This window comes from Dermacentor albipictus, chromosome 3 (genome assembly GCF_038994185.2).
Source record: "Dermacentor albipictus isolate Rhodes 1998 colony chromosome 3, USDA_Dalb.pri_finalv2, whole genome shotgun sequence".
In the NCBI taxonomy this organism is placed as follows: Eukaryota; Metazoa; Arthropoda; class Arachnida; order Ixodida; family Ixodidae; genus Dermacentor; species Dermacentor albipictus.
The window spans coordinates 186,316,041-186,452,294 of record NC_091823.1 but is presented as its reverse complement, the minus strand read 5'-3'; the positions used below and the strand labels follow the sequence as shown (position 1 = coordinate 186,452,294).

Here is a 136,254-nt window from a genome sequence, read left to right as displayed (position 1 = left end):
ATAGAGCAGCAACTCCCAGGTTTATTTTATGCGGACGACATTGTGTTGCTCGCAAACAAGCAAAGTGATTTGCAACGTCTGGCTAATATCTGTGGACAGGAAGGCAACAATTTAGGTTTGAAATTTAGTGTTAGAAAATCAGGTGTTATTGTATTCAATGAAAACAGTGAACAGACAGTGGAGATACAGGGCCAAGAAATACCTCGGGTAACAGAATATAAATACCTTGGTATATGGATAAACGAAGGCAACGGATATATGGAAACACAGGAAAAAACCATAACAGTCAAGGGGAAGAGAAATGCAGCCATAATGAAGCACAGAGCGCTATGGGGATACAATAGGTACGAGGTCCTCCGAGGTATGTGGAAAGGGGTAATGGTTCCAGGACTTACTTTTGCAAATGCGGTTGTTTGCTTTAAATCAGGGGTACAATCAGGACTCGACGGGAACCAAAGGTCAGTGGGTCGCCTCGCATTGGGCGCTCACGGGAAGACTACAAATGAAGCTGTGCAAGGGGATATGGGCTGGACTAGTTTTGAAGTGAGGGAAGCTCGCAGTAAAATTGAGTATGAAGAACGGCTGAGGAATATGGAGGAAAGTAAATGGGCTGGGAGAGTGTTCAGGTATCTGTACAGGCAAAACATTGATTCACAGTGGAGGAAAAGAACTAGGAAGCTTACCAGCAAGTATGCGGCCTGTGGGGTGGGCAACACAGCAACAAAGAAGGTCAAGCGGAAAGTCAGAGAGGCTGAATTAATCTCATGGGTGGCGGCAATGGAAAAGAAACCTGCCATGAGTAACTACTTAAGGGGAAAAAACGAAATTAGGAAAGAAACCATTTATGATAACTCAAAGGGAAGCTCATTACTTTTCGAAGCGAGATCGGGATGCCTTAGAACACGCACGTATAAAGCGAGATATAAGAAGGAAGAAGAAGCATGTGCTTGCTGCGGTAAAGCTAGGGAAACGACGGAGCATATTTTATTAGAATGTGAAGACATCTATCCAGCGGTCGATTTAGGCACCACTGGCCTCCTTGAAGCCCTTGGGTTCAGCGGGAGCAGTGGTAAAGCAAACAGGTCCGCAATAGGCATCAGTAAGAGGCGATTGGAGGATTGGTGGAAGAAAAGTAGGGAAACGACAAAGGACGGAGACGTACAAAAGCACAGTTCGCAATAGGGTATCAGAAAATTTGGACGTGGTAGTTCATAGTGTGTTTTTTTTTTTTTTTCTCATGGGTTAACCTAGGTAGGATATTAGGCAGCATAGTAGCAAGAGCTTGGTGGCGCAAGCCACCGCCCCGTTCCAAAGGGGACGCTCATAACATCCATCCACCCCATCCATCCGCGTTTCAGCGTAAGCGCGCAAGTGGAGCTACTGTAATTTGGCCAAATACTTTATGCTTTCTCTGCTAGGGGCGCTGATCATGCTGAATTTTTTACTTTACACAAACCATTAAAATAAATAATCTAGGCGTCTAAAGATGTTTTGTTACCTCAGGCAAATAGGCAGTTGATTTTTTTTTAATTTGATTGTTGAAGCTGCTTTTTAGTCATAGCGTCAAGGTTTTTGTACTTGATTAACCACCGACAGCCTATTGGTATCGATGTGTTTCCTGGCCGTTGGCGTTCGAATACTACGGCGGCAAAACCGGTAAAACATTTTCGAAAGCATGCTGGTTTCGTCTGCGAGTCATTACATAGACTTCCTGTAGAGAGGTCTACTCTTGGCAAAAAATAGTGTTTCATTTTGTTTAGGCGTTGATTATCATAATGAATGCGGCGGAGGTTGAGCGGGTACGCTTGAAGGTACGTTTTTATGCCGTTGATCTCCATAACACCGTAAGTACGCAAACCGATGTCACAGAACACCCGATGCATCATTGTGTGTTCTCTGTCATCGCTTGTTTGCTGTACGCCTGCTAATTCTTCATTTCTTCAAGTGTTGTACCCTCCTTTTGTCCGTGTTCTCTGTGCTTCACTTACAGTATGTCGTTCCGTCAGCTGTAATGCGCATTTGCAAAACCAATACGTTTGATAAGACGCAGTGGTTATCATAATTTCACTACACATGTATTAAGCTGGCACATATGGTTCAGATACAGATGCCTGTATGCGGACTTGCACGACGTTGATGCGGAGATTAGGATAATTATGACAGAGGCAGCTGACGGTCGTAAGCTGTTGCGTTCTTTCGGCCAAACTACCCGGCCTGGTAGTGCTGTAAAGACGCTGTATAAAAGTGACACGCGGTGACAGGGAAATTATTATACTTAGCAGGCGACCGTACGTTTTGTTGCTTAGGTCTTCTTTCTTGTGCGCTTGTGCTACCCTTATTAATGAGCCATTTCTTGACTATGTAACCGCGTTTGTGTGCATGCTAGACGTGTGCTTCTTGTTGTACTTGTAAAATGCAAATAAAATATTTTCAGGCTTACTCAATCTTTGGTGTCGTGTGCGTTTAGTCCAGTCGAGGCCATCGTGCCACCTGGAAAGCGCATTCTGTCAGTAGCCCTACACGAAATGCAACAGCTGGAGCGCGGCGGCACAACTCGGGGTAACGGCGGCGTAATAAACGAAAAACCGCTCGGGATGCCCTTAAAAGTCAGTTCAGAGTGTGCCTTAACTCGATATGACTCAGCGCTACATGTAGTCTGCTGCGCCTCGATCGTGCTCCCGCCAGTTTGGTTGCTGTATAGAGGCTAGAAGGTTTTCCTAGTGTCACGACCGAGCCGGCGCAGCTGAAATAACTTGCTATGCGCAAGGCAGATGGCGCTACCGCCCGCTGGTGCGCGGGCGGGCGCAAGAAGCCCTTATGGGGGTAGTGCTCTCTGGTTCAGTCGGTTGATCGTGTGTGTGCTGCTGTCACTGCCTTGACAAAGCGTTAAAGTGCTAAAGACAGTGCAAACTCTGGCACAGGTTCTCTTGTCATTTAGATTCGACCCGAACTAGCTGTAACACCGACAGCGTGCCGCGGCAGGAGCAAATGCAAGCGTCACGTCGGGCCCGACCTACTGCGCCGTAAAGAAGCGTAAAAACACAGCTTGTACATGATACTGAAACGAGAAAATGAAGCGGGACAAATTGCAGGGCGGAATGTCTTTATTACACAAGGTTCCATGGCAACAATATACTAATGCCTTTCCTTGTGCGAAGTGCCCTGTGCGAGGCTACCGACAGCGCCTCATTTTCAGCAGCTTTTTTTCTTTTATCGCTGCGCTCTCTGTTTACTGACTTTACAAGAAAATGCATCCTAGTCAAGGCGTAAAACTTCATCACTTCTGTCATAATTCGACGTCCATGCTCCTCGCAGCTCACACCTTGAAGCTCACGTCCCTGAAGAAAATGCAGAAAGCTGACCATGCTATCGGCGTGTAGCTTATTGCGACTGAAAAACACCGTAAATGCGTCCTCAAGCTTTGCTATGAGGTGTTCAATTGGCCTTGATGGATAAACTCGCCTCCATGGTCAAAATTTCGAGTAAGCGAGGCATTGTTGTTTAACTCGGCTTGCAAAGAAAAAGTGTTGCACATTCAGGGCAAGGAAATCTTTTAAGGATTTTCCTGACAACATACCCAGCTACATAAAAAAAAATTAGCCTGCTGTCACTTTTTTTTGTCTACACAGCCCTGAGGATAATAAATAATAATATTTGGGGTTTTACGTGCCAAAACCACTTTCTGATTATGAGGCACGCCGTAGTGGGAGACTCCGGAAATTTTGACCACTTGGGGTTCTTTAACGTGCACCTAAATCTAAGTACACGGGTGTTTTCGCATTTCGCCCCCATCGAAATGCGGCCGCCGTGGCCGGGATTCGATCCCGCGACCTCGTGCTCAGCAGCCCAACACCATAGCCACTGAGCAACCACGGCGGGTGGCCCTGAGGATCGCTCAGGCTGCTGTGCTCCTCGAGCAGCTGTGCATGCAGCAGAAGCCAAGTTTCCGCCATCCAGTAAATTACACAAGTTCAGTTATTCGCGCATTTTTTTTTGGGGGGGGGGGGGACGTAAGATGGTTGCAAGAGGGCAGTCACTACTTCTGCAGGTACCTTTGCTCCTTTTGGAGGCTTTGCGAGGCTGTAGAAAGCCAGGTTGTTGATAATTATCAAAAACTGCCCCACTATTGGATGATCATTGCAACCGAAGCACTGGCACGCAATACCAAATACATTCTCCATCCTGTCTTGGTTTAGGTTTGCGGTCAACAAGTACTTGTATTGCAGGGACGTGGTCAGGTATTTTGCAAGCGGCAGGGTGCTTTGCAGCGTTACACGCAGCCCAAGGGCAGTTCCTGCACTTAAAAAGCCGTCACCATGCTGTGCAGCGTATTCCTCTCATTCGTTGAGAAAAACCAATAAACTCATTCAAAAACTGTGCACTTCCTTGAATCAGCACGAAGGCCTTTTGACGGGATTGTAGACGACATATTATAAAAATTAGTCTTTCCATTAGTTTTGCAAACCGTTCTGTCAAGTCGATGTTTCTGACGTTGTCCCTTTGCAAATGCGGATCAGGAGCTGTGCGCTCCTCATCCGCATGAGTATACATTCCAACACCCACAGCTGATCGAACCGCATGCCCCAGGTTGACTTTCTGGAAGCTGCCTCGAAACATGCCTTCACACCAAGGCGCTGCTTTGGAAGAAGGCCTCCGATTTTTTCCTTTGACTTTATTGAAATTTAGACAACATACAGTTGTCCGGGTGAAGAGGACTAAAGGTGACACACGTGGTCACCTGACTAGGCCCTAGACACCCTGAATTCACGCAAGCACAGTTTCGACATGGTAAGTTGCGAAGTACAATTTTTTTTTTACAGGAAGGTTATAACAATTCACATACAGCAATATACATACACTGTACATTCAAATCAATTTAATTAATTATGTATAATACCTACAAACATGTTCACTTGACCAAGAAAAGAAAAAACAAAGCAAGGAATCCTAACTGGATCTCCTATACGACAGTAAAAAAAATGTTCACATGACAAATATGTTCACTTGACAAAAAAGAACAAAGGAAACAAATTTCTAACTGGTTTATACACGATTTAAGAAAAATCTCTTTGCCTGGTTTCGGAAAGCAGCACAATAGTTGGCATGGACTGCGTGAGTGCCCGAAGGTCTTTGACGGTCTTATTGAAAGTTTTTTTTTTGGGGGGGGGGGGGGGCGGAGTAAGTCAAGGGATTTTCGCTTCCCTTGCATTTATTTGTTTCAAGGTCGCTAGTCGTCTCTTATGCTGCCTGCTGAACTGGTTCAAGATAACCTTTCTTGAGTATTTGCATCGTAGGCACGTACTGCATATCGGACGTCACCTCAGTGCAGGTTTTCGAGAAGTACGCTTTTCCATACTGTGTATGTTGGCCAGGTGAGAGAGGCTCAATCGAACAGCCGGGACAAAGTAGCAATTTATCTCGTCCTTTGAGCGTAGCGTTCGTCGAAATGCCTTGAGCACACGCCACAGGTTTCGTCGAGAGCCTTGTCATCTCGCGTAATGTTTCGAGCCCATTCTTGCAACCGATGAGAGTCGGACGGGGCGCGGAACGACACTTTTTCTTTCGACGTCTTGTAGCCACCTTTGCAGAGCGGGACGAAACACGTGCGACCTTTTTTTGTCGTCATTGTCACACGTGCATCGAGAGGCACAAACAAATCACGCACAAATCCCAGCCCGCGCGCACTTGCCAACTGGCTGGGCGAACAGCGCGGCCAAACCCACTCGCCTGTAAAGCCCCTCACTTTTCCAAAAGTAGCGCCATTCTTAGATCTTTCCGCCACCCCGCTCACCCAGGCGCTTCCTCCTCCACTCCTCCGCTTCCCAGCCTCCTCCGCTCCCCCATTGGCCAATCTGTGTCACGTGAAAGCGGGCCCCGCGCTTTTGTATATTTTTTTCTTTCCGGCGCAGAGCAGGCGCCGCGCTTTTGTATATCTTTTCTTTCCAGCGCGCTGCGACCCCCAATCTTGGGCCTGCGACCCCCATTCTTGGGCCTCCGCGACGAAGTACGGCAGGCGGTTTGAAGGAGCGCGGTAGTTTTATACAATGTGTTAGGGCCGAGTGCTTAATTGCGATGCCGTGCTGCTGCGCCTACGGTTGCCACAACAGACCCAGTGACGGCAAAAAGCTTTTTGTTTTACCATCCGCCGGGCGCAACGCAAAACGAAGAAAAGTGTGGATTCACAAGATCGGGAGGGCTGACTTCGAGCAAGTGGCAAAGAACGCGCGGCTTTGTGAAGTGACACGGCTCCTCCAACCTCTTCTTTTGACGCCCGTGTCAGAACGGGCCCATGTCCAGTGCATTGGGGGTGCGTTAAAGAACCCCAGCTGCAAAAAAAATTAATCCAGAGCCCCCATTATGGCGTGCCTTATGAGATCTTGGTGTTGGGATGTAAAACCCAAGAATCAACTTTTCTTCTGTCTTGTGTGCCTTGACTGTTCCAGTTAACGCAACACTGCTTCCTTGTGAAAACTTACAACGCAAAAGAATACAAACGCACGTAGTATACAGAGATAAAATTAGCACTTCAACAAAAGTGTTGCTGGTGCCAATGAGGGAGGGGGATAATTATTTTCTGAACCTCTTTCCAGTTGTCCCATCAAGTTCCTTCTTTCTTTTCTATCAAATTCTAACCATTTGCACTGTAATAAATAAATAACGATTTCATATGCTGGTAAGTTGTTAAAATTATCTATACCGCCTATGTGTGAAAACGTTGCTCATGGCCACCACAACCTGTGCATGAGCTACGTACATCTGTAAAAGGCGCGGAACAGAAACGGCCCTGCTGCCAGGCATTGCTGACCGCAGACAGTCGGAATCTCTCACGCGCCGGCCGAACAAAAGCATCCTGCAGGTACGTAAATTAACCTACGAAACCACGTGCACATACTTTCGCGCTGTCAAAACCTGAAACTCTGGTAATTACTCTCGTGTCTGAGCACACCGCGTGCTTGTGTCGTGTTTCAGCAACACGAACTTTCAACGTGCGCGCGCTTTACGCCTTAAATACGCCTTGAATAATGGTGCTTTTCTCTATTTCTTCCGCAAATCCGACACGACATTCTTAAGGCCAGTACCGACTGACAAAGCAAGATCTAGATTGAAAAAACTGCTCCGCAGGACTCGAACGAACTTTTCCGCGGATTTCCTCCCGTAGTGTGTTAGCCGTCGTCTGCTACGGCAGGCCCACTGCCGGCGGCGCCACCGTCGAGGCCGCGCCGAGCGGAGGAGGAGAGAAGTGAATGGCGCTACTTTGGGAGATTGAGGGGTTTTACTCGCCTGGTAGCTGCAGCGCCACCTACGCAGTGCATCCAAACTGGTTTCACAGGGGCCCCTTGTAATGGCGGCCGTTCACGACACTAGGAAAACCTTCTAGCCTCTGTAGTTGCTGTGTGGCAAACGTAGCGTCTGTGCTATGTTTGCCACACAGCAACCAAACAGGGTTGCCAGGTCCAAAATGTGAAAAGTCGCAGTAGCCAGAAAAGTAGCCAACTTTGGCCACATAGAGAAATATAGCCAAAAAAGTAGCCACGCTATGGAAAAACGTTGCATTTTCATTTATTATGCAACTCTGAAGACATTATCACAACCAACACTTAAAGTTGCTTTTAGTAAATGTAAGAACATAAAAAAATATTATGAAACGTGTATAAATGACTACATCTAAGAGCGCTTTGATCAGCATGTAATATGACTAGAATATTATCTCAAATCAGAATCACAGTGTAAATGAGTTAATCTTGGCGCACATTTCTCGAAGAAGGTCAAAGCTCGAGGCATCCTCGAGCGATCGCTTTCGCGATTATTTACGTGCGATTTTGCATCTTGGCATCGGACGCGTCGCAGGCCGTTTGTTACGCTCTGTAAAGAGAGATGCCGAGTCGCGCGAAATCTCGCAAAAGTGATCGTATTCCAGAATACAGCTGTATATTTTCAAGCTGGGAACACATAAATGGACCGACTACGCCGAGAGCGCGCCGACCAGACCGACCGCTGACATGCTGGTAGCATGTTTACGTTTATTCCGTGACCAGCTGTCCGAGTGTTCGATTTTGCAAACTTCGGGCAGCTTCGGGTTGTCCTAGGATCCCACCTCACGTTGCCTTCCCATCAGGACCGGCACTAGCTGGCTGCCGTCTGGATGCCAGCGGGCTGCCAGAACTCCGAAAATCGAAGAAGCCCTATGTGTGGAAGGTGGAAGGCCTGACGCAGAACGTCAATGCGAAGATGGAACACGCTGTGACATCACCAGTGCGAAATATTTTGCATGAAATGAAAGCGCCAGAGTCAGATTGACAATGATGATGGACCAGCTTGAAAATATTTGAAGTGTCGTTGTTGCGGGTAGGCCTAAATATTTGCTAATGTTGCTGCATAATATGAGCTACACAAGTTTCTATCTAATTTTACAATAATCAAGCTATTTCAAAAGTAGCCAAGTAGCCAAGGCATTTTTTTCCCCGCCAACAGCCTCGAAAAGTAGCCAAATCTGGCAACCCTGCTACCAAACTGGCGGGAGCCACGGAGGAAGGAAACTAAGGAGAGGCCCTGACGTCACTCTTTCTGAAGCAAAAGTGAAGCCGGAAGTTGGCGCTGCTCATGGCGATGCTCCGCCTTTTGTGCCACCCTCCTCTCTTGTTTACATCTTTCGCGAAACCACGCCGCGCTGCGCGTGGTTTTGCGCGCGCTCGCGCAACATCCGGCAGAGCACGGTGCAGGTAACACAGCGCAACAAGACACGGTGACTAACGCAAATCCGCCCACACAGCGCCTTTGCCACGGCACGAAACCTACCAGAGCAACACGTGTGAGCGCTCAAAAAATCAGAACAACGCCGCCATTGTGGCCCTAAAGGCGTGGCCATGCAACAAAAAAAGTAAAAAAAGCAGAAAAAAATGAGAACCTATACGTCATTTCCGCCACACTTTTCTCCTAGCGCGCGGAGGGGGTAGGGCCTCTCCTTAGTTTCCTTCCTCCGTGGCGGGAGCACTATCGAGGCGCAGCAGCCAGAAACCCAGTAAAGCCACAGAACACCTGGTAAAGCGTGTGCAAAACCCCGGATGGATGGATGGATGGATGTTATGAGCGTCCCCTTTGGAACGGGGTGGTGGCTTGCGCCACCAAGCTCTTGCTACTATGCTCTCTAATATCCTACCTAGGTTAACCAACGAAAAAAAAAAAAAACACTATGAACTACCACATCCAAATTTTCTGATACCCTATTGTGAACTGTGCTTTTGTACGTCTCCGTCCTTTGTCGTTTCCCTACTTTTCTTCCACCAATCCTCCAATCGCCTCTTACTGATGTCTATTGCGGACCTGTTTGCTTTACCACTGCTCCCGCTGAACCCAAGGGCTTCAAGGAGGCCAGTGGTGCCTAAATCGACCGCTGGATTGATGTCTTCACATTCTAATAAAATATGCTCCGTCGTTTCCCTAGCTTTACCTCAGCAAGCACATGCTTCTTCTTCCTTCTTATATGTCGCTTTATCCGCTATCTCGCTATCTCGCCTTTATCTCGCTATATCCCGTTTTCTGTTGTACAGCGCCACCTGTGGTCACATACTTTAGTTCACAACGCCACCGCAACGCTTACTTCCGTAGCACTGTGGAAGGTACAGTTTCCCTTCTCTAAGTTTGTATAGGTGTTCTGTGTTAGCATTGCCAGAAAAGTGGAGGGGATTATCGTTGCCACACAACGATAATCATCATCTGCCTTGATGCGTTTCCTTTCTTTAACGCTGCGGCAATTCTTTTCTTTTCCTGTCGGCCACTCTTTGTGAAGATAAAGTGAAGCCGGAAGTTGGCGTTGCTCATGGCGTTGCTCCGCCTATCGGGCCAGCTCGCCTTACTTGTTTACATTTCTCGCGAAACCACACCGCGCCGCCTGGCGCCGCGCGCAACCGTACTGCTCTAGAGTCACTACACTCTATGTGACTCTATGCTGCTCGGACCAGCGCACTCCGCAACAACTAAGCAATCGTTAGTACGTTAGCATGATTCCGCGAAAAAGGGCAAAATTTCCCGCAGATATTCCTACGTCCGTAGCCATTGCCACGGCGCGGTACATCGCGTACAGCGTTGCATGCGCGTTCATTTCACGAATTTTAGTTCCTCCTGTCCTGCCTGGCCACAGCAACATCCTGGAGAACACAGTCCAAATAACGCAGCAGAACAAAACACGAAGACCAACGCAAACCTTCCCGCATGGCGCCTTTGCCACAGTACGAAACCTACTGAGCAACATGCGTGAGCGCACAGAACTAAAACAAAGCCGCCGTTGTGGCCCGAAAGGCGTGGCCCACGGAGGAAGAGGCCCTACCCCCTCCGCGCGCTATAGGAGAAAAGTGTGGCGGAAATGACGTAGTAGGTTTCCATTTTTTGCTGTATGGTCACGTTTTTTGGGTCACAATAGCGGCGTTGTTCTGATTTTGAGCACTCACACGTGTTGCTCTGGTAGGTTTCGTGCCGTGGCAAAGGCGCTGTGTGGGCGGGTTTGCGCTAGTCGCCGTGTCTTGCTGCGCTGCGTTACCTGCACCGTGCTCGGCCGGATGTTGCGCGAGCGCTCCGCGCGCGTAACCACGCGCAGCGCGGCGTGGTTTCGCGAAAAATGTAAACAAGAGAGGAGGGTGGCGAAAAGGCGGAGCATCGCCATGAGCAACGCCAACTTCCGGCTTCACTTTTGCTTCACAAAGAGTGACGTCAGGGCACGTGCGTCAGGGCCTCTCCTTAGTTTCCTTCCTCCGTGGCGTGGCCGCTAATCTCTATCGTCTCCTCTCAGTTTCCTTCCTCCATGCCAATGCTAGAGTGTACAAGAATGGGGGAGTGGGTCCAGTGGAGGCCCCGACAAGCGGAGTGAGTGAAGCAAAAAACATTGAAAGTTGCGGCGGCGCTGCAGTCGCCTTCTTCTGACGTTCCGGCCAATCCGGTGCCTCGATGGCCCGGCGGAACCACGCCTACCGACGGTGGTTATGGCAGCGCCCAGCTGTCGTCTGCTCGACGCGCCGCCGTCTCCTGAACACGCCGTCGTGCTTGTGTTTATTTCGTCATTTTCTCTCTAATTGATTTGGGTACCAGGAATGTAAAAAAAAGAATGCAATATAATTACTGCTTTGTCATGAATTGAGGTTCCTCGCTTCCGTCAAACGATGCCGTCTGCACGATATCTACGCGCGCAGACGGCCCTCGCATATGTGTTATGGTTTGTCTGGTAACTCGGCGACTTGGCACAGTGTTCGAAGAATGAGAGGATGAGCACACTTCGGCGAAAGAACTACTGTTGTGTAGTGGGTTGCATCACCGTATAAAGTAGATTGAAAGGTCCGGCCAAGCTCTCGCTCTTCGGAGTCCTTAAGATGAAGAACTGCGACGCGTGCAGGAGCTCATTCTTCACCGCACGGACTCCATTCGTGAGCTGCACTTTGATGCGAAGTACATACTGAGGCATTATGTGCTTATCATTGAAGGCCAGGAAGTATCTACACAGCGTGGAAAGCCTGCGCTTCGATCTGTTGCGGTACCCACAATCCTTTGCCGTATTTTCAGGATTATCTCTACGAGCAGCCTACACCCGATCAGCCCACGCGAAAGAGAACGACCTCATATGCAACAGATGAAGGCCCGTCAACAAAGAGAACGCTCCCGCTCTCAGTTGAACGGTCATTCAGATTGGAGGCATGTGTCAATGGAAACCTGCGCGAGCTCGAAGACATGTAGACAACCGATAACATGCTTCCTATATAAACAATGTGTTTTGCTTTATTCACCCAGGGGCTCTGGAAAACCAACTACATCTCAGGCCTATATGACGCGCAAAAATAGGGAAGAAAAATGCCATTCCGTAAATATTTTCAAAACCCACAATTACCCTCCAAAAAAAATGTGCTGCACGTAAAGAATAATGTGACCCATATAGGCTCCCTAAATCTCAAATCGCTGCCGTTATTAGGGCATCGGGGAAATTTTGTTAGCATTCAATATATCGCCTTGAGAAAGGAAGAAAACAAAGGTTTACCAATCTTTATTTAACACCTAATTATGCCACACAGTTCATTAATTCCTGTAACTCATCCCATTACGGCACATGGTCCTCATTTATTCGGAATATCAGCTATGAATTTCGTTTCCTCATGACACAGTGAAACACGCACATAAGGTAAGGAAAGCAAACTGCAAACGCGATCCATCTGACTGCGTGACTCTAGCTGATCCAGGCACGGTCATCCTCGAACGCAACTACAACGCTGCGCTCGACCGCGGCCGTGCTTCTTTTTTTGGGGGGGGGGGGGGGGCACGCTCTCCAACCGGCGTTGCCGCGGCCTCCGCCGTGCGCGGGGGCGTGGCCTTCAGAAGAAGGCGATGGTGGCGCCCTCTGGATTTTCAATAAAAAATGCCTCATCTAGTACACTCTACCAATGTCTCCTTCCATGCCTGTCGGCAATGCTCATAGAGTTTCCTACAAAATTTACTAGAGGGAACTCTGGTGCTGCAGTCGTTGCCCTACTATGGGAATGATCCCCCTCCTATTTTATTATGATTCTTTTTTTTCCTTTTTTTATATCCTCTTTTTCTCAACCTAGTTTTTACTCCCCTCCTCCCCCCAAGATAACTATCTAAAACAGTAGAGGAAACATTATGTCCCCGATTTATGGTATCTATCCCTTGACTTCCTCCACCAATCCTCTAGCCTCCCCTTCGTTACTGCCACTCTTTTCTCGTCTATTTGCCTAATGCTCCTTCCATATCTGCCACTGTTCCCTCTGCCAGGGTCGGGCGAAGGTCTGCGCATCTCAGCACTATATGCTCAGTGGTCTCCATTTCGGCTCCGCAAGCTGTGCACCGAAGGTCCACGTCTTCAAATTTAGCCCTGTATGTTTTCATTCTCAAAACTCCCGTTCCAGCCTCGAATAATAGTGAGCTGCCCCGCGAGTTATCAAATAAGAACTCTCTCTTAATCTCCTGTTTTTGTGACCTATACATTGATAGCGATAGCTTTCCGAGCATTCTTTTTTCCCACATTTTTCTTTCCATCTCCTTCACCTCCTTTCCCACACTAGAACCACGTTGGACCCCTTCCCTCGGCTGTAGGTATCTATTCCTCAGCTTCCTCGTTCTGAGTGTCCACTTTGTGTTCAAACTTTTCATGTACAGATATTTGTACACTTTTCCTGCCCACCTTTTTTCCTCCAGTGCTGGGAGTCTGTTCAAATTTTAGTTTACTTATTGCCTCTCTACCTTCGAATGACGTCCATCCCATGTCCCCCTGCACTCCCTCATTAGGGGTGTTCCCGTGTGCTCCTAAGGCCAACCTGCCTACACTTTTCTGTCTCGTTTCCATGCATGCCTGAACTTCCGATTTCATGCACAGTACTGAATCTCCGAATGTGAGGCCAGATACCATAACCCCTTTCCATACGTCCCTAACCACCCCGTACCTATTATAGTTCCAAAGTGCCTTGTGTTTCATTACAGCTGAGTTCCTTTTCACTTTTTCAATCATAGTTTTTTCCTGTTCTTCCAAGTACTTTTTGCCCTCGTTTAGCCATATGCCCAAATACTTGTATTTTTAAACATGATCAATCTTAGTGCTTTGTATTTCCAATGGTTCCCCCCTTTCTTCATTGTATACTATTAGCCCAGACTACTCTCTACTGAATTGCAGTCCCAATTTTTCTCCCTCCTCTTCACATATGCTATTAGTTCCTGTGGCCCTACTCGGGTGTCAGCAAGCGGTACAATATCATCTGCATACATCAGTCCGGCTAGTACTTGAGCTACCTTCGGCCCTTCCAGAATATAGCTTATGTCAGTTCCTATTGTGCTCTGTTCTAGTCTCTTTTCCATTTGGCTCATGTAGATCATAAAAAGCAGAGGTGACAATGGACAGCCCTGCCTGAGACCTCTTCTTATTTTAGCTGGCTTTGTAGTTTCCCCCTTCCATGTTATCTCTACCTCATTATCTGTATAAACTTGTTGTAGGAACTCAATCATCTTTCTCTCTAGACCATATTCCCTCAACTGGCTCCATAACTTTTCTCGGTTTACATTATCATAAGCTCCTCTAATGTATAAAAAGGCTATCCATAGTGGTTTCTGCCTGGCTGTCGCTATCTCTATGCACTGTGGTATAACAAATAAATTATCATCTAGCCTTCTGTTCCTTCTAAATCCATTCTGCAGTTCTCCCGAGATCTCTTCACGTTCTGCCCATTCCTCCATTCTCTCTTTCACCATCTGCATTGCTACTCTGTATATGACTGATGTGATAGTTATTGGCCTGTAGGATTTAATGTTGTCCTTGCTTCCCTTACCTTTGTAAACTAATATCATTCTGCTTGATTTCCAGTCCTGTGGAACATCTCCCCCTACTACTATTTGTTCAATAAGTTGTCGTAATTTTAATTTACTTTTCTGGCCTAATATGCTTATCAATTTCATAGGTATGCCGTCAGGTCCTGTCGCTGTTCCCACGAGGACCTTGTGTTCAATTCTGTCCCATTCCTTACTTGTCATCCTTCTGTACTCCTCCTCTAATTCTGTCCTGCTGTTGTCAATGTTCTCCATTTCGCTACCCACTGGCTCTGCAAATGCTGCCTCTATTGTTAACCTAATATATTCCTGAGCTTCCTCTCCCTCTGATCCTTCTGGTGTGGTCAGTGATTGCTGAACCACCTCTGTCTTCTTACTCTGTTGCCTAATGTGTTCCCAAAATTTCTTAGAGGCATTTCTGTCTTTTTTTCTTATCTCTAACATCCACTGTACCCCAACTTTTGCTATCTTGGCTTGAATTAATGCCAATGCTTCTCTTTTCATTGCAAGGTAATCCTCCCATTTTGTCGCCACCTCTTCTGGTGTGGCTCCCCTTTTCTTTGATGCTCTGTGTTTTCTGCACGCATCTTTGCGTTGCTCTACGGCTTCCTTAACTTCTCGGTCCCACCAGCTTTTCGGTTTATATTTACCCTGCTTACTTCCTAGTTTCCTAATCTGTCCCTTCTCTAGCTCTTGTTTAAAAATACCTATTAACTCGTCGTATGTCCATGCCCTTTGTGGTTGCTTGGATACCATGCTTTCAATGTTTTTCGCCACTTCTTGTAGCTGCCTGCCATTCAATTTGCTCATACCTTTCCTTTCTTTAGTTTCTACCAGTGGTACTGTCCTTCCAAAACTGATTTTGATTCGTTTGTGATCACTCCCCAGGATTTTTGTACCTTCCCCACCAATTTCCATACATCCCAACCGTTCATACAGCTTGTGGGACATTAGGCAGTAGTCGATTGTCGAGTGGGTGTTATTTTTTTCCCATGTTATTTTCCCATCGCATTTAATTTCAGTATTAACTATCACAAAATCATGAGCCTCACAAAAATCTACTAACATCTGCCCTGTTGCATCTGTCGCCCCGTCAAAGTATTCCAAATGTGCATTCATGTCCCCTAGGATGATTATCTCCCGTTTCATAGCTAACTCCCTGATGTCCTTGGCCATACATTTGAAATGTTTTGCATTCTCCTCTTTCGACTCATTCCCCGTTTTCAGATACACAACTCCCAGGATTGTCTCAACATTCCCTACGGTGCCCTTGAGCCACATGTGCTCACTGCAGCTCTCCCTTACCCTTTCCCAGTCCTGTCCCTTCACTAGCGCCCCAAGGCCTCCTCCTCTGCGTTTTTTCCTTTTTCTGTTGCACCAAACCGAGGTGTATCCCGCAATGAATGGTGGCTCTTCCTCATCTCTTAAATGGGTTTCGGCAAATCCATATACCTGAAAATTTTCCGTTTGTAACTGTTCTTCTATTTCGTCCCACTTAATGCGATTTCTTTCCTCCTGCATGTTGATGAACCCCACATTTACTGCCTTCTTTTTCCTCTTCCTCCTCCGTGCTCCTGTCCTGCCCCCCCTCCCCTGTCCTTCATCTTTTACGTTTTGGCTTGCAGGGTCGCCCTGCGCGCCTGCAAAAAAGCCTGAGCCCTACGAACCACCCTCGTTCCTACCCGCCTTCCCGCTGGTGTAGTGTAGTGAATGCCATCCGGGGCCGAAAGGGGGGAAGTTTTTACCCCCAATCATTCTGTTCACCTCCACCACATCACACTTGAGGGCTCGCCCCAACTCCCTAATCACTGCATTTGCCGCCACTACCTGCTCTTCAATGAAAGGGCCCTGTCCCCTGACCTCTGGGACAGTACACAGGGCAATGTGCAGCGCCTCAGAGGTCGCCCTTAATTTCGCCACACCCTCTTGAATCTGCCTGCTCAGCATTCGCCCCCTATACTGCAGGACGTCATTCACCCCAGAGTGCAAAATTACCAGATTTTTTCCCTCTCTGTTTTCATTCAGTTTGCTTTTGGCTCCCTCCGCCACAGCTTCGAATCGAGCCCCCGGCATGCATTCGACCTTCACTCGTCTGTCATACTGCACTGTTCTGAGGAGTGCTGTTTGCATTCGCGATACGTTGGAGCTTCCGTCGACCCAGACCTTTCTGTCTTCAAGCAAATCTTGCCTCCTTCCTGTCTCTGTCGGCTGGGTCTTCCCTGCCTCCTCGCCTTCTCTGCCTCCTGTCGTCTCATCCCTCTGTACCTGTGTCTCCCGCGGTCCCCACGTTAACGTGTCCGCCCCCAATTCTGCTCCACTGGGTGATCCTACTGCTTCCTTTTCCTTCAGTTCCTGCTGTGCCTCCCTCACAGCTTCTCTCGCTCTCATCTCTTTCAATTGTTTTTCCAATTCCTGCCCTTTCTCTCGCTCCTCACTCCATTTCCGTTCTACAACCTCCATTCTTGAGGCCCACTCCCTCTCGACCCTTTCCTCAAACTCTGCGCGTTTCGTTTTTTCTTTCTCGAGTTCCTCCTTTGTCCTCGCCATTTCACTCTTTAGCTGCTTCTCCAAATTCTCAATCACCTTACACAGCCTGCACACGAAGCCGTTCCCTTCCGCCTCCGCCACGGTTTTGAATGTCGTTTCATCCAAATAACACCATTGTTCACACCTCTCACACTGGACGAGGTCCCCACCTTCCTCCTTGGCTTTTCTAGCCGGCCGTCTCATGAATGCTCTTGTCCTACGGTTATTTAACAATGTAAAAGCGAGGAAAAAATTAACTATAATAACGACCACTGGGAATCTCTAGAATAATAAAGAGAGCTAGTAAAATAACCAAACAAATAACCAGGGGAAAAAAGAAAAAAAAGGACAAACACCCAAACACACACACACACACACACACACACACACACACACACACACACACACACACACACACACACACACACACTTTTAGCCCTAACTATTAAACCTTTAGTCCTAACTGTTATGTGTTGGCCACGAACTACTTTATCGCCCTACTTTGGCTACGTGTTCTTCTGGCTTCGCAGTGCTCCAATTCTCTGCAACCTACGTTACTATGTTGGCCCTATCTCCATTCAGATTTGCCGCCGCTGCAATTAGAAATAAAAATAGAAATAGAACTTAGCTGTCGGCATCTGTCCGTCTCGGCTCCTTCTCCTGGCTCCAGAGAACGATGATGATGATAGTGATTTAAAGAAAGGAAGGACGCTTGAATCTGCAACTTCGTGAGGGAACACGGAACCACGACAGTAGGTCGTGCACGGAACGATCAAGTCGAGAACGAACACGCCACGGCACCTCTCGGCGCCACCAAGCGATCCTGTCCTAGGCACCTAGGATCCATAGAGCCTAGGATCAGGTCAAGTGAGATATTTTTGTAGGCCGGCGCTGGGTGCACGCGCGTGGCAGCAGACGACCCCAAGTGGAGTCCGCTGCTGCCACGCATAATGACGTCACAAAAGGAAAACTTAGTAAAAAATACATGAAATGCTAACGTTATCGTTTTGTTATTAAATACACTACGCCTAAATAAATAAAGCATTTATTTTGTGCTGCGTTTTAAAATCGAAAATGACTGTCGGCGCTTACACACGCGTGCACGCAGTGGGAGGACCGTTGCGATTCCTTGTGGCTACGTGTGTACTGTAGTATTGAATCACTGTGTAATATCGGCGAGTACGAATAACGTTGCCGTTACGAAGCTACAGAAGCTTCGAACGAACTGTGCTGCATCCACGAAACAGCACGACATGTCGCATAATTTGGACTGTCGGTTTCGAAGAGTCGTGGTAGCACAGCGCCGACTGCATATTGGGTCACTGTGTAATATCGGCGAGTAGGAATAACGTTGCCGTTACGAAGCTACAGAAGCTTCGAACGGACTGTGCTGCATCCACGAAACAGCACGACATGTCACCTTATTTGGACTGTCGGTTTCGAAGAGTCGTGGTAGCACAGCGCCGACTGCATATGGTGCCGACACGGATCATGCATATTGCAGGGTGTGTCGTATGTCGCGATTCTTTAAGTTGTGTGTACGCCTTCTGGCAAAGTCGGATGCCTGTTTGGTTTTGGACACCACGTCAACACACTGCTGTCGAGCTCGAAAACGCAGAAGTGGTGCGCGTCGGCATTGACGTCGATGTAGGGTGCATACACATTTCCAAATCGCTGTGCAAAGTAAGGGCGCCTTTTGTCGATGAGCAAAGTGCATTCAGACATTTCGCGTCGCCTTACGCACGCAGAAGCCTAGTAACGAAAGCCTGGACGTGAAACGTGAATCTAACAGGAAGGCCTGTTCCCGCCTGAAGGCAATGTCAGCAAGTGTCCGTGACGAGTGTCAAGTGACTCACACGAGGCTGGGCGTTGAAAAGTGTCTCTCGAGTGCCGCTGCTTCAGTCTGGCCAGGGCCCAACCCGCTATCATGAACCATTTGAAATGCCCAGTGTATTAGTTGCTATAGATTGTGGTGCAGTGAGACAGCCATTCCATAGCAGCCATGAAAATTACCTGTGGAAGTAATAGTAATGCGATGGGCTTTCGTGGTGATTGTCATTATGTATCACATGCATCGGAGTGCGATCATTCACACCCTGTGCTCGTGTTTAGATAAATGCTTTATCTTCTGAAGATACAGTACAGCACCTGGATCTTGAGTGGATCTTTCACTGTACAGGCTATACCAAAACCTCTCTACCTTTGTGTGCTTCATTTTTGCCAACTGTCTTTGCTCCACAAAGAAGGCCAAGTTTCTTTCACTTAGTTTCACTCACTAAGGGAACAGGCTTGTGCGACTTGCAATCAACAGGGGTCAAACACATGTGGTAGAGTTCTGCCAAACTGAGAGCCCGCATATGCTCCATTCACATCAGTAAATTCAACAAACAAGAGCAACAGCACTGAAAAACGTAACAGGAGCTGCACAAGACCACACTACCAACCATAAACGCGCTCCAAGGCATAAAGAAACGAGCGCTCCAGCGTTACGCCCAAGTGTGGCTCGAGATCGCAAGCTCGAACACCATCCAGTTCTTCCAGCGCAACTAACTAGAACAACATTCTATCAAACAACACAGTAAGAAACCGTAAAATTATGTTTTGGCTAAGCTGAAGCAGCTCCAGCAGCGCGCGCAAAACTATAAACCGGAACACGCCATACTTGTTTAAACAACGTCATCATAACTGTGACGTCACTTCCGTGCGTGGCAGCAGCGTTTTGGTATGGCATTTCGCTTCTACCACGCGCGTGTCACCAGTTTACGCCATTTTTGTACGCTGTAGACACTAGCGCCACATTTCCCTCTATTTAGAAACTGTATGGTCATATGAACGTTCTAGGATTTAAAATATTTTATGTTTAAAATAATAACGAGCATATTACCTGTCCCAAAAGCTTAACTAGCAAAGTAAGGATGTGTTTTTTTCTGTTTGTTTGTTTCTTCATTTGTCGTCCCACATCTGAACGCGGCTAGCTCGACACGACGTTCGTGGCAGCGCCATTTTTTTTTTATTCGGGCGATATTAAAGGATAGCTTCCAAGCTGAAGTTTTAAGCTCGCGGACTTTCGTTCTTGGCATCTCAGAGGTGCTAAGGTGAAGCCTCTTCAGAAGAAAGAACGTCGGCGTGCGGTGACTGCACATTCAGCGAGCTCCGACTTCTGAACGTTTCTGAAGGTGAGGCCTACTTGACTGCGCTCTACTGAGGTGCGAACATCCGTCAACCGTCTCGATGGGCTCTGTGCCCAACGTCATGTCGGGAGCCGCTCCTTACGTCTGCTGCTTGCCTACGCGCCGTGTTCTGAGGGCGGCGAGTTAGGTTACAGCCAAAGAGGCATTGCTACAGCGCGGCGTGTTAGGCTTCGCGACTTTCTTGTTGCCATGTTTGTGGCATTGGTCTCGGCATAGCCTCCTAGATAGGTTCTAGGTGTCGGTGTCCGCTCGCCATCATTGCTTTCTTCTGGAACTCTACACGCATGTGCTGGTTGCATGGGCATCTCGTCAGTGTGCACAGGTGTCGCAGATGCGGCGATTCAGTGGAAATCCCGATTGGGCGGAGAACCGAGCTGCATTGCTGTCGTTTGTCGGTTGTAGGTGACACGCGAGCGAGTGACGCAGAGCCAGCGGCATGTAGTGCGGTGGTTGCGCTTCAGAGATCGTTAAGATATGCCATCATCTTTCAGGATAAAATGAAAATTGGGTCTGAAAGCTAAAAATTATGATTAAGAGTCTTAGATGGGCTAGTTGGTTGATGGTTTCATGGAACATGGTCGTAACGGCTAGTTTTGAGGACGGGACACGGAAAGAGTTCACAGAGCGACTGTTCTCTGCATTCTTTCTGTGTCCCGAGCTCTAAATGCGCCGTTATAACCGTGGTCCTACATATTCCGCTCATTCTGTGGCTAAACGGAGACGTCAGGCCATTTCTTGTCTCGCAGGCGTTTTGCTGTAATATGCGTACTACAGTGTGCACCCCTGCTGGAAAGGGCTGGGTGCACGATGCACAGGTGCACCTAAAGAGTGGCAATTCTCGCATTGGCGAAACAATTTTTTTTTTTTAGCATGTGTTAGCATAGAGATTAGGGGGCAAGGTTCTGACTGGTGTTGTATAAGTCACGGGCCTCCTCTTTTCGTCGCGACGATAGGTTGGATTTTTTGCAAGCACTGCTCCAGGAGGGCACATGTAACCGCTGAACGGATGCCTCGCGGGTGCAACTGAGGTTAATAAACCAGGCGGCGCAGGATTTTCAGGGCATCCATCACCTTAGAAACGCACCTTAGAGACTCGGAAGAGCCGCCAGTTATTGAGAATTATGTATGGGAAGGCTGCAACAGAACTAAGTCTGAAAGAAAGGGAGGGGGAGTCGGAATGCTCATCCATCAGGGAGCCAAATGGAAAAGAGTAAATTCACAATGTCAAGAGCATCTTTGGTTATCAGGTACAATGAGTGGGAAAGAAACTTGGCTGGTAGTTACGTAATTGTGGACCGGAAAAAATTGCACAGAGAAGAATAAAGAGTTAGTGGAATGCATAAGCGCTGATATTAAGGGTTTCGGGAATGGTGCTGAGATTGTCTTATTAGGTGACATGAATGCCCACATACAGGATTTAGATGGCTATAGTATACAGACAATAACGGGAAGTCAATGCTAGACGTTTGCGAGCAACATAACCTCGTGATTGTGAATACAGGGCCTAAGTGTGAAGGACAGATCACGGGGCAAGTGGGAAACCGGCAATCGACCATTGATTACTGTCTGATGACAGAAGGAATTCATGGTAAGTTGAGAGAAATGGTCATCAATGAGGAAGGGTTTAGCAGCATAGGGAGTGACCATAAACGCATCATTTTGAAAATGGGATATGTAGCTGGGAAAGAGAGCAAGGAAAGCACAATGGCCAGTCCAAATTTGAACGCTGAACAAATAGCAAATATAGTCACTAAAGTTGAAGAAGAACTTGGCAAGTGGCCAAGTAAGGAGTGGGAATATGGTGAGCTTCTAAGTGTAATAACGACAGAAATGTGGAAAGAGAAACAACATGTTCGTTGGAAAGGAAAAAAGAAACGGAAAAGCTGGTGGAACAAGGAGATACGAGAAGCGATCGCCGAACCACAGAAAGCATCTCGAGAGCAGAGGCAGGCAAAGAAGGCGCAGTTGCCACAGGATGAAGTAACCGGTAAATGGGAAATATACCGGGAGAAAAAGTCTATGGTTCAAATACTGGTGCAAGCAAAATTAAAAGGTGAAAGTGAACGTTGGTTGTCAGAAATACGTAAGAAAAAGAAGGCCACACCTAGAATATTTTGGAATCACAAAATTATTAGACAGGAAGTCAACAACAATACAACAACATATCCTAGACGAAGATGAAAATGGACTGGAAGGAGAAGCGGCAATAAATTACATCCAAAAAGTAACAGCGGAATCTTTCCAAGGCAAGGACGTGGTTGTATTTGAAGAAAAAAAGAGAATGAAAGAGACCCAAGGGAAAAAGGAGCTGGTGCTGACAAATTTAAACTGGAAGAAAGCGGAAGAGAAAATTCCTAAGCACACAGCCACAGGGCTAGACGAGGTTCCCGTTAGGCTGATAAATGAACTGGGACCAAAAAGTAAGGAAGCTCTGGTGAAAGCAGTGGAATAGACAAATACCAGACAGTTGGCGACAAAGTAGCATGAATTTAATTTATAAAGGTAAGTGGGAGAAAGACAGACTTACCTCGTATAGACCATTGACCATTACATCGGTAATACACAGGCTAGCAATGCAGGCAATCAAATTAAAGCTACAAGCATGGGCAGAGAATAATGGCATTTTGGGAGAGCTTCAGAATGGCTTTAGAATAGGTAGGCGTTCGAATGATAACTAGGGTGGTAGGGTTGGATGAGGTTTTAAATTTAGTGTTAGAAAATCAGGTGTTATGGTATTCAATGAAAACAGTGAACAGACAGTGGAGATACAGGGCCAAGAAATACCTCGGGTATATGGATAAACGAAGGCAATGGATATATGGAAACAGGAAAAAACCATAACAGTCAAGGGGAAGAGAAATGCAGCCATAATGAAGCACAGAGCGCTATGGGGATACAATAGGTACGAGGTCCTCCGAGGTATGTGGAAAGGGGTAATGGTTCCAGGACTTACTTTTGGAAATGCGGTTGTTTGTTTTAAATCAGGGGTGCAATCGGGACTCGACGGGAACCAAAGGTAAGTGGGTCGCCTCGCATCGGGCGCTCACGGAAAGACTACAAATGAAGCTGTGCAGGGGGATATGGGCTGGACTAATTTTGAAGTGAGGGAAGCTCGCAGTAAAATTGAGTATGAAGAACGGCTGAGGAATATGGAAGAAAGTAAATGGGCTGGGAGAGTGTTCAGGTATCTGTACAGGCAAAACATTGATTCACAGTGGAGGAAAAGAACTAGGAAGCTTACCAGCAAGTATGCGGCCTGTGCGGTGGGCAACACAGCAACAAAGAAGGTCAAGCGGAAAGTCAGAGAGGCTGAATTAATCTCATGGGTGGTGGCAATGGAAAAGAAACCTGCCATGAGTAACTACTTAAGAGGAAAAAACGAAATCAGGAAAGAAACCATTTATGAAAACTCAAAGGGAAGCTCATTACTTTTCGAAGTGAGATCGGGATGCCTTAGAACACGCACCTATAAAGCGAGATAAAAGACGGAAGAAGCATGTGCTTTCTGCGGTAAAGCTAGGGAAACGACAGAGCATATTAGAATGTGAAGACGTTTACCCAGCGGTCGATTTAGGCACCACTGGCCTCCTTGAAGCCCTTGGGATCAGCGGGAGCAGTGGTAAAGCAAACAGGTTCGCAATAGAAATTAGTAAGAGGCGATTGGAGGATTGGTGGAAGAAAAGTAGGGAAACGACAAAAGACAGTCGTACAAAAGCACAGTTCGCAATAGGGGATCAGAAAATTAGGCAGCATAGTAGCAAGAGCTTGGTGGCGCAACCCACCACCCGGTTCCAAAGGGGGACGCTCATAACATCCATCCATCCATCCATCTATCCATCCAAGGTGTGGGGGATCAAGGCTGGAAGGAGGGCGGCACGTGGGTTGGGGCCGCGGAGGCCGAAGTGTGCCAGGGGGTGTCCGCATAAAAAATCGCCGATCTTATACAACCCTGGCATGCGCAAGCCTCGCCGAGCACCAACCGGACCAGTCCGAGTTGTAGCTTTCGCGTCCCCGTTGCCGCTTTGGTTTCCTGGAGATGCCGCAAATAATGCGAAATAATGACACGTTACAATTAGTAAAAAAGACACGATTGAATAAATATATATGTAACTATGTCCAGCTGCCTACTTAATTGCGACGCTAAATTCAGCACTACCGCGCCCCGTGACTTCTGCAACACCAGTCAGAACTTTGACGATTAGGGTTGGTGCAAGGTTAGATTAGCGTTAAGCGAAGTGTGTAAAAGTATGTCGGATGCACTTGCTCTGCTTCTGTTTCGCTAGCTCCACGGTTCCCATCTACCAATTTTTGCACGTTTCTGCAGAAGGACGTCTATTTAACTCAAAGGGGAGCATTAAATAAATGCTTTTGGAAAGTCGCGGAGAGCAGCATACGAAAAGCGTGGCACAAGCGAAAAGACTACTGGAAATCCTGCTTCGCAATATTGGCCTAGATTTAGCTCTGCTTGTGAGGCTCTTTTAGGGCGTCTGTTATTGTGTTCAGCTACAGAAATGTTTGCTTGGCAGACCAAAATTACCTCATTGAATCTAATCGATTACCATAGTAGACTGACCGCCCCCCTTCCCTACCATAGTTTTATTTATTTATGTACCTGTTACTAGTTTTTTTATTCGCTGTTTTCGTGATTGCTTTCTTCCTCTCACAAAAAAAAAATTTAGTTTCTACATGTTCAAATGGTTAATTCCCTTAGTTTTATACGCACAATATAACCACCCAATTAATGCCCTATCCTCCACTGTGGGTATGTGCCATAACCACTCGGGTCAACAACAATTTCATTTTCCTTGTAAAACCTAGTTGAATAAGGTGGTTAATACGGTTCAACTATTGAAACAGAAGGTCTATGTTTACACGTTGAAAAGTGTTGAAATGAGGGTGTCTGTGAGCAGTAAACTAATACTGTAAGATGCAAAACCAAAACTGTTTGGCAGCTCTGTTGGAATATTATTGAACTGTGCAAGAGACCAGCATCAGGCTGCAATGCATGCTTAAATAAAAAAGACCTTTATTACAAACTTTTTTCGGACTGCCCATATCAAACTATACTGTGTCTCATCAACCAATCTAGTACATGCCCAGCTGCAGCAATCCTTCAGGCAAAATTGTCAAGTGGGGAGTACTGCAAGAATGTGACTATTGCGAATTGGAAAATGGACCGACACCATCATGCCTGTGCCAGCTCTGTGTTCCTGAATGCCACGCACTACATTGTGTATTATTAGTATAGAAATTATTACTACCGCAAGAATGTCACTTGTTTCCATTCGAGAAGTGGCAGCTGGCTAACTGGTGCCATAAAGTGGCTGAATCTAGATGGCTCACTGTGGCAACCAAGTGCATTCCTGCGGGGAGGGTGCAGTACTAATGCAGCGACTGGTGCAACAAAGTATGTTGCTCATGTGATGCCTGAGGCTGACTCTGTGCTTTAAAAAATTCTTGAAGCCCAGTCACAGCAGTAACATGGAGACTCACTGATCCACTGCCCACAAACCTGATACAAGTGTGCTCAAATGGAAGCCAAAAGAGCACTGCGCTGTCTGCTTCCATGGCCATGGAAGGCACGAACTGGGCTATAGTAGGATACAACTTAAAAAACTGCAGTTGGCAACCGAGGCACACAGACCGCCTGGGGTTGTGTTACTCTGCCAGCCAATTACCGGACAAAGCAAAATCGTCGTCGTGCGACCCTTTCAAAATGGCGTTGTACTTGATGCCTCTGAAGTGTCTGCTGTTCTCTGGTCTTTTCGTCAGCGGAAGTGATGAGGTGTGCAACAGACGTGGACAAAGTGTGTGGAGTCTGAGCATTTTACTCTTCAAAAGTCCGCGGTACAGTTCATTTTACTGCTGAGCCCGTTTAACTCGTGGAATTTCACTGTCAGCTGAAGTGAAACTTGACAATAAATAGTTGCAGCGAAGCGAGCGTTTTATTTCAGTTCGATAAAGAATTAGGCTTTCACCATTCCACTATAATAGACGAGTGAAAACATATAAGACTACCCTCTTGTAATTTTATTTTTGTGGTTACCGCCTTATTTAGGTAACAGGGAAAGTTTGGAGTACAAACTATTTGCAGCCTCGCAGACTGGCGGGTGGTTATGAGGGCATGAGCAAGGCTTTACTGCAGACAATATCCAGCTATATAGTTGGTCATTCATACCAACTTGCCCATCTGCTTTTCTGCAAGAACTTCGTCAGTTTGCTTCAAGATCTGTTCATTATGAACCATTTGCATTCAATTTTTTGCTTGCGAGTGTAGTGCTATTATAGCAGTATAGGAGTTGAGTGAGCACCAAAGTGACACCTTATATCAATGCCCTTCATTTGCGCAAGCATGGCTCAAGACCTTTTATGATGCTGTGTATGTGCCGCATTCTATTTTTTAATTGTTGTTTGCACGGCCAAAGCGTAATCTTTCCTATGTTAATAAAACGGAAGTGCCAATTAATTGATTAACTAATGTATTGCAGTGGTTTCACCTGTGCAGACCACTCCTGCTACTGGTTAAAAAGTGAATGTATGCATGTTTTTTGGTACATTCAGTTCAAAATTGAGCACTTTGAACACATTCGGCTTTTAGAGCGCTGTGTTCCAGCACAGAGCGCAAGGAGATCTGGTGGATTTCTGGTTTCATGGTTTCTGCCCATTGTTGTGGGGCATCTGCTGTATTCCTCGATGCATGCACAACTCGGTTGTTTGCAACACAAGTGCAGACTTGTTTCCTGTGAAGGCTCTGGCAAGCAACTGCTGTTTGGCTTGGTCATGTTCTGTCTGGCTCTGATAGAGAGCATTGCAATGCAAGTTGGAGCGTGGCAGAAACCATTAAAATATACAGTTTGAATGACCCGACTCGCCACAAAACACAGCACTTTTCTCTGGCAACTGCATTTTTGATGGCCAGGAAGAAATTGTGAATTTCTCCCATGGCAACACATGCAATGAGCTCCAACGGTGTCACCAGTGGCTTTGGCATTCCACGCGACTCCTATGTAAGTGCCTGGCTTCATAGATGGCACGCTAAGATTGAGCATGATCTTCACAAATCCTTCTCTTCTTTTTTATGTCCGGCCAGGATGTGCCAGATCCACAGTCGGTGTTGGAAAGGCCATATGGGCGTTGGTTATAGAGCATCGCAAACAGTGCAGTCCGTGCCACATCAAAGAAATGAAATGGAAGTCTTTCTCATCATTTTAACATGATGTAAAACTGCTATGCAACTGTGAAACAAAATACAGATTGCATATGCTCAAACTCGCCAGCACACAAATTTATTGATGCGATGACAGGGAACGCTTTTCACACAACTCTCACTCCCAATGGCCCAAATACTTTTTCAGGCCTACGGAGGGAGTGCAGGGAGGGAGTGCTCACATGTTCGCAAATTGTCAGTTGTGCACATTCTGCAGAAATTTTCATAACTAATGTTTATCGGAGACATTTTCAGGAAAAAAATTTGATTGTGGTGTTTGACATGCCAAATTACAATCTGATTATAGAGGGGGCTCCCTATTTCGACCACCTGGGGTTCATTAAGAGGAAGCGTTAGCTCGCGTCCAACTCTGATGCGGCCTATTCATACACACGTAAAATGCAGAAATGCTTTTCTGAGCCAATGGGCTGATTTTCATGAAATTTGTTCCATTTGATTGAGAGTTAAATTCTAGTGACTGTTGGAAGCGGAAATTCAATTTAGGGCCTGAATTTTTTTAATGGAATATTCGAAAATTGGGAAGTTCGAAAGAAAGAGAAGCATGAAGTGTACACATTCGTAGCTCGGCACCCAGAACAGGTATCGCAGTTCTGTAACCTACATCCATTAGAGCATTGAAAGCAGAGAAATTCGCTATGTTGATTTAAGTCTTCTGTGAATTTGTTGCATTGTTTATTTTTTATTTATTTAGATAATACTGTAGGCCTTGTAGTGGCCCTTGCAAGAGGGGCAGAAGTACAGGAAAAAACAAGGAAATGCAAGAGTACGTGAGTAGCAAAACAGAAATAACAAGAATTACTTACATTGGAATGATAGCAGGAAAATAAAAAAAATAACAATCTCAGAAACACTGCAACAAAACACTTACATTGGAATGATAGCAGGAAAATAAAAGAAATAACAATCTCAGAAAACATTTTTCAACTGTCACATGTTCAGCTGTCAACGCAGTCAATACTTTCAGTGTTGATAAGAAGTGATATGGGCAAGTTATTCCATTCAGTTATTGCGCGAGGAAACAAAGAATATTTAAAAGTGTTGGTCCTGGCAAAATACGGAGTCAAGGACTTGGCATGCCGGTGTCTTGTTAATTGCTCTGTTAGTGGTTGTATGTATTGCTGTGGATTAAGAGATTGCTGAACCTACAGAGGAACTTAATCCTTTGAATTTTCCTTCGCAAGTTTAGTGTTTGTATATTATTCATTTTCATTAAGTTTGAGGGAGAGTCAGTTGGACGGTATTTAGAAAATATAAAGCGTACAGCTTTTCGCATAATTTTTTCTAATGCATCAATGTTACGTTTTGCGTATGGGTCCCAAACAATGGCCGCAAATTCTAGTGTAGGTCTTATAATACAGTTGTAATCCAACAGCTTGGTTTCCGGAGGTGCCATTTTTAATTTATGCCTGAGCAGACCAAGTTTTCTTGAAGCCGAAGCACATGTAGTAAAGATATATTTGTTTCAGGAAAGATCATGCGTTATGATAACCCCCACGTGCCTATACTCCTCGACTTCGGATAAGGGTTGAGATGCAAGATCATAAGTAAACAGTAAAGGGTGCTTTTTTTTTTTAGTAATTCTCATAGAAACTGTTTTATTAATGTTGAGCTCCATGTTCCACTGCTGGCACCAGGAATGAATGCTCTGAAGGGTAGAATTTAAGAGGATTTGATTTTCGTGGCATTTAATTTCATTAAATAATAGACAATCATCAGCAAACAGTCGTAATTGAACGGGGTTAGCGATTACTTCTACAATATCATTAATATATGTTAAAAATAACAAGGGGCCAAGCATGCTGCTTTGAGGAACACCGGAAGTAACTGGTACTTCATCTGAAGGGCATTTACTTATGCTGACGAATTGTGTACACTTAGTTGAGTATGCAGAGATCCAGCTAATTAACTATGGTGGCAGCTTTATGATTTCGAGCTTCTCAATTAGTTTATCGTGACAAACAAGATCAAATGTTTTTCTGTAATCCAGGAATATAACATCAATCTGACCAGGTTTATCAATAATGCTAGCAAAGCTGTGGATGACTGAAGCCGACTGAGTGGCAGTGGAAAACCCCTTCCTAAAGCCATGCTGTACCGGTGTGAGGATGCTATTGTCGCTTGAGAATTCTTTTATCTGGTTAGCTATAATATGTTCGGCAAGATGAATATGTTCGGCAAGATGAAGTAAGGGAAATCGTTCGATAGTTCGTTATTAATGTCGCTTCGCCTTTCTTAAGCACCGGCACAACCCGAGTCGATCGCCAATCATTGGGAAGGGTGGAGGAAGATACACTAAAAATGCGCACCAGAAAACTTGCAATCATCTCTGCATAGCAGCGTAAAAAGGCATTTGGGATGTTATCCGGTCCTGGTGGTGATTTCGTTTTTAAATTTAGCAGCATAGAAACCACACCAATCGTCTATATAACAGCAAGGTCAACATGGGGCTGAAGGGTACATGGTTCGAGACACTTGAAAATACGCTGTGAAAAAATTAACATGTTCCACTATACATCGCTTCTCAGTAACAGTTTCACCGTTGTGAACAATGCAATCAATGGGTCTCTTCGGGTTAGCTAAATGGTTCCAGAATTTTTCTGGTGCACTGCGCATAAAGCTAGGCAGGGTATGTTGAAAATACTGTTGCTTAGCCTTGAATACAGCCTGATTCAAGGCCTCTTGAAGGTTTGGGTTTCAGTGCAGAGGGCATGCCGTTGCTTTAGCCTTGTTAGTTTTCGTTTGAGTTGCAGTACGTTTCGTGTAATCCATGGATAACGTTTGGACTTCTTTTTAACACATTTCTTTGAACTTATTCCACAGCACCACGACGTCATTCCCATCAAATTCGCTCAACTTGTGATCTAAGTAGTCCAAAACACTTTCATCTCTGGCATGGGAAAAGTCCTTCACAATCACTCTTTTCTCAAGGGCAGTATCGCAACGTTCCATAGGACATAAAAAGTAGACAAGTTCGTGATACGAAATACCTTTTTCTACAGAGGTGACAAAATTTTCAATAGAACGACTAATAAAAATAAGATCAAGCATAGTTTCACTATCTCCTTGTAAGCGCCTCGGCTGTGTCACAATTTGTTGCAAGTTATTAGTTAGCATAATATCAACAGTAATCGACATTCTGATCGTAACTGTAAGCAGCTTAATCCCAGTTAACACCAGGCAGATTGAAGTCACCAACGAGAAGTATTTTATCCTGAAAAAAAAAAAGCCGACATATGCTCATAAAGGTCATTTAGGAACTGGGTAAGTGGCTCAGGTATGTGATAAACAGCGAATAATAAACAGGATTGCCCCCAACAGCAAGGGTTTAGGCTGATACTTTCACGATTTTCAATCTGCCGAAGTAGAAAAGCAGGTATGCTATGTCTGACTAGTACAGCTACACTGCCTCCTCTGGAAGGCCTGTCATGTCGAAATACTTAGGAAGGTGGAGAAATACTTGTTCTATCAATGTCATCGCGCAGCCAAGTTTCGGTAACCACAACAACATGTGGATCGTAACTTAAAAGGGTAGCCTCAAGCTGGGCACTTTTGTTCACTACGCTGCGTGCATTTGTGTTAAAATCCGTAGGTTCTTAGTAGTCGAACTAATTCATTGAGGGTTGGATGACCTTTGATGAGTATTTAATTCTATTCTGGAGTTAGTGTTTTCGTCCCACATAAACAATTGTCCGTCCACTCATAGCTTATCATTGATAAAGTTTAGTTTCTTGCCTAGTTCTTTTTCGCTTTTCGCACTCTCCCACAAAAGTTTCCGCTTTCTGCGCGTGTCCAGAGAAAAATCACTTTGAACTGATATTTTCGATCCTATAAGCTCGTATGCGTTTTTCAATACTTGATAACTGGCCTATTTTTGCCAGGTTTGTCCAACCGATAAATTCTCCCTACCGATTTGCAGGTAACATTAAGTTTCTGTGAAAAGATGTGCCTCAAGACATTTTGCTTCAGATCATTAACAGTTTCGGCACTGCCTTCTTGTACCCCGAAAACAATCATATTTGACCGCCTGGTCTGGTCCTCTAGGTCAATGATTATTTTATGCAGAAGATTCACCGACTGTTCAAGGGTGCAGCGCAAGCACCTTGTTTATTGATTTCGTCGAAACATAACACCATATCTGACATTAACTTTTCCATCGTGCTTTGCTGAGTCCTAAGTGCCGTCACTTCAGCGGTTTGTGTTGCCCTTCCAACAGTTCTTTCAGAAGTTCTGCTGACTGTGGGCCAGGGTTCAATTCTACATTCCTGCAAAGAAGCTGGCATGCACAATACACATTGTGTGCTATGATAATGCACTGTTGTGGGCATGGCATGACCAATATACTGTGGCAATCACTTCTAAGCTTAGTAAAGTATGAACTAACCTGCGTGATACAGAACAAAGGCTTAGACATCATGCCGAAGCTCAGTCTGCCATGCCCACTGAACTTGCAAAGCTGCAGCTGTTTTTTTATAGTTGGGCATAATGACGTCACTTGGTGGACGAGGTGGCGCTGGGGGTGCGTCACAGATGATGTCCTCGAAAACGAGGCACTGCGTTGCTGGTCCCGCTGTTTACAAGCAAGATTCATCCGGCGGTATCTTGAAATGGCCAGACAATTGATAAAACAGTGTTGACGCTCCGGCTAAACTCAGCAGAAAAGCCTCCGCGATACAGAAGAAAAGCTTAAGCATCATGCCGAAGCTCGGTCCGCCATGCCCTCTGAACTCGCAGGGCTTTGCAAAAGCTCTACTTGCAAATTAGGGGTCTAGTTGAGAGCCACGGTTTACTTGTTTCCTACTTGGTCTACTAGTGGTCTACTTGAAAGCCATGTATCCATTTTATCTGCTTTAGATGTAATTAGGTTCAATTTACAGAATTGCAATATCCCTCTTCATTGCTGAGTTAGAGTTGTCAACATAAGTTCCATTTTCAAAATATTTGCGATCTTTGTCAATTTTTAATAAAAATTGGACAACTTAAATAAAAAATTTACGACCGACAGTATTAGATTTTAACGTTTTCTTTTAAATGCAACCAACTTCATCAAATTCAGTGCAATGGTTGCAGAGAAAAACAATTTTTTCTTTCCCACACATTTATATCGGAAGTCTCGAGCTAAAGCTTCCTCTTAAGGGGCCTCTCACTGGGCCCCGTAGCAAATTTTGGTTGTATGCTGGAAGTCATTACGTGTCCTCTAGGGAGCGTTCTGCCACAAAAGTTTTTCAATGAAAATCAGCTCTTTAATAGCAGAGATAGAAATATTTCAGTGCCGCGACCCCATGATTTCAGCAGGCAGGCTCCACTGCATAGCGAGACTCTCTTCGCCCACCCTGTCTAGCGTTCGCAAGTGAAATTTCTTCCTTGCGTTCTCCCATATCGGACCTTGAGGATCGCGTGACACATGTGTCACGGGCCCCGCCTTCATTTTTTTTTCTTTTTTTTTTTTCAGTGGTGAGTGTTTCCGCTGGTGGCGTTGCACGTTAGCTGTTATCATTTCGCGTGGCATACGATTTTGCATACTGTGTACAAGGAAACATGACTAGCGATATAATTCAGTGGTACACGAATACTGAGGCAGAACAAGTGATCACAGAGCATGATCATACGCTGGAACATGGTAGAAAATGGCATAGCTTAGGTACCTACGCATGTGACCACACGACCGTCTGAACAAGCAAGACGAACCGGAAGTACATCTCTCTCGCTTCAGTGCGAAGTAAGGCAAAAAAGCCTGCAGACATTGCATTCTTGTGTTTTATTATTTCTCTTAACTTCAGTTCGTCAATTCAAGCAACAGATCGCGCAGAAAACAGGTGTCTTGAATAATTCTCGAAGTTGTGTCACCACGCACGTCGCATGCGGACACGATTGCGTAGGCGCAGGGGTGCGACTACGTCCCCGTCCGGCTTGAAGCATGGCGGCCACGACGAAAAGGAAAAACAGCGTTCAATTTAAAATTTCAGATCTTTCCGCGGCGCGTAGGGATGTAATACTTTGCAGACACCATCGTTATTGCGCACTGTATGCCCTGCGCATGCCAGCTCAACATGGCCAGACATGGTGAGGGGCCCTTTAAGGTGATCTTAAATGTAAGCGCACAAGCATTTTTGCTTCTTGCTCCCATCAGAATGCTGTCACTGCTGGGAATATCTCGGCAGCAGATTGCCATAGCCATGGGGCTGTCCAATGTTTGAAAGGTAGTGCAGTACCAAGTTGCAGAAGCATGGCTACTGGAACTGAAGGTTTATTGTCGTGCGAGTACCATTTATGTCCATGTATACAGTGCATGTTTGGGTGACTAAAGATACATCAGAGGGGTTAGATCTTAACGCTATAAGTGCAAACAAGATGAAATAACAAAACTAGCAAAAACAAGACCTTATGATAGACTACTCTTCCCTTTAGGGCAGTGAGATGCGCAAGAACGTTCTTGTCTCACCGAAGGAGAACAGACCCCTCATCTTGTGAACCTTTATCGCTTCTAAGATTTCTTGGGTAACTTTTTTCTTTGCTCGCCACCTTGGTCACTGCTGAGTTCTTTGAAACAATGCCATTCTGATGCATCTGATGGTTTCCTGACAGAACCCACCGATGACTTGGCTTTGATACTGTTGCATTTGTGAGCTTCCATTATATTTCCGCTTCTCTAGTGCAGTAAGGATGATAAGGCCATACCCTCTTACGGTTCTGTTCACCACATCTCGTCAGCTGCAGTATGAACAAGTTTAATGGTTAGTCATTCATGTCTTGATGCAACGTATTTTCCCATGTCCTGCAATATGGAGGCTAACAGTATGTATGAAATGTCTGACATGTCTGACAAGTTTCTAGCCTGTGTTTTTAAAAGACTGTCCTGCTTACTGTTCCTTCCGATCATTGCTTTTAGCTAATGAGTAAATGTGAGGAGTGAACTTGTGGCAATATATAAGGGCTGAATTTACAATATTAGTTAAGCACATAGTTTGTCCTGATTGCTGAAATCAGTACCGCAGCTTATCGAGTGTTGTGCCTTTCTGCAGGCAGCAGCCATGCCTCGAAGACGCCACCGTTCCGAAAGCTGCGACTCGCACAGCTCATCAGACAGCAGCTACCAGCACAAGCGCAAGCGGCTTGCCAAGACGTGAGTTGCCCCCTCCCTTTCTGTTTTCGAAGCCTGGCTACTTGGATGGCCGCGTACTTGTGCTAGTGTGGCTCTGGATTGACATCATTCTCAAGATCCTTGAAGCATGTATCTGGCAACGGGTGTTTCGTCTGTCATTTAGTCTGTAGTATCAAATGCTATTTTTCCTTTTTTGTTGCGCAAGAACATTTTTAATTAATGAAGTACTTGTGCTGGGGTGCAGAGTTGGCACATCTATTGTAACGCTTTAATGTTCGCTTTTATTTTGGGAAAGTTCACTAAAATATGATCTGCATGTTAGAATTGAGTGTGAAAGCAAAACTGTGATTACTAGTGTCCAAATCTCTTGCATACATGTACAAGTTACTAAAAAAAAAACTAACAAGTTTCTGAGTAACTGGGGGAGGGGGGAGGCCTTAAAATGAGTAGAGTACAAATTTTGTTTTAAAAAGTACTTGAATAGAATACTTATTAAAAAAGAGATTAACTCATTACTTGCAAGTTTTATATGTCTATAGAACAATAATCCAATCTAACATTACAGAAATGGTATAATTGTCCTCAAAAATTATATTTTCTCCGAAATTTGAATCACAACTTGCTCCTGTTTGTTATGGGGTAGCTGTCACTGAAAAGTATTGGCAAAAGAAATGGGAGCTTGCTTTTATGGATGCACCAAAACGAGGCCTATTACAGCTGTGGTTTCACTGTTAAAAGTGCACTTTCAAAAATTTAATAGTGTCTAATGCACCTTCGTTAGGTTTGTGTAAATAAAGGTCACAGCACACAGTGAAAAGTTTCAGACGACATTCAACTCAACTTAATACTACATGGTCTTCGTGTCTAAATCTAAAATGTGTCTTGCGCAATATCATCATGTAACGAATATATTGTAAGCCAGTTATGACCATAGTCTAACATAATGCTTATAATGTAGATATTGTCGTGCGTGATGAAAGTTTATTATAATGAGGTTCGACTGTTGTTATTTCTGTGTGCTTTAGTCAAAGTTGCAAGATTGTGCCACCAGTGCTGCTGTGCAAGCATTTCTCCGCTGTAATATTCAATACATTTATGGGCAAGTGAAAACTCTGATATAATGGAATTGAAATGCATTATCCTGCAAATAATAGGCTATGCACCACCCATACGGCGAAGCACATTTGGAAGAACCTAATGCGCCACCGGACCCAGCGCGATGCAATGTGAGGAGTAAGCCAGTGAAAACCTATAACCTACCGAGTGCACCTTGTGTAAACCTTTTTACATACTTATTAATCAGCGCGAAAACAACCGAAGACAGACTTATAAGAACATAGGGCGAGCACTGGCTAACAACTGCAGTTTATTGAACAAGATGCTCGAAAAAAACACAAATAAGCCAACTACAGTGAAACCTCGTTAAGCCATAGTAGGCCGAAGCTCGGAAAAAGTACGTACTAAACAGTAGTACTGCTTAACCGAAATAGCATGAGATCGCCCTCTTACCTGTCAAAAACGGCACTCAGAGAGAGTGCGACGAAAAGGGGAAAAAACATGTACAGTAGAACCCCGCTGTTACGTTCCTCACTGCTGCGTTTTCCCGGCTGCTACGTCGTTTTCATCCGGTCCCGGCATAGCTTCCATAGGGTCCAATGTATAAGCAGGGTGTCTACCAACCGGGAAAACCGGGAATTCTCAGGGAATTTGAACAGTCTGGAAAAACTCAGGGAAAACTCAGGGAATTTGTTCTTCCATCAGGGAAAATTAGCTGTAACTTTATTGAAAGGGAACAAAAGTCGTGTTAATGCTGGCTCCAGTAACAGAGGAATCGCAACGAATCATTATTGACGCCGTGTCATCGGCACGATGTATTGCCAGAGTAGTTAACGACCGATTTTCTAGACGCCCGATTTTTCGGACATGCCCGATAATTTGCACGGTTTTGCGGCACCACCACGTACTCCATATAGTCAATGTATATTGCCCCGACTGCAGGTCTGAAATGGCATTAATCAAAGCCGCCACCGCAGCTATTTTGATTATCTCGCCGCCTCGAACCGGCACTCTCGCAGGCAAATCCGCAAATCCGTAACCACCACCGCGGCAACGTCAGGCCTAGCTGCTTCTATGTTCGCTATTAAGCTTCTTGCCGTGCGGTGCCGTGTTTTTCATTGAAAGAATTCGCCGCTATCACCAATGGCACCGACTCCGCCTTTGTAATCCGAGCGATTGGCTTTGAAGCTCGCAGAGCACAGCGCGTTGCGTAATGCCAGTCTGTGAAAGTTAGCTTCGCCTCGGTACACTAGTGTTAGGCGGTGAAGCATAACAAGCGTGGGAAGGGGGCAATTGTCGCGGGACACAGTATACATTACTTAATTACACACGCGTGCACGTCGTCTTCTGCCACAGTACAAGCCCTGATATGCCTGAAAAGCGTACTGGCAGGCCTTCAGAGCTTTTTGAGACGTGCCTGTGGTAATTTTAGCCCTTAAAGGCAGTTAAAGACATGCATTAATTTTTTTCAGACTGCCCGTTTTTTTTTTTTCAGTTTTTTTTTGCGGCCCCTCGGAAGTCCAAGAAATCAAATGTTGACTGTACAACTGACCAAGAGGATGCTTCAGATGATCCATGTGGTGAAAGCGTGGTAGAAGGAGGATGAGAACAGAAAGGACCGACGCACTGAGGAATTAACGGGAAAGGAAGGGTGCCACCACCTTTTTGAAGGAGCTTGAGCTAAAAAAACTAAGTGATGGCTGATGCTGAGACACAGGTGTCCCTCATCCAAACCAAAATAAATTGTTTTCGCAGTGAAACCCAACACTGAGATGTTGTGTACGGGCTGAGAGTATGTCAGGACAGTTGAGGTTGACTTCCCAGCTGCTGAGAGAGAACCTTAGTTGTGACAAAGTTCAGGACCTCATACAGAAGAGCTTGCTATCAGTCGATAGAAATAGCTGATATTAAAAAAATAGGTACTTATGTATGCATCTCCTTTTCATTCGTATTTGAAAATGTTCGACTCAATTTGGAATGGGCTTTACCATTTCTTTCGCTGCGCATTTTACTAATACCTTCCTTTTGTTTTCTTTTTAAATAAAATATATATTACTCCTTACTATTCAAATTGGATTAAGTCATTTTTTTGTTTCAGCATGCTTACTAGAGAGTGACAGCATCGGGCAACGTGGTGTCAGCCTGTCTTGACATAAAACAAAGATCTGACTCATTCAGGGAATTTCGCAAAGGTGCTCAGGGAAAACCTGGAAAACTCAGGGAATTTGGAAATGTCAACTTGGTAGACACCCTGATAAGGAACCCCCGCTGTTACGTAGTAGCTGTGAAAACGTTCCCGCATGATACGTCGCAACTTGGCACCCCGAACCCGCCTGAGCTAAAGTAGGCAACGCGCTCCAACCGCCATTTTGGCTTTTGACGAGTTTTGGCTAAGCTTGGCCGGGCTTGGCTATGGAACTGGCTGCAAGAAGCCGCACGCCAGTTCAAGAGGCCACCACTAAGCGGCCATTCGTGAAAAATGCTCTTACTATCATCACTGATTACGGTCACCGCATGGTTGTTGGACGGGTCGACTCATGGAGGAAAGAAACTCGGGAGAGGCCCTTACGTCACTCTTTGTGAAGCAAAAGTGAAACCGGAAGTTGGCGTTGCTCATGGCGTTGTTCTGCCTATCGGGCCAGCTCCCCTCTCTTGTTTACATTTCTCCCACGCTGCGCCGTGCGCAACCGGACTGCTCGGATGTGCGCGCTCCGCAGCAATACTAAACAATCGTTAGCAGGTTGGCATGATTACACCAAAGAGGGCAAAATTTCCCGCGGATATTCCTTCGTCCGTTGCCATTGCCGTGGCGCGATGACGACGAGGAGCACGAGCCGCATGATGCCGGGGAGTGGCCAAATCCTAGCTTTGGAGGAGCCGTCGCGGCTCTGGACCTTCTCCGCAGGTACGTCGCACCTCACATCGACACTGACAGCAATGTGGCCTTCCAGGCTATTGAGAAACATGTGGCGATTTCTAGCGAACGAAAGAAACGGCAAGCCACTATTCTAGACTTTTTTAAGTCCTAAGCGCACCCTGTGGAAACGAATTGTCTATAGTTGAAGCTGCCTTTTTTTTTTCATTCATTTTCGGAGCTTGCCTCACTGTTGCGTTTTCCCGGCCGTTACGTTTTTTTTCCCCGGTCCGGTGAGTGAAAAACGTATATGTTCCACTGTATTTATTCACTTCGGGCTACAGAAGTTATTTTTGTTTGATGCCGTGCTGGCCTAACAGCGACGACAGCGGCCTCAAACTTACCGAAGCTCTGAGCCAGCTTTTCAGCCAGCCTCCTCTCCTCAGCAAACATTCGCATGGCGGATTCCTCGTTGGCATTCCATGTTCTCCGTGCACGTGGGTGGTAGCGCTGTAGAAGTCGTGGGGCGCCTTTTTCATTGCGGGGTGCTGTTCTCGTCGTGACGATTGCATTCATGAGGCTAATGTAACGCGTAGCTTCTGCCACTGCTGGGCCAGAATTGCCCGTGCTGTCGCTTTCCATGTCGTCCTCATCACTGTCGCTAGTCGACACTTCGGCAACGACAGAGGCATTGATGACGAAAGGTTGAACCTCGTAGCTGTTATCTCTTCGCGGTCCCAGCAGCGCTGCCGAGCAACTTTGCATTCCAAGTGCCACACCCCGTAGTCAACAGTAGATGCCTGTCATGTGCCAGCGCCGACTTCGTGTCACGTTCTATAGCACGAACAATGTCAAATTTTTCTTTTATGCTGCGCACCCGGTGTCTTTTTTTATCTGAGCTTCAGCATGACGTGAGTCCTTGTTTGCTCAACGCCACAACGCTTTCTGCCTCTGTGCCGAAATGATGTTGCTGTTGATGTGGCTTCATGCACAAACGCACAGGACGTTGTTGTTCTGATCTCTGAGGCTTGTTCTTCTGCCGGGCCGCCTGATGGAGATGACGCACCGCCGTGCTTGCGCAACGAAAAGTGGAAACACTACGTGTTAACTGATAGTACGCAATAAGCTGGTACGGCTAGCAGCAGTGGCGTAGAGGTAGAACACCCGCCTCGCGTGCAAGAGGTCCGTGGTTCGAATCCCGGTGCCGGCAATTTTCCACCGGATTAAAAAAAAAAAGGAAAAATCCGCGTGTTGATAAATTGCATAAACAGGCCTGGAGTGTGGCCTGATCCCGGTGACCAGAACCGGTAACGCACTCCCTCACCAGAGCAGGATTGGCCACCCTGGTGCAGTACTTGTCCACAACCTCCTATATGAACAACACAACCAAACCCCGGCCCTCAGTCCCCAGCAGCTGCGAAGCAACTGACCACGGCGGCGGTCAGACCTGCGACGCTGCAGAGGGTGCTGAGAATCACTGGCTCCGGACAGGCCGCCATTGGAATATGAACCTGGCAACGTTTAACGCTAGAACGTTATCTAGTGAGGCGAGTCTAGCAGTGCTACTGGAGGAATTAGAGGGCAGTAAATGGGATATAATAGGGCTCAGCGAAGTTTGGAGGCCAAAAGAAGCATATACAGTGCTAAAAAGCGGGCACGTCCTGTGCTACCGGGGCTTAGAAGAGAGAAGGGAACTAGGCGTCGGATTCCTGATTAATAAGAATATAGCTGGTAACATACAGGAATTCTATAGCATTAACGAGAGGGTGGCAGGTCTTGTTGTGAAACTTAATAAGAGGTACAAAATGAAGATTGTACAGGTCTACGCCCCTACATCCAGTCATGATGACCAGGAAGTCGAAAGCTTCTATGAAGACGTGGAATCGGCGATGGGTAGAGTGAAAACTAAATACACTATACTAATGGGTGATTTTAATGCCAAGGTAGGCAAAAAGCAGGCTGGAGACAAGGCAGTGGGGCAATATGGCATAGGCACTAGGAATATCAGGGGGGAGTTATTGGTAGAGTTTGCGGAACAGAATAATATGAGGATAATGAATACCTTCTTCCGCAAACGGGATAGCCGAAAGTGGACGTGGAGGGGCCCGAACGGCGAGACTAGAAATGAAATAGACTTCATACTCTGCGCTAACCCTGGCATCATAAAAGATGTGGACGTGCTCGGCAAGGTGCGCTGCAGTGACCACAGGATGGTAAGAACTCGAATTAGCCTAGACCTGAGAAGGGAACGGAAGAAACTATTACATAAGAAGCCGATCAATGAGTTAGCGGTAAGAGGGAAAATAGAGCAATTCCAGATCAAGCTACAGAACAGGTATTCGGCTTTAACTCAGGAAGAGGACCTTAGTGTTGAAGCAATGAACGACAATCTTGTGGACATCATTAAGGAGTGTGCAATGGAAGTCGGTGGTAACTCCGTTAGGCAGGATACCAGTAAACTATCGCAGGAGACGAAAGATCTGATCAAGAAACGCCAATGTATGAAAGCCTCTAACCCTACAGCTAGAATAGAACTGGCAGAACTTTCGAAGTTAATCAACAAGCGTAAGACAGCTGACATAAGGAAGTATAATATGGATAGAATTGAACATGCTCTCAGGAACGGAGGAAGCCTAAAAACAGTGAAGAAGAAACTAGGAATTGGCAAGAATCAGATGTATGCGTTAAGAGACAAAGCCGGCAATATCATTACTAATATGGATGAGATAGTACAAGTGGCTGAGGAGTTCTATAGAGATTTGTACAGTACCAGTGCCACCCACGACGATAATGGAAGAGAAAATAGTCTAGAGGAATTCGAAATCCCACAGGTAACGCCGGAAGAAGTAAAGAAAGCCTTGGGAGATGTGCAAAGGGGGAAGGCAGCTGGGGAGGATCAGGTAACAGCAGATCTGTTGAAGGATGGTGGGCAGATTGTTCTAGAGAAACTGGCCACCCTGTATACGCAATGCCTCATAACGTCGAGCGTACCGGAATCTTGGAAAAATGCTAACATAATCCTAATCCATAAGAAACTTGAAAAATTATAGACCAATCAGCTTACTGTCCGTTGCCTACAAACTATTTACTAAGGTAATCGCAAATAGAATCAGGAACACCTTAGACTTCTGTCAAGCAAAGGACCAGGCAGGATTCCGTAAAGGCTACTCAACAATAGATCATATTCACACTATCAATCAGGTGATAGAGAAATGTGCGGAATATAACCAAACCAACCCTTATATATAGCTTTCATTGATTACGAGAAAGCATTTGATTCTGTCGAAACCTCAGCAGTCATGGAGGCATTACGGAATCAGGGTGTAGACGAGCCATATGTAAAAATACTGAAAAATATCTATAGCGGCTCCACAGCCACCGTAGTCCTCCATAAAGAAAGCAACAAAATCCTAATAAAGAAAGGCGTCAGGCAGGGAGATAGGATCTCTCCAATGCTATTCACAGCGTGTTTACAGGAGGTATTCAGAGACCTGGATTGGGAAGAAATGGGGATAAAAGTTAATGGAGAATACCTTAGTAACTTGCGATTCGCTGATGATATTGCCTTGCTTAGTAATTCAGGGGACCAATTGCAATGCATGCTCACTGACCTGGAGAGGCAAAGCAGAAGAGTGGGTCTAAAAATTAATCTGAAGAAAACTAAAGTAATGTTTAACAGCCTCGGAAGAGAACAGCAGTTTACAATAGGCAGCGAGGCACTGGAAGTCGTAAGGGAATACATCTACTTAGGACAGGTAGTGTCTGGGGATCCGGATCATGAGACAGAAATAATCAGAAGAATAAGAATGGGCTGGGGTGCGTTTGGCAGGCATTCTCAAATCATGAACAGCAGGTTGCCATTATCCCTCAAAAGAAAAGTGTATAACAGCTGTGTCTTACCAGTACTCACCTACGGGGCAGAAACCTGGAGGCTTACGAAAACGGTTCTACTCAAATTGAGGACGACGCAACGAGCTATGGAAAGAAGAATGATAGGTGTAACGTTAAGGGATAAGAAAAGAGCAGATTGGGTGAGGGAACAAACGCGAGTTAATGACATCTTAGTTGAAATCAAGAAAAAGAAATGGGCATGGGCAGGACATGTAATGAGGAGGGAAGATAACCGATGGTCATTAAGGGTTACGGACTGGATTCCAAGGGAAGGGAAGCGTAGCAGGGGACGGCAGAAAGTTAGGTGGGCGGATGAGATTAAGAAGTTTGCAGGGACGGCATGGCCACAATTAGTACATGACCGGGGTTGTTGGAGAAATATGGGAGAGGCCTTTGCCCTGCAGTGGGTGTAACCAGGCTGATGATGATGATGATGATGAAGCTGGTACGATTTATGCAGATACAAAACACATTATGTTCAATGGCCGCTGAGTAGGGGATTTCACTTTACTATAAAATGAAACAACTGTTTAAGGGGGAAAGAGGTGTATGCAAACTTTTTTTTATTTCTTGACTAAATCTAATAAAAATTGTCACCTAGACAGTTCTTGATGCTCATTTCAAAAATATAATTACCGTATTTACTCGCATAATAGGCGCACTCACATAATAGGCACACCCCCAGTTTGGTCGCGGAAAATCTTGATTTTTTTTATTTCCGCGCATAATGGGCGCACCCCGAATTTGGCACTGTGATCAGTACTGCATTTACACGATTGCAAGCCAACGCCCTCCTGCCCCTCCATCTCGGGTGAAAAAAAAAACAACAAACGCACGCACATTCCACAACCCAAGCTTATCAATGCATCTGCTGGACTACTAGTCTCATTAGTGTTGCTGCCGTCGCAGCTGCTGAGGGCCCACAGTGCATACAACATCGTGAAAACTAGTTCTTCCATTAACTACCGACACCCCCCTCCTCGAACCGCCGCGAAGCCAGCAAGCACGACGACTTAATGCGTCCGTAGAAACAAAAACAAAAAAAGAAAACGCATTAACGAGCGAAAAATAGTTTTTCCATCAACTATCGATAGGATCCCCCTCCCCTCCAAACCGCCGCGTGGATGTAAGCTTTTCGCTACCTTCGCTTAGGCAGCTCGGAAAGCTGGCCAACTCTCGGAGGCCGGGCGACTCGACACAAGCGACAGTGCCATCGCCATTAATGCTCTACACAGGCTGACACAGGCAAAGAAAATACAAAACGCCACATCTCGCCATTTTGCAAGCGGTGTGCAGTTCGTGTGGTCGCGTGTTTCGCAATGGGCAAGTACGGCAGCTACACGGCTGCATTCAAACTGAAAGCTCTGCAGTATGCACTCGAGCATGGGTACCGTGCTGCAAGCAGGCTTTTCGTGTCGGAGAAACAAGCATTCGCTACTGGCGAGGTCAGCAAGAAAAACTTCAGGCCACAAAGAAGTCGTGACAGGCCTTCCGCGGTGCAAAGTCGGGAAAGTATCCGCAAGTGGAAGATCAACTAGTTCAATACGTATGGGGCCTTCGACGGGATGGTTGTGCAGTGTCTCTCGACATAGTGCAGACTGAGGCGCACAGAATTGCCCGAGCGCAGGGCATCGAAGCAAAAGACTTCAAAGCAAGCTCCGGATGGACAACGCACTTCATGCGACGCCATGGACTTACCCTAAGGAGGCGCACAACGTTGTGCCAGCGCTTGCCTTTAGCATATGAGGACAAGGTACTTGTATGCTGAGGACAAGGTACTCACCGTTTTGTCATATGGAACATTTGGCGCAGAAAAACAAAGGTGTACTGTCATGTTGGCAGTGACTGCGGATGGTTGCAAACTACCGCCTTATGTTATTTTTAAGAGAAAGACGCTCCCAAAGGGAAATTTCCCTCGAGACATCTACGTGAGGGTCCAGGAGAAAGGTTGGATGTCCGCAGAATTGATGGTGGACTGGGTCAAGACCGTCTGGGGCCGGCGGCTGGGTGGCCTGTTGTATCCGGCCATGCTTGTTTTACAGTTTTTGCGGGCACCTTGTAGATTGTGTACGAGAGAAGTTGTCAGAGCTGCGTACGGATATTGCCGTGATTCCGGGAGGCCTCACTTCCGTGCTGCAACATTTGGACGTTTCCCTAAATAAGCCTTTTAAGGACAACGTTCGAAGGCTGTATACCAATTGGATGGCTGGAGGACAGCGTCGACTAACCCCCGGTGGCAAAATTAAGAGGCCGCCTATGGAAATTTGGTGTGAATGGATCGTGGAAGCTTGGCGAGAGATCTCCAATGACGTCGTCAGGAAAAGTTTCGAGAAGACTGGGATCTCCAATGCACTGGATGCGAGCGAAGATGACATGCTGTGGAGCTCAAGCAAAGAAGAGTCTCCACCCGGCGGTGATGAGGATGTTCTCTCGGACTCGGACTGTGAATAGTCTTAAAATATTTTACGTGTGTGTTTAGTCAATGTCTCTCGCCTGTTCATTAAAAGGTAAGTAGGTAGCTCTTATTTTCCCTTTTATGCTGAATTTATAGGTAAATTTTGTGAGAGTAGCCACATTCCTGACATATGTTAAAATTTAAAGTGCGAGAATGCAGTTGAAAAAATTTTGTAAATTTTACCCCGCGTAATAGGCGCACCCCGAACTTGGAGCTGGATTTTCTGAAAAAAAGTGTGCATATTATGCGAGTAAATACGGTACTTTTTAAATTGACTGAGTGGTTCCAGATATAATTAAGGTTAATGGCCTATTGATTATTGGAACAATGGTAAGATGACTATCAGCCAGAATGTTTATAAAGACATATGGGTGGATACTGTAAAGTGTAAGGCACACAAGTGTAGGACCACTTTTTTTATGTTGCAGGTATTACCAATTTTACAGCCATTTGAAGTCCAATCTCCAGACATGTCTATCATGTGATCCAATTAGTAGCCTGATTAGGTTTATACTTAATGGCCAAATAATAGAAAATGACAAAGTTTATTTAACTCCTGAAGAGAGGAATGTTGGTTATACTAATTTTAATGTGTAAGGCCGTAGTATATTAAGATTTCATATATACAAATGGCATCTTCAATAAAATTTACAAGAGCAAAATTAAAGATCTGCTCCTAGCACTGTGCAGTACACACATGTACTACATGCCGCTGTTAAAATTATGATTCGATGTGCCCTGAAGACTGAGATAGCCCTTTGGCAAGTTTAAGAAACGCCAAAAATGAGATTCTGAGAAAACTTGAAAAAACAAAATGAGCTTATTTTTATTACAAAATACCACAATATATTTGAATATTTAGAAGCACTGTTGCATTAGTACCTTCCAGGAATATAGTCAGTCTGGCTAGAGTCACTACGGTGATGCCTTCTGAGCACCTGCTGCAAATTTTCAGTAGATGCATGGTTGTGTGCACATGCTTGAGCTCGGCGGCGATCTTTTTCCATCATGCGCTTGGTCATCTGGTGGCCAGAGCTTAGCTGCAGTTCTTTAAGTATCGCTGTGGAGGCTTTTTCATTTCCCGCATTGAACTTCATGACGGCGTCCGCCGCTGCCGCTTGCACAGCAAACAGTGATGCATGCTTTTCCTTTGGGGTAAGGTTCCATATCATTGAATGAAGAAACATATTATTATTCTGGGTTTTTCCTCTTGTGCATCGCAGAAGTTGTTCTTCATTAGACAAACCTTCATACAAAGGAAGAAGCGCCTCGCATACATGGGGTGGCAGATTGTAACGGTGCTTTGGAGTTGGCTCCCGTTTGGCCTTCGCGGCATTTGGCAACACCATGAGTTTGGGCCTTCTGGACACAGAGTGTGATTTGAAGTCACGTCATTCGAAGTAACATGGTGGTATGTTGCCATGACTGCTCTATGCATGGCCTTTACATCACCTTTATGTGACTTCAAGGCCCATCCATAGTAGCTACTCAGCTTGGTAATTAAGTCGCCAGTTAGTTTACCTTTGCCACCAAGGTTCTTGGTCTCGGAGGTCTTCTGTTTTGAAATTAGAGTGCGCAGTGGCACTGCGCAGTGCGAGTGCGCTGCGCCACCCATTCTCTTGTAGACGTGGCTCACACCGTCTTCTTTCTCAACTGGTATGAACCCGTACACTCTGGCTTCTTTTGTGGCAAGAAAAATGCGGCCGTCACCATCTGATAACAAAGTTGTGTACCGCAGCCCATGCTTTTGCAGTGACCTTTGAAAAAGGATCAATGCAGCCTCAATTCCCATCTCACCAGCTTTCTTATCAGTGTTTTTTTGGCATACATGGTCTTCCTTCGAGACCTGGTAGGTCGGGTCATCATCCTTTGGTGCCCGTGCGCACCCAGCACAAAAGTTGCTGAGCACGACAAAATCGAGGACAAAGCCTGTTAACAGCTCTATCACTGTCCCAACGCCTATATGGGACGAATGGCCCCGTGTCATCCAGGAGCCATCGTATGATATGGCAATATTACTTGTGCTGCTGATCGGCAGTTCACGATATAAATCGCGGACTGACTGCGCACATGTCCCCATCAACTTTTCTGTAGGTTCAGTCGCCGTGGGCGCGAGTTTCTGTTTTCAGTTGCTCCTGCCACGTTTTGTAGTGCATGCCCCTGTGTGATATGTTCATGGCCGCAAAAATGTCATTTAGGGCGGTTTGTCGGCATCCAGTACTCAGCATTGCGCGCGCAGTAATGATGTTTATCATGAATGGCCTGACCTTTGCTTTGCCGCTTACACGCAGCGAGCTCCACCCTTCCACAACATCGCCGCAGTCCGCGCACACAGCAGCTAACTTCACGGCAATGCCAAAATCCCGCTCACCTTTTTGCACTGTGACGCGACCACCACAAACCGCACACTTACAATTCACAGACGCCAGTAGCGCATTCAAACAGTCGAAACTTGCGATGAAGAAGCTCATAGCCAGTTCGTTTGTACCTCCAGCAGTGCCGTCAACGCGATCTAGCAGTTCCGATTTTCGGTCAGTAGCAGGTGTTGACGCTAATGCTTGAAGTTTTCGTTGGGCTTCACTGTCCATACGCCGCAATACTTCCAGCTGCAGAATAGTCGTATCGTGCCGAAACGTCGAAATGTGGCCGTTGTCAGGAGCGCTTCGTGAAACTAGGCCTAACACTCCTCCGGCGTCGCTCGACTGTGGGAGCAGGCCGCTATCGCTGTCATAGGGAAACGGCGCGGCGGAGAGTCGTTTCTCGAAGTTGTAGGGCGACTTCCTCTTCCTTTTTTTTCCAAATTTATGCTTCGTAGCGAACTTTGGAGTCGAGGTCAACATCGCTGCCAGCATGGGAAAACTCGTTGGCATGTGCAGCAGCCGCGGAGTGATGCAGACGACACCAGTCTAGCCAATGGTGCGGCTAGCTGAGGGTCCCGTGCCTTCGTTGACCAACTACAGCACTCATTGGGAATTTTTTTTAAGGCGGAGTTTCTTCACTTCCAATGTGCGGACAGAGCCAGTGATGGCGGGAAAATGAAGATGAGACTGCTCTTTCAAATGATATACAGGTCGGCGGGACCGAACAACTCTGGGGGCCGTCACGCGCTGTGGAAAAAGTGCTTTTTTACAGAAACTTTGGCTTGTATTTAGCTGACACTAGTGCCAAAAATTTATATTACCACTGAAATATCGATTTAGAATGTGCAAAATTTGGCAAAGTAGTAGAATAATAGTTGGAAATTGTGAAAATACCATTTGCAAAATATCGATTTTTTTCACGATTTCTTGGTCTCTAAAACCCGTGTCACCCCTTAACCCTTTGAGGGTCGAATTATTTTGAAGAAAACTTACCCAGGTGGTCAAATTCTTTTATTGCGGATCTTGAATGTCCAAGATGTATAAAGTCGAGAATAAATAGAAAAAAAAAATTAGGAACAGTATTTTGGTGTCGGCATCACTCAGAACTGCAAAATGTTCAATAGTATTTCAGAGTGTGGTATCCTTGAAACACGAGTCTCCGCACAGCCGCAGAGAGCGAGAATACCTCATGAGGGGCGGTGATAAACGAGCTAAGAGCAGTGCCAATCAAGATAGAAATCAACTTCCGCCGCCCCTGCGATAGCATGCTGACAAAGATAAAAATCACGTTTCGCGCGCCTCCGTTGCGGCGGAACCGAAACCGCGTTGCCGCTGAGAGCGAGAATACCTCGCGAGCGGCGGTTATAAACAAGCTAAGAGCAGCGCCAATCAAGATAGAAATCAACTTTCACCGCATCTGCAAGAGAGTGCCGACAAAGAGAAAAATTACGTTTCGCGCGCCTCCGTTGCGATCACGCGGCGAAACCGAAACCGCAAAAGGGGTGTTGCCGCATTCTGCGTGACGACGCGCTGAAGGTAGAAGTCAGTTATGTTTATCTCCCCGAGAAGGTAGCACAAATTTCAAACGCTTGCAAGTCCTAAGAGGAGGTGGCAGCACCTCCCAGTGAGCGTGCATCGTCATTATGGCGCGAAAATTTCAAACTGAGGGTCGAAACCGTACCCGTACGGCAAAGACCTTGCAGGACAGAAAACCGCCGCCGTACATGTACGGCGAAAACCGTGAAAGGGTTAAGCGGGTACAGTTTAACAAGGTTTTACTGCGTGCGCCGGAAATTTAAGTCACCTGGAAATAGTTACTGAGCAAGTGCGTTTCACAATGTAACAAAACGATAGATGGCTCAGATAAGCAATCTCCGCGCAAACTTTCTATATGGAAGGCTTCAGCAAATTCACAAGCCTTTCTGTCTTTGCGCATATCAGGCACAAAGGCAGAAGGGCTCGGGAACTTACTGCTCCAGCACCTTCCATATAGGAAGTTTGCGCGGAGATTTGCGTATCTGAGCCATCTGTCGTTTTGTTAGATTGTGAAACGCATTTGCTCAGTAACTATTTCCAGGTGTGTCTTGCACATGCAAGTAAGTGGTTAAATTATTCACGTTTTCTTTTTTTGAGCGTCTTGTTCAATAAATTGCAGTTAGCCAGAGCTCGTCCTGTGTTCTTCCAATTCCGTGTCTTCCGTCGTTTTTGTGCTGATTAATAAGTATGCATCCTCTCCAACTCGCACATCTTTCTACCCCACCTTCTTACAATGCAAATAGTATCAGTTGTAAAGGTTTTTCATTAATATTGTGAATAGTTGAGACCTCTGTGCAGATATCATCAGCCTGGTTACGCCTACTGCAGGGCAAAGGCCTCTCCCATACTTCTCCAACCACCCTGGCCATGTACTAAATGTGGCCATGTTGTTCCTGCAAACTTCTTAATCTCGTCCACTCACCTAACTTTCTGCTGCACCTAGCTATGCTTCCCTTCCCTTGGAATCCAGTCCGTAACCCTTTAAGGGGGGACACGGGTTGTGGCGACCAAAAATTTCGAAAAGACTATCTTTTTGTTGCATTTTTGGAACGTGCAGCTATCATTGCATCTACATTGTTAATTTCATACTGGTAACATCAGTATTTTTGCCGCAGTGACGCCTTATATGACATGCACTAGCCGAATTTCAGGCGGAACTTGCCACATTTTCAGAAACGCGTGCCTGCTCTTTCACGTATGCTAGCGCGGATATCTTGGTCTCATATGAAAGAGGAGACTTTTCTCTTCAAATTCCTGCCAGAACGGGCCCCATTCAGCCATTGGCCACTTGGAAAATGCGCTGCAAATAAAGGTATGAGAATGCCCTTCCTATTCGTTACTCGGTGCACGTGACTTGAGCTTTCCCCCCGATGGGTGGAACTGCATGGCCATTGTCTGTTCCGTGCTTGGAGCCATGCATTGAGGTGCGCCATCATGCCCTAGTGTCAATGCGATGTCTGAAACGGAGCGAAAATTTTGAATGCGGCACAAGTTTGGTGCGAGAAAAATGCGACGGATGCTCATCGAAAACTTCAAAAAACGCTGCTCAACACTGCAAAACACCCAGGATACCACACCTTCAGCGTCCGATGCCGAAATCGTCTGTGCAGCAACGGCAGGCCTAACGACCGCATCGGCTGCTGCAGATACTGTGACAGGTCCGTCTGCCGCGGGCCTTTTGACCAGTGCTCGCCTACGGCAAGATACGATTTACCGGCAACCCTCTGAGTTGGAGGAGGAGGAAGCGAAAGCCAAAGCAAAGCTATCTGAGTTGTCTTTTGCTCCAGCGTCAGAAAGGAGACGCGAGTTTGTGGGTGACAGTACCAACAATGCACTTCGCCCGCCTGATGTGACTATGTTTACGAACTGCAACATCTGCAATGGTGCCTTGGAAATCGTCCGAGACGAGCCGGAATACGGACTTGCTGTGAAGCTGCGTTTTATGTACACAAACTGGAGAGATTGCGTCAGTGTGGAGCTCGTCGTGTGTTCACAGTGCTGATCGAATGAACCCTTTGCTGTGAACGTTTTGGCTACGCGTGCGTGCCATGCAGGCAATGGGGAACCGACAGGCAGCGTTCAATGACGTTTTCTCATTGATGGGCATCAGCCATCGGGCTCTTCACACGAAAACATGGCAGAGCTACTTGAAGACGAAGTTGATGCCAGTGGCCAATCGTGTGGCCTGTAATCTGACCAGCGACTGCGGTCGGTCAGTTCGTGAACTTTACACTGAACTGAACGTGGGCCATACTGGGAAAATCGCGGTGTCATATGACGGGTCATGTCATGTCATGACTCTGGGTCTCATGCGTGTGACCCGGAGTCATACATTTCATATCGGCATCGGCACCGTGCTCGAGTTGTTCAGCGGACTTTTGCTCTACTTTGTTGTATTGAGCAATTTCTGTGCTGTATGCGAGTTGGAGCCTAAGGAGAGTGACCCTTCCTATGGAGCCTGGAAGAATGGCCACAAGTGTCAGAAGAACACTAATAAGAAAGCTGGGGAGATGGAGGTGGAAGCTGCCCTCATCCTTTTCAAGCGATCATTGGAGCGGCACAATCTTTGGTATACAACTGTGCTTTGTCACGGGGACAGCCGCTGTTATCTCGCTTTACAAAATGATGAAGTGTATGGGTATATCCCAATTGAAGAAGAGGACTGCGTGAATCGCATGGAAAAGTGCATGGAAACGGCCTTGCGCAATTTGGTGGCAAAACACAAAGGCCCTGGACATGAGTCTTGGTGGAAAGGGCCGCTTGACAACAGACCTGATCTCCAAGTTAACCTCATACCATGGATGGGCTCTGAAGAACCACAAAGAAGATGTAGATGCCACTCAAAATGCAGTGATGGCCACATATCATCACATTACATCAAACAATGATGTAGCTAATCACACTCTTTGTCCATCAGGCCCAAAGTCCTGGTGCAAGCAAAATGCTGCAACGGCCAAGGGTGAGCTGGTTCCAAAACATCCTCGAAAGCTTCCTCCTCATGCGTGTCGGGCTTTATGTCCCATATATGAACATCTTTCAGACAAGAAACTGCTGCAACGTTGCCAGCGTGGTAAAACTCAAAATAAGAACAGAAGCCTGCATTTGATGATCTGTGCACTGGCGCCAAAAGACCGGTACGCTTCTTTATTCATGTTGGAGGTTGCTGTGGCAGAGGCAGTATTAACGTTCAATGCAGGCAATGCAAGGGCCTCAAAGGATATAATGAAAGAACTTTGTCTAAATCCAAGCGAGCAAAGTCGCACCCGCATGGCCGACAAAGATAGGCGTCGAATGGCAGCATCAGCCAAGAAGCGCAAAGCATCGGAAACTTTGCGCCAGTCCTTCAAGAAGCGGCACACAGGGGCTGGGAGTCAGCAGGGCTGAATGCCTGGTGCCTACTGAGCTGTTCCAGCTGTAAATTTGTAAATAAAATAGGGTTTTGCACGTTTTCTCACTTTTCTCAAAACATGTTTTTGGGTCACTTCACTAGACACTGTCGGAGTGATATCTCGTGATCTAGAACAGCTAGAGCACTAATTCTTTCTTTAGCAGAAAGCCTAATCTGCATATTACAAAGGGCTGAGAGCAGAATTCTAAATTTGTGCGCATGTATATTTCCATATTATTAATTTTCTTTCGGTGTGGTAGCCTTAGGTCAAGGAAGGTATTTTGATCACCTGCAGAATGGCTAATTAGAATTTCATTTGAAAACGTTTTGCAGCATTGCAGTTATTGCACATTATAGTATCTAGCTATGCAATAATATTCACTTTCTGCTGAACAGCTTTTTTTCCATTGTCTCCAGAAACAATAAAGTGGCAGCACTGTCAAGTGGACCTACAAGAAAAATTATTGTATATTTGAAATCAGCACAGAAAACTAAGTAAGCTTGTTTATTTTCATCAGATTTGACATAAGATGCAGGAAATAATCTCCACAACCCATGTCCCTCCTTAAGACCATCGGTTATCTTTCCTCCTCATCACGTACTGCCCATGCCCGTTTGTTTTTCTTGATTTCAACTAAGATGTCATTAACTCGCGTTTGTTTCTTCACCCAATCTGTTCCTATCTCATAATGTTACACCCATAATTCTTTCGATAGCTCGTTTCGTAGTCCTCAATTTAAGTAGAACCCTTTTTTGTAAGCCTTCAGGTTTCTGCCCCATACGTGAGTACTGGTAAGACACAGCTGTTACGCACTTTTCTCTTGAGGGATAATGTCAACCTGCTGTTTATGACTTGAGAATGCTTGCCAAACGCACCCCAGCCCATTCTTATTCTTCTAATTATTTCAGTCTCATGATCCGCATCTACGGTCACCACCTGCCCTGAGTTGATGTACAGTCGCAGACTGATTTTTCGGACTCCGAAAATTCGGAATTGCTTGATTATTTGGTCTGCTTCGCGGCACAGCCATTCTCGCCATAGACCATAATTATAACTGCCGAAAGTTCAGACACCTTGCAACCTATCATCTGATTTTTCGGACACTCCTTGAGCCAACTCGATCGACAGCACCATGCACCGACTCTGACTGGTGCACGGTTTGACTTGCTGAACGCCATTTTTGCTTTGAACGGAGCCTCCTTGCTGCCCCACGAAGTGGTGCTACTGCAAATCCCCACTCATCATCATCCTTTCTGCCTCGCTCGATAAAATGGCTACAGCAGTTCCGGTCTCAGCTTAGTAAGCCATGTCAAGACTATCCAGCAGCTGATTTATTTATTTCTTCATGCACGACGCTGCGAGTAGGCCACATTTTTCGTTTGTGCGACTGGTATCAGCATGACAGCGTTGTGTGATGTGTCGAGGTTGCAGTGATCCAACGCGGCATACGGAAACATCGTGTGTGGGGGTTCCACTCTGCGTGCGGCTAGGGCTGAAGGCGAGCTCCGGATCTAGCCCCACGCAGTCGCTCCGTGGTACTCCCAACCCATAGCGCGGGAATCGCGGCTACGCTAGGTTCGGACGAATAAGGCAACCAGCAGTGTCAACGGTAACAACGTTTATTGCTATTAGCAATATCGAACACTCGCAGAGGGACGTCCTCTCAGTAAAAGTAGTAAAAGGCTTGCCTCATTGTCTGGGTGGGTCAGACAAACGAGGTCACTCACGGGATGCAGCAGGTGCTGTGCAGGCGGTCCAAGGCGTTGGCGTTCCAAGAGCGAGTCTCTCCCTGTAGCGCGCTTTTATGCCTTTTTACCTTTTTGCGAGGGGAACTCCTCCTCGCCCACCGGATACGTTTCCCTTTCCCGTGAGCCACGTAGGAGAAGAGGAGTAGGCGCGTCATCAGAGCGATGAAGAGAGGGAGGGCGCGTAGTGCCTCTCTCCCCTGTCTACGCCGGCACGACCCGTCACCACGTGCGAACGGGTCGCCGCGGATTCGCGGGAGGAAATGGAGGCGAGTGCTTCCCACACGTGTCAAGTGTCCAATGGCACCGGGAGGCCTAGGATGTGTTGCCTTCTGACGTGCTCCCTACTGACGCCGAAATTGTTCTGCCGAGTCCTGCGCAGTGGTTGCATTGCGATTCCAGACACAGTCTCATTTTAGTTTCACAGGTGCTGACACTGCTGTACTGAAACGCGCAGAACTCGACCACGGCGAGATCATTCGTCACATTTCTGCTGCACCGCTGGACAATCACTCCGAGTCGGAAGATTACGCACCATGTGCTACGCTGCCGTCGCATGCGGAGCATGTACAAGCAGTGACTGCTTTGAACCACCTTATAGACCGTTTCATTGGGCGAGGAGGATAGGGCGCGCGGAGAGCCTTTCCTCCTCTCTGGCTTGGGCTATCCGGCGCGGCGCTGCTTGAAAGTATTGCTGTCGCGTGCTGCGGAACTATTTCGATATGTTTTAGATCTTACTTTGTGAAATTTACGCCATGTTCGTTCATATAAGTTCGTCAGGGAAGCCTTTCAGGGCATCGGTAACTACTGCAGGCAGAAATATGTATTGGGGGCGCAAAAATGTGACGCGCATAATTAGCCACGGTGTACGCGCATTATCAGTTGCGGTGTGTGTATGTGTTGTTTACTATTTTGCTTATATCGATTTTAATTCAACAAAGAAAACCGGTGTCCCTGTATTACCAGCATTAAATGGTAAATCAGCTCTCTGTCTGATCGAATGGCGTAGGGAGTAAAACATAAAACATAAGAGCGCATGCGTGCACGGCCAACCTAAGGCAACCACGAAACATCTGAGTGGCAGGCGCTATCAAATATTTGTGATACACTGCCATCGTTCTTACGCATTTCAAGTCTAATATGCTTGAAATTACCATATGCCTACGCTAGCATTGCTGCATGAGGCCCATGGCGCTGCTCAACGCAGCGATCACTGCGATTGGCGAGCCAGCACGATACATATGTAAGCTGTGTGCTTCGGCATTGCCTTTTTGGCCTGTATATAGCCATAATATATGAGAGGGTTCGCATAAAAAGAATGCGATGGCAATTTTCGAGCGCAAAATTTCCGTAATACGTGTGAGTGCGTCGTAGAGAACTGAACGAATACAACCGAAAAAAAATTCGGTTATCATCATCTTTCTCTAAAAAAGCAACAGAAAACGGGCTTACGCCGCACAATGTTCTTAAATATATAACCGTTGATGCTGTATGCTAACAAAGATATCTGTAATCCAGCACCTACTACTGCTTAGGACGCTCGCGAAGTTCGTAAATGGTCGCGTTGATGGGCAAGCTTAATTCAGACTGTAAGGTATGCTGCTATTACTAGCCAAAATTATTTTATGCATGGGTGCAAACCTCATCCACCCAACCTAGTAGTCACGCAATGTAACCTGCGGCGAACAGTTTGAACGCTTGTCAAAGTATAACAGCCCAGCTCCTATCGTAGCGGAACGGTACACACGCTGTTACGATCGTCGCGTATGTTTCATGGCTCCTAAACCGCAGCTTAGAAATAGAGCATAATACTTCAATAAGGTCACATTAGTGATTGGAACATTCAGAAATGCACAATTGATCTCCGAGGCTGATTGTAGGCTCAAATATGCGCGCACACTTCGCGCTGCGTGTTCCGTCCACCTCAACGCCAGCAGAAATTCCGGCCACGACGCCTTCAACCACTTGAGCACGTCTCACAGAACCGTTTACCACGTAGAAGACGCACGTCATACTAAATAGACTGCACGATCGCGAAAACAAACGCCAGAACCTACCGCCGAGCGTATACCTGCCATGCAAAAGACCGCTTTCACCCAAGCCAGTATTGCGCTGCTCATAGGCGGCGCCACTGTGGTCCCAATATGGCGGCGCCCACGAAAAAACGGTCTATAGTGACCGTACGACCCTCTCCGATTTTCAGCCTTATTTGATTGCGCGTAAACGGAACAGCGTGCAATGGCACATTCACGATTTCTTGAGCCTGCTGCCGAGCCCAAATAAGTGCATGGAAATAAAGGATTTCTTTTTTTTTTCTTAATCTGCTTTTTCGACACCTGTTTATTCGGACATTTGTGCAGTCCCTGTGAGGTCCGAATAAACGGTCGGCAACTGTATTCCCTTACCACTTCCAGTGCCTCGCTACCTATGTAAATTGCTGTTCTCTTCCGAGACTGTTAAACATTAGTTTTCTGCAGATTAATTTTTAGACCCACCCTTCTGCTTTGCCTCTCCAGGTCAGTGAGCATGCACTGCAATTGGTCCTCTGAGTTACTGAGCAAGGCAATATCAGCAATATCATCAGCGAATCGCAAGTTACTAAGGTGTTCACCATTAACTCTTATCCCCAGTTCTTCCCAATCTAGGTCTCTGAATACCTCCTGTAAACACGCTGTGAATAGCATTGGAGAGATTGTATCTCCCTGCCTGACGCCTTTCTTTATTGGGATTCTGTTGCTTTCTTTTTGGAGGACTACGGTGGCTGTTGAGCCGCTATAGATATCTTTCAGTATTTTTACATACAACTCGTCAACACCAGGATTGCGTGATGCCTCGATGACTGCTGAGGCTTCGACTGAATCAAACACTTTCTCGTAATCGGTGAAAGCTATATGTAAGGGTTGGTTATATTCCGCACATTTCTCTGTCACCTGATTGATAGTGTGGATATGGTCTATTGTTGAGGAGCCTTTACGGAATCCTGCCTGGTCCTTTGGTTGTCGGAAGTCTAAGGTGTTCCTGATTCTATTTGCAATTACCTTAGTAAATACTTTGTAGGCACCGGACAGTAAGCTGATCGGTCTATAATTTTTCAAGTCTTTGGCGTCCCCTTTCTTATGGATGAGGATTATGTTAGCGTTCTTCGAAGATTCCGGTACGCTCAAGGTCATGAGGCATTGTGTATACAGGGTGGCCAGTTTTTCTAGAACAATCTGCCTGCCATCCTTCAACAAATCTGCTGTTACCTTATCCTCCCAGCTTCCTTCACCCTTTGCATAGCTCCCAAGGCTTTCTTTACTTCTTCCGGCATTACTTGTGGGATTTCGAATTCCTCTAGGCTGTTCTCTCTTCCATTATTGTCGTTGGTGCCACTGGTACTGTATAAATCTATATAAAACTCCTGAGCCACATGAGCTATCTCTTCCATATTACCAATGATATTGCCCGCTTTGACTCTCTTAACGCATACATCTGATTCATGCCTATGCCTAGTTTCTTCAGTGTAGATCTAAAAACTGTAAAGTGTTTGTTTAAAAGTAGTGAATACATGTAAGGCATTGGCATTAAACAGTATGATCTTAATTCTCAACCAATGAAAATGAAAGCATAGACATGTGTTTTCTGCCTCGCATCTGCTGACCAAAATTGTCAGTGTGGGATGCTGCGTTAGGTGCAGAAACTGATTTCTGGAGCACATTGAAATATGTAATACCACATTTACACGACTATAACAAGGCCCCAAATCTAATGTGCAACGAATTTTTGTGGGCTTAAAGTAGGACAATAAAAGTCAATTTTGCCCAAAGGTCAAAGCATTGATTGCAATGGCAAATTATTGGGCAGCTATAGGCAATAAGGTTAGTAGCTTTATTAGCTGTATAAACTTGTGTAAACATTCACTTACTAAATTAACAATGACGGTGTCAAATGTGCACAAGCAAACATGAATACACCTCGCTCGATGATAGTGGACACTTGCTGTCAGAACGCTGGTGTGGTGAAGAGCGGTAGCGAGGGAATTCCACCTCCCCCCCTTCTTTCGTGGCTGGCTTTTGCTTCACTGTGAACCAGGTGCGCAAGAAGACAGTGTACACAAGGCCAGCAGCTGCAGTAGAAGTAGAGATGCGCTCTGCCCCTCCCTACCCTCCTAGAGCTCGTGCACATCTCTGTGCTCTCCCCTCTGCGGGCAAAAAAGTTGGCAAGCACCCTACCTGCCTTCCTTGTGTGTGCGAGAAAATTCTGCCGTAACAGCCCTTCTTAGCTCACCTTCGCATGTTTTCCCTCGCACCTACAGCGTATGGCCCGGGGCCACAATCTTATCACACTTCGACTTTATATGGAACCCTACAGCAAAGCCGACAGCTGAAATTCACATGGAGTATCCATGTAAGTGCTATCCCAATAATCAAAGTGCACCTGAATCCAGCACGCACCTGAATGTAATATATACTCCCAATTTATGGACTCTTCATGCAGTACAGTAATACCTTGTTAACTCCAAATAGTAGAAACCGAAAAAACATTCAATAAACAGATTTCTGAGATAAGTGAAGTTGTGAAAATTGTAATGAGAAGTAGAGTTCTTTAGAAAAAGTTCATCACTACTGACCAGCTTTTCAACGAGAGCTTCTAAACTGGCTTTTCATAAAGGTTTCAAAGAAAAAATAAAATCATACCAGAGATATCAAACAGCTCCGTTATACAGCACTGTCATTTTATTCAGTGCAGAAAAACTGCGTAAGGCTCATCTGCTTTGCGGTAGCACTTTGACCTAGAAAGGCATCCTCTAGTTGCTTCACACATTGCATGAGCTGATTGTTACCACTTATTCAACTTTATTTTGCAGTTAGCGAAATAAAGTTGTTGACACCTCTTGAGGTCTTTGGCTGTCACCACGTTCACCGTCCCCTCCGTTTGTAGCCATTCCAGTGATTCCAGCAACAGTAAATTCACCCGTTCATCCTGCCCAGATAGCACGTACTCGTGAAGGCTCACGTCACTTTCTGTGGCACCATTTGTGGTAAATCTGTACCACCATTTGTGGTAAAAAACAAGGAAAGCAAATATCGCACGAACTTTAGAACTATATCAGTTTGAAACCAGCAAAGCAGTGCATGGCGCTGATATGAAAACAGAGGCCATGAAATGAACACGTTGAGGACAAATGTTTTAATGAAACTTTGCCATACAAAAACCTTGTTTGCACTTTGTACAAATGCAAAGGCCAGGGGAAAATCTCAATGACGCTGCCCTTTGTTCCAATTTATTGTGCAGGAGCAGCTTTCACCGGTCGTGTGTTGTATTTGAACCGAAATTATGGTCGCAACAGAGAGCAACATAAAATGCAGGAGTTCTGCAAAATATATGAGGGCAAGTCAAATGATAGTCAGCCAATGCGACTATATGACAAACGCGTACTTTTAATACAGTACAGTCGAACCCGGCAATATCGAACTCGCAAAAAAACGCCTATCAGTTCGATATAGAGCATAATTCGATATAAACCTGCTAAATAATTGGATGTCGTAAATGCACATACCATTTATGAAATCACTTTATTGATGAAACTAGCTTCGTTTCGCACGAAATAGTCCTGCATTTTCTTCTGCTTGGGCAATTTCGCTGCATGCGAGGCACGCACTTCCCCACGTTGTCTAAGGAGTCGGAGCAGCTGAGGCCGCAACATTCCGCATTCGCGCAGAAGCACCGGACTAGTGCGAATGCACCAATCACTTCGGAGGATGTGGGCCGAAGTTGGTCGTTGCTTTCCTCGGTGTGCCCATTTTCACTTGTGCTTGGCATGATGTCGGCAATGTAGTCTTCGTTTCCGGGCTCTCCCGTAGTTGCGACACCATCATTTGCACTCACAAACTCGTCCACCGTTGATTCGTCAACAGCTTCCGGAAATTCTGACAGCTCACTCCAAACTTCGGCAACAAGAACAACGGCTTCGTCGCATTAATCAGAATTTACAGTCATCACCGAGCACGCGGAAGTCGGTACGGCTGAAGCTATTTTGGATGAACCACTCGTACACAACCGTGCATACGTGTCGGGCGCCACGGGCACCGGGTCGCGAGTTAGGCCGCTTTAGCCCTGATTTCCCCCTTCAAGATCGTGCCGAGAGTGCACCTCGGAATCTTGTACATTGCGGGGACATTTGACTTGTCACCGCGTTCGACCCGGTTTATGATTTCGAGCTTCACGACGAAAGGCAAATTCTGCCGCTTCATCACGGCAACACTGCGGGAGAAGGTGCACACAATGAATCGGATAAGCAGCGAGACAACTCACACTTTCGCCATCTTGCACGACAAGGGCACAAGGGCCTCTGATTGGCTGTCTGAGCAAGCGCTGCGGGCGGGCGGCGCCAGGATCATTTTTTGTAGGGGGTTGTTGGCGGCTCCGAGGTAGCGGGGTCAAGTAGGGAGAGCGATTGGATGGAGCCGCGCCGCCGGGTTTTCCCTTCACCGCAAAGGAAAGCCAACTTTTGGGGGCACTTTCCGCCGCTTGACGTTCGATATATTGGGAGTCGCTAGTAGTTTTGTTCGATGTATGCGTAAATATTGCTATATATACTCACTGTAGCTATACCGTGTCCAGAAATTGTTCGATATATGGAATAATTCGATGTAAACGGGTTCGATATAGTCGGTTTTGACTGTAGTGTCCATGACCTATTAGACATTTGTTCCACTGACTGAGTCGTGCGATTCCTTTCTTATAAAACTCTTTTGGTTGCTGCTTCAAAAAGTCTGTAACTGACTCCTTCACATCATTGCCTGACACAAGTCTGGTTCCCTTGAGCTGTTTCTTCAATTGCCCCAAAATGTGGAAGTCGCCAGGCGATGGGTCTGGAATGTATGGCAGATCTCGCAGCGTTTCCCACTTGGACTTTGCCAGCTTTGTGTTAACCACATCAGCGACGTGGGGACAGGCATTGTCATGGAGCAAGGTGACCCCATTCATCAATTTTCCTCATCGTTCTTGATTGCAACACGCAGCCGATGCGGCGTTTCACAATATCGAAACGATTTATAGTTTGTCTAGATTTAGCAAATTTGAACAGTACTGGCCCCTAATGATCAAAAAAGAAAGTGAACAAGTTTCAGGTGGAACTGACAACCTTTGTTTTCTTTCGGGTGGTGAATTCGAATGTTTCCAATGTAAACTTTGCCGTGGTGTTTCAGGCTCGTAGTAGTGGCACCCTGATTCGTCCCCGGTCACAATTACAGACAAGAAATCCTCACCCTCATTGTGATAGCAGATCAGATGAGTCAAGGCAGCGCCGAATTTGTCTTCTGGCGGTGGTTCAAAATCTTGGGCATCCATTGCACACACAAGAGCCGATAACCGAGATGTTCATTAATTATGGTGTGAACCGAACCGTGGCTGATGTTCACACGCTCTGCCTGTTTATCGATGCATATCTTTCGTTCTTGTCTAATCAACTCACCAACCTTAGCAATTGTCTTGGGGGTGATCGCACGGCGACTTTCACCTGGTCTTGGATCGTGTTTGCAACTGTCACGTCCTTCTTTGAACAGTTTGCTGAAAGCTTCACAGTGGCCAATGAAATGCAATGTCCAATGTACCCGGCAGCCATCCGGCAACTGATTTCTTTGTGAGAGACACCTTCATTCTTTGTGAGAGAAACCATCACAGCTGTCAAAAACCTGACGACACCATGCTGTTCAACATTTGGAGTGTCCGTTATGTCATGCAATCATGTTCAACATCAGTGTAAGAGAGCATTAAAGAACATTTATCCTGACACCTACGTGTCACTTTTTGTAAATAAGGTGCCTGTGTGCTACGCGCTCGCAGATAGAGAACCGAACCATTATTGGGTGGGATGGGGTGGCTCACTTTCATTTGACTCTCCCTTGTACATTAACCCTTTGACGGTTTCAGCTGTACATGTACGGCGGCGGTTTTCTGTCCCGCAAGGTCTTCGCCGTACGCGTACGGTTTCGATCCTCCGTTTGAAATTTCGCGCTATAATGACGATACACGCTCTGGGAGGTGCTGCCACCTCTTAGGACTTAAAAGAAGCGTTTGAAATTTGCGCTACTTTCTTGGGAAGATAAACCGAACTGACTTCTAGCTTCAGCGCGTCGCGCAGAGTGCGGCAACACCCCTTTTGCGGTTTCGGTTTCGCCGCGTGATCGCAACGGAGGCGCGCGAAACGTAATTTTTCTCTTTGTCGGCACTCTCTTGCAGATGCGGTGAAAGTTGATTTCTATCTTGATTGGCGCTGCTCTTGGCTAGTTTATAATCGCCGCTCGTGAGGTATTCTCACTCTCAGCGGCAACGCGCTTCCGCGGTTTCGGTTCCGCCGCAACGGAGGCGCCCGAAACATGATTTTTATCTTTGTCGGCACGCTATTGCAGGGGCAGTGGAAGTTGATTTCTATCTTGATTGGCACTGCTCTTAGCTCGTTTATCACCACCGCTCATGAGGTATTCTCGCTCTCTGCGGAGACTCATGTTTCAAGGAGTACCACACTCTGAAATACTATTTAACATTTTGCAGTTCTGAGTGATGCCGGCACCAAAATACTGTTCCTAAATTTTTTTTATTATTTATTCCCGACTTTATACATCTTGTACATTCAAGATCCGCAATAAAGTAATTTGACCAGCTGGGAAAGTTTTCTTCAAAATAATTCGACCCTCAAAGGGTTAAAAATGCAAAGATGCAATGAAATATACAAATGTGAAAATAAGCTTGATAAGTAGCAAAAAGTGTCATTGAACTTTTTTTGTGTATATGTGCTGTTCACTGCACATATACACAAAACCTCGCAACAAGATACTTAAATTATGTATAAGTCTCCCATAAATCTACGTATCTAAGAAAAAGTCAGCATACATAATCTGTCAAACAGGGTAAATAAACATATTGCACAATCATAGATTCAGAGTACTAAGCCCCCTTTCCCTCCACTCCCCTTAACGTATCGCACGCGGCAGAAGGCGACGCGCTTCCTTCTTGCTTTTTTTCTTTTGAGCTCGCAAGACTGAGCCACCATCGTTAGCTCGCCAATGCCACCCCCCCACCCCCCCCCCCCCTACCCCGCACGCTTTCATTCAGGCATGCGGCATGCGGTCACGATGTCGCCCTTGGACTTTATATGGAACATGACAGTGACGGCAAAAATATGCCTGGAGCGTCCATATAATTACTATTGCAATAGTATAATAAGAGTATCCGGCAACTGAAGCGTCCCACGGCTCATTACTTGGCGCAAAAGAAGTAACAAAATCTAACTTTCGCCATGCGACAATCCGCTTCTTGCGATGCATTGTGGCGCCATCATGCAGTGGCCACGATTAACAATTTGGCAGGCGCCGCTGTGCACCGCGACAGCCGCCCCACACGAGACTCGCGACCAAACAAGTAGCGGATGAGACAAGACCAAAACAGTGTGTATGCACCGTCATATTTTGTCATCATCGGCTAGCTACGGAGCCCGCTGCTGAATGCTTTGTACCCGGAGGTTTCTGCAGCGTGACAAATGACTGGAAGAAGAGCTTCGGCCACGCTTTACAAGCTCCTCCTCTGCCTGAAACCACTGCTGCTGTGGCGTAAAGTGAATAAGTAATAAAACAGTATGAGTACGTACAAAAACGTATGACTCGAATAGGGCATGAGGTGTAGTTCTTAGGGTCAATATCACTTTTCACCACTGCATTATTATTAAAGATTATTATTATTATTATTATGTATTGCTTTATGGAATAACATAATAATTATGGAAATAATTTATCATGAATAATTTTCCAAGGGCATTCCTTGTCCATGGCTTCGAGAATGGCTAGTCTGGCAAGTGAGTAAAGCAACTTTATTAGAGTTCCGGCGAGGACGCGAACTCGTCGCGCACCCGGCTAGTCCTATGTCGGGACCAGCAGGTCTAGCCCGCCAGCCCAGTCACAGGCATGCTGGACAGGCAGGATTTGCTCGTCTAGAACGGGGCTACGCAGACGCGAGTCTCACTCCTCCTTGCTGAACTCAGGGCAACTTGACCTGCGCTCCCGGAGCATGTGTGCTAGACCGGAGGTCTGCCTGCTGTACGGGCTGGCGTCATCGCGATATGCGTCGGGTTAAACCGTGTAGAACAGCAAGACACAGATGTGTGCCGGTCCGTAAAAGAGTAAGAGAAATAGCTGACGCCCTATTCCACTGACAAGTGCAGTGCCTGCCACGGCCGTACTCCACTCACTCAGAGGAAAGTCGAGTCCGGCCGTCCTCCTGCCAAATCGCTTCAGTCCTTATTCGCTAGGGTGCTGCTCATGCACAGTTCGGCGTCGTAAAAGGCGGATTCGCTCTGCCGCAACTATGTCTTTTCTTTCTTTTGTGGGACAGGGGCACCGAAATGAAGAAAACGCGAAGTAAAACATGTTGGCCACAATCGAATGCGTAGTTTGGGCACCAAATGTGGCTACCGAAGGAATATTGAAGAAAACATGAGATGCTTGGTCCACAGAGAACCACACGCATAGTGGTCGGTACCCTACACCCGCGAGACAACCGTTGTTTCTTTCCTAGTGGAAAGAAACAATGGTCACTCCATTTTCGTCTCCTAGTGGGAAAGCGTCTATAACTCTGCCAGGCGAAAATCCACTCAGCCAGAGAAAAAGGAACGCCTACCAAAGTGCGCTGCGCGATAGTCGAGGCAACACGAGAAAAACTCATGTGCTCTGGCTGACTTTGGGAGCCCGCGAGTAGCGAGAACAAGAAAATTGAAGAGGCTTAGTGTGTCCTCATGAATAAAAGTCAAAGTACAAAAAGAAAACATCAGAACATAGTTACCCTTGCTGGCTTTAGTGTCGTGACATGGATGCTTTGGCACAGGTAAAAAACATGTTGATATTCTTTTCTGTGATGTGACGGCAGAAATTAACCACCACAACGTTTTGTCTCATTGGACCTCGCTGCGCGCTTTGTCAACTTGTCTGATGGTGTGTTGATTTGACTTGTCTCGTTGTATGGTCCATTCAGAAAAGTCAATGCACCTTTGGCGTCCAATGTTTATAACAATAAACCCACAACGTTCCCAATTGAAAAATCTAAAGCACCACTTTGAAAATGTCAATGTAGGCGCCTTTTGCAGAAAAAGTTAATGAGAACTTTATACTCATAAAGTTTCAGAATTGAAATACATGCGCTTCGTAGATACCGCGGCCTCCACGAGATGCCACAATGGACCCGCTGGCCATCAAAATGCCCTTGAAGTTTTGTGCTTTGATGAGGCTCTTTGCGTTATGTGACTCCTGCTGCATGGGCATTGGCACAAAACCCAGCCCAAGTTCACAATGTTTACGCTGAAATGTCTTTTCGAGCATGAAGAAGACATTCTAGACAAAATCCAGAATGATTTCTGGTGCTGGGGGTTTTGGTCGGTGGCGCATGACAGCACGAGAAAATTTCCTGGGGGAGGGGGCTGAAGCCCCATAAGCCCTACCCTTGGCTGCGCCCCTGTCAAGCGTGCTATTTTCACACCTCTCTCCCAACCCAGGCACGTACCCAGGGCGGGCCCGGGTCTCCCCCAAAAGAACTGAGCGGCACAGCCCCTCCTCCCCGCCACCACCGCTCACGCACATTCCTTAAGCACTGCCAAATCAATGTTGACACGAGCTTTTTGATGGTCAACAATTTGCTGCCTCTTGCACTCCTTTTGGATGGCGGTAGTCATCGGCATCTCCTGGGCTGTGAAGGGCAGTTTCGTCACCGATTAGTTGCCTGCGCAATTAACTTGAGATGCGTTCAGTTGTCACCATCTATTCAATGGTCACGTGCATCGCTGTTGCTTCATTTGTTCGTCTTTGTTTAGACTGATCCAGGGACTAGGAAAGGGATTCGGTTCGTGAACAGCTGGTCTGTATGCTCGAGAAACTAGTTGCAGCCGGAGAAAATGCGAGTTTTGTTTAACTTTTCCTTTTGCTTCATTATTTCCTCGAGTGATGGTTTGCCGCGACACTGACAGATCCTCAGGACCATATACCCTTGGTACGAGTTACACAAGGTGAAAAATAAAATAATGCGAGACAGCGTCCATAATCTGTGGGGTTCTCTTCCCATACTCTTGGGACAAAGGAATGACAACACAGTAGTGCAAACAATCACAAGGGCATTTATTGCACCTTTCATAGATCAATGCCTGCTAGCCGAGTTGCTATCCACAAAACATGCCGATGGGCGCGCGACAAATCTAGACATTCGACTCACCGCAACCGGATAACAAGCGAATATGTTCGCCCCATGCTGGATCCCACCACCTAGTCGTTCGCGCGTACGGTCACGCGAATGGTGGCGCTCTCGAAGGAGGCCCTGTGTGACGGCCTCGCAGAAGCATGGATCGGCGCACATGCGGCGCGTCTGCGCTGCTTGCCGTCCCCGACCCAAAGAGGAAGAGTTTTCTCCTTTTTGCGGCCAAGTAACCTCGCCGGTAGGCTGCATCAGCAGCGCAACACTCGCGCCATCTCTTGCTCTGCACTTCAACCACACCGACCGCCGCGGACCACAGGCCACACGGCGAAGCCGCACCGCAGGAGACGGGAGCTATGCGGGAAAAACAACATATCAGGCGACGCGTGAGAGTCGCACATCCTCACAAATCAAACCCTACAATAACCCTTAAACCCATAAGCAATATGACTGTCACCCATTACCTGAACTAGTTTTTCCCTTATTGTACAGCACTTTTCGTGCAAAATTGGTGACTGGAAACAAGAGTCGCAAGGAGTTGAGAAATTAAGCGATCTAATAAGGGAGAGAGCCAAGTCAACAGCCAAACAGGAAGGAAAAGTGAAAATTAACAAATTTTACCGTTATTTATGAAAATATTTATGGATTAACATCTTCTTATTTAAAAAGGATGTAGGGAAAACACTGCCGGAAGTGGAGAACAATTCCGTGCAAGTTGAATAACGCTTATACAGTTATCAGTCAAGCCGCCTGACGTATCCACTTCTCTGCTGTGCTTATGTATTTTTGTAACCTGTGGCTGACGCAGTACGTCTAGAACCGCAGCGTTCTGGCTCTATGCAGTTGTATCAGACTATCAGCAACGCATCGTTACGCAACTTCCCAAATAACGATACGAGTCGGATTTGGCACTTGGTAGAGCAGTAAACGAGGGATCCAAAGGAACTGTGATTGTTCCACAAATATATATATTTATAATTCTTCCAGAGCTAATTAAAAAAACGCTACTATAGTCGGATACAAATTTAATCTGCAGTGAAGCCCCGCCCACGCCCTCGTAACCGTCAGCACCGTTCCTCCCGAAGTTGCAAATTATTCGTACTTCAAACACTTCCTGTTACCTAGATAATGCGGTAACCACTAAAATAAAACTATTAGTGCATAATTTTATACGTTTTCTCTCGCCTATTTTATTCGAATGACGAAAGCCTAATTCTTTATTGAACTGAAATAAAATGCTTGTTTCTCTGAAACTATATATTGTCAAGTTTCACTTCAGTTGGCAGTGAAGTTTCGTGAGTAAAACAGGTTAAGCGATGAAGTGAACTGTACCGCGGACTTTTGAAGAGTTAACCCTTTACTGCACAATTTTTTGTTTCTTCAAAATATTATTCATGGCGTTGTAGGGAAGCATATTAGTACCTGTACTCCCATGGAAACTTACCTTAGCGACTGTCTGTGGTTACAATTTGCAGAAAAAGGGTATGTTGCATATTTGCAACAATATGCAAATAAAGAAGAAGTTGAAAGTAAAAGATAGATTTAGTGCGATTCATACTCAGATGCTTATTTGCACAATACAATCATTGGTGCACCTATGATTTAGTGTGGAACAAAAAGAAGCACTTGTACATGTTTGTGCAGCACAGGTGGTCCCCATACTTCGTGAAGTGCGTCATGCAGATTCCTGTCCAGCCAGGAAACAATGCAGTGTTTTCGGGTTATTGACAAAATGTAGAACATCGAAGCACAGACGTAAAGCTGTGCCCGTGACGACGTGACACGGCAACGTGCGGAGGCACAGCGTACTTTTGAAAAGAAAAAAGGAAATTTGACCAGAGAACATCTTGTCCACATATTGAATCGAAACGGACTTACACTCGTGGCTGTCGTGACTAATTGAATAGTCACTGCCTTCACTATCAGGAGGAATTTCTAGGCCATACCAGCGTTTCGAAGCCATTTCATTATTCCGAAGAATGTAAACCATGTACACGTTGTTGCATTTGTGCAACATAGCAACGTTCTGTCGCCAGGAACAAACTATTCCGAAATTACAATATTTTTTTGAACCTACAGAGTCAGAAGAATGTGGAGCATAGCGTAACAATTTTTTTTTTCGCTTTGCCTTATGGAGAAATGCATTTACAATTTGTAAAACTTACCTATATCACTGCTCCTGGGCGCGCGCAGCCTCCGCCACGTTTGTTTTGGTAGAAGATGCAAAGAATTAGCACAGATTGCAGCACAAGGTGCCGCGTTTTACAGACCAATGTTGCGGATATGCAACAACATGTACAGGAAGCTCGAAACTGACTTTGCTTCGGTTTTTAACGCCGTTCATCAGAATGTTGCGTAAATGCAACAAGGTGCAGTAAAGGGTTAAATGCTCAGACTCCATACACTTTGTCCATGTCTGTTGCACACCTCATTGCTTCCACTGATGAAAAGACTCGTCAAGAACAGCAGACGCTCCCGAGGTATCAAGTACGACGACATTTTCAAAAGGCCGCATGACCACGATTTTGTTTGCTTCTGTGAGTCGCTGGCAGAGTAACACAACCCAGCGTGGTTTGTGCGCCTTGGTTGCCAACTGCAGTTTTTTTTTTTAGGTTGTATTCTACTACAACAATCTTTATTTTTGTTTGTTTACTTGTTGTTGGCAGTGTTCTTCCTGCGCGAGTGCATTTGACGTGGTTCCTTGTTTGTCAAGTAAAGGAGAGGTGTATCTCAAAGGTGTATCTGTGAGATACACCTTATTTCATTTCTCTTTTGAGGGTTTACGCATCTTTATGGCAAAAGGTGGATGCTATTCACATATGTACTAGTGAAGGTAACCTCCCTCCTTAATTTATATAAAAGAGACCTTGCACTGCAAGTTAACGATGTATTACTGTAGTTTGCTTTAGAGAAACAAGATGGCGCTTTCAGTGGCAAGCCAGCCATTGCCTTAAGTGAAAGCTCACGAATGCGAAACCATTGCCACTTCTGCCCTGCTATTGTGCAATCAGCTGTCAGAAATGCAACTAGGTGATTGGTAACACACACCTCTTTCATGCTGCAAAATGTGCAACGTTGGAGAGACCTACATGTGCAGTAGTTTGTTGCATAAGTTGTGACAGGCATGTTAAAGACTGGAATGAATTTGTGTGGCCGTGTTGTTGGTCCACTGCTGTGCAAGTACTGCCTGTGTTGGTGGCACATCGAGATTCGTGGCTTTCCTCTGGGATAAAAAAATTCGCCTATCATCCAGCGTTCTATAGTGCAGTCCACTTATAATGATACCACATATAACAATGTGTTGGTTATAATGATGAATCGACTTTAAAGTATCAAATTACGGATTAAGGATATGAGAAAAAAAAACATACCGTATTTACTCTAATCCAGGCCGGCCCCGATACTAAGCAGATCCCCGAATGTCCAAAGCGTGAAAAAAATAAAAAAAAAACTTGCCGCTAATGTAGGCCGAACAAAAAGTGACAACAACGGTCACAAAATGAAAACAGCATTTATTTAATATGAACATGCTGAGCTTACTCTACGTCATCGCTTCTAGCCTCGTATGTATGTCTCGCTGAACAGCTCTTCTGTTATCACGCGCTTATGTTCCTTATCGCCATGATCTCGTTGCGGCACACGCGAAAGGCGTCTCCCGTTGCCCCCTCCAACGACAGTCGTTTTTCTGGTCAATGCTGATGTCCCGTCCGGCTTTTAGCCATCGGCTAGCACTTTTCGTTTGAAAGAGGCAGCATAGTGACATCGTCTGTATGGAGCCGTTATGATAACGCCACGCCGCACGCCAATACGACACAGGTAATGGCGACATCGCTCGTGTACTTCATTTGGTTACTGGCGCAGCTAGTAGCGGCTGTGATGCTGACTTTTCTAGTTGGTGCTTGCTATGTACGATGTTTATTCAGGGTGTCTACCAACCGGGAAAACCGGGAATTCTCAGGGAATTTGAACAGTCTGGAAAAACTCGGGGAAAACTCAGGGAATTTGTGCTTCTATCAGGGAAAATTAGCTGTAACTTTATTGAAAGGGAACGAAAGTCGTGTTAATGCTGGCGCCAGTAACAGAGGAATCGCAACGAATAGTCATTGACGCCGTGTCATCGGCACGATGTATTGCCAGAGTAGTTAACGACCGATTTTCTAGACGCCCGATAATTTGCACGGTTTTGCGGCGCCACCACGTACTCCATATAGTCAATGTATATTGCCCTGACTGCAGGTCTGAAATGGCAATAATCAAAGCCGCCACTGCCGCTATTTTGATTATCTCGCCGCCTCGAACCGGCACTCTCGCAGGCAGATCCGCTGGCAGCCGTAACCACCACCGCGGCAATGTTAGGCCTAGCTGCTTCTATGTTCGCTATTAAGCTTCTTGCCGTGCGGTGCCGTGTTTTTCATTGAAAGAATTAGCCGCTCTCACCAATGGCACCGACTCCGCCTTTGTAATCCTCGCGATTGGCTTTGAAGCTCGCAGAGCACAGCGCGTTGCGTAATGCCAGTCTCCGAAATTTAGCTTCGCCTCAGTACATTATTGTTAGGCGGTGAAGCATAACAAGCGTGGGAAGGGGGCAATTGTCACGGGACACAGTATGTATTCCTTAATTACACATGCGTGCACCCCGTTTCCTGTCACAGTACAAGCCCTGATATGCCTAATAAGCGTACTGGCAGGCCTTCAGAGCTTTTTCAGACGTGCCTGTGGTAATTTTAGCCCTTAAAGGCAGAGAAAGACATGCATTAATTTTTTTCAGACTGTCCGTTCTTTCTTTTTTCAATTTTTTTTGCGGTCCCTCGGAAGCCCGAAAAATCAAATGTTGACTGTACAACTGACCAAGAGGATGCTTCAGATGATCCATGTGGTGAAAGCGTGGTAGGAGGAGGATGAGAACAGAAAGGACCGACGCACTGAGGAATTAACGGGAAAGGAAGGGTGCCGCCGCCTTTTTGAAGGAGCTTGAGCTAAAAAAACTAAGTGTTGGCTGACGCTGAGACACAGGTGTCCCTCATCCAAACCAAAATAAATTGTTTAAGCAGTGAAACCCAACACTGAGATGTTGTGTATGGGCTGAAAGTATGTCAGGACAGTTGAGGTTGACTTCCCAGCTGCTGAGAGAGAACCTTAGTTGTGACAAAGTTCAGGACCTCATACAGATGAGCTTGCTATCAGTTGATAGAAATAGCTGATATTAAAAAATATTTACTTATGTATGCATCTCCTTTTCATTCGTATTTGAAAATGTTCGATTCAATTTGGAATGGGCTTTACCGTTTCTTTCGCTGTGCATTTTACTAACACCTTCCTTGTGTTTTCTTTTTAAATAAAATAGATATTACTCCTTACTATTCAAACTGGATTAAGTCACTTTTTTGTTTCAGCATGCTTACTAGAGAGTGACAGCATCGGGCAACGTGGTGTCAGCCTGTCTTGACATAAAACGAAGTTCTGGCTCATTCAGGGAATTTGGAAATGTCAACTTGGTAGACACTCTGTTATTATTTTCAATTACAAATTGGCGAGTTTTTTTTTAATTCTCGAGTCCAGTTCCATTTCATGTTTAGAAAAAGGAACTCGTTGAAATGACCGTTGACAACGACACGGCCGGTCGAAAAGCTTCGTTTTCACTCGAGGCTGCGCCGCCCACGCTTTCGCGTTTCAGTACTTTGCTGATCGCGTAGTGCTGCGCTGGTTTTGCTGGCTCGTGAAACTCGCACAAACTGCAAGTAGCAGAGAATTTAACTTGCATGTGACGTTGCGGGATGCCCGAACGTCCTGCGCCACTTGAGGAAAAGCAGCCGCAGAGGCGAATCCGTTGCTCTGACTTGGCTCGGTGCCGTCGTCTGTCGGGCGCCGCTTTGCTCACCGACAACTACAAAGGGCGCTGATGGCGTATGCAACGTCACCACTCCCTCGTTTGGGTGGCGGGTGATTTGAATTTCGAAAGAGGCATACGGACCGTTCAGATACAATTTTCTCGTAAACTAAGTCTTGGCACGAAACAGCCGTTGCGAGGTTTCTGGAAAGATGTTTAAACAGTCCACGCCGACTTAGTATTTCCCCTTTAAGCAGACGGCTCAGGCACCTGGGGATCGTCACGTTTGTGTTCCAGCTGCCGCCTCCGACATCGCTCACTCTTGATTGCGCGTCAGTTTCGGTATCATAACGGCTATTTTGCGAGCTTCTCGTGACGCTCATTCTGTTCCAAACGTGAAATTTCACTTGAAGTCTCCTCTATATCTGCCCCATCTCATTTTACGCGGTCCAATGTTTCGTTGCAGTTGGCCTTAATGTTACATCGAATTACATACGACGCGCTTTTTGTTGGTCGCGTGCGGGAGCAACGAGAGTAGTGTTTCTGGCTTTCGTAGCTTTGTTAGCGAGGCGGTGGTATGTACATTTCAACGACCGAAAAGTCGCAACTGAGCCGCGGAGTGCAGGCAATACGGAATGGCAAGAACAGCGTTCTCCTCCTCCTCCTCGCAGTAGCCACCGGCGTGACGCGGAGGAGGCCCGACCGTCGTCGTCGCACCATCGGCGGCGTCGGCGCAGCAGCCGCCGGGACCACCACCGCGGCGGCAACGGCGGACACCACTCTTCGCGGGTGAGTGGCGGCCCTTCCTTCGGGAAGGGGGGAGGGGGAGGCGGCGGCTATTTCGGGCCGGACCCGGGGCCCGCTGCCGAGCGCGGCCGTCAGTCGTGTTCCGTGGGGGTTTTTGCGTCGTTCGGCAAATGGTAGGACGCAGTGCTTCCTCCTCTGGCGCCGCTGGGCCTGCGTCGGCGGGTATGTCGGCCGAGGCTGCTCAGGTGAGGAGCAGTGGGCTTGCCGCCCTCCGGACTGGTCGCGCTGTGGGGCTGGGGGGTCTGGCCGCCCCCCTGCGCGGGGGGGCTTTGCCCGGGGCTGCTGGCTAGGCTGGCTCGCCGCCGCCGCAAGCGCACCTCGGCCGAAGAGGAGCTGGTGGATGTAAATTTTTCGCATGCTGGTTAGGGGGGGGGGGGGGCAGATTTGGTGAGAGCGTGTGTGTGTGTGTGTGTGTGTGTGAGACGGGGCTGACGGAAGGCCCCCTGGTGCCTCCTCTCTGTTGTTGTCTTCTTCATGCGGGTTTGCGTGACTTGCGCCCCCCTTCCTGACCGATGGGTGACCGGCGGCGATATCCGGCTTGCCGTTTGTGCTCTGGGTGGTCCCGGTGGTGTTTGGCTGCTGATGCTGGTGCTGATGCTGGTGCTGCTGGTCCGTGTGGTGGCAGTCGCCTGTGCGGAGGCCCCCGAGCGTGGAGGACGACGAAGAGGGCCATCTGGTGTACCGGCCGGGAGACGTGCTCCAGGACAGATGTATTGGTCCTCCCTTCTCTTATCATGGGGGGGCCACTCCTACTAGGGGGGCAGGGGGGAACTGGGGTGTGCATAGTTACTGCACCGTGGGTTTTGTCAGAGGGCATTGACCGGGGGCCCCCACGTGGGCTTTCTTCCCATGCCTCTTGCAGACAAGATTGTCACGACTCTGGGCGAGGGGACCTTTGGCAAGGTGGTCAAGGTGATTGACATGCACACGTGAGTAGACCTGACAACATTGCACTGCATGTGTGGGAGCTACCAAACCTCTTTTTTTTTACGCAAATGATGTGAATCCAATTTTATCAGTACTTGTGAGGGTGTCTGTAGGAAGAACTTGATTCATGCGAGATGTTTCATTTTGAAGGTATATTTAACTATTGCAATGGGACGAGGGCGAAAAAATGCATGCAACAGTCCTAGTCCTGTTGTGCATGTCACATCATGCTGCTTCAATATACCTTCTTCTGAGAGCTGGGCCTTGGCTCCTGTACACCTCTTGTTTTTGTGTGTAACATAACATGCTGATGTTCAAGAAGTGTGTGTTGCTGTTTTATGCTAGATTAAAAATTACTCCTCTGCTAAACTGCACTCTTAAAGTTTGGGAAGTTGCTTTGCGTGCATGGCTCATTCAGAGCCTACTAAACATAATGGCTTAGTGGGTGCTGTCAGCGGGTGTGCCGAGTCTGCCGATGCATTTGTGAAATGCAACATAGCTACCTTTCGCCTTGTGATAATGGCCACTAGCATGTTGCCCAGTTTGCTGGCGTTGCAAGGCCAAGCCAGCGTTGTTTTTGACCCATGCACATGGTGAGGGCAGTAGGTGTGCTAAAAGTAGCACACCTCTCCCTTTGTAGGTGTTTAGCAGCTGCTCTTGCTGCACGGTGTGACGACATCCTGGCTGGCTGCTGCCACTGAGCGCGTGACTTTGGCCGCTTGCTTGCTTCTTGAAGTTCATGCAAGTGAGGGGGTGGTGTTCTATAAAAAGAAGGCTCAGTAGTGGCCTTCTTTTTGACACACTTGCATATTAATTTGAGCTCTGTGACATGAGGTAGGTGGCACATTGCTGGCCCAGTTGGTGCTCCTGTAGGGAGGTTGCCTAACGGGAATCTTGTCTCTCTGTGTCACATCAGCTTTGCTTCTAGAAAGCAGTCGAGAAGCTTTTCTTAGGGCAACATTAATGTTTTAAAATCTGCTGTGATCGTCTGCATTTTTATTTAATGTTTTTCTTGAATGTATGTGACCATAACATAGAATGTAAGCATACGAACACAGTGCATCCTGTGTTGATATGGTACACAGGTGTACCTGCAAGGCATTTTTTTTTTACCAAGAGCAATAGCATGCTATACACTCAATTTTCATTGTGCCATGAGTCAAATATTCGGTGGGGAAAATGATGAAACATAATTATTTATATTTGAAAATCATTCAGATTTTACTCTCTGCACTTTTTGAAGTCTCGGACATTTCACTATGTGAAAAAAGTTTGAAACACTCCAGCATGGCCTGTCGCCCTTTGGTGAATCTGAGCCACACATATCATCAGATTCAATTTCTTCTTGAAAAGAAGACTGAGAAATGTGGGAAAGAAGACTGAGACTTTTTGTGCAAGGCTTGTCATTACTGTCACTATATCTTATGCACAGCGCACTGAGCACGCTAGCTGCGGGATGCAGCCATTTCTTCTGCCACCTGAGGCTATTGAAGACAACCAAAAATATTAGCCATCTAGCAGTAACATATTTAACCATGCTCAGATAAACCAGCAAGTGCTGCCATCCATCAGTAGCTACGAGAAGTACAAAATATGGCTGCCTGGCCATTCGCCTGCTATGGCAGCGTGGCAGCCTCATGGCCACACCGCAGCAGCCAAGACGCCCTCTCCCATCCTTCACCATCGCTCGAATGTTATTGCGTTATGTGCAGGGAAAGGAGGATGGCATGAGGATGTGAAACCGAGCTTCCAAGGTTGGATGATGCCAAAAATAAGGTCAGTTGTTTTCTTCCTCAGGGATGCATTACTCGCTTCTGTCTGCACTATCCAGCTGCGCTCGCATCCCTGACGACATTGGTGACTCGGACTAGTAGCAAGTGCTATGGATACACCTAAGGGCACCCACCGTCTGACACTCTCCGTCGTCAACGTTAGACTACCCCCCTTTTTGGATGGCGGATCCTGAATTGTGGTTTATCCAGGTAGAATCGCAATTCACTGCACGGCGCATCATGACAGACCTCGCGAAGTATGGCGGTGAGCAGTCTGCCCCCATCAATCGCTAGTGAAATTCAAGACCTGCTGTTTTCCCCTCCAGCAGGCAATGCTTATGCCAGGCTGAAGGCAACACTCATTCGCAGCCTCACACCCCCTGAGAATCAATGGCTGCAACAGGTGCCAGCCATCCCACCTCTCGGACCGCATGTCCAGCCAGCTGTTGGGTCATATGCAGCAACTACTTGGCAGCATGGTGAATGGTCTCAGTAATATACGATTGTTCCGAGAAATATTTCTACTGTACTGAAGGCACTGGGCACAGTGCTGGTGAAAGAAGATGAGAAGTGCTTGCTTGCCCGCTTCGCCATAGCACCGACTGACTTGTTTCGGCCTACCTCGGCAAACCTACAACTTGTGCTGGTGGGCAAACACCCCTATTGTATTTGGTGGAGGTGCAGCGTGTCGATACCTGTACCTCTCGCTAATGCTGTTGCCCGGCCATACGATACTCCGGCTCCTGACGCCTACCGGACCACTGGCACCTTCCACGTGTCACCGCCACCTTTACACCCGATTCCCAACCCTTACTCGGTCGCTGGAGCCCCTGTTGTCAACCTGTGGTGAATACCTGATAACCAGCCAATATGCTATTCATGCCGTTTCCCTAGCAACGTAGCACGATTCTGTTGCTGTCGCAGCTTCCATTTACCTGACAGTGTACATGCATGTAGCCTCAAGCTACATGCCTGTTCGGCTTCCGCGTCACAAGTCGTCGAATCTTCCTCCGGACTCGTCTTGCAGTCGACAACCCTTCGATTCATGCCGGTCACCTTCCCCATGTCACCGATCCATTTCCCCAATGGTTCGCCGACCCAGCTCAGCCCGAGATAAGAACAGTTGCAGTTCCAGAGGCAAGAACTGTGTTTTCGTTGAACATTTCAAGGCCTCATTCTTCCACTGTGAATGAAATTTCACTGTTAGTAGATGGCATCACCATACATGCACTTATTGACACTGGAGCCACTATTTCTATTGCAGTCGCCGACCGTTTATTTGGACCTCACGGGGACTGCGCAAATGTCCGGATAAACAGGTGTCTGAAAAAGCAGAATAAAAAAAAAAGAAATCCTTTATTTCCATGCACTTATTCAGGCTCGGCAGTAGGCCTGAAGAAATCGTGAATGCGCCGTTGCACGCTGTTCCGTTCACGCGCAATCATATAAGCCTGAATCTCGGATAGGGTTGTATGGTCACTAGAGGGTCGAGTTCTGTGCATCTTAGTACAGCAGTATCAGCACCTGTGAAACTGTCGAATGAGACGGTGTCGGAATCGCAATGCAACCACTGCGCAGGTCTTGGCAGAACATTTTCGGCCTCAGTAGGGAGCACATCGGAAGGCGACAAATCCTAGGCCTCCCGGCACCCGCTTGCCGACATTCCCCAGCGCAGTCTGCGCGGGCACTGCCATTAGACACTTGACGCGATGTTTCCATGCGCCGCGTTGGATCACCGTAACCTCGACACAGCACACAAAGCAAACACCACCGTGCTGACACCAGTCACACAAACGAAAAACATGGCCTGCTCGTAGCGTCATGCGCGAAGAAACAAACAAATCAGCTGCTGGATTGTCTTGACATGGCTTACTAAGCTGAAACTGGAACTGCTGCAGAGCCACTCTATCGAACTAGGCAGAAACGATGATGATTAACGGGGATTTCCAGTAGCGCCACTTCGGGGGGCAGCAAGGAAGCTCCGTTCAAAACAAAAATGGCGTTCAGCAAGTCGGACCATGCACCGGTCAGAGTCGGTGCATGGTGCTCTCGACCGAGTTGGCTAAAGGAGTGTCCGAAAAATCAGACAAGAGGTTGCAAGGTGTCCGAACTTTGGGCATTTGTTATACATTATGGTTTATCGGTAGAATGGCGGTGCTGTGAAGCAGACCGAATAATCGAGCATGTCCGAATTTTTGGACTCCGAAAAATCAGTCGGCGGCTGTACAGTGGAATCTTGATGATACGATCATGGCTAATACGAATTCCCGGATGATATGAATTTTTCTGTGGTCCCGGCCGAGCTCCATTTCTTTGCAACATGCTAGAGAACGGTTGTTACAAATCAATTTTCGAGACAAGTCGGTTGATACGAAAATTATCGAAGACACTTTGGAAATTCTAAAGTGTGCTTGGCGAAAGCCAAACGCTGCTGCTGTCTGTGCTCTGCTTCCCTGGCTTTGCTGTTCGGTGAAATAGCCAGTCGCTGCTGCCGTGTGCGCTCCAATTAATTCGCTTTGGTGTTTGCCGATATCGCCTGTCGCTGCTGCCGCTTTTGTTCTGCTTCCCTGTTTTTGGTACCCAGCGATCTAATCAGTCGCTGTTGGCGTTTCCGTTCTTCCTCCCTTGCTTTCTCATCTGGTGACGTGTTCAGTCGTCGCATGCGCATTCGCTCCTTGTTGTTCTGGCGTTTGTTGTTGGGTGAATCCGGCGCCCGCTGCTGCTTTCCCAAACTGCTTGGCGCGGAATAACTGGGCCGCTTCATAGCCATGCGTCTCACTCACTCGACTGCAACGAGACGTCTGGCAAAAGAGCGGCGGCAGCGGTGGTGCAGCTGCCGCCGACGTGCGCGCGCTTGTTCTACCGCTACTCTGTGGCGTCACGGTTGTTATGCACAGCTGCGCCCCCAACTGGTGCAGCGGTTGCTAAGGAGGGGAGGAAGTTGCGCCGCTGCGCGGAGGAGAGGCTACAGTTGGCACGATTCCAGCGCACGGACGGGCGCGAAGGCGAGCATGAAAGGCTTTCGCCTTAATAAACGCCGCCCCACCGACGGCTGCGAAAGAGAACAGTGCGCAGTCGCATGATTTCTCCCTTTCTCTTTTGGTGCAGAGGCGCGGAAGCCGCGACTGAGCGCGAAGAGTTTGAAGGTATGGCGCTTTTGTTGCTTTTGTGCTTTTCCTCCTCTTCCGCGCGCCATCGGATGGAGTAGCTGCTGTGCTTTGGGCCACATTCTTTGTGTTAGACATGGGCAACAGCGTAGGACCACCATTGGCGGCAGAAACGCTGCATGCGCTCGAAGTTCTGAGGTGTGCTATGGCCGCGGATTAAGTGAGCGATGACACGTGCACGCGTTTTTACGGATTTGAACAGTCTGCTAAGTGACCTGACAAAGAAAAAGAAGCAGAAGGACATTAGAGACTTTTTCTTCAAGAAATAAATGCGTTTTATGTACGTGTGCCTGACGGATTTCACCTCTGACTCTTTAACTCTTTCGCTACCAGGGGAAAAAGGGCAGTTTTTACTAGGTAGAAGGAAATATTTTTTGGCGGCTGTGCATGAATGCATTATTTACATTCTTTGGTATGAAAATGTAGCTAAGGGAATTTCCTATTCAATAACATAAATGTTGCATATATATTTATTTCACAAATTAATGAAAAAATGTTTATAATGTAAAAATTTATGCAGTGAGGATATCGCTGTTTGAAAAAGGTGCACAACTTTAAAAATATCAGGGGTAAAAAAATTTGAAGATATACATTTTGTAGCCTTATATGTTCTAAAGAAATAACACAAGTTGCAGAAACTTTTTCGGAAAACTGTTCTTTCCACAAAAAAGAAAAGTTAGCGTGGTTGAGTGGCATGCCATTCTCCAAAGCAGTCCCTCGTCGGGATGAAACAGAAATGCACACCGCATGGCTCACAAAAAACTGCCGTTTTCATCTTATTTAATTTTTTTTATAGCAGAGCTTGCAGTTACGGCGCTTTTCTTGCACCTGGCGCTTGTGCTCAGACTTGGGAGGAGGTGGAGGGTGACTAGGTCTGTCGTCTAAACCAAAAATCTGGTTTACCAGCTCAATTCAAAATTCAAGCTGGTAAAAGCCAGTGTTTCTGGAGAGCTCCTTTATCACTGGGTGATGCTCCCTGTGTTCCTGGAAAATGATGACGCTGTTGACGACAGCAATGTCAATGCAGTGGAAGAACAGTGTCTTCCACCACCTGACACACTTCATCAAGACATTATAGGAAACAATAAGTTGATCGGATTTGTCAACACCAAGCATGCCCTTATTATAGTCTTCTATCAAAAGCGGCTTCCTGATGGGGGAGCTTTGTCAATTGGTCTCCTCTCATCACTTTTCGCATTGCAGTGACGTGATTGTTGGCAGTGTGTGCTGTTCTTATCATGTTTACAGCGCGCTTGTCTTTCCACTGCAAGTACAGCACATCACGGCACCGCAGCCAGCGAATGTGACCTTGAGTTGCTTTTTTCTCCCAAGTGGAGTCTTGCAACTGGGAGGGAAATCCATGACGATCTTTGCGCATTGTTCTGCAAGAGAGAGCCTTCCTTTCAAGGAGATGTTCAAAGAGGGAGGTGGACATGTAGAAGTTGTCAAGGTAGACAATGTAGCCTTGATCCAAATATGCATCACAAAGGCAGGTTACAACATCATAAGCCAGTCCCTTTGAGCTTGGTGTTTCTCGCTTCCCGGTGTAAACACTGGATTGAACAGTGTAGCCTGTTCTTGAGTCAGCAAGGACCCATAGCTTATACCCTCAATTGACCCCTTGTCATGCATATACTGCTGAATGCCCGATCGTCCTTTTGATTTAACCATTCGTTCATCCACGCACAATTTCGGTATGGCTGGAAAGCTGACCTGACACGTCATTCATATGCTGCAGTAAATGTGCGATCCTGTGCAGCTTGCCATCGCGGACAGGGTCAGTCTTCTCCAGGTCCATGACTCTAAGAAAAGCATTGAACAAAAAAAATCGGCTCCTGGGCTTAATCTTTGGAGGAATGAGACCCGAAAATAACTCCGAGGTATTCCAGTATAGATAAAGGCGAGGCAGTTCCACAATTCCCATGTATATCAGGATTCCGATGCATTGCATTACTTCACCTGGACTGAAATTTTTCCATCAGCCGTCCTTTTCTGCGCAAGTCTGCGTCTCTAAAATATGCGTCCGGGCATATTTGTGTTTTCGGAGATAACGTTGATTAGCTCTGCTGTGAAAAGTAGTTGGAAGACATCGATGGCCCGTATGAAGTGCCGTGCATTACTCCAGAGCGCGCCGCCAACTTCGACCCCAGGGTTCGTTCTCGGAAAAAACTGCACGCGCGTTACAGCTGCTGGCAGGGAATCGTGTCCATATGACGTTGAGACCCTGAAAATACACTATATAGCTGTGAGTACATGCTCCACTGCCCATAACTATTTATTAGTACAGTCGCCGACCATTTATTCAGACCTCACGGGGACTGCGAAAATGTCCGAACAAACAGGTGTCCGAAAAAGCAGATTAATAAAAAAAGAATGAAATCCTTTATTTCGACGCGCTTATTCGGGTTGGCAGTAGACTTGAAGAAATCATAAATGCGCCATTGCACGCTGTTCCGTTCACGCGCAATCAGATGAGCCTGAATCTCGGAGAGGGTCGTACGGTCACTGCTTGTGCACGCTCCGCATGTGACGGTAGCGTAGCACATGGTGCGTCATCTTCCGACTCGGAGTCATCGTCAGACGGTGCAGCAGAAACCTGACGAATGATCTCGCCGTTGTCGAGTTCTGCGCATGTCAGTACAGCAGTGTCGGCACCTGTGAAACTGTCGAATGAGACGGTGTCCGGGATCGCAATGCAACCACTGCACAGGTCTCGGCAGAACATTTTCGGCGTCAGTAGGGAGCACATCGGAAGGTGACAAATCCTAGGCCTCCCGGCACCCGCTTGCCGACATTCCCCAGCGCAGTCCGCGGGCACTGTCAGTGCCATTAGACACTTGACGCGATGTTTCCGTGCGCCGCGTTGGATCACCGTAACCTCGACACAGCACACAAAGCAAACACCACCGTGCTGACACCAGTCACACAAACGAAAAACATGGCCTGCTCGTAGCGTCATGCGCGAAGAAACAAATTAGCTGCTGGATTGTCTTGACATGGCTTACTAAGCTGAAACTAGAACTGCTGTAGAGCCACTCTATCGAACCAGGCAAAAACGATGATGATGAGCGGGGATTTCCAGTAGCGCCACTTCGGGGGGCAGCAAGGAAGCTCCGTTCAAAACAAAAATGGCGTTCAGCAAGTCGGACCATGCATTGGTCAGAGTCGGTGCATGGTGCTCTCGACCGAGTTGGCTAAAGGAGTGTCCGAAAAATCAGACGAGAGGTTGCAAGGTGTCCGAACTTTCGGCAGTTTTTATACATTATGGTCTATGGAGAGAATGGCGGTGCCGTGAAGCTGACCGAATAATCGGGCCTGTCCGAATTTTTGGAGTCCGGAAAATCGGTCGGCGACTGTAATCGAAATGTGTGCCGCACAAAGAACCGACACTCACCCGCTGGATGTTCCGACTTGATTTGATGCATCCTCGTCCTTGGTGCTGAATTCTGATGTTTCCACGTCGTCTTCAGGCTCACTACTACTGATTTCGTCCGTATAATCAGCTACAGAAGCGCTCGGTTGAAGAGAAACACATCATTTAGGAGCATCTGCGCGCGATGACGACTCCATGATCGACCCGCTCGCCTGACAATTCGAAACTTCTTGCGGCGTGCGGAGACGAACCGGAAAGTAAAAAGCCAACAAAACGTAGCGGAAATCGTTGTGTGCTTCCCACTTTCTAACCTAGATGGGGCTATGCGCTCGCAAGCCGCACGAGAGCGCGAGAATTTGAACTTGAAATGCGTCGGATCAAATTGATCGATCTGAATAGGCGCGGTAGCGAAAGAGTTAATTTAGCTAGCTTTAATTGTTTCGACGATACGAATTTTGGCTAATACAAATATTCTTCGTGACCCCGTGAGATTCGTATCATCGAGATTCCACTGTATTAGTGAGAAGCTTTGCCACAATTTGAACAAAGTGACCACTCCACTTACCTCTCTATCTCGGCATATGGCAACCTCATATCACATTCAGCATTGTGTATAAGCTGCACTTTTACAGCGAAGCTGTATACCTCTACCGTCCGAGAAAATTTTTGTGTCGTTGGTGTGGTAAGGAAAAAACTCCCTATACGTGGGCTGTCCCCGGAGATAGTGCAATGGCAGGCCGCACCGACCCGTGGCAGAGGTGAAGCAGGCGTTAAGCACTCCCCATACAAGGGCCGATCCCGAAGATAGTGGAATGCTGGGCCGACCTGCGGCGGAGGTGCAGTTCACCATTAAAGAGCCCACATACACACCAGCGATCGCTGGTCATCACTGGTCATCCTTCTTCACAAGGTGGAAGGGCACAGTTCTTTTTTTTTTTTTTCGTCAGATTTTCTCGGGTCCGAGTTATACACAAATCAGGCCTATAGCTACACATCTAACACACTGTAGTGCCACTGCGACTACTGCGCCAGATAATTAGAAAACTGGTCACAGATATAATTTTATTTCACTATTTATCGCCACTTTCAAGCTAAGCACACTCAGGCGAGCTCATCTCATCAGCACTCTCACCACTGGGCTTCTTCGATTTTCCACTTCTCTCTACCCGCGGGCTGCCAGAGCCAGCCAGAGCGTCTTCGTTTTTCTCAGGTTGCTCCGCCCACCGCGCTACGCACTTCCGCCGGGCGTTCGTTTTGCTTGCGCTGGACGGTTCTGGCTACCCGCGGGCTGCCAGAACCTGCCAGGACGATTTTGGTCTGGCTGCTCTCTGGAAGTTCTCTGGCTAGCAAACGACTAAAAGAGGCCATGGGTGCTCGCTGCCATCTTTAGGGGGACTTCACGGTTTGCAACACGGGCGCATGAGGACTTAAATTTACCTCGCTCAGCCAACTGTCTACGGTCATATTTCGGATTTCCTTACTTCTAGCGTTGTCTTTTTAGGTGCTAACGCTCTGTTCCGCATCGCGAAGCGGCGTGATACGAGCCGTGGTGAACCGTTTGAAGCTTTTGTGTGTGTGCCTGTGTGTCCCCTGATTGCTTCTTCGCGGCGGTGAACAGCGTGCCGCGCTCTCATGCGAGCATGTTATCTGCATCGTGTTCCAGGCAAGTTGTAGACGCTCATTCACACATTGCGGTACATTTTGGGTTCGTCTTTCTCTGGTGGCGTTCCTTTTCACATATTTCACGTATGTATATCTCTCATTTATCTGCAGTTAGCGAAGGCTTCGCAGTTAGCCCGTGTTCGCTCCGTCTCTCCGTCGTATGCTTAGGTGGCAGCTCGAAACCGATATGTGTTCGAACTGCAGGCCGTTCATCTGAGAATACACTGATTGCACTTGGTACATTGGCTTATTGCTCTCATGATTGCGACCAATGTTGTTTTTCGTGTGAAACGTTCCGCTGGTCACAGGTGACGTGCATTTTCACGCGCCAGCCGCGTCTCCAGCTCCTTGAATGAGAAGCACCATCAGCCACAACAAACTTTCTGAAATCGAAGCCCAAGCAGGTCGGCACGAAATTTTATGCGTATGAGATGTACTCGATAACCTGCTTTTTCATGTCTTGTGATGACACAACGCCAACTCATCAATGTCGCCGGTGGTCGACGTGATCGCTGCGAGCAAGGATCCTCCAGTGTCACTTTCGAGAATACAATACGATTTCGCGTCTTGTCATCCGCCTCGTCTGAGGCCATCTGTTGCGCTGCGCAAGGCGAGGTTGGCCGAGTACGCGTCCTGCGCCGAGTCACGCGAAAGTGATCGTATCCTTGAATGCAACTATATATTTTCGAGTTGGCAACGCATAAATGGGCTGACTACGCCGAGCGCGCGTCGGCCTCGACGGTCACTGCCATGCTGGTAGCATGTTTACATTTGGCCAGCTGTACCGGCGTTCGATTTTGCGAACTTCGGGCAGGTTCGGGTTGTCTTGGGATCCCAGCCCACGTGACTTCCTGTCAGAACCGGAACTAGCTGGCTGCCGTCTGGCTCCCAGCGGGCTGCCAGAACTTCAAAAATCGAAGAGGCCCACTGGCGGATGAGCCCACTTCATCGGCGCGCTCCCAAAGCTGGTTGTCCTCTATGCTGTCCATGGCGTTTGATATCCCCATTACTATAAAGCTCTTTGCAACGGTGTCCACTGACAGGGAACATCACACGTCTGGAATCCAACTGCACACTTGCTGAAGAGACGCTCGCTTCAGTCACCCTGTTGGAGTTTCGTGGTTGCCTGCGGCCATCCACTTGGCATAGCACTGCCAAAATTCCATCTTGAATGGCCAGTTTATACAAACATAGTGGTTGCAGCGCGCTTGTCAAGCCACCAGGAATCACGGCCAAGTCTGCTTGGCAGTCGGCTAGCCGAGTCTTCACTCGGTCTGTTCGGTGGATGTGCAACGATGATTCTAATGGTATGCGGTCAGTGAAAAAAACTAGCGCCATCTTGTTGCACTTTGTGGGGCGGCTTATGCACGAGTACAGTCGCCGACCATTTATTCAGACCTCACCGGGACTGCGAAAATGTCCGAATAAACAAAATACATTATATAGCTGTGAGTACATGCTCGACTGCCCATAACTATTTATTAGTACAGTCGCCGACCATTTATTCGGACCTCACGGGGACTGCGAAAATGTCCGAATAAACAGGTGTCCGAAAAAGCAGATTAATAAAGAAAGAATGAAATCCTTTATTTCCACGCGCTTATTCGGGTCGGCAGTAGACTTGAAGAAATCATAAATGCGCCATTGCACGCTGTTCCGTTTACGCGCAATCAGATGAGCCTGAATCTCGGAGAGGGTCGTACGGTCACTGCTTGTGCACGCTCCGCATGTGACGGTAGCGTAGCACATGGTGCGTCATCTTCCGACTCGGCGTCATCGTCAGGCGGTGCAGCAGAAACCTGACGAATGATCTCGCCGTTGTCGAGTTCTGCGCATGTCAGTACAGCAGTGTCGGCACCTGTGAAACTGTCGAATGAGACAGTGTCCGGGATCGCAATGCAACCACTGCGCAGGTCTCGGCAGAACATTTTCGGCGTCAGTAGGGAGCGCATCGGAAGGCGACAAATCCTAGGCCTCCCGGCACCCGCTTGCCGACATTCCCCAGCGCAGTCCGCGGGCACTGTCGGCACCATTAGACACTTGACGCGATGTTTCCGTGCGCCGCGTTGGATCACCGAAACCTCGACACAGCACACAAAGCAAACACCACCGTGCCGACACCAGTCACACAAACGAAAAACATGGCCTGCTCGTAGCGTTGTGCGCGAAGAAACAAATCAGCTGCTGGATTGTCTTGACATGGCTTACTAAGCTGAAACTGGAACTGCTGTAGAGCCACTCTATCGAACCAGGCAGAAACGATGATGATGAGCGGGGATTTCGAGTAGCGCCACTTCGTGGGGCAGCAAGGAGGCTCCGTTCAAAACAAAAATGGCGTTCAGCAAGTCGAACCATGCACCGGTCAGAGTCGGTGCATGGTGCTCTTGATCGAGTTGGCTCAAGGAGTGTCCGAAAAATTAGCCGAGAGGTTGCGAGGTGTCCGAACTTTCAGCAGTTGTTATACATTATGGTCTATGGGGAGAATGGCGGTGCTGCGAAGCTGACCGAATAATCGGGCATGTCCGAATTTTTGGAGTCCGGAAAATCAGTCGGCGACTGTATACACAGTACATTGTTTAATTTGTCATCCTATCTCGTTGCTAGCAGGACGTTATCCTTGGATGGAATTTCCTGTCAGTCAATCGAGCTCTTGTTGACTGCACTCGTGCCTCCATTCTCCTAAAGTTCTTGACGCCTCTGACATGGACATTGCATCTTTCTCCACTGCTCTGGTTCTTGTGTCATGTAACTCTGCTGTGAACTCATCAGTTCTGTTTTTGCCATTGGGCTTTTGTACGCGCTGCCGAAACTTTCTGCTTCTGTTCTCTGTTGTTCTGCTGCCCTTTATGTGTGCAGTCCATCTGCCTGCCCATTATCCCCTACTCTGCAGCAAGTGCCTGGCAACCCCTGAAGCTTTCGATTGCGTTCTCCTGGCTACCATGTTCGGCGATGCGGCATCACTTCCGATTTATGCAGTCACTCCTCCCGCTGCGACTGATGCCCCTGTGGACATCTTCACTTGTGCCATCGATGCAGAACTCTCACCTGCACAGCACACAGGAATTTGCAAGATCCTCCAGCATTTTTTTGCCTTATTTGACAGTGACCAAACATTCTTGGGCTGAACGTCCGCAGTCATTCACTACAACAAACACCATTGCACCGGCATCCTTATCGTGTGGTGCCCGTTTAATGCCAGATCATTGATCAGCAGGTTGACGTGCTGGAGCGTGGCATCATCCAGCCCTCTAACAGTCCCTGGGCATCTCTGGTTGTCTTTGTTAACCCTTTGAAGGTTTTTGCCGTACATGTACGGCGGCAGTTTTCTGTCCCACAAGGTCTTTGCCGTACATGTACGGCGGCAGTTTTCTGTCCCACAAGGTCTTTGCCGTACCGATACGGTTTCGACCCTCCGCTTGAAATTTCGCGCCATAGTGACGATGCGTGCTCACTGAGAGGTGCTGCCACGTCTTAGGACTTTCAAGAAGCATTTGAAATTTGTGTTACTTTCTTGGGGAGATAAACAGAACTGATTTCTAGCTTCAGCGCATCGCGCAGACTTTGGCAACACCCCTTTTGCGGTTACGGTTTCGTCGCATGATCGCAACGAAGGTGCGCGAAACGTTATTTTTCTCTTTGTCGGCACTCTTTTGCAGGGCGGTGGAATTTGATTTCTATCTTGATTGGTGCTGCTTTTAGCTTGTTTATTACTGCCGTTTGCGAGGTGCAGTCTTCTCCCAATAATTCGAAGTTGCTTCATTGGAATTTTCGGTTAATTAGAAGTGAAGTGCTGGTCCCGTCAGTTTTGCATGTAATCCTGTAGAAGAAATCGCTCGATAATTCGAAGTCCTCATCCAGTAATATTGTTTAATTGGAAGTTAATTTTCAGCCGGAATCCTCGAGGTGACCGTCATTCTTTGGTAGAATGTGCAGAATGTGCACGCGCGATTATTCATTGCTACGGCCTCCGCGATCAACTCCGGCGGCAGGCGAAGCGGCTCCCGCCGGAGGCCACGCGCGGCTGCCGCGCGTGGCCGGAGCTGATTGCAGAGGCCACGCGGGTGCCGTAGGTGCATGCAGCGCTGCATACTGGCAGTGGCGAGATTGTGCGAGATTAGTCTTGCAGCGTATGTCGAGGCGTGTGTTAGTCGAGCGCCTTTGTGCGGGTAGCTCATAGGCTAGGTTGTTCCACGGGTGATTCGGAATCGACTGTACCTAGTCACGCAGTTTATAGCCATGGCAAACAGTGGCTCTTATCGCACACTCTACCTGGCAACGAAAGTCGAGGTTTTGAAGAAAGTTGAGAAGGGAGGTCCTGCCAAACAAGACATAGCGCGGAAGTACATGATCCAGCCGAACACGCTCTCAAACTACATCAAGAATAAGCGCACAATAATGGATGCATTTGAGAACGACAAGTTCAAGACTTATGGAAGCGAATGCGCACCGGCGCTTACCCAGAGTTGAAGAAGGCTCTGCTGGTTTGGATTAGGGAGGCCCCGGAGCAACAAACTTCCTCTCAGCGGAGACATCGTTGTGATGAAAGCCCGAACGCTTGCAGCAATGTTGGGGATCGATGACTTCGTTTCGTCAGATGGATGGCTGACGCGCTTTAAAGATCGCCACGACCTGATTTACAAGAGCGTGTGTGGTGAAAAGGTGTCCGTTAACCAGGAAACATGCGCCACGTGGAAGGACGGAAAGCTACGTGAATATCTCGCCAAATACAGACCGGAAGACATCTTCAATGCAGATGAGACTGCACTCTTCTATCGGCTTCTACTAGAGAAGACCCTGACATTCAAGGACGACGACTGTGCTGGGGGCAAACGCAGCAAGGAGAGAGTGTCGGTGCTGATCGCGGCAAACCTGACTGGCACGGAACGATGTCGGTTACATGTGATCGGGAAAGCTGCGAAGCCGAGATGTTTTAAAGGCGTGAAGACATTGCCTGTGGACTATGAGGCGAACAAAGAAGCGTGGATGACGGCCAAAATCTTCAAGAGCTGGATAAGCAAATTGGACCGCAAGTTTGCTGCTTCGAACCGCAAGGTGTTGTTCCTTGTCGATCACTGCAGTGCTCACGTGAATGTGCCAGCCTCGAGTGCAATACGCCTCGCATTTTTGCCTGCAAACACAACAGCTGTTTTGCAGCCAATGGACCAAGGCATCATCAAGAATGTTAAAGTCCTGTACAGGCGGCACCTCCTCCAGCGCATGATTTTGTGTATGGATGGCTCCACAAAGTACGAGGTGAGCCTGCTTAGTGCCATCCACATGTTGGCGCGAGCATGGGATCGTGTGAAGCAAGAAACAATCGCAAACTGCTTCAGGGCTTGCGGTTTTGTGGCAGCTTCTTCGGAGGATGCCTCTGAAATTTCAGCGGAGGAAGCGTCAACAAGCGAGCTTGATGGCACTGATTTTGGTGATGCTCTCGGGGACGTCAATTTTGAAGATTACGTCGCCGTGGGCAAGGCGGTCGAAATGTGCGGTGCGCTGACGGATAGCGAAATCCTAGAGATTATTCGGCCCCAGGAAGCGACCAAGGAAAGCAACGATGACGTTGAAGGCGAGCCGCAACCTAAGGCTGCCGATGTAGCTGCGGGCCTTGCTCTCGCGGAGCGCTTCTTTGCCGCTGCAGGTAACGCGGAAGAAGCGTTCCGCCACATCTACAGCCTGCGGAACTTGCTTTCAGCAGCGCGATTCAACAAGAAGAAGCAAAGCAAGATGACCGACTATTTTTCTTCGAGAAAATACTCGATTTCGCCACAAATGAAGTGCTGTTTTTTGTGTTTTGTGCTTAATTGGAAGTTCGTTTATTTCGAAGTTTTTTGCGGTCCTTGTGAACTTCGTATTAACGGGAGTCGACTGTATTCTCGCTCTCGGCGGCAACGTGGTTTCGGTTCCGCCGCGTGATCGCAACGGAGGCGCGCGAAACGTGATTTTTTTCTTTGTCGGCACGCTCTCGTAGGGGCGGCGGAAGTTGATTTCTATCTTGATTGGCGCTGCTCTTAGCTTGTTTATCACCACCACTCACAAGGTATTCTCGCTCTCTGCTGCAACGCGCTTACGCAAGAGGGTGCCTCAGGCCTCTGCTCAAGGCAGCCACACAGAGAGAAGATGTCATGTGTGCGCCAACACAAATCGTCGCTCCAAAAGGAGAACAGACACGCATCTTAGGTGTGCAGACTACGATAAGGTGCTGTGCGTAGACCCGTGTTTAACCCTTTCGCTGTCGGACCTTTCTGGCCGTGACGCACCCCCAGTGTCGGCTTGGTTTCAGGGAACAAGCATAACAGGGAATGAACATAGCAATTTATTTTTGATTATGATTGGTATACAAATAACGTAGTCAATGCTGTATGCGCATTTCAGTGTTCTGCAGCTGCTGTTAGTAAACATCATCATCATCATCAGCCTGGCTATAAAATCCGTTCAACATCCGAAATGCGGAACCCTCTTCCTCGCATGCGACTCTGTCCGAGTCCGAATCCGAGCTCGCCTCGTATTCTAAATCGGAATTGAGCCACCGCGCCAATGAACAGACGAAGGTCCCACACGCTCAGCTATCCGAATGTAACCGCACGCTGGGAGGATGCGCTTTCAGTCGCCCGCACAACGGAGAGAAATAGGACGTTGCGTGATCAAGAAGACAGAGGGAGATGGAAAAAGGCTAAGTTCGAAGGGCTTTACGTTTACTGCTGCAAGTCGGAAGCGAGGGTTCGACGAGAGAGCGAAAGCAGCAATCGAGTCACACTTTTCGGAGAGGCAACGGCACGTGCGCCTGAACTTGACGCGGCGTAGCAGACACACCAACAGAAGAAAAATAAAAACCTTCAAACCAGCGGAGACGGCAGAACAACCCCATAGATGACAACCCTTGAACCCATAACCACACGCGCGCGACGCGTGATCCAGCGAACGCGGAGCCACCGCGCCACTCAGCGAAGAGCAAGTGGGGAGTGGCAGTCGCACCGTACTCTTCAATACATGGGTTAACAGAGGTTGGGGAGAATATACGAACTTGTAGAAAGAGTCAACAGATGGCGTGGCCAATTGAGGAGCGCCAGCTTTGCGCTCAGGCGCGAAATTTTGAACGCACTATAGAGAACGTACCGGTACGTCAGTGACACCGTGGGGGGGAAGCGCGATGACGTACCGGTACGTCCGTGACAGCGAAAGGGTTAAATGAGTACCACACTCTGAAATACTATTGAACATATTGCAGTTCGGAGTGATGCCAACACCAAAATACAGTTCCAGATTTTTTTTTACTATTTGTTCCCAACTTTATACATTTTGTACATTCAAGATCCGCATTAAGCTGATTTACCACCTGGGAAAGATTTTTTTCAAAATAATTCGACCCTCGAAGGGTTAAAAGAAGATGACTCCATAAGGTTTCACGTCGACTATTGCCGCCTTAAAGGGGTGACACTGGTCTTGAAAGGCCGAAAAGCGTGAAAACATCGACTTTTTGAAGCTGACATTTTCGGAATCTAGAACCATTTTTGCAATAATTTGCAAAGTTTCCAGCTTTACTTATCATTATTTTTGCCGCAAATTCAATTTGTAACACGCCTGTGAGGTGAATCTGAGCGCAAATTTAAGCAGAAATGGCACTTTTTCCACGTCGAACGGTTGCCGTCGCACATGGGTTATCATGGCCGTCTTGGTCTCGTTTGAGAGCCGCCCTTCACGTTCAATTTCCCGCCGTCGCTAGCTGTCCTTGCTCATTGGCTTTCTAGAAAAAATGCGTCATCGAGATGTACCAACGCCCGATTGTATTGGCTGCTCGGCGCACGTGACAGTCTAGGCACCCGATTGGCCTAGCGGCCTTTCCGTCTGCTTCACGCTGTCGAGACGCGCACAAGCGCGCGCCATTTTGTCTTGGTGTTGTCGACTGACTGCAGCTATTGTTTGGCCGATCAAGAAGTTCAGCACCAAGAACAAATTTGGGAAGCGAGCGAGGCACTATCGCAATCGGAGAACTTCTAGAAGCGTCCCACAACTCGGGGCAACGAGGATGACGACTTCGCTGCGATCGGCAGGGCAGACGCCGAAGCGGCCGCCGCTGCCGCCACGGTAGGCCTAACAGACGCTAGACCTACGAGCTCGTCAGCTCGACAGCATCGCGGAGAGCGGCCATGTGCATCTTGACACGAAAATTTTGCTGCCACAGCAGTTAGAGGATGAGAAGAAGGAAGCAGAAGAGAAACATCAGGAAATGTCATCCGTCACGGCAACAGAGCGGAAGCGAAATCTTATCACTCAACACGCTGACGCCGTGGTTCCCTCCCCGACGAAACGGCCTTCACCATCCTGCACTTGGAGCTGGGGAACGCGTTGATATCATGTTTACAGTGAAAGATTTGTAAGGGAGATGCGCAAATCATGAGAGGTGAGCGAGAATATGGTCTTGCCGTCAAGCTTCAGCTCGTGTGTACGAACTGCGGTGACATATCTTCAAGGTGGAGTTCACCGCGCATCAATGGAGATCAGAAGATCAACCCGTTTACCGTGAACCTATGCTAAGGGCGAGCCTGCACCAAAGCATCCCCGCAGCTTGCCTCCTCATGTCTGCGAGGCCTTATTGCCCATCTATCAGAGGCTTTCTGATAAGAGGCTATGGCAGTGATGCCAATGGGGCAAAACCCAGAACAATAATGAGTGCTTGCACTCAATGATATGGGCACTTGCGCCAAAGGAGCGGCATGCCTCATTCGCTATTGAAGCGACCGTAGCCGAAGCGGTCCTGAAATTCAACGCAGGAAATGCAAGAAGCTCTACAGGCATACTAACGGAGCTTGGCCTCAACCGTAGCATTCACAGCTCCAAGCGCATGGCTGAAAAAGATCAGCGTCGTTCTGTTGCTTCAGCATGCAAGCGCTCCTCTGCTGACAACCTGCAGCGCACCTTGAAGAAAAGGCACACATGCGCAAACAGTCAATCTGACTACATGCCTGGTGAATATTAGCCCATTAGGAGTGTACATACCATGATATTTTTAACTGTATACAGCTAAATAAAGTATCAACCATTTTTTCTTGTTTTCTCGGAACACAGATTTTGGCCACTTTCTTTGTTTGCTGCTTCGATATCTTTGGACCTAGGACAGCTAGGGCTATTTCTTTTGCAGCATGAAGCCAAATGTGCAGATAAAGCAGTGCTGGGAGCAGATTTTTCATTCACAGCTCGAAAAACATCTTTTTTTAGTTTAAAAATTTATTGTTTTTCAATATGCATAAAAATGAACTTCATTGTACTGTAAATATAGAAATAGTAGTTCAGTTTTAAATCTGCTTGCAGCGCTATATTCCTTATGCATTCTAGTATCTATCCATGTGTTAATAACAATGTTATGTTAAAAATATATATTTTTTATTGTTTCAGCAAACAATAGAATGTGACTACTAATTATCTCAAGAAATAATTGACCTGTTTAATATATAATTACGTATTTAACATCAGCTCAAGAAACTGAACAACTCTGTGCAGTTTGATCTAATTTGGTTAAGAAATAAGTGACGTTATCTTTACAACCCATCTCCTCCCTTAAGTGGGGACATGGGTTGTAAAGATAACGTCACTTATTTCTTAACCAAATTTGGCATTGCTTTTGTAGAATGCACTTGGTTTGTAGCAAATGATCGTGTAAACGGCTTTCGCTTAGTCTCGGGCCGCTTCGACGACAGGGCATTATGGATAACCTCATGGTATTTTCGAGATCGCTTCTTGTTTCGAACGAGTGAAAGCCTAACGAAAAAAACATTCGAGATGTCAGCACCATTTATCGCTACAGGCGGGAAATAGCCGCAACGACGGCGTATGGCCTCTGAGATCCAAAAATATTGTCGACCAATTAAAATTGTAGAAAATGTGTGCTGCTTAGCGTACGCTACACTATAGCATACAGCGTACACTATAAGTTGCGTATGCTAAACTAAAACTGCCTAATGACTCCATGGACTTAATGTGTAAACACCACCAATATTTCAGAGAACCACCTGCTCTACATTCGGTTATCCATACTCCGTCCGTGACTTCACCCTTTGCATAGCTCCCAAGGCTTATTTTAATTCTTCCGTCGTTAGTTGTGCGATGTCAAATTCCTCTAGACTATTCTCTCTTCCATTATCATCGTGGGTGCCACTGGTACTGTATAAATTTCTATAGAACTCCTCAGCCACTTGAACTATCTCATCTATATTAATGATATTGCCGTCTTTGTCTCTTAACGCATACATCTGATTCTTGCCTATTCCTAGCTTCTTCTTGATTGCTTTTAGGCTTCCTTCATTCCTGAGAGCATGTTCAATTCTATTCATATTATACAGTAGAACCCTGCTGTTACGCTCCTCACTGCTGTGTTTTCCCTGCTGCTACGTCGTTTTCGTCCGGTCCTGGCATAGCTGCCGTAGGATCCAATGTATAAGGAACCTTGCTGTTACGTAGTAGCTGCACTTCTTTCATTCATTTTCGGAGCTTTCCTCACTGTTGCGATTTCCCGGCTGCTGCGTTTTTTTTTTTTTTTTTCCCCGGTCCGGTGAAAAACGTATGAACGGGGTTCCACTGTACTTGCTTATGTCAGCCGTCTTACGCTTGTTGATTAACTTGAAAAGTTCTACCAGTTCTGTTTTAGCTGTAGGGTTAGAGGCTTTCATGCATTCGAGTTTCTTAATCAGATCTTTCGTCTCCTGCGATAGCTTACTGGTATCCTGTCTGACGGAGTTACCACTGACTTCTATTGCACACTCCTTAATGATGCCCACGAGACTGTCATTCATTGCTTCAACACTAAGGTCCTCTTCCTGAGTTAAAGCCGAATACCTGTTCTGTAGCTTGATCCGGAATTCCTCTATTTTCCGCCTTACTGCTAACTCATTGATCGACTTCTGAAGTACCAGTTTCTTCCGTTCCCTCAAGTCTAGGCTAATTCGAGTTCTTACCATCCTATGGTCACTGCAGTGCACCTTGTCGAGCACGTCCATATCTTGTATGATGCCAGGGTTAGTGCAGAGTATGAAGTCTATTTCATATCTAGTCTCGCCATTTGGGCTCCTCCGCGTCCACTTTCAGCTATCCCGCTTGCAGAAGAAGGTATTCATTATCTGCATATTCTGCATATCTGCACTGCACTGTTCGGCAAACTCTACTAATAACTCTCCCCTGCTATTCCTAGAACCTATGCCATATTCCCCCACTGACTTGTTTCCAGCCTGCTTCTTGCCTACCCTGACAAGACCCCGGGGTGGTTGAAGTATGGGAGAGCCCGTTGCCCTGCAGTGAGCGTTACCAGGCTGATGATGATCTCACTAGATTTTTTTAATGTAACGTGCACATTGGTACAGACATGGGGGCCGTGAACAATTTTTCCCTTACTAAATTTGTCGCCTATCTCCCACCTTTCTTGGTGTGGCGATTTCACTGCCCAAGAATGGTGTACGGCCACTCCCAAGACTTTAGTGGACACTGCACCAAACAGCAACTTTCGCTGCTGGATACTGACAGCATCGCTGGTTAAGCCTTGCCGTGTCATACAGCCGTGACGAAAATTTGCTGCCATCTGACGCGGTGGTGGGCTGGTTGTCGCGTCAAGCTGGTGAGATGGCCTCCAATATGTTCGGAGCAGTAAACCACTTCGGTGGTCGGGCGTGAGATCACCGGCAAGACTGATGGCCGGAAACCGAGATGAGGGGTGGTGGTGGTCATTTGTAGTGTTTGGATTGAATTTATGAGCCAGTGACCACTTCCTTCTTTCACATGCGTTGCCCACTGTAAAACCCCATATAATGTAGTTTGCAATCGCTTTCATAAACCTGCTCTGAAAGTCCAATTTACTGCTCCGAAATGCATTTTTGGCTACTAAGAGAGCTGCTCCGAGATGGGATGGGTCCATAGCATCACTGGATGTGTAAAATTGCTCTAGTCATTAAGATGAAGATGTTCAGCTATGCCCCTGACACACCGGCAAAACTAAGAGTCCTTTGCAGTAAACCCCTTTTGTTACTCTGCAGAAAGGAGTTGCACCGATGACACATGGCACCGCACTAACTTCCTTAGTGGTTCCTCAGATGGCTCCTCACATGAACGCCGCATGAAAAATAGTGCTGGTTGGTAAAGCAGCAAGAGATAAAAGATTTAAAAAAAACTGTATATTTGGATTACATTTAGCCATTGTAGAACCCCAAAACATTTTTTTTTTTCGTTGTTGATGCCCTTATAATGCGCATGTTAGTTTATTTTATTCGCGTTTTTGCGCTCTTAGCAGTAATCTAAATTGGTCCAGCAACTATGTAGAGTTCGTCTTTTGCTATGCTGCAGTGTACTGGAATAGCTGTGCATGCTGTGTATTCTGGTGCTGGCCACATTTCTGTCGTCCCTTTTCACATCTTTGTTGTCCCTTCCTTCGTGCGTGCAGGCGTAACATGTTTTATTCAATGTGTTATTCGCACAATTGTGATCGCGTGACGGAACTGCAGATTTGCATCATGGCTCAGCGAAACGCTAGCAATGAATTAAGAGTTGAGGTCGCTCTGACGCTTCATCTCTCTTGAAGGAAGGAAGGAAAAAGTGACGAAGAAAAGGCGGGGAGGTTAACCAGTTCAGCTCAACCAGTTTTCTACTCCACACATTGGAGCAGTATAGGGGGGGGGGGGGGGATGAAAGATGGGTAGGAGTGAGAGAGCACATGGCTCAGCGCACACATCGTCAGTTACAGTCCGTCACTCTTGCATGGTATGTGACATCACTGTCACATCCGCTTGTCCAAGCCTGCCTCTTTAGAGAACCGAAGTAGTCCCTTCGTCGCCTTCAGCTGCGAAAATCAGATGTGAAAATCGTTTCAACTGACAGTGGTCTATTGTCAAGGTGTGCCAGAACGGACGCCAGGGACCTTCTCTAAACATTATATTCAGGACAGTCGTACAGAATGTGTTCTAGCATCTCCTCGCAAAGACAGTCATTGCAGAGCGCGTTGTCGGCCATTCCAATGCAAAATGAGTAAGATTTTGTGAATGCCACCCCTAGCCATAAGCGATAAAGCAGTGGCCTCTCTCTGGCGGAGTCCAGTTGGCATACTGAGATGCATCAAAGAGGGAAGGTGGCATTGACGATTGCTCCGGTCGGTCTGGCTGCTTGGTGTTCACCATAGAGAGAGCGTGATCTCCTGTGCAAGCACTCGAAGTCTGCTGGCTGCGTCGGACCGTGAAAGTGCTATGGCCGCTTCCTGTATGTCTTCAAGAGCTGCCTGAGCGGCATTATCGGCGTCTTCGTTTCCTATGATGCCGCAGTGACTTGGCAGCCACTGAAACGTCACGTGGTGTCCTTTCTCATGTGATGTATGGAGTAGGCATCTAATATCGAATACCAGCTATTTGTATGGCCTGCGACGCAGAGCTGATAGCACAGATTCTCTCGACCCGCCGTGGTTGCTCAGTGGCTATGGTGTTAGGCTGCTGAGCACGAGGTCGCGGGATCGAATCGTGGCCACGGCGGCCGCATTTCGATGGGGGCGAAATGCGAAAACACCCGTGTACTTAGATTTAGGTGCATGTTAAAGAACCCCAGGTGGTCAAAATTTCCGGAGTCCCCCACTACGGCATGCCTCATAATCAGAAAGTGGTTTTGGCACGTAAAACCCCATATATTATTATTATTAGCACAGATTCTAGGGCTGCCTTTGAGTCACTGAAGAGTGACCATTGTCGACGGGGTTCCCGATTGACGAAACAAAGTGCAGCGTGAAGAGCAGCTACTTCCGCAGATGTCGATGTCGTTGGGTGGTCAGTCATTGAGCTCATGGTAATAGCTCTTACTGGGACAAAAGTCTCTGCTTCTTCTCGTGCCGAAGAAGCAGAGAGAGTTGTTTCAGCACAGGCGACGACAGCTCAGACTTATTCCCGATTCCTGGTACACTGAGATATACTGTGGGGCTAAGACACCAGGGGGGTATTGATGGCTTAGATACAGCGGTGAAGCCCGAGGAAAGTTTGCCGTTGTACTTGATGATAGTTTTAGAGAATGATGCTTGGTGCCTGTCTGAAAGTAGTGTTGCAAGGTGCTGATAGGGAGCACGTGAAAAATGTCTGATGTGCGTTTTCAGGGCTTCCCCCGTAATGCGAGTTTGCATTGGATGGTCCCAAGTTATTGCTGTAGTTGCCTCTGTTGACGTGCATCTGGGCAAACCAAGGCAAACTCAGTGCTTGAGCTTGTGCTGCCTGCAGAACACGAATATTTGTCTTGTAGGTGTTGTTCAGTAGAGGTAGAGTATATCTAAAAAAAAAAACAAGAAAGAGAGCAGCATTGCCGTTTGTTGGGCGTGTTGGTAAACTGAAAACATATTTAGCGCCAGCAAACAAGGACGGAAGGGAGACAACAACACAATGCGCTAACTTCAACAACTTGATTTTCAGGAGGTCCATTTATATAACCCATGCACAGTGGCGCCACCTTATCCAAATCTTACCCGTCCAAAAAAGCCATCTCTTTAACTAACAAGTCGATTGACGGGGCACTAACACACATGTCTCTATTCCGCCAGATAGCCTGAGCCTCAATCTCTAGCAAGTGTTTCTTTGTGCTTTGCAAGAACGTGGCAGGATCCATACACCGGCGTACAGCCGCATTCCTGACAGTGGTTGACAGATGACCGTATTGCTTATTTTTCACATTTAGGCTATGTTCCCATAATCGGTCATCAGATAGCACAATTCGAAACACGGCAAATCTAGGGACGGAACGTAGAAGAAAGGTAGCGGTAGTGCCCTACCTGCATAGAACGGCACATAAACTTAAGGAAATGGCTAGCCGGGTGGACACAAAAGTGATCTTTTCCGCACCAGAAAAGCTGGCAAAAATATGTCGATTAACGGACCCGTACCGTAAGCCAGCTGCCGGATGCTCTACGAATCATCGAAAAGCACCAGTGGGATGCGTAGAAGCTGTTGTATATGAGCTTCCGCTATACTGTGGGAAAAAATACATCGGACAGACAGGGAGGTGTCTTAATGACCGATTACGGGAACATTGCCAAACTGTGAAAAATAAGCAATACGGTCATCTCTCAACCCACTGCCAAGAATGCGGCTGTGCGCCGGTGTATGGATCCTCCCGGGTTCTTGCGAAGCACAAAGATAAAGACGTGCAAGAGATTATTGAGGCTCAGGCTATCTGGTGGAATAGACACGTGTGTTAGTGCCCCTTCAATTGACTTGTTAGATAAGGAGACGGCTTTTTTGGATGGGTAAGATTTGGATAAGGTGGCGCCAATGTGCATGGGTTATATAGGTGTATTTCCTGAAAATCAAGTTGTTGAAGTTAGCGCATTGTGTTGTCGTCTCCCTTCCGTCCTTGTTTGCTGGCGCTAAATATGCTTTGAGAAAGAGAGCTCTGTAGTTTCAGCATTGCGTCTACTGATATCCCCCACGTCTTTCCTGTCAAGTATTTAAACAACTGGGAAGTTGCTGTCAGGCGCCGTTTCATGTAGGCCACGTGCGGGCTCCAACAGTTACGCCAATAGTTACGCCTAGAAATCTGTGGGTTCCGACATAGGAAATGCTTTGCCCATTGATTGAGATGACATAAGGAGTCATTGGTTTGCGAGTAAATGTCACTTGTGCGAATTTTTCTAGTGATATGCTGAGACCTTGTTTACACGAGTAGCTTGCTGTCAAAGTTGCTGCTCTTTGAAGCTGCGCACGTATCTGAGGACGTGCTGAAGTCCAGACACAGATGTCGTCTGCGTATATTGAAATCTTGATGGTAGTTGGCAAGTATTCAGCAAGTCCAACAAGAGCGAGCTTGAATAGCGTCGGGTTGAGACCGACGCTACACCTTGAACGCCCCTGCTGGTATAGCGTCTCGTACTTGGGCCATCGTCAGTCAACACAAAGAATGATCTTGCAGATAGGTAACTTGCAATCCATAAAAAAACTCGACCACCTAGGCCAACTGTCGCAAGAGTATTGAGAATGGCCTCCTGTAATGCGTTATCGTATGCGCCTATCACATACAAGAATAAAGCTGCAGATAAATGCTTACGGGACCTTTCCTGCTGCACATATGAAACGAGCTCAACTACATTGTCGATGGAAGAGCGTTCACGTCGGAAACAAGCCATGGAATTCTGATAAATCTTGTAGTGTTCAAGGTACCAATCCAGGCGGCCAAGGATCATCCGTTCCATTATCTTTCCTACACAGCTGGCCAGCGTTATTAGGCGATAAGAGGTGAGCTCTAGTGGGGATTTGCCCTGCTTTAAGAGTGGCACCAAGTGGCTTACTTTCCATTCGTCAAGAACATTTCCCTCCTGCCATGAGGAGTTGTAAAGACTCAACAATTCTATCCGTGCGGATTTCCCGAGAAAGTATAAGGCTCGGTACGATATACCATCTGGACCCGGAGATGATTAGCGCCTGCAGAGAGCTAGTGCTGCTTCAAGCCTCTGATCATGGCGGTAGATGTATTTGAGAGCATCTTGTTATTGTACTAATTGTTGAACTTTGTTTCTTGCCCTGTGTAAGGGGATGGGAACTGTGTGTTGTCCACTGCAGGGAGCAGACAATGGCATTGAAAATAATCAAGAATGTGGAGAAGTACCGTGAGGCAGCACGCCTGGAGATCAATGTCCTTGAGAGACTTGCCAAGTGGGACCCATCGGGCAAACAGTGAGTGTGTTGTGTCCCCTCAGCAGTTGGTGTGGTGTCATGTGACTTGTAGATCTTGCAGCTTGTGCGTCAAGATGCTGGACTGGTTTGACTACCACGGTCACATGTGCCTGGCCTTTGAGATGCTTGGCCTCAGTGTCTTCGACTTCCTGGTGAGTCACGAGTTGCATGCAAGCAGCTTTTTGTTTGGTAAGAGTGGTTGTGTCCACCATCTTTCCTTTGGCGTAGCTGCAAGGTGGCTGTAGAAAGGTGCTTACTGATTGTCGCTGGGCTCTCAAAAAAATGCAACCACCACCTTTTTCATCCAGCATCTAAACCTGCTGTGTTCTCATAAATTGGTCAAGTCACGCTGACAGCTTATTGCACCTTTGTGTATATTCATCCTAGGGTACTCCCCACGGTGGCCAGCGGTGGAAATGCTGCCCAATTCTCTGGGTTGACCCCTTTGAGGGGCTATCCGGCAATTAGAATGCAGCTTAGACCACTTATAACGTAACCACTTATAATGCAGAACCAGCTATGATGCAGCCTTTTCTGACTCCCATTTATCTTCCCATAGAACTAACTCTATGTATACTGTGGTCTCCTTGCTATGCTCACGGCACGCATGCTCTGATATCGAGTGTGCCGGATGCTTAGCAAGGGAAACCCTAGCGAGGCTCTCTAGAAGCAACGAAGAACATTAAGCTGGGATTCAATACAAACACAAGTTTAAACAACACATCCAAATCTAAATCTAATTAAGACACAAAATATGGAGAAATGGTCGTCGGTGGCTGCTAACGGCCCACCGTGACAGAGAGAACAAAGAACACAGCTGTGAGAGGCTGCCTATCCTTCAGTCAGCACCCACCAGCACCTGCGCACCCCCACAGCAGAGGAAATGGAAACAAAAAGAAACAGAACAGACGGGGGCACGATCGGAAGACGCTGCCTCAGGAAATTGAGATGATGGAAGAATGCGTGCGTACGCCGAGGCCGGTACCCCGACAAGCCAAAGTAACTATTGGCCAGTGGCAGACCAAGGGGGCCGGCGGCGGCAGAGAACAGGTACGCACCTTCCGACGCCCCGATGTGGTCTCTCCTCAGGCCCCGTCTTGTGCGCTCATACCTGGAGCGCAAGCAAGCAGGGCCCGAATCTTGCCAAAATGTTGGCCAGTGGTTGAATCCCGTTGACCTTCCCTTAGGTGGAATGACAGCCGAGTGACAGTGTTTTATTACCCGCTGCCACCCTGTCCAGGCAGGGAGGAGAGGGACACGGAGCCCCCGGAAATGCAAAGCAACGGCTCCACAAAACTGCTGCGAGCGCCCGAAATCCCACATCCCTCCCCCCTGAAATGCCCCCTGCCAATGGAAGTTTGGTGGCTCCAGTGCTGGCAAAAAAAATAAATAATAATAATAATAAAAATAAAAAATAAATAGTCATTACAATGCTATATGCGTAGTGCGCGCCGATGGACGCGCCACTGGTGGCTGCCTTGCGCAGAACACACGGGAGAGGAGCCAGCCGCGTGCCGTAGTTGTGTCATTGATAGTGCTTCTCTCTTGTCATGTTTTCACAGCAAAATGGGCAACAGCAGTGTCGAAGAATTGGAATGAAAGGAAGATGTAAGGTGTAAGTTTTAAGATGGAAAACAATATAAATTAAAATCGTTGTTAGAAACCCAGGTCTCAAAAATACAAATAAACGAGAAAGAGTGATCAAGATTGGTGATAAAGTTACCAATGTCATCATTCCTCCTAAGGCTTCAAGTGTTAAAATGGATCAGTGATAGATTATTACTCGAAAGTTGATACTTAAATCTTTCCGGGTACATCAAGACACGACAGATTAAGGTGCACAGGCGCACGGAAAAGGTTAATGAAAGATGGTTAAGTGAAGGTTGAAGGTTAAGTGAAGGAACACTTTGCTGTCACTGGTCTTGCGAGCTTTAATGAGGCAATTATGTCCACAGGAACTGCCAGTTGTTATCCTTCTTTAGGGCGAGTGCCTTCGCGAAAAGCCTCCCCTTGTCGGGAGTTGAATGGTCATTTCCAAAGACTGGAGCTGGGGGTGGAGAGGAGCCTGAGATACCAATTTGATTGGTTTGTAGGTGGGCCTTTTGCACTTTGTGTAGGGAATTCGTTTCTCTTGTCACGGCAGCAGAAGCAGGCAATCAAGATTTTTTCGCCAGTCTTTGTAGGCACGCGATGTACGGTGTCTAGGTCAGAGGGCGAAACAGAACATTCAATCACGTCGCCCATTAACATGAGAATCACGACACAGCCTTCCCCGTTGGTGGACAGGACACCTTTAATCTCGACATTACTCGTTTGAGAATACTGTTTGAGATGCGCGACTTTCTTTTCAAGCTCATTATTGCATGCTATCAGGGCTCTGTTCGCTGCAAGCAGCTCGCCCTATTTCGTCATCAATTCATCGAAGACGCCACTCAGGTGCTTGACACTCGCACCGAGGGTAATATGCTGGTTCAAGCCTTTGCTGGAGAGTTGATCCTTGATTTTCAACGCTAGGTCGCTTACCAAGGTCTCCATCTTTGCATTTAACAATCAATGCAAACAACTTTTTTCGCTAGTTCTGCGTTTGAGGGCACCCTTCAGCACAAGACGATGAACTGGGCAGCGGTTGGGGCTAGAATAAAATGTTACAGAGTCATGTACAAAGAATGTATAACCAACCTGGGAACAGATTGCAGGAGAATTAGACGTCGTTCAGACTGCCGCAACTGCCACTGCCAATTGAAGACTGGTGCCTTGCAGTCTTTATAGTTTGTCCCAGGAGCAGAGCATGCAGACGCAGCCGGTTGTGACGTGCCCCACACTAGGTGGCGCTGCGCAGTTGACACGCGTAAAGTCCCTCAATCATTTAAAAGTACCGCCAGGCTTTGATCCAGCCGACAACGATTGCGATAGGCTGATCGGTGACATGTGACCTTGCTCCGCCCCTTTGCCGCCATGAAAGTTCCTGCGCGCCGGGCGAAGAGCGCGCGTTTCGCCTGTTGTGCTTTGCATATCGCTGCAATAATTTCGTTCCGGGAGGCCCGAAATGCCTTGTTGCTGTGCGGTTGGGTGCCGAAACCGAACGAAGGATGGCAAGAAGTTATTTTGCATCGCGCGCGGCAACCAGAACCTAACCAGACGAAAAGTATGGTTACACAGAATTGCACGGATGGACTTCGAACCGTCGGTAACAGCACGACTATGCGAGGCAAGTAACACACAACGATACAAAGGTGCCATAGAAAGTATACACGTGCGTGTGTCGAGCGGTGATGGTATTTCACTCGCGTGCATGAATGTTGAGGGCCGAAGTTTGTGGAGATTATTTATTTTAGTTCGCTGTGAGCCCGCTGAATAGATCGGCACGACCTAGGATGCGAAGGACCGAAATGCCTTGTTGCTGTGCGGGTGGGTGCCGAGATCAGACGGAGGACGACAAGAAGTTATTTTGCATCCCGCGCAGCAAACAAAACCTAACCAGAAGGTAATTCTGGTTGCATAGAAATGGACGGAAAGACTGAACCGTCGGTAACTGCACGACTATGCGAGGAAAGTAACGTAGAGCGATACGAAGGTGCGAGAGAAAGTATACACCTGTGTGTGCAGAGCTGCAGTATTATTTCATTCGCGCGCATGAATGTTGACAGCCGAAGTTTGGGGAGGTTGCTGATTTTAGTGCATTACGAGCCCGTTGACTTAGCAAGTGCAGTATGACGTAGCATGCAAGTAAATAGTGGGGCAGAAACGCATTAACTCGCTGACAAATATCCGCATTGCGTTATGTGCGATAAAAAAATAAAATGCACCAGCGAATTCTACTTTTACACTTTCCTATGTTTGTGCGCGCGTTGTTAACTGCGCTTTACAACATGTCCAAATTGTAATTTCAAATATCCTAATCGTATTTTGTGCATTGCATATGTCAATAAATATATTGCTAAGTGCCTGCATTACTCTGTTTTTAAAAACGAATACTGCATAGCCACAGCTACTGGCCATCAAATAATAAAGCGTAATACAGCATATCAAAGTACATTACATACAGCTGCGAGCTCGTTCCTTCCAAGTTTCCCTTACACTCGAAGATGTTTCAGTAATCGGCAATGCCATTTTACTGATGAAAAACACACAACTGCAAATGAACATAAGAAAAACGCCACAAGCGATACGCGGATTGCCAGCAAAACACAGTGCAGTAACAGCTGGGTCAATCCGCGTGCGTTTCGTATAAGGGCCCTCTAATTCTTATGGGGATTTAGCGGTGCACGGAGGCGAAAAGAGATAAACACAACAATGCGCGTCATGATTCGAGTTTACGCGGCGACGTCGCACGGTTCACGAGAACAGTCAACCACATTCACACACGCGCAAACACTACGCTCGATGTTGGTGTGCTGCGAGATCAGATCGCGCTGGCAGCCCGAACACGATCGAGGAGACACGCTGACACGATCCATACCACCTCTTCATCATGTCACGACAGTTGCACTGGCTCGTAGCATTGAACCACAAGCCACAGCAGTCGTCGTGTAATCGCTACACGACAGACACACTCAGCGACAAAAAGATTGATGGCGCACTCGTTTCCACAAACACACAGGATGTTGTTTAGTTGCCGTGAGGGTCGCGCGCTTTGAGAATCGCACGTTTGAGCGACGTTATGTCGAAAGTTTTCCGGTCCAAGCGACTGTCAGCCTTCATTTTTACACGACTTCTTCGTTCAATGTAACCGCTATGCGTACGCAGCACACTTACATGCAAAAGATTTCACAGAGCATACGGGATTAAGCGTAAGCAATCACCAAGGCTTGCGCAGCGATTGAGCGCAAACGAACGAAATGTAAACACGCGGAATCGAGGCGATCAAGCCCTCATTACACTCTCTTGAGCTATTTTCTTGGAGCACTTCTTTGAAATTAAAGAACTAAATTTAGCAGTTCGGGTCCTTCTTTCGTTTTTCGCCACAGTCAGGCACCAGAAGGTTTTATTTTCGCGCGTATGCAGATATTTTTTCACCTCACGAATGCCGCGGTTTAGCGTGGGCGCCGTCTGCTACAGGAACTTCCTAGGTGGCGCGCGCGGCAGATGGCGCTACCTTGGAAATTATAGAGGCACCTTAGACACGGGCACAGGTGAAGATAGCCACGGAAGCACGTAGACTGCCGCAACTGCCACTACCAAAAAAAAAATGATAACAATCAAGCCTTTGTTGTTAATGGCAGCCAAGTTAATTAAGGCACTGTTTATTAAGATTAAGGCATGGGAACCCACGAGCCAACATGGAAGATATGGGCGAACTGGCCATATCTCAAAGTTGGATTCCAGTTCATATCGTGAAGGTTGAGAGTCGGGACCCATTGCCCTTATTGTTAATTAAGGTCAAGTTAAGTGTGTGTCCCATACTCTATTCTCTTGTCCAGTGTATGTTGTTTCTAAACATTATGGAAAACAGCCAACTTGCCCAATCTGCCATTCTGCAAAAATCAGCCTCGCTCTTGGGCCTTCTCATCTTACGTCGGCAGTACTGTCCCAAAGATTTTTTCTAAGCTGTCTGGTTGCTGCTGAAAATCCTCAGAAATTGATATCTTGCTTCTCTTCAGCTTAAAACTGTTATTGAGCTCCTTCACTTTCTCGCGGTGGTCAAATAATTTCAGAATTAATGGCCGTGGTCAGTCGGATTTCCTCCCTCCCAATCTATGAATTCTTTCCACTCATGGTACTTCACATCCAGTTTCTTCTGATACAAATCAACTACTTTTGAGAGATACTGACATTTCCTCGGTGCTCTCAGGAATGCCAAATATGACAAGGTTATTCTTTCTGGCTCTGTCCTTGAGGTCGACTAAGTTTAGAAATGTTGAATTGTTTTTTTCATATGTCATTTCTGTGCGAAATTCTGTTGCTATTGCCAGACATGTTCTTGATGCCGTGAAGCCGCACTTCAAGGCTGAAATTTGCATATAATCAGCACTCTGATGTTACTGCAAAATATTTTAAATTTTTGGTGTTGATACATGCGCCGAAATATGGTAATCCAAAAGAATGGTGCCACAGAATAAATACAGTTAGCATAAACATTGCTCATTTTCTTTTGTGTATTGCTGAAAAAAATATTCCTAGCCTGTTGCCAGCACGGCCACAATTCACTGAGAGAGAGAGAAACAAGCTTGAATGATATGCTGGAGATGTTAGCCTGGGTGTTTGCCAGACATGCTACTTCAGGTGCTGAGTGAGAATTACAATATACAGTGTGGTCAACTTGTAACGATATCAAGAATGAAAAATCGGATCGTTATAACCAATCATCGTTATGTCTAGACTGCTGGAAAAAAAAGCTGCCGAGCATACCTTTGTAGCTCCGAAACCAAATTTTCCACTTACAGTAAAAAATTTACGTAGAAAGTAGGCTGTGAAAAATGAAATGCTTGTACCTCTAAACAGCATGTCTAGTGTTAGCCATGCTGAAATAGTCCGAAATCTGAATTTGTTTCAGGTTCACAACTGTGGTGTGCATCGTGTCCAGCGGCTGCACGAACACTGGCGGCTATAATTTAGTGAGCATGAAATCAATGAGTGACTCTGTCAATGACAGGGCACTTTGCGGGAACATTTGGGTTGGTGTCAGACGGGCCACTGTCAATCTCCTCACTGCCGCTGCTGTCATCGCCTCCATAGCACAGTGCTGCCGTCTGTCGCAACAATAATTGCCGCTTCAGAGATGCTTTGCAGAACAAGGCAGCGCTATCAGCACTTGGAAACTCCTCCATCGAAGCACTTATTTTATCACCAGTAACGACCTGCTCCCAGAGTTCGGTAATGACGGCAACATGGTGGCTGCCACCGTGTCGGTTTCACACATGGGGGTTTGGCCTGGAGCACAAAGCCTGCCTTTCCGTTGATTGGCATAGTCACTGGTTCTAGCATTCATGATCGTGGTGCTCGCGGTTTTCAGAATCGTCAGTATTGACTGCACGAGCTTGTACTTTTGAGTCTTGCGAAATTTGCAGCTTCGTCTCGAGCGACAGCTTTCCGTTTTGTTGGCGCACCTTCCGCTCCTCCTTCGGCGCATTTCTACGCTTGCTGAGGAACGCTTTTTTTCTTTTCTTCTCTCTTTGGATGCTCACCGATGGCGCAGATGCACAGCAGCTGGCGCCATCTTGTAGCATGCTGCGCCAATTTGCCATGCTCTCCGTCGCTTTCGAAATTGGTGTGCTGGCGAAACGCGCTGCGTGGTAATGGCAGCACATACGAACACGCGTAGGCTAACTTTTCATTCCGTCTCAGTTAAGGGGAACTTGGCAATGCAAATTGAAGATTATTCTGCGTGGAAAACGCCACCCAAACGGCAAAATTTCGATTGTTATATCTGATATGTGGTGAAGAACATATCATTACATATGTTTTTTTCTTCTCATAGTCCTAATGCATAAGTTGATACTCTGAAGTTAACTCATCGTTATAACTGACATATCGCTATATGTGGTGTCGTTATAGGTGGACTGCGTTGTGTACAGTGATAAACACTCAACAGTACAAAGTCATGCAGTCACAGGCACACACTATAGAGATATGTACAAAGTTTCGTTAAGGGCTTGTGGCCTGCAACAATGTCAGCAGAGCTTTCGTGGCGCTTAATGCACAGGTGGTGCTTTGCCATGGGCCGAGAATGTGCTGTAGTACCAAGCTCAAGTTCTGTTGAAGGTGCAATGCTGCCTTCAAAGAGTCTTTTTTTTTCTTTCTCTCTTATTCTCGCACATATCTGCTGCAGTCGTACAGAACATGTTGCAGGTCTTCAGGGACGTTAGATTCAGAGCACATTGGCAAGTCCGCGAGTTGAATCACGTTGAGTCTTATGCGGTGAAGGCACGCTTGGTCTTGTCTATTGAGGCCTCTTAGCATGCAAAAGTGACACGAGGGATCTATTTTGTATAGGGGTCCGTACTGGCAACTAGCATCTGCCCAGAGGGATCGCTGGAGATGCCAAGCGTGTCGTCTTGTCTTTTCTCGAAAAAGGTATCTGGACCATTTCTCTCGAAGTGTCATGTCCAGCTTTGGCAGCATTGTCAGCTTGGCAATGTTGACGTTTGGGGTACTAGTAGCAGTGCTCCTTCGCAAAAAACAGCTTGTGATTACCGCCACACTTTTTCTAACACTTGCCGGGGCCTTTACCACGTTTTCCTTCCTCCATGATCTTGCACGACGAGGGCACAAGAGCCTCCGATTGGCTGTCTGAGCTAGCACTGTGGGCCAGCCAGGATCGTTTTTTGCAGGGAGGTGTCGCCGACGGCCAACGTAGTGCGGTCATGGTAGGGTAAGTGGGTGGATGGAGCAACGCTGCCGGGCTAAACTACTTTCGGGATGTGGTGACAGGTTTACTCGCCGCTGCAAGGGAAAGCCAACTTCGGAGGCGCTTTTGCGCCGCTTGACGTTCTATATATTGGGAGTCGCTGCTAATTTTGTTCGATGTAAGCGTAATTTTTGCTATGTATACTCATTGTAACTATACCGCATTCAGAAATTGTTCAATATACAGGATTATTTGATGTAAATGGATTCGATATAGTCGACTGTAATCGTCATCAATCTTGCCTACATTCCCTTTCTCTAACGCTGTGCGCACGGTACTTCCAGGTAACAAACGGCACGTGTATAGTCAGCGGGAGGTGGCATTGTCTACAGGAACATAGTGAGCGCAAAGTTTTCAGGAAAGGAAACACAAGCCAGGCACTTGACTATTGTTGTGTGACAAGATAAACCCGAGAGGACGTGAACTTTACCAGTATGGCAGTGCAGCGCAGTATTTAATGGTCGTGGCATCAGGATACATGCTGAGGTGGGGTAAAAGTGAAGTAAAAAGATTGCCTTAAGTATTTGTGAAAGCAACAAAGACGAGAACTGGTGCATGCACTTTGAAAGTAAAATGTGCTTTAAAAATTAAATTATGCGGTTTTACATGCCAAAGCCACAATCTGATTATGAGACACGCCGTAGTGGGGGACTCTAAATATTTCGACCACCTGGGGTTCTTTAACGTTCACCTAAATCTAAGTACGCTGGTGTTTTCGCATTTCACCCCCCTCGAAATACGGCCGCCATGGCCGGGATTCGATCCTGCGACCTCGTGCTCAGCAGCCCAACTCCATAACCACTGAGCAACCACGGCGGGTTAAAATGTGCTTTCTACAGTGCCGAGCACATTATGCTGGAAGTGCTTATATATAAGTACAGAAAGGGGTGCTGGCTGCAAGTGGCTACGCTTTGTGTTCTGGTTTACTGGAATCTATATTGCCTAATAATGGCTAATGACTAATAAATGGCTAATAATGACTGGAGATATTAATTTACCCCACATAAACTGGAAAACTCTCGCCCGGACACGCAGAAGTTTCGAGTGCTGAAAAACCACTGGAAATTATGATTTTTCATAATTTACGGCAAATTGTTGTAGAAAATGCAGGAAAAAATTTATATTCTAAGTTGGTGTAGGACCTTGTGTTCCTATCCTGCAAAATCCAGGGATATCGGACCACAAAATGATATCCGCCGATATACCAATCGATATACTCAGTCGCCGGCGGTCACCTGCTTTTTAAAAAACTTATAAAAGACAATGCACGGGCAGACAATACAACAATAGCAGACAACTTAAGTCTATCAATTAGTGAATTTGAACTTGCGTCATCTAGGAGATCTGTAGAATTGTGGCAACATTTCAAGGGAATCGTCAAATATTGCATAGATAAATTTATACCTACCGTATGAAGAAAAGCAAAGCAGCGTAGCCCATGGATAACTCTGGAAATAATACACATAAAACGAAAAAAAAAAAAAGCCAGCCCAGGTGTCCAATTTGCATGCTCAACTGAAATTAGCGTTACGGGAATCTAATAAGAAAAAGTACTTTAACGTACCGCTTCCTGGGTTCCTGAAGTCTTCGCCACAAATGTTTTGGATGCACTTAAGGGATAAAAAAGAAGAGATGCACCAGATAAAAAGCGGATCTCTAATGATCACGGAAAATATGCAAATAGCAGACGGCTGCAATGTATTTTTCCAGTCAGTATTTACGAAAACGAGAACAGAGCAAGGAAACAATGACCGCAATGAATTGGGCGCCTGCGCAATGCGCTCACTAGAACTCACTCAGGCAGGCATATTTCAGCAATTGCTTACGCTTGATACCAAGAAAGCAAGCGGGCCAGACCGGATCCCAAGTGAATTTTTACGGTGATATGCTGAATGAGTGTCATTTTACGTAACAATAATCTTCAGAAAATTCTTGGAAACCAGTTCACTACCTCAATACTGGCGCAGCGCTGTTGTGATTCCAGTTTTTAAATCCAGCAGTCGAAGTCAAGTTCGCAACTATCGTCCCATATCGCTTCTGTGATTTGTAAGCTTATAGAGCACGCAGCAGCAAAGCATATCACTCTTTTCCTTGAAGCCAATCACTCTTTCTTTTCGTCACAACATGGATTCCGAAGCGAATTATCCACTATTTCGCAACTCATTGAGACGGTTCATGATTTTTATCTAGCTTTGGATGCCTGCAAACAAATCTACGTCATCTGCATACCGCATTGTAAATTGCTTTATAAAATTCAGAACGCAGGTATTGCTCCAGACATTGTGAACTGGATGTCAGCCTATTTGAGTGGTCGTTTACAATCCGTCCGCATTGAAAACATCATGTCTCATCCACTAGAAGTCTTGTCTGGGGTTCCACAAGGGTCAGTATTGTGGCCGTTATTGTTCTTGATTTACATCAATGATATTTCCAGTGTTCTGGAACCACCTGCTAAAATAAAACTTTTTGCCAACGATTATTTGCTTTATTCTACAGTGGCAGATAAAACCGACCAAAGGAAAATTAATCGAATTAAGTAAACCTTCGAGGCATCGATAAACAATGCCTCCAAGGTTTACATGACGGGTGGGTAAAATGGGGAATGGAAATAACCCCCGTATGCAGAGATGCAACTTAAGTCGAAGCACATGCTTGACTTGATCCGAGTGACGCCTATCGGGAACGCGCCGAAGGAAACGCAGTGAGCGTCTTTGGGCACGTTAACGCCAGGCGTCATCTAAATCAAGTCAAGCATGTGCTTCGACTTAAGTTGCATCTCTGCATACGGGGGTAAGTTACTCGAAGTCGACAATTGCTCATATAACAAGAAAGAAAACCACGCCTTCCTTTGAGTATAAAATCGGTGACAACTCTTTGTTGAACGTACATAGCTTTAAGTACTTCGGGGTGATCATTCATCGTGAGTTGTGCTGGCGCGCCTCCAGGTGGAGGAGGCCTGCTCTAGAGGTTACAGCAGACTGTTCTTTTTGAGAAATAAGTTGCAGCATGCACCAGCACATTTGAAGCTCATTGCGTACAAAACATTTGTTCGCCCGGTTTTGGAGTACGCCTCCTCAGTTTGGAGCCCTCACCAACTGTACTTGCAAGACAAACTTGAAAAAATTCAGAGAACTGCTGTGCATTTTGTTTGTTCGCGTTATCGGACAGCTGATTCTGTAACGCACATGTTGAAATGTTGCGGCTTGGAACTGCTAGAAACACGATGAGAAAAACAACTAATTAAATTGTTTTTCCAGATAACCAGAAATCAAATAAAAATAAACAAAGAAACATACTTTTGCCCCCCTCTAAAACATAGTGCGTGTTTCAACCACACTGCTAGTATAGAGCTTTATAAAACACGCCTTGGTGGTTTTCAATGCTCATTCTTTCTTTCGTGTATTAATATGTAGAATGGCCTTCCGGACTGCACTGTAACAGCACAAAATGTTAAAGAATTTTATACTCAACTAGAATGGTATTACAGGCGACGGGATAATTAAGAATTGATCATGCTTACTTGCATGATCATTCTTGCATTTCTTGATTCTTGATTTTTGCATTTCTAACAGACCTTACACGTGTTCATCCTCCCTGTAATTTGTGTTTGACAATGCTGTATAATGTTCTATTGCCGGTGCTGAAATTTATCTTTTTATTCGACATTTTCTCTCTGTAATGGCCCTCAAGTGAGGGCTACAGTATTCCTAAATAAAAAAAAGATTGAAGCACTGTTAGGGACATTAGCTGTGTGACCGAATGTTGCAGAAATTTTTGCTCTCCACTGCATGAATTAAGGTCGCCAATGATGCTCAGACTTTAATTAGTCTCTATAATTGCTGACAGAAGTCCCGGAAGTATCCAGTGTAGGAATGGTTTTACGGTGCCAGCCACATGGTTCACCTTCATTCATAGTGCACCTTCGAGCACAATTACCGGCTACTTATATTAGACGCCCTTGTGGATTTCCGAAACCCCCCCCTCGCTGGTCTGTGCAGAAGGACAACCACTACCAGCCGTACCCGATCGAGCAGGTGCGGCACATTGGCTACCAGCTCTGTTACTCAGTCATGTTCCTGCACGAAAAGCAGCTGACGCATACTGACCTCAAGCCAGAGAACATTCTGTTTGTCAACTCGGACTATGACATCAGCTACAACGCCAAGAAGAAGCGTGACGTGCGACGTGTCAAGGACACAAGCATTCGATTGATTGACTTTGGGTCGGCAACCTTTGACGAAGAGCACCATTCGACCATCGTGTCCACCCGGCACTACCGAGCGCCCGAGGTGATCCTGGAACTGGGCTGGAGCCAGAGCTGCGACGTGTGGAGCGTCGGCTGCATCCTGTTCGAGCTGTACTTGGGTGTCACGCTGTTCCAGACACACGACAACCGCGAACACTTGGCCATGATGGAGCGCATCCTGGGCCCGCTTCCTTATCGCATGTGCCGCAAGACCAAGTGAGTGCCTCTTCGCTTCTTGTCCGGCAACGGTTGGGGCTGGGTTTCGCACAGGCTTTCCACGGCTTGAGTGTGGTACCTGTGCGGCCCGACACGGGAGTGAAACGTGCAGAAAGGATGTAAGCAATGGAGGCACATTTATGGATAGGCCAACAAAGACATCGTATTAGAGCAGGCAGAATATTTTCACCACCTATAACTAGGCTTGAGTCATAAATGGAAAAATATTAGTGAACTACAGTTAAGAGGTCAGTGACCTTGAAAGTATTAATCTCTTCAGGCATCACTTCATTGTTTTGCATTTCTCGAGGCCTTGGAATCAAGAAAAGCTTCAGAACGGATTAAGAATTAATTATTGAGTCTTGACAAGCTTACAGAGTCTGGGCTCTATGCGAGAACTCTCAACAGGGAGGGTAGAGATGAGTGTCCAGCATACTTGAATAATATGCTTGCATGATAGCATACTGACACTCAGTCTCCCAATTCGCCTTAGCAGAACACTTTGCATATATGAGTGTTCAAACTTGCAGCACATACACAATCGGAAGTGTTTTAAGATGTCTTATTTTCACTAGTGCTTGCCCTTTTGATTGCGCGTACAGTGCCTGAAGGGGTTAAAAAGAATATTGACGCGTGTATTCTATGCAGACGACAACGAAGATAGGGACATTAACGGACTTCGTCTAGTGGATCAGTGAGATTCGGTGAGAACGAAGGTCTCTGGCCTGTTTGTTTTTGAACAAATTGTCTGTTCTTAAAGAATGTCTCGCTGTCTACTGTCCATGTTGTACTGCAGCGCTGCGTTGATGTGTAGCAGGCTGTGATTTGATGCTGACATGTGGCTGCGTGCGCACAGTCCCATAAACAGTGCGCACATTCTGGTCTGTCTTGATTGCATGGCCTGGCAGTACGGTCAAATTGCTATAGAAATATAAATCTGAACTTTGGTTGGTCATGTTCAGTAGAATATTCTACTGTAAGGAAACAAACGTGGGAGCTGTCGGAGTACCAGTTATAGCAAAGGAAATGTTTGTTTGCACATGCCTCAAAATTTATATTATGGTAGCAAAAATATTGTATACAGTTAATTATTTAAGCGCTATATTTTTCTGACTTCTCGGTGACACTGCCACCTACGCTTGACACAAATATGATGGTAAATGAAATTACAGACACTGCACATTGTGTCACTCAATTTTTCGGAAATTCATGCACGTGATGGATGCAAATATGCAGGCCGTGTACAATTTTGCCGCCATGTCAGTTAGAAAAAAAAAGAAGAAAACTCTCGTCGCCTATTTCCAATAAAGTGTTGCTGGTTAGGCCTAATGGCCTAACCGTTATTGGCGATTGAGCGTGACAGTCAGCCGCACAAGCCAAACTGATGACGGGGTAGTGGAGCAGGGGAGCCACGTGCAGTCCCTTTCGTGTCTGAAACGTCTTCTAATGACTGTACTCGGCCGTAGCAACTTGAAATGGCATGCTCGTACTGTAGACGGCAAGCCTACATGCTGATCCCACATGATAACAGCGATTGCACGGTTGCTCATTCGCGGTGGTGTAGGACATGTCTGGGATTTATTGTTGTTCCCATGCCACGTATCGGCATGGCAAGTGGCCAGCAGGTCATCAAAATCCAAACCCTTTGCAGGCGCATCAGAAGCATGTTGCTTGTAGATCTGACCATGAATATTTTTACACTGATTTCTGCATGTGTGCATCGGATAGAGTAAATATCGGCTACGACGAAGGCATTTTTGCATCTGATGTGCTGTAATGTCTCGCCTGTCATGCAAGCAGAACTTGTAGAGCTGTCAAGATGCTTTAGAAGTAAGGCAAAGGGCATTGGCGTTATGCTGTGTGCTGACATTGGGCAATACAGTGAAAGCTCGTTAATTTCAACTTCAATAATTTGAATTTATGGATAATTTAATCTGTATGATTTGGTCCGGCCAAGCTCCATACAAGCCCATGTATAAAAAAGCCTGTTAATTTGAACACGAGTAGCTTCGCCACGGAACTACCCGCCACGGAACTACCCGCCACTGCATCGGCAGCGTCTGGCACACGGCCAGAGAAACGCACCAGCGGTGGGGCGGCTTCCTAGTCACGAGGCAGCCGCATTGACCCGGAACAGAGAGAGAAGGTAAAATCGAGCAAAGCCAAACTGACGCGGAGGACAGAGGGCAGTGGTGGCTGCCTCCTTTCCATCCTACATAACCTCCAAGATTGGATCTTTAGACGCCAATCTTGGAGGCTTCGCAAATCTTGTACAGCTGTTGCTGTTGAGCAACAGGTGGCACGACCAGCACAAAAACGCACCCAATTGGGTGCGTCATAGCTTCGCCCGCACTCAAGAACCCAGAAATAGAAGCTTTCGCCAATGTGTGTTTGGCAGCTTTGTCCATGTGTCCTTTTCCACCGTTGTCCATGTGTGGTCTCAGGCGTGCCTCGTACACTGGAAGCACCTTCCATCCCGATTCTAAGCAAGAAATAGTAAAGAAGCATGTAATACTGAAAAACACATTATTCATTTCCATAAAAAATAAAGGCTATTGAAGACGCCTTAGAGGCAGAGGTTGCCAGTGAAAAAAAAAGAGCTTGCGGCCTGCAGATTATCCTGAGCTCGAGAAAGCGGTTCTCACTTGGAATAAGGAAGTGCATGCGCTGGATGACCACTGAGCCGTCCTGTCCTACTGGCAAAGGCAGGGAACTTCACCCTGCAGCTGGGCTACGATGACTTTGCTGCTTCAGATAGGTGGTTGCACCGTCTTCAAGAACGTTATGACCTTGTTTTCCATGTTGTGTCGGGAAAAATGAAGGCCGTGAACATAGAAACATGTCAAGTTTGGCGCTCCAAAGTGCTTCAAGGCTACGTGGAGAAGTATTCTCCGCAGGACATATTTAAGGCCGACGAAACTGCCTTAGCTTTAAAATTGCTGCCCGCCAAAACCATCAGATATAAAGCTGACAAGCGCATGGGAGGGAAAAATAGTAAAGAATCACTACGTAGATTGCCGCAAAGATGACTGGGACTGAAAAGTTGCTGCGGTTCCTGATTGGCAAATCAAGAAGTCCTCATTGCATCAAGAACATCCGATTTCTCCCAGCAAACTACATGGCCAACAGAAAGGCCTGGACGATGAGGGAATTGTTTGCACACTGGCTAATGAAGATCGACAAGAAATTCGAATGCTGTGGCCGTAAAGTCCTGCTTCTTGTAGACAACTGTTCGGGCCACATGGTCAAGACGAAGGCCGTTGAGGTGGCCTTCCTTCCAGCAAACACAGCAGCAGCGCTGCAGCCCATGGACCAAGGCATCACCAAAAATTTTAATCGATTTATCAGCGCCACATGTTGGAACATTTTATGCAACAACTACCAAGTGACGCTCTCAAGTGCGCTACACGTGCTTGTGCGTGCTTGGCAGCGAGTGACAGTGGTTACGACAGTTAATTGCTACTGCCACTGCAGCTTTGCAAGCTAATGACCCAGCTGCGCTCGAACATGGCGTCGTCGGCCGCATGGCGGACGATTTGGAAGGCCTTGCAGACTACGTCGATGTGGACGCAAGTGCAGTGGTGTGTGGTGCGCTCACAGATGGACATAATTTCTCGTGTAAGAAGCTCGGAACCTGCCTGTGACAAGGAGGAGGAGGACGAAGCACTAGTGCGGCCCTCTGCTGCTGAAGTCATGGCCGGATTGAATGCTCCTTCAAGGAAAAAAAGGCAGACAGCAACCATCAAATTAAAATAAGTAAATTGTTGGCATACCTTACTGCTTCCCAATCGCACTGTACGGTTGTTCTCCTTCACTTTCGTTAGTTTGAACTTTTGTAATTCGAATTGAGGTGGCTTCCCCTTGCAGTTCGAATTAACGAGCTTTTACTGTATTCCAGTTGCTAGCCCGAGGCAACAGATATGAGGCAGCAGTGTGTAAAGCTCTCATCCTGACAGCTCTGAGGTTCTAGCAGTGCAAGTATCTTTACCTTTGGCATTCAGCCATCAACGGGGTTGCAGGACCAAGTACTTCTACCATGGTCGCCTGGATTGGGATGAAAAGAGTTCTGCAGGGCGCTATGTCAAGGAGAACTGCAAGCCGCTTCAGGTGAGCCTCCCAGCATGCAGCGCCTATTCGCACGAGTTTCTTTGAAAATAAAGCAATGTTGCGGTGTCACAGGAACCTCATTGCTGTTAGCAGTTATTCTTTTAACTTGATTTTACATAAAGCTATGCCAAGCCCATTTCGAGCCGTTAAAGGGACCCTGAACCACTTTTTATCGATGTGAAGAAAGACATTTGAAGTAAAGGTAGGCTATTTCAGAACCACTTTGCCGCAAAAATTACTTCGACGCATTCAGCAGAAGCAGAGTTATCGGCATTCAAATATGCCCTAAGCTGTGCTCCCCTTCCTCCTCCAGTGCCTTGCACTGCGAAGGCTACAACGGAGACGTCACTGGGGCACGCAGTTCGAATTTCCGATTTGGTGCCTGTGCCATGCTAAACATAAGCCAAACGCGGCTGTCGTCAGAGAGCCGCAGTGCGCTTAGCCACTGGACTCGCGGCGGCCGCAGTGTAGCCGAGCGCAGCGACTAATAGCAGCCGTGTATTAGAGTGTGCTTTACGACGAAATAGAGCCGACAGAAAAGAGCGAGGATCATAGGGTTTTTCAAGATTGGAGAAAACGGTGACTTAGCGCTCTGCTTGTGAGCTCCATCGACCGCGTGCTACAGCAGAACTTGGCTGAGATGTTCACAACAGCGTATGCTACCTGCGGACTATGTTATTTCGCTAAGCCCGAGGGTGGTTCACGGCTCCTTTAAAGGCACAATGAAATTGAAATTTCCCTTAGGCTAAAAAAAAAGAAGAAAAAAAGAAACTAGGCGGAGGGGGGCTAGTTTCTTTTTTTTTTTAATTTGACATTCTTCATTGCACCACATCTGCAGCCTTGGAGTGACGACTGACACCAGCAAAAGATGCCCAGAGTGGGTGGGGCTATACTAATCCAGGTACAACCAAATTAGGAAGGCCCACTAAGCTTGTACAAAGACACTCCCTCACCAGAACAGAAATTGGCCTCCCTAGTGCAGTATTCGGCCACAACCTCCCTGATATCTGCAATTAACCAATGGCCTTCAGTCCCTAGCAGCTGTGGAGCACTTGACCAAGGCGGCGGTCAGACCGGTAATGCAGCAGAGGGTGCTAAAAATCTCTGGGTCTGGACAGGCTGCCAATGGAAACTGACCCTTGCAACGTTTAACACCCGAACCCTCTCGAGTGAGGCTAGCTTAGTAGGACTCTTCGAGGAACTGTCAGACATTGCTTGGGATATTATCCCAAGCATTATCGAGAGGGTAGCAGTAGTCGTAATCAAACTTGATAAGAGGTATAGATTAAAAGTAGTACAAGCCTACACTCCAACATTCAATTGCGATGATGAGGAAGTAGATCAGTTTTATTAAGATGTTTAATTAGCGATGAGAAAAGTACAAACTCAGTATACAGTAGTAATGGCTGACTTTAATGCAAAAGTGGGGAAAAAGCAGGCGGGTGAACAGGCAAGCGGCAACTGCGGCATCGATTCTAGAAACGCTAAACGAGGGATGCTAGTAAATTTAACAGAACGGAATAAGCTGAGAATAATGAACACCTTCAGGAAATGTAGCAACAGAAAGTGGACCTGGAAATGCCCTAAAGGTGCAACAAGAAATGAAATTGATTTCACACCTTGTGCCGATCCCAGCAGAGAGCAGGATGTAGAAGTGATAGGTAGGGTAAAGTGCAGTGATCATAGGTTATTGAGGGCTAGGATTCATGTCAAATTGAACAGAGAAAGAGCAAAATTGGTCAATAAGAAACAGGTCAACTGAGAGGCAGTAACAGTAAAAGCAGACAAATTTAGGCTGGTATTTCCAAACAAGTATGCAGCATTAGAACAGGGAGATGATGATAATGACATAGAGGTAATGAATGAAACCGTAACGACGTTGGCTTCAGAGGCAGCAATTGAAGACGGAGGCAAGGCACCAAGGCGACCAGTAGGCAAGCTCTCCTAAGTAACAAAGGACTAATAAAGAAACGACAAAGAATGAAAGTTTCCAACTCAAGAGATAAGATAGAATTCGTGAAATTATCAAAACTGATCAACACGACGAAATTAAGTGATATTTGAAATTCTGACGTGAGAAAGACTGAAGAAGCCGTAAGAGATGGACGCAGCCTGAAATCAGTGAGCAGGAAACTTGGCATAGGACAAACCAAGATGTACGCACTGAAAGATAAGCAGGGTAATATCATCAGCAATCTCGAAGGTATAATAAAAGCAGCGGAAGAATTCTATCCTGGCCTGTAGAGTACCCAAAAGACTCGGGCATACTCCATTCAAAACAATAATGAAGAGGATGCAGAAACTCCTCCTATAACTAGAGATGAGGTCAGAAAGGCCTCGCAAGGCATGAAACGGGTAAAAGTGGCAGGAGAGGATGGAATAACAGTTGATTTAATCAAAGATGCAGGCGACATAATGCTAGACAAACTGGCGGCTTTCTACACAAGGTGTCAGTCGACTGCAAGGGTCCCAAAAAACTGGAAGAATGCGAACACTATAATCATCCACAAAAAAGGAGACATTAAAGAATTGAAAAATTATAGGCCCATTAGATTACTCCCAGTACTATATAATATATTTACCAAAATAATCTCCCATAGAAAAAGGCCAGCACTGGAATTTAGTCAACCAAGGGAAAAGGCTAGCTTCAGGAAGGGATACTCTACAACGGATCACATCCATGTCATCAATCATGTTATCGAGAAATCCGCTGAGTACAATAAGCCTCTCTGTATGGCTTTCATAGATAACGAAAAGGCATTTGACTCAGTAGAGATACCAGCAGTCATAGAGGCATTACGTAATCAAGGAGTACAGAACGCTTACGTAAATACCCTGGAAAATATCTACAGAGATTCCACAGCCTCCTTAATTCTACACAAGTAGGTAAATACCTATAAAGAAAGGAGTCAGACAAGGAGACACAGTCTCTCCAATGCTATTCACTGCGTGCTTGGAAGAAGTATTCAAGCTATTAAACTCTGAAGGTTTAGGAGTAAAGATGAGGCGAATACCTCAGCAACCTTCGGTTTGCCGATGACATTGTGCTGTTGAGCAACACTGCGAAAGAGTTACATCAAATGATTGAGGACCTTAACAGGGAAAGTGTAAGGGTGGGATATGCAGAAGACAAAGATAATGATAAATAACCAGACAAGAGAACAAGAGTTCAAGATCGCAAGTCAGCCTCTAGAGTCTGTGAAGGAGTACATTTGCCTAGGTCAACTAATCACAGGGAGCCCTGACCGTGAGAATGAAATTCACAGAACAATAAAAATGGGTTGGATCGCATACGGCAGACATTCTGAGCTCCTGACTGAGAGCTTACCATTATCATTTAAAAGGAAAGTAGACAATCCATGCATTTTACCAGTGTTGACATATGGGGCAGTGACTTGGAGACTGACAAAGAAGCTTGAGAACAAGTTAAGGACCGTGCAAAGAGCGATAAAACGAAGAATGCTAGCCATAACTTTAAGAGACACAAAAGAGAGCAGTTTGGATCATAGAACAAACGGGTATAGATAATATTCTAATAGACATTAAGAGAAAAACATGGCGCTGGGCAGGTCATGTAATGCGCAGATTTGATAACCGTTGGACCATTAGGGTGACAGAATGGGCATGAAGGGAAGCGCAGTAGAAGACGGCAGAAGACTAGGTGGTGCAACGAAATCGGGAAATTTGCGAGTGCTAGTTGGAATTGGTTGGCGCAGGACAGGGATAATTGGAGATCGCAGGGAGAGGCCTTCATCCTGCAGTGAACATAAAATATGATGATGATGATGATGATGATGCGTGGCACATACTATCAATGTAAGCATGGATAAGCCACATGCTGGTAATGTTCCGATTTTCTTATTGGCAGCTTTTCAATAGTCCCTAAACAGACTACACATGCATGTGCCAGTGGGGGATGGTAATGTGGATGTGGTAATGCGGACCATACACACTTGTGCGTCCAGGCGCATCGCTCGGTGAACATTTGCTGGTTGATGGATCTCTCTCTCTCTCTCGTTTGTTCCAATACGTGTTCGAACATGAGTGATGGCCGTGCAGTACACAGAGCTGCGTAGAGGAATACAGAACACATTTTTCGTGCTCTCAAGGCGGAAGCCTGCATAGGCTACATTTCACGAGCACAGTCGCTTACCCGTGCAAGATCTGCATGCCAAATGCTTTCTCAAGATGACTATAAGTACGCTCAGTTCTGTGCAACTACATTCGAAAGATCGGAATGCCAGAAGTGCGAACAAATGGGTTTGCAAATCTTGCGCAGTGGTTGCGGTTGAGCGACAGGTGGCCTGACCACAAAAATGCAGCAAATCAGGTGTGTCGTAGCTTCACCCGCACTCAAGAACCCAGAAATACAAGCCTTCGCCAAAGTGTGTTTGGCACCTTTGTCCCTGCAGTCTCCGTGAGGGTGTGCCTCGTACGCTGGAAGCACCTTCCATACTGATTCTAAGCAAGAAATAGTATTAAAGCGTGTGATACTGAAAGACACACTGCCCATTTTCAAAAAAAAAGTTAAGAAGGCTATTGAAGCGCATGTATATTAGCCAATTTGCGCTGCTGCTTTTATTGGTCACCAGTAAGATCTGCACACCCAAGTAGATATAAATTGCATTGAAGATGTTAAAAAAAAAGAAAGCACTAAGATTCATCAACAACGCATATGGTAGACATGTGTCTGTCACTGATCTACTAAGGCAATCTGAACTCCAGACGCTTCAATCCCGCCGCAAGTTACACCGTTTAAAGCTGCTGCATGGTATTATTAATAATTTAGCAAACATTAATTTTGACTCTTACATGGAATATAACACTTCTCGCCCAACACGCGACAAACACAACTCAACAATAGTAGTGCCAAGATGCTGAACTAAAGCTTACCAGTTTTCTTTCTTTCCAAAAACAATATCAGAATGAAATGGGCTTCCGCGTGACGTGGTCAGCTTGACAAACCAAGATTGCTTTTTATCTGCTGTCGTGTCCCTGTTATAGACGCAGTGTGTTTGTTCATGCTCTTATTTATTTTGCATTTCTCCTTGAGAAACGCAAAATATTTGTTCTTGCTCCTGTTTTTGGTTTTTTATTGTGTGTGCGCTCGCTTTGTTGCATCACATTGTACAGCAATGTATGTTTGTACCACTCCTGCCTTGGCTACCAAATGGCGGCTGGCAGTATTGAATAAATAAATAAAATAAAATGGTAGAAAAAATTGCCGTGCCTTTCAGTTCGTGAAAGTGGTTGAACAGCGAAGCTATGTTAGTTATACTGAGTGTTACATCATGCAAGTCAAGCTTTGCAAGCAGTCTATATTGTAAATCTTGTTTACCATTCTTTCACCTCAATTTCACTTTTGCATGCTTCACGCGTGGTGACCATGCTTTAGAGTGCCTTTTTTTTTTGTTGTTAATTCTCCTAGGGGTATTTAATATGGTTTTTTTTTGCACGTGAAGTTTCTATTTTGGTTCTGCCGTGCTTTTTTTTTCGTGTGCAAGTTGCTTTGCCCCTTTTACATGCCGGTAACGAGAGCAAAGTCTGGCATTTTGGTTCGATTAGTTTGACGATTGACGTGGCTGCCGGCACTTCTTGTGCCAGCAAGAATTGCCAGCAGCCATGCACTCTTAGTATTGCATTTTAATCGCGGGGCACTGTTCGTTGGCTGCAAACCATCGTCATAACATTTCTATCTTTTGCAGCAGGGTGGAATCGTTGATAAATTTGATGCCGATCTGGCTCAATCGGCAAAAATTTCACCTTGTGACAACTGTATAAGATAGCATTCTCACAGGGAAAAAGGGATCACTTGAACCCCTTTTCCCCTGTTGAGCTTTTCTTTTCCTCTCCTGCTAGGTCAAGTGGCTCCTTTTTAGCAAAGTCCGACAACTGCACAGGGTCTGCATAAACAGCTTCGCTGTAAAAGAAGGGGGGGTGGGGAGGGGAAGACTCCCCTGTAGTCGACGTTTACCGTAATGCAAAGCATTGCTGAAATCAATGCAGCACGAAAAGCCGACATGTGCCTTCATGATGGGGCCCGAATGGTCTGAAGCGCACTTTGTTGTTTCGCTTTTGCAAGAAGATCAGCCACCAGGGCGCATGGAGAGCAAAGTTGTATTCAGGTACGGTATCCTCCAATGATCATTTCAGGTGGTATATCACTTCAAGAAATTTTGTACATCTGAGCATTGGATGTGTTGAAGTAGACAAATGGAAGCCTTTCTGACACAGCGCAAGAATTGCTCTCAGCAGGAAGCACATTCTGCATTTGTCATGAAGGAAAATGTGATGTGGTGGCCATCGTGTAGATGCAACAGCAAACGATGCAGCAAAAGGGGCGAAACATTAGAGCACTCTGTGCCAAGCATCTGAGCTACTTCTCATTTTTCACCACAGGTGACTGTAGTTGCCTACTCAGTCTGAGCCAAGGTACTTGGTCACCTCAGTGCGTTCCCGGTCCCCAAACGGAGATTGAACATATCGAGGCTCGTTGAACTACACCCAGATGCAGAAAAAGCGGGCCCTGACTGGAAGCATTAAAAGAACATTGCGAGTGTGCGTGGGCACAGCGCATGAATCGGCTATACTCGCGGACATCCTTTCTCCGCTGTGATGGGAAAAACTACGGAGCTAAAGCAGCGCACCTCTTTCACTGCTGCAGTTTTGTTCATGTTTACTTGCGTGGGAAAAATGGAAAACAATATCCTTTTCGTTTTTACAGCAGGGTGATTAGCAATCAAACATGCATGTCCGCATGATATTTTTTTATTTGTCTGTTTCTTTATGTCGTATAGGAATATTCAAACTGCACGGAACCGAAAATTTTATTCCTGAAAGGCGCTCCCAGCAAGCCAAAAAACTATTTGACGGCACGAGCGTCGTCCTATTGCTTACTACAATATTTTCCAATTTCACAGCCGAATTAAATGTCAGCTAAAAACATTGTGTCGAAAAACATTTCTGCTAATTTTAGTTCGCTTCACAGTAAATTAGTTCCATGCATTTTTTTATGCTGTCCACAAACGGAAAAAATTTTAAATGCCGGCTCTCCCGTAATCGAGAGTAGGGGTGCTATAACGTAAAGCTATTCCAAACTTTTTTGTTCCAGTTCTGCAATTAGCCCCTCCGCAATAGGCCAAACTATTTTTTTGGGACCACTCCCCCTTCACCTGTCTGTCATGCGATGTCATGAAAGCCACGCTAGGACCCAATCTGACGTGACATGTACACACTGATTATGCATGATTCGACTGAATGAAAGAAAAATAATTTCTGATTCGACGCCGTTTCTCCATTAGAGGCGGAGTTGATCAGAAATAACTTTTTTGTTTCTTGACAGAAAGAGCTGAAATTTGGCACACACTGCACATTGCAATAAAGAGACAAATGTAGAATTTCATTAGGATATCTTCATTAGTTTTTGTTTTATAAGAATTTATAAGTTCCTTGCTTGTGGGAAGCCTGGCACAGTAACGAAACACAATAGGGAGCTGGGAATACTTTGCATGTTTGCCCAAATGTCTAATCTACACCAAGACAGTGTTTGATTTTTTTTTAATGCGCTAATAATTTTTTGCTCAACATAACTTGCCCATGGCTATGCTTCACTGCATTGAGCCACATAGTTATTGTGAAATAAATAATGGAAAGATGAAACATTTCAGGACTGTCTTTAAGTACAGCATAGATTGTGGATCGCAACAGAACAAACTGGACTAAAACCGGTCCAGCCATTGTCGTGCTACGCTTTCCACGGTCGAGGTGATTCACACAAAAAAATGCAATTGAGAAAACTGGCTGCAAATTTTTAAAAGCACTGCAAATTTATTAACCAGGGCTGTAATATTTTTAATCATTGCTGTCAGGCATCTTCTTACACTTTTGCCTCTTTGTTTGGTGGGCTTTGGATGCCTTCTTCAGGTGTTCTTTATCCTTTTCTTGAGCCCTCTGGAGTAGTGCATGACCACCATTTTCACTGCCAGACCAAGCCTAGTGTCACAGTGCACAACTACAGAACACTGTTGGCATCTTGGGCACAGAGTTTTAGCAATCAAAGAGGTCATTGCAGAAACCTGCACAATAATGAACTCGCCGTCACAAGGGGCCGAAATTTGTTCTTGGCCCTGCTGGTCCATCAAACTGAACTTCCGCTCAGTTGCGGACACTGCGCGAAGGGAGTCGCGAACACTGCATGCCTGTGCTTCTGCAGTCACCGCTGACACAAAATGCGGCTCGAGGCGCGTCTGAATCATGCGACGTTCGGGCGACGATTTGTCTGGTGAGCCTTGAGTCGCTATATACTGTATGTAGCTCGTCGAAAGTTGGGGCTCACTCGCAGGCTGCATGTCCCTGTCGCACGATGCGTCATAAAGGTACACAGTTTCTGCTGGCGATGGTGACCTTCGACCCATGTCGCCTCCAACAATGCGATCTCAATTGCTGACTCGCGCGGCCGTACGCACAGGTGTGAGAGCTTCCGTTGGCACATTTTCCGGTGGCATGGTTATGAGTGTCGATGTCACAGGGCGATTGTCGGTTTCGCTGCTGGAATCGCATGGTGCAAGATGAAACGGCACATTATCCATGTGTTCAGTCGGGTGCTCCGCTTCTCCCGCTGGCCGCCGTCTTTTTCTTGCCATAGGAAGCTTGCGCTTCCGTTTTCAGAAGGCATGGTTTGTTTAAAATTTCTTTTCGAAGGAGCGACGATCCATCACTGACCTGGGAGCTTTCATAAATCCGAATTCTGCGATTGTCAAACGAAGGAAGACGCCGGCGTGGTTTTCAAAGCAGACAACTGCTGTCCGCTGTGGTTGCCAGCTTGTCCGCTGCTGCAGCTGCAACGAATGGCGAGACTTTCAGCACGGCAACCAATCGGAGGCCCGCTTTCATCGCAGGGCCCGTGTGACCACCTCTAGCAGACCTGCGCTTCTTTTGTGTTTGTGTGTTTGTTACAAGATGGCGACGACCGAAGAATTCAGAAACGGAATGGCAAAACTTCAAGCTTTCGAATGATACCAAGATAGTGGTGTTCGGTGGCGGGAAAGACAAGTTAGGGCTCCGCGAACTGCGGGGATTTCACGCGATTTAAAGCTGTTTTCTTGCCCTACGCACTGAAAAACTAATTTTTTTCGGGCACTTTTAGTGCTTTTTCAGCCAAACCATTTTGATACAATGTAGATAAGGCAATGCAGATACCGGAACGCGTCATTGCCAAAAATCGATCTTCTTTTGCGATTTTCGTGATCTAACCCCCGCGTCCCCCCTTGACTCTGCTATTGGCCAAAAGGTTTGAGGCTGCACCGACTTCACCTGTCTGTCACTCGACGTCAGAAAACCGCGATACTTCTTTCAAGCTCGCAGTCGATAGCATTGGAGAGATTGTGTCTTCTTGTCTGACCCCTTTCTTTATAGGTATCTGCCTACTTTTCTTGTGTAGAATTAAGGAGGCTGTGGAATCTAGTAGATATTTTCCAGTAAGCATTCTGTACTCATTGATTAATGCCTCTATGGCTGCTGGTATCTCTACTGAGTCAAATGCCTTTTCGTTATCTATGAAAGCAATATAGAGAGGCTTATTGTACTCTGGGGATTTCTCGATAACCTGATTGATGACATGGATGTGATCCGTTGTAGAGTATCCCTTCCTGAAGCTAGCCTTTTCCCTTGGTTTACTAAAGTCCAGTGTTGCCCTTATTCTATTGGAGAATATTTTGGTAAATATTTTATATAATACTGGGAGTAAGCTAATGGGCCTATAATTTTTCAATTCTTTAACGTCTGCCTTTTTGTGGATTAGTATAATGTTTGAATTTTTCCACTTTTTTGGGACCCTTGCAGTCGACTGACACCTTGTGTAGAATGCCGCCAGTTTTTCTTCCATTACGTCGCCTCCATCTTTGATTAAATCAACTGTTATTCCACCCTCTCCTGCCACTTTTCCCCGTTTCATGCCTTGCAAGGCCTTTCTGACCTCATCTCTAGTTATAGGAGGAGTTTCTGTATCCTCTTCATTATTGTTTTGAATGGAGTATGCCCGAGTCTTTTGGGTACTGTACAGGCCAGGATAGAATTCTTCCGCTGCTTTTATTATACCTTCGAGATTGCTGATGATATTACCCTGCTTATCTTTCAGTGCGTACATCTTGGTTTGTCCTATGCCAAGTTTCCTTCTCACTGATTTCAGGCTGTGTCCATCTTTTACAGCTTCTTCAGTCTTTCTCACGTCAGAATTTCAAATATCACTTAATTTCGTCGTGTTGATCAGTTTTGATAATTTCACGAATTCTATCTTATCTCTTGAGTTGGAACTTTCATTCTTTGTCGTTTCTTTATTAGGTCCTTTGTTACTTGTAAGAGCTTGCCTACTGGTTGCCTTGGTGTCTTACCTCCGACTTCAATTGCTACCTCTGAAGCCAGCCTCATTACGATTTCATTCCTTACCTCTATGTCGTCATCTCCGTTCTAAGGCTGCATATTTGTTTGGAAATACCAGCCTAAATTTGTCTGCTTTTACCATTACTGCCTCTCAGTTGACCTGTTTCTTATTGACCAATTTTGCTCTTTCTCTGTTCAATTTGAGATATATCCTAGCCCTCAATAACCTGTGATCACTGCACTTTACCCTACCTATCACTTCTACATCCTGCTCTCTGCTGGGATCGGCAGGAGGTGTGAAATCAATTACATTTCTTGTTTCACCATTAGGGCATTTCCAGGTCCACTTTCTGTTGCTACATTTCCCAAAAAAAGGTGTTCATTATTCTCAGCTTATTCCTTTCTGTTAAATTTAGCAGCATCTCTCGTTTAGCGTTCCTAGAATTGACGCTGTAGTTAGCCCTCACTAACCTATGATCACTGCACTTTACCCTACCTATCACTTCTACATCCTGCGCTCTGCTTTGATCGGCAGAAGGTGTGAAATCAATTACATTTCTTGTTTCACCATTCGGGCATTTCCAGGTCCACTTTCTGTTGCTACATTTCCTGAAAAAGGTGTTCATTATTCTCAGCTTATTCCTTTCTGTTAAATTTAGCAGCATCTCTCGTTTAGCGTTTCTAGAATTGATGCTGTAGTTAGCCCTCACTAACCTATGATCACTGCACTTTACCCTTCCTATCACTTCTACATCCTGCACTCTGCTGGGATCGGCAGAAGGTGTGAAATCAACTTCATGTCTTGTTTCACCATTAGGGCTTGTCCAGGTCCACTTTTTGTTGCTACGTTTCCTGAAAAAAGTGTTCATTATTCACAGCTTACTCCTTTCTGTGAACTTTACCAGCATCTCTTGTCTAGAATTTCTAGAATTGACGCCGTAGTTGCCGCTTGCCTGTTCATCCGCCTGCTTTTTCCCCACTTTTGCATTGAAGTCACCCATTACTAGTGTATACCGAGTTTGCACTTTTCTCATTGCTAATTCAACATCTTCATAAAACTGATCTACTTCCTCATCATCGTGACTGGATGTTGGAGCGTAGGCTTGTATTACTTTTAATCTATACCTCTTATCAAGTTTGATTATGACTACTGCTACCCTCTTGTTAATGCTGTAGAATTCGTCAATGTTGCCCGCTATGTCCTTATGGATTAGGAATCTTACCCCGTATTGGTTCTTATCGGGGATACCTCTATAGCAGAGGACATGGCCGTTATTTAGCAATGTGTAAGCCTCACCAGTTCTGATCTCGCTAAGGCCGATAATATCCCATGCAATGTCTGATAGTTCCTCGAAGAGTCCTGCTAAGCTAGCCTCACTCGAGAGGGTTCGGGTGTTAAACGTTGCAAGGGTCAGTTTCTATTGGCGGCCTGTCCGGACCCAGAGATTCTTGGCACACTCTGCTGCGTTACAGGTCTGACCGCCGCAGCTGCTGGGGCTGAGGGCCATTGGTTAATTGTAGATATCATCAGGGAGGTTGCGGCCGAATCCAGCACCAGGGAGGCCAATTCCTGTTCTGATGGGGGAGTGTACTTGTTGAAGCTTAGTGGGCCTTCCTAATTGGGTTGTACCTAGATTAGTGTAGCCCCACTCGCTCTCGGCATCTTTTGCCAGTGTCGGGCATCACTCCAAGCCTGCAGATGAAGTGCATGCAAAATATGCGCGCAAAATTTCACGATTCTGCGGCTGGTCGTTGTTATATCTGATATATTGTAAAAATCAGTATCATTGTAGGGGATTAGGCTTTATTTGAGATAACATCAAGTGCCTTCCAACTGCCGTTTGAATCAAGCGGTATTGCATTCGGAATGAGTCACGGAGGCATTGATAGTGAAGGCAGGGCGGAAAATGGTGGAGCAGTTGTTCGCGGCTTGACTTTACAGCTCTGTAAATAGCGAACCAATTAGCAGGCTTCTGCTGTCCTTGTGAAAGGGTTGGTGCTTTCACAGCTGACCTCACCACAGGACTGCTGTTTACAAATTACCAAGGGGCCATGTTGTGCAACGGCAACTGTTGCCCTACTTTCAGTCGCAACACCTATCTGGTGCTAAGCCATTTTTTCTTGTTCTCGGTAAAAGTAGTAGGAGTACCGTAAATGCTATTAATAGCTTTTCATTGTGCCACAGAAACTCCCCTAAGAACTGCATTTCAGACTGCTGACCGGATTCCAAGGAAGCATTCCTAGGGTGACCCATGTTGCTAACGGCAGCACATATTTGTTGTGCAGCGATACCTGTCCATGGATGACGAAGCAAGCCGGCAGCTCTTCCACCTCATCTCTCAGATGCTGGCATATGAACCATCGCAACGCATCACGCTGCGAGAAGCCCTCGATCATCCCTTCTTTGAGCCACTGCCCGAGGAGGCCAAGTTGCACTTGCATGCCCGTGACCACAGCCTCAGCAGGTTTGCCATTTCCCCACTTGAGGGCTACAAAAAAGTAAAGCTACTAGGCAACTGGCCTTTTTTGTTAGTGCAAATAAATGCTTGCATGAGGACCCTAGTACAAGGTGCTTGCTGGCCTCGTATGTAGAACCCACCAAAAGGCACTGCACATGCCAAGATTGGGAGAATACAAAACACAGTGTTGGATTAGCATGGCATAATAATTTGCTTGTGCCATCTGGAAGAGATTGGCTGGTATCTGTTGTCCTTGCTGAGTTATTGAATCAAAGAAGCACTGGTGTCTGCCAGCATTTTATTAGCTTCCACAAAGCAGCTTTGGACAGGTGCCCAACAAAGTTCCAGTGGCCTTGGGTAACTTTGAAGCATTGTTTCACCATAATGCTTGTTTGAAAGAATGTTTTTATTTGTCATCTCTTTCTTTCAATTTTTTCTGTACTTCTGTCACCATTAAGTGATCAAGTTTGTGTACTTGGATGTGTATGTCAAATTTTGAAGATTTATTATCTTCAGTTTGTGTGTGCTAATTGAAAGTTTCTTCTGGCATTCAAACTTTCCTCACTTTTGGGGCACTTGTGTATGTAATGCAGTGAAACCTTGTTACTGCGAAAACACCACATTAACAAACTTTTTGGAAATTGCCAGCTGACTTATGGTTTCAATGTATAAATACGTCAGTGCTACAAACTTCAGTATACCGAACAGAATAACAATTGTTATTTAGTTTCCGTGTCAGGTTAACACCTCAGTATTTCGAACTGATATTCCGAAATCTGGGGATTCTAAGAGTTCTGTGTATCCTTCACGACAGCCAAAGCTAGCAGATGACAAGGAGCAGACGCTGCGGTGCACAGGTTTGGAAAACATAGGAGATAATTTTGTTTTAATCCATTGTGGAGACATGCTCTGCCCGTGCAAGTATCGCCTAGCAATGGAGGCGAGTCTGTTCCTTTCTGCATGCACCTCTTTCGTTCGTGCTTCTTTCTGCAGCTGTACTAGCTACGCGCGTGGGGAAATGTAAAATGTAATCTCCGAACTCGTGGAGATGCCGCACTTTGCACTTTCCCTATAGTCTCGTTTACACGCACTTGTGCTTAGGAATAGTTGAGGTGCTCGCCTCGAATGACACAGTTGCAGTGTCCATGGCAAGGAATGTGAAAAACAAGCGAACAAAAAACATCGCGCTTTGGAGACTATATGGAGCTTCCTTTTTGTCAGTGGTTTTCTCAGTGTCTACATTGCGTTCGGCACTCTTATTATACAGTCAACGACTGAATTTTCGGACGCCCAAATTTTCGGACATGCCTGATATTTCGGACGTCTTCGCGGCACCGTCACGAACCCCATAGAATCAATGTATAAGGACATCTGAAGTTTCGGACGCTCGAACCCCCCGCCGTCCAATTTTCCGGACTTTTTGACGGACGGAAGGACTTTTGGCTCCTCGCACAGCGCCCTTGTGAAGGAAATCGACTTGCAGCCGAAGCATATCACCGCTCTGAACCACAACTAGCCGAATCTAGCCGTCACACACTGATTTGGTCTGGCCACGCTGGCTATGTTCATCGCCGCACTTCCGCCTTCGGCCAATGCCTCCTTCGGCGGAGTTTCCGGAGCGGCGCCATTTTGTTTGTTTGTTTGCACAGGCCACGTTTTGGCTAGCGTGGTGTGTGGTTGTGCTGTTGTGTCAAATATGCTCTGCGACGCTAGGCCTAGGTGCTTCGACGCTCGTCAGCGAACTCCACTGTTCGCAACTTGAGGATTTCGCTCGTCTTCGATGGCGGCCACTCCGTCTTCGTCGTCCTCGCCGATGGCATCGAAGCGCGGAAAGCAGTAGTACCGTCGGACGACGTGATCAACGACCTCCGCTCTGCTGGGGTTTCCATACCCACGGAAATAACTTTTTAACAGTTTGTTGACGCTGACAATGAGCTCAACTTCTCCGCAGAACTCACTGACGAGGGAATAGTCCGTCAGGTTGTGGGGGATTCAGAAGACTCCGATGTTGAAAATGAGGAGCCAGTGCCTGCGCCGCCTACAAGCGCCGAGTTGACGCGAGCACTGTTGACTCTTATCGGTGTACAGTGCTGATATGACCCTTGCTCAGATCGAGGCGAATATGATCGCATGCAACCAGAACGCCGTCAAAACAACAATCAACAAGTTCTTCAAGCCACTGCAGCAATAACACCGGCTGCTCGACGATGCACATGTACATAATAAACCGGCTGCATACATAGTTTTGCATACAGCAAGTCGTCTGCATACAGAGTTTTTGAACGCCTCTTTTTATAGCCACTTCACTGATGCTGTGGCAGGGTTTCGGAAGCCTGTTACTTCACCCTTTACCTCTAGATCTGAGAAAAAAAGAAAAAGGGTGCGTTTTTTTGCATGCATTCATTTTTTCGGACTGCCTGAATTTTCGGACGTTTTTACGTTCCCTAGAGGGTCCGAAAAATTGGTCGTTGACTGTAGTGTGGTTCGTTTATGTGTGGCAGCACATTCTATGGAAAATAGCAACAACGTGGGCCAAGAGCCAACAGTGACGTTGGCTCCACGTCACTCAGCCAGTGTCGTTGGCTTCGAACTCCACGGGGAACGTAAATAAATCTGAACTGTCGAATGTCTGAAAAAAATGAATGTATTCAAAAAGATTATTTAGGCTTTAAGGCCCCTGTGCAAGGAAGAAGTAGTTGATTATTGTTGCATGCACTTCTGCTTACGTGCAACCAAGTACACCTGTGTTTCTGCCAGTTGTGTGTTGTCTCTGTATGCTAATGCAAGAACTGCAAAAGCTTGAATCAGATCCGCATGTGAAGGCACCAGACACGCGACACATCATCATCCGCGATAGTCTCAGTTTGACGATGGGAGAACTTGCTCACTTGTTTTGTCGTCGTTCATTTCGGCACACGACGACACCACACTGTCGACGTCTGCAAAGTCTTCAAGTGTAACAGCAACAGGAATCAGCACACTGCAGCCTAGCAGGTCATTCGTAATGTCGCGCATTTGAGCTTGTTATGGTAGGCGGCAGTTTAGGCTCGTCAATTGCGGAGCGGAGCCGGGCTCATTCGGACTGCGACTCAAGACTTACAGTCGCCGACTGATTTTTCGGACTCCAAAAATTCGGACATGCTCGATTATTCAGTCTGCTTCGCGGCACCGCCATTCTCCCCCATAGACCATAATGTATACCGTATTTACACAATTGTAAGTCGACCCCCCCATATCGCGTAACAGGAAAAAAAGAGAGAGCATACCCGAGGGCGCATTCGATAACGAAAATTGATTAGTAGCTGACATGTTCACTGGACTACTCGTATTCACTAGTGCTGTCATCGTTGCTGCAGTCCTACAGCGCGTCGTGGTCCAGCGAAATTTCACATCTGGCAAACGACCGCACCACGACATCTTGTGGAACAGCAGCCCACGCCAATGCACCCAACCACACGCAGCCGTCGGGGAGGCTCTTTTGACAGGTCCAGTTGGTGTAATTTCGCGGTATTCTGCCACGAGCCACTCGCACTCGCGGTAGAGCAGGACCTTAAAAGGCGAAGATCCGGGCTTGTTTCATGACCAAGTCGCACTTCACTGGCAGGGATCGATCACGCATTTCAGCGACGTACGCCGCAAGCTTAGCCTACAGCTCCGGAAAGCGTCCAGACTTCGGCACGCTGGAAATTCCTCACTTGCCTTCACAGGTGAAAATTTCGCTTCACTGCAGTTGCCACTCTCACACCCCACCCGTTCAGAAATTGCGGCCCGCTGCGCAGTGATTTGTTTCTTCGGCGTAAAGGATGGCAGCCCTCTTGAATGCTGCTGTGAACGAGTGCCGAACGATTAGTGGTCCTGGAGCACTGATGACGACTGGGGGAGCATAGAAGTAGCACATAGCCGGAATTCGTGTGGAACGCGTCAAACCAATGCCAATGCCTTTCAACAGAGAAAGAGAAACCCGCGAGCGGTGTCTGCTCTTCCATGAACTACCGATACTCCCCGCAAGCGCCGTCGTTCTGAGGGTGCTGCCGCAAATAGAAACAGCGGCACTTCCATCAACTAGTGACCCCCCCCCATGAGTGTTGCGTGCACTGTAAAACTCTAAAAAATGTTGAAAAACCCTTTCAAAAAGCGAAAAAACATGCGGGACAGCCAAAAGATATGGGTAGGGCAATAGAACAAACATAAAATTGTAACTACATTGTAGCTCCCATTGGTCTCGCTTTTCTGGCGGGGCGATCTTTTGGTTTCGATTGTAAGTTAACCCCCAACTTCAGTTTAAAATTTTAAAAAAGTGGTCGACTTACAATCATGTAAATACGGTAACAACTGCCAAAAGTTCGGACACCTTGCAACTTCTCGTCTGATTTTTCTGACACTCCTTGAGCCAACTCGATTGAGATATCCACGCGCCGACTCTGACCGGTGCATGGTTCGACTTGCTGAATGCCATATTTGTTTTGAATACAGTCTCCTTGCTACCCCACAAAGTGGCGCTACTGCAAATCCCCGCTCATCATCGTTTCTGCCTGGTCCATAGCTACAGCAGTTCAGGTCTCAGCTTAGTAAGCCATGTCAAGACAATCCAGCAGCTGATTTGTTTCTTTCTTCGTGCGCGACGCTGCGAATAGGCCACCCTTTTTCGTTTGTGCGACTGGTGACGACGTCGTGATGTTTGCTTTGTGTGCTGTGTCAAGGTTGCGGTGATGCAACGCGGCATACGGAAACATTGCATCAATTGTCTAATGGCGGCAACAGTGCCTGCGCAGACTGCGCTGGGGAATGCCAGAAAGCGGGTTCCGGGAGGCCTAGGATTTGTTGTCTTTCGATGTGCCCCCTTCTGATGTCGAAAATGTTCTGTCGAGACCTGCGCAGTGGTTGCATTGCGATTCTGGAAACAGTCTCATTTGACAGTTTCACAGGTGCTGATACTGACATGCGCAGAACTCGACGACGGCGAGATCACTCGTCAAGTTTATGTTGCGCCGCCGGACGATGACGCACCATGTGCTACGCTGCCGTCGCATGCGGAGTGTGTCCAAGCAGTGACTGTGCTTTCAGCCACCTATAGTGACCGTACGACCCTCTCCGAGATTCAGGCTTATCTGATTGCACCTAAACGGAACAGTGTGCAACGGCGCATTCACGATTTCTTCAAGCCTCTGCTGAGCTGAATAAGTGCGTGTAAATAAAGGATTTCTTTTTTTTTTTTCTTAATCTGTTTTTCGGACACCTGTTTATTCGGACATTTCCGCAGTCTCCGTGAGGTCCGAATAAATGGTCGGCGACTGTATTCGGAGTCGGACTGTGAGGGCACCGTTAGTGCCGTTTCACGGGGACTGTCGATAACTTCGTGAGAAAGACTTTTGAAGCCAGCAGAGTGCTGTCTGGAATGCGTACTAAACAAACAAGCAAGCAAGCACAGGGTAGTGGAACACTGTTCGGAATGCAAATGCAACAAACAAATGCAGCGGGCCATGCACACTGATGCTGGAATAGATCTGATGATCGCGATGTTGACGTGACCTCACAATTCAGGCAATGCCTCCAAGTTTGGCATTTGCAGTTAAATCACTGAGGCACAGTGCTGCGACCAAGGCAAGGCCTCAGGGATTACCATTTGGCATGTAATCTCAGGCTATAATTGATGTCTTGTCAAGGTTACCATGGGAGAAAATGTCGGTAGAGTCGGCGTACGCTACAACCATAATAGAATGTAGAGCTGGCAGCTGTCCGAAATATCAGTTGTCTTTACATGGGAAGTCTGTGGGGCCATTTGTGGTGCCGCAAAGCTGTCCGAGTTAGCAAGCATGTCAGAATTATCAGTGTTAGATTTAGCGGTCGGCGACTGTATAACGGAACGATTTTCGGCGGTCCCGTGTGATTCGTTATATCGAGACTTGACAGTAACAACAGATGACTGTATGTTGTTTATGCATTGCCTATGTCGTGTAGCACTGCTAAGCTGGTTATTTACTACTGTGCAGGTGACTATGAAGCTGGGGGCCCAGTCAGCAGCGGCCTCTGATACACACTGTAGATACACCCCTCCCTGGGAGGACACCGAAAAATGCTGGTGGTTAGCAGGATGCACTCACCACAAGTTGATTTCATTTGTTTTATTGAAATAAATGCTTTTGTCTCATTTAAGTACTGTTTGTGTTTGATTAGCACATTGGTGAAAAAGCAGCTCAATTGAAGAAACACTCGGATAAATTTTTCAGCAAATACAGTAGATCCTCGTTGATACATTCCCGTTACGTGTGTGTTTTAGCGGCGCCAGCATTTGCAACCGAGAATGCAAAAAATTACCCAGTTGGCTTAAGGGGGGAAGTGGGTCTTAAAAATTTTTTTCTTATTTTTGGGTGAATCTTTCATAAACTCCACGTCGTTCATTTCGGCACACGACGACACCACACTGTCGACGTCTGCAAAGTCTTCAAGTGT

At 46.6% G+C, this 136,254-nt stretch overlaps 1 protein-coding gene and 1 pseudogene across 8 annotated transcripts; one reads left to right on the top strand and one right to left on the bottom strand.

Moving 5' to 3' along the window:
* The first annotated feature begins 19,774 nt into the window (after positions 1 to 19,774).
* On the top strand, positions 19,775 to 135,957 carry Doa (Darkener of apricot). Of its 8 annotated transcripts, none has more exons than XM_070536372.1 (11): positions 19,775 to 20,012; positions 34,275 to 34,375; positions 72,349 to 72,466; positions 73,110 to 73,194; positions 73,347 to 73,413; positions 99,939 to 100,052; positions 100,105 to 100,204; positions 112,398 to 112,861; positions 116,863 to 116,968; positions 129,632 to 129,810; positions 135,795 to 135,957. In XM_070536372.1, the coding sequence occupies exons 2-11, from the start codon at positions 34,284 to 34,286 to the stop codon at positions 135,796 to 135,798; spliced, it is 1,329 nt and encodes a 442-aa protein (XP_070392473.1). In that variant the 5' UTR covers positions 19,775 to 20,012; positions 34,275 to 34,283; the 3' UTR covers positions 135,799 to 135,957. The 8 variants fall into 8 exon arrangements, with proteins under 8 accessions (XP_070392473.1, XP_070392479.1, XP_070392474.1 ...); XM_070536373.1 differs by having other exon boundaries at positions 19,776 to 20,012; positions 100,114 to 100,204; XM_070536374.1 differs by having other exon boundaries at positions 19,777 to 20,012; positions 116,881 to 116,968.
* On the bottom strand, positions 78,989 to 84,374 carry LOC139057109 (piggyBac transposable element-derived protein 4-like; annotated as a pseudogene).
* Positions 135,958 to 136,254: the final 297 nt, after the last annotated feature.

Excerpts from the sequence above, each read along its gene's own strand:
- Doa (XM_070536372.1), top strand. The coding sequence starts at position 34,284 with ATGCCTCGAAGACGCCACCGTTCCGAAAGCTGCGACTCGCACAGCTCA. Across the intron at positions 73,414-99,938 it reads AAGGTGATTGACATGCACAC|GGAGCAGACAATGGCATTGA; the intron begins GTGAGTAGACCT and ends TGTCCACTGCAG. Across the intron at positions 100,205-112,397 it reads TCAGTGTCTTCGACTTCCTG|AAGGACAACCACTACCAGCC; the intron begins GTGAGTCACGAG and ends TGGTCTGTGCAG.